The sequence below is a fragment of the Cryptomeria japonica genome, chromosome 10 (genome assembly GCF_030272615.1).
Source record: "Cryptomeria japonica chromosome 10, Sugi_1.0, whole genome shotgun sequence".
Lineage (NCBI taxonomy): Eukaryota > Viridiplantae > Streptophyta > Pinopsida > Cupressales > Cupressaceae > Cryptomeria > Cryptomeria japonica.
In genome coordinates, this window is record NC_081414.1 from 635,608,183 (window position 1) to 635,752,361 (window position 144,179).

The 144,179-nt window shown below is 35.6% G+C and overlaps 1 protein-coding gene across 2 annotated transcripts; it reads left to right on the top strand.

Moving 5' to 3' along the window:
• Positions 1-38,952: 38,952 nt before the first annotated feature.
• On the top strand, positions 38,953-106,100 carry LOC131073406 (transcription factor MYB8). Of its 2 annotated transcripts, XM_058009853.1 has the most exons (5): positions 38,953-39,067; positions 39,167-39,296; positions 39,383-39,585; positions 104,902-105,031; positions 105,115-106,100. In XM_058009853.1, the coding sequence occupies exons 3-5, from the start codon at positions 39,498-39,500 to the stop codon at positions 105,749-105,751; spliced, it is 855 nt and encodes a 284-aa protein (XP_057865836.1). In that variant the 5' UTR covers positions 38,953-39,067; positions 39,167-39,296; positions 39,383-39,497; the 3' UTR covers positions 105,752-106,100. The 2 variants fall into 2 exon arrangements, with proteins under 2 accessions (XP_057865836.1, XP_057865835.1); XM_058009852.1 differs by lacking the exons at positions 38,953-39,067; positions 39,167-39,296; positions 39,383-39,585 and adding an exon at positions 104,484-104,649.
• The last annotated feature ends 38,079 nt before the right edge of the window (positions 106,101-144,179 follow it).

Below are 144,179 nucleotides of genomic sequence, written 5' to 3' on the forward strand. Positions count from 1 at the left end.
TGAATGTTGTCACGTGGTCGATTTCTCATTCTGCTCATCGCAATGACGAACCATCATCTCTAACATGTCCAATTAGGAATTATTACCCTACAAATGCTCCTAATTTTCCCCCCCACTTGATCTGACGCTCGGGGTCATACCCTACCAACGTCGTCCCTTGAGCGCTCTAAGTGCTCAAAATTGTCAAACATTGATGGGCCCTAACTCAAAATCTGTGGCACCTGCGAATGATCCATTTGAACCAATAGGGCTATGAGAGGGGTCCCTACAAAATCCTATCTTGATTTTTCAATTTTCCCTACAGTTTTATTAGGGCAGCAATTTTTTTGTTGGCAAAAAAATCGTCAGTCTCACTCAATCAAATGTTCGCATGGCCGGTTTCTTGTTCTTCTCATCACAATGATGAACCATCAGCTTCGACATGTCCAGTTAAGCATTATTACCCTACGCATGCTCCTATTTTTTCCCCCCACTTGATCTGACGCTCGGGGTCATACCCTACTGGTGTTGTCCCTTGAGCGCCCTAAGTGCTCAAAATTGTCAAACTTTGACGAGCCCTAACTCAAAATCTGTGGCACTTGGGAACGATCCATTTGAACCTACGGGGCCACAAGAGGGGTCCCTACAAAAGCCTATCTTGGTTTTTCAAGTTGCCCTATGGTTTTATTAGGGCAGCAATTTTTCTGTTGGCAAAAAAATCATCAGTCTCACTCAATTGAATGTTGTCACGTGGCCGAGTTCTCGTTCAGCTCATCGTGATGACGAACCGTCAGCTCTGACATGTCTAGTTAGGCATTATTACCCTATGCATGCTCCTATTTTGCCCCCCCCCACTTGGTTGAACGCTCGGGGTCATACCCTACTGACGTCATCCCTTGAGCACCCTAAGTGCTAAAAATATAGATAAACAAGCATTACACTGTAGACACATAATGATCATCAATATTTCCATGTATTGTATACACATAATTACCATTACAATTGCATGTGACATCCATGAAAGGATATACAAACATGATTGTTTTTTCATTATCAATACAACTACACCAATGTACTCATGTATAGATACATTGTATATCATCAATATAACTAGACCAATTTGCTCATGGACATTGTATATCATCATAACAATGTTACATCAATTCACATCCATATACAAATACAACATCCCACTTCATCTGCATCAGACATTCTCATGGCCTAAGATAAAAGCTTATGTACAACAATGCCTACATATAAATGAAGACCAAAATAAGTAACCTTTTTATGCAGAATGAATGTGCTACAAGAAACAAATTATAACACTTAATACAAATTAGTTTGGCAAATTATAAATAGATCATTTCAAACATTTTTAAGACACACAAGATTGTATAATTACGAAACTTACCAGTTTCTCTGCAAAGTATACAAGCATAACTTTGAAGAAAAATGCATGTTGATTAAAGCCCTTCTCATTGCATTTCTCTGCATGGTTGAAGACGATGGTAGATATGGTTATTTCTAAATAGAAATATATTCACTTGACTTAATGTTTATGCACAAAATTTTATCTCAATAATGCACAAAAGAATATGTACCATCACCAAGAGAGGGTCTTGTCAACGGTGAATGATCTAGCATGAACCTGTATATCATCAAAAATCATAATGTGATGTACTATTGTATATCATCAATAAAGACCTGCATGAGCTTAAAGGTTTTGCGATAATTATATCATCAAAAATTGTAAAACTCATCAAATGCATGATAATAATTTGTGCTACAAAAATACGTCCCTTTCGATTATATCGTGTACTCGCTATGTGCATGCAAAAACCATGTTGCCAAAAAAAAACGTTCATCAATAGACCTGCATTTTCAAGACATCCTTAATATACACGTAACAAACTTGATCATTAAGGCTTAATGATCATTGTTTGAAATGAAATGCATGATAAAAAAAATAAGGCACCATTAAATACCTACTACTCAAGTGTGCCTAAAGGGTCATCTCTTTGTTTAAGAGTATCCAGTATTGCTTCATGATCAGCAGTAGTCACTGTCCATAGCTCTTTGGTCTTCGGTTTTGCTTGATGCTTCAACAACTTGACATTTGTAGCTATAATAAGGTGTGAATACATTATAATGGTTTTGTGTCTCTCATAGTCTTCAAATGTAGGTATGCCATTCTTTCTAATCATGTATGTTCGCAACCAAGTTCCCACAACAACAACTGAACCTGTAGGATATGTGAACCCATCATCATCTGTCACTAGTTGTGTTAGCTTTTGTTTTCCCTGTACATATCGTGCCAACCAATATTTTGATCTCTCTTCATTCCCGTGTGGTGCAACAACTGCAAAAAAATATCCTGGTTGTACAAGATCTGATAAATGGTCATACTCAAGTGAACTTTCCATGTCATCATTTGACAAGGATATTGTTTGAGATAAAGGAGTTAGATAGTGGGGAACCCACGTATCAACCCACTCACTTGACTCGCACTAATCCCAATCACACCAAACACAACTCTAACAAAAATAAGCCAATGCTCATGTCCAAATGGTCCATGTACTTGCATCTGAGCTGAGAACTGAATGCATCTTTGAAGAATATTTAATTGTTTGACAATCCAATCTATCTCCCACTGTTCCCTCCTCAACCAACCAAACGAATCTGCTCATTGCTGAATCAAGAGTACCTCCATGTGACAATGTTGAACTACACCAATCAACAATAGAATGTGCATCAGAGAAATTTGCACCTGAAATCCTCAATTGCTCCTTAACTAGAGCTCTCTTCAAACATGCACCTGCTCCATCATGCTCTCCCTTCCCATGCTCTGCCTAAAAAAACCACCAAATATGAGGTATACGCCTCTCCACATGCATTCTACTCAACCAATAAAACATACGGGCATTCTTGAATTGATCCGTACAGTTATCTGACCATATTATATGTCAGTCAATTGCAATATCTTTCTCATGCAAGAACTCAAAAAAATTCTCGAAAGAATGTTGCACATACTCGAAGGAGTGTGATCTATCATCACTCATATAAAAATGATACTCCCTGATTATCTTCTTGTCCTCTTCTGTACTATCAGGAGCATGTCTATATGTAATGTGAACAAAAATAGCAATCTGGACTGAATTTTAATACTGAGAGTGTACCTCATTCTGTGGTTGCAATGTATAGTTCTCTGCAAAATCAACCACTGATACAATAGTGCCAATCAGAAAAGAGTTCTTACACATCCTGAACTGTTGATCCAACCACTGAGACCTATGGGTGTGCCTTGCATACTTCTAGAAAAGATTTTCCTTAAAATCCAAAATAAAATCAGCAATACTCACTTCTCTTGAGACTAATTCGCATCTAGAACCTTCACCTCCACTCTTCAAAGTATATTTCAATGTCTCGTATCTTTTTTTCTCAATATAATTATTTCCAAACTCGTGTTCACTGCCCTCATGAAAACATGAAACAAACTCTGACAACCCACCGCATTCTAAGCGCTTCTCATTCAAAGAATCATTTCTATAGAAATAGCAGCCATCATCTCTAGGGCATAAAAATAGATCTTGCAAGTCTCTTGATGAACTCCAAAATAGCATTGCACCACACTCCTGCAACATCTCATTAGTATGCATCATAGAACGAATATGACATAAAAGTTCATGGTACATTGAAAACTCCACATGGTGCTTGCAACAATAGGTATTGCGAATCTTAAGAGGAACACAGTAAAATGGTTTCAAAGATTCAAAGGCCCTTCGTGATATTTGCAAATTTGGATGTAATTCACAAAAAAAATTGGACAACATTGTTTGGCTTGATTCCAAGAAATGTTTGGGATGTGGTGTGCAGTCTCGGTTGCCGATTCTTAATTTCAAAACGTCCTTTACATTGGGTGACACTCTAGAATTAGAGTGCCAAAATTGTTGAATCTCTTCCTTCACATTGTCAATCAACTTTCTATCAACATGTGGAAGCCTCCCACCAAATGCCCATGTATCTTGTTGAAGTGGATCGTCAAGTCTTTGTCTTCGTGTAAGTGCTCTATCCAAAGTTTTATGGTTTATGTTAAAATCAACACAAGTTTGTCTCATTTGATGAGCCTTCCTCAATTGATGGCTTACTAGGGAGGTTGTAATCACTCTTCAAGTGGCTCTGTTATCTCTTTCTTTGGTATTCTTTCCAATAGAATTGAGAGCGTCAAATAGATTTTTTGCAATAATAGAATTTCTCTCCATCTTCTTGTTCATACGAATCTTCAATTTGTTTAGCAATGGTCTCATCTGTATCATCTTTAGCAATCAAACAAAGAGTTGGCATTGCTCGGTCAATGTCTTATTGCTAAAATTTTGGTTGAAAAGCTGTGTAGCCCACAACCGAACGGTTCTTGTTCACCTCTTGCCTTCAAGATTTGCAATAATGTTCTCATCGATTTCAAATAACCATTTTGGGGCTCTTGAAGGTCTTGGATTTGGAATTTGTCTTTCATCCATGAGAGGGTCTTCATTTCTAAAGTAATTAGGTGTTACATATGGTTCACTTGGTTGAGCAATTCCACCTTCAATGTTAAAGTTTTCCACATTTTCACCTCCTATGTCAAAATTTTCCACATGTTGAGCATTTTCATTATCACTTTCAACATTTTCAAAATTTTCAATATTTTCACTTTCAAAATCTACATTTTCATTTTCAATAACTTGTGGCACATTTTCAAATTCAATTTCCTCTTCAGTTGAAGTAACATTAGCAATATTTAACATACCTTGTCTTCTCCTCCTATGACATTCTCTATCTCTTTCTATATACACTTAAATTTGGTCATTTGAAAGTTTTCTTTTGCATTTAGACTTCCGACAACTACTACTCCCCATTTCCCTCCACACATGCTCCTTCGTGATTGATAATGTAAGTTTGCATTTTAAGAATCTCTGAAAAGCACAAATTTGTCTCTAGTTGTCTGAAAACCCGTGATCCTCGACAGAAAATAGAATATGTAGACTGTGGGCCATTGGAATCTACAAAATGGCCCACAAACCCTTTTTTTCCTTGTTTTTTGTACTAAAATTGGATATCTGATTTTAGTACAAAAATTTGTGGTCCCCAAAAATTTTCCCATTGCCGCCATTTATTTAGTAAACTGCCACATGGCAGAAATCCGATATCCGATTAAATCAGATTTCAGATTTTGAGAGAGAGAGAGAGAGAGAGAGAGAGGAGGAGAGGGAGGGAGAGAGAGAGAGAGAGAGAGAGAGAGAGAGAGAGAGAGAGAGAGAGAGGAGAGGAGAGGGGGAGAAAGATAGGGGTTATATGGTGTCCATAGGGATCATATGGTGTCTTGGGACACCATAGGACCCCTTAAGACATGAAATCTTGTCGTTAGGGGTCATATGGTATCCTAAGGGGTCATATGGTGTCCCATGAACCCTTATGACCTCTTAGGACACCATATGACCCCTAATGACACCATATTGGGTCCCTTTGGGTAATATTGTATCCTAAGGGGTCATATTGTCTCCTAAGGGGTCCTATGGTGTTCGAAGACACCATAGGACCCCTATGGACACCATATGACCCCTAACGACACCATAGGACCCCTTAAGACACCAAATCATGTCATTAGGGATTATATTGTGTCCTACGACCCCTTAGGACACCATATGACCCCTAACGACATGATTTGGTGTCTTAAGGGGTCCTATGGTGTCCATAGACACCATATGACCCCTATAGACACCATATGACACCTTACGACACCATAGGACCCCTTAAGACACCAAATCATGTCGTTAGGGGTCATATGGTGTCCTAAGGGGTCGTAGGACAAAATATGACCCCTAACAACATGATTTGGTGTCTTAAGGAGTCCTATGGTGTCCCAAGACACCATATGACCCCTATGGACACCATATGACCCCTAACGACACCATAGGACCCCTTAAGACACCAAATCATGTTGTTAGGGGTCATATGGTGTCCTAAGGGGTCATATGGTGTCCAATGAACCCTTATGACCTCTTAGGACACCATATGACCCCTAATGACACCATATTGGGTTGCTTTGGGTCATATTGTGTCCTAAGGGGTTATATTGTGGCCTACGACCCCTTAGGACACCATATGACCCCTAATGACATGATTTGGTGTCGTAAGGCATCCTATGGTGTCATTAGGGGTCATATGGTGTCCATAATGGTGTCATAATGGGTTGTATGGTGTCCCAAGACACCATATGACCCCTATGGACAACATAGGACCCCTTAAGACACCATATGACCCCTAATGACACCATATTGCATCGCTCTAGGTAATATTGTGTCTTAAGGGGTCATATTGTGTCCTAAGGGGTCTTATGGTGTCCGAAGACACCATATGACCCCTAACAACACCATAGGACCCCTTAAGACACCAAATCATGTCATTAGGGGTTATATTGTGTCCTACGACCCCTTAGGACACCATATGACCCCTAAAATCATGTCGTTAGGGGTCATATGATGTCCATAGGGGTCATATGGTGTCTTGGGACACCATAGGACCCCTTAAGACACCAAATCATGTTGTTAGGGGTCATATTGTGTCCTACGACCCCTTAGGACACCATATGACCCCTAACAACATGATTTGGTATCTTAAGGGGTCCTATGGTGTCATTAGGGGTCATATGGTATCCATAGGGGTCATATGGTGTCTTGGGACACCATAGGGCCCCTTAAGACACCAAATCATGTCGTTAGGGGTCATATTGTGTCCTACGACCCCATAAGACATAATATGATCCTTAATGACATGATTTGGTGTCTTAAGGGGTCTTATGGTGTCGTTAGGGGCATACGATGTCCATAAGGGTCATATGGTGTCTTGGGACACCATAGGACCCCTTAGGACACAATATGACCCCTTAGGACACAATATGACCCAAAGTGACCCAATATGGTGTCATTAGGGGTCATATGGTGTCATAAGAGGTCATAAGGGTTCATGATCTCTCTCTCTCTCTCTCCCCTAATCTCATAAGGGTTCATGATTTCTTAATGTCATAAGGGTTCATGATGTCCTATGATGTCTTAATCTCTCTCTCTCCCCCTCTCCCCTAATCTCTCTCCCTCTCTCCCCTAATCTCTCTCTCCCTCTCCCTCTCCTTCTCTATTTCTCTCTCTCTCCCCTAATCTCTCTCTATCCCTCTCCCCTAATCTCTCCATCTATCTCTCTCCCCTAATCTCTCTCTATCTCTCTCTCCCTTCCCCCTCCCCATCTAATCTCTTTATCTCTCTCTACCTTCCCTCCCCTCCCTCCCTCCCTCTCTCTCCATCTCTCTCTCCCTTCCCCCTCTCTCTCTCTTTGTCTTTCTCTCTCTCTCTCTCTCTCTCTCTCTCTCCGCTAATCTCTCTCTATCCCTCTCCTCTCTCTCTCTCTCTCTCTCTCTCTCTCTCTCTCTCTCTCTCTCCCTCGCCCCTCCCCATCTCTCCCTTCCCCCTCCCCATATCTCTCTCTCTCCCCTAAGCTCTCTCTATCCCTCCCCCCTCCCTCCCTCTCTCTCTCTCTCTCTATTTCTCTCTCTCTCTCCCTCTCTCTCTCTCCCTCTCCCTCTCTCTCTCTCTCTCTCTCTCTCTCTCTCTCTCTCTCTCTCTCTCTCTCTTCCCCTCTCTCTCTCTCCCTCTCCTCCTCTCTCTCTCTCTCTCTCCCTCTCCTCCTCTCTCTTTCTCCCTCTCTCCCTCTCCTTCTCTCTCTCTCTCTCTAAAATATGACTAATAAAATCCGATATCAGATTTCTGCCATCGCCATTAATGTGGTAGTTCAGTAAATAAAAGGCGGCAATAGGATAATTTTTGGGGACCACAAATTTATATATATAAATTGGATATCCAATAACAGGATAATTTTTGGGGACCACAAATGTATATATAAAAATTGGATATCCAATTATATTGGATATCCGATTTCTATAGTCAAATTTCCAAATTTCAAATTTTGGCTTGAGAATGCTTTGGTATTTGGCTTGGAAGTGACAAGCCTAGAAAGTCAACTGAAAAAACGTGTTTTTTAGTATTCCTTGATTTTCCAAACTTTACACTAGTGGCTGACAACTTTTTTGTAGCCAAAATTGATAAAACGAAAAGGGTTTTTTAAGGATGTTCCCAGTTTTCCAACAATATAAGGCTTGTCTTATTTCGACTTTAATAAATAATTATTATTTATTTTCTAATTGAATTCTGACAATAGTCCTGATTGATATACTGATTGAAAAACACTCATAACTTTCAAACAGTATAACATTTTTTGAATCCGAAACATGTGTCACATCCTATGCTTCGTCTACTATAGGGAAAAATTTTAAAAAATTAAATTTCATAAGGTTTTGACCAAGTTAAGGTGGTCAGATGTAGGAGTTTCTGAATTTCTAAAAAGCTGTAGTAAAAAATTCATAAATAATTATTTACTTTATAAAAAATTAAAAAAAATATGTGTCACATCCGGACATGAGTCTAATACTTATATTATAAATATTATAAAAAAATATTATGATTTGATTTGATTAGGGTGGTTAGACATACGTCTACTTCTTATTTTTTTCTTGAAATTTTAGTAACACTGCATTGAAATTTGAAATTTTTGCCAAATAAGATTTTTTTTTTCCAAAAAACAACTAGTAGCTTAGAAACTACATTCAATTTTCTATATATTCTCTGGGTTAGTGTAGGATCAAGGGGGGGCCAAAAAGTGGCGATGTGAAAAAATAGCCTTCCTCACTCACCTAAAAACGCGAAAATTCGTGTTGACTTTTTGCTAAGCCTGGGTGTCAGTACACCTTGGCCTGGTAATTACCTATGCAAATCGGATATCCGATTGTTATTTGTAATTTTAATTTAAAAAATATATTATATGTTACATATTATATAATATATAATATATATAATGTAATAATATATTATTACATTATATATATTGTATAATACGTATTATATAATATATTATTACATTATATATATTGTATAATACGTATTATATAATATATTATTATATTATATTATAATATAATAATATATTATATAATACAATATTATATTATATATAATATGATATTATATTATATTATTATATTATATTATATTATGTTATATATTATATTATATTATATATTATATAATATAATATAATATTGTATTATATTATATATTATATAATATAATATAATATTGTATTATATTATATATTATAATATAATATTGTATTGTATTATATTATATATTATAATATAATATAATATTGTATTGTATTATATTATATATTATAATATATATAATATAATACAATACATATTATATAATATAATAATATATTATATAATATATATTATATAGTATATTATTATATTATATTATAATATAATATAATAATATATTATATAATACAATATTATATATAATATAATATAATATAATATAATATAATATTATATTATATTATATTATATTATATTATATATTATAATATATATAATATAATACAATACGTATTATATAATATATTATTATATTATATATGTTATTTAAAAATAATTTAAGTGTAGAAATCGGATATTTGATTTTCTTGAGACTTTTATATACAGTGACAGTCCCGTGAGTTATTTTTAACTCATGGGCCACGTGAATTCATCAAAATTTGATATCCGCTCCATCCGATATTTGGTGTTTTGACCAAAAAAAATGCTAAAAAATAGATTTAGAGGTAAGAATTTTATCGTTTTGAATCATTTTCATTCATTTTTTGTATTTTTTGTTAATGTTTATTTGATTTTTCATTGAAAATATGGTTTTTTTAATGAAAACTAGGTTTTTTAAAATCAAATACCTAATTGTTTACATTCAATTAGGTTAAAAATGGGGGATAACAATGAAAACACTGACCAACCACAACTGCAACAACCAAACCCTCATTTGCCAAACCCCCCCCCAATTCAAGATTTGATTGCACAAAATTTGAATGAATTGAAGGGGATTGCAGAAGTATATCATAGGATCCCTCATCTAAACACATTGTTTGATCCTCTCACGTCGATCATAAAAAGTAAGGAAACCATGACTGAGGAGCACGTTGCTGCCCTTTTGTGGCGAGATTCTATGAAGGAAAAATATGCAGATGGCTTGTCGTATAAGGGTATCAAGGATCTTGAGATATCCAAAGCCGAAATCACCTCATTGTTTGTCAATCCCCGTACTGGTCAGCCCGTAGATCCCAAAAAAACAAAACTTTCTATCAAATGGTGCACAAATGATGGGATTGTGAAAAACTTTTGGGATCGTTGGTGGATGGTTTTCAACAAACCACCCAACAACAATCTTGATATCCCCTTCTATTTCATGAAAAAATTGTATGCTGAGTTTGTTTTACACAAACATGTGAACTACTTTGACATCCAACCTTTCCAGGGTGTAGGTTTAGGTATGCCCCAAAATAGACCTGGGGTAGTCAGAGTAGTCCAGGGCCCATATGTTCCCCCTCCTCCTGTTGATTCCCCACCTGCAGTTCAACATCCCGATATCATTTGTGAGGCAGCTTCACGGACCATATCGGTTATTCACTCTTTGAGTAGCCTTTTGGTTTCTCAGGCTGCGTCAGTAGCTCAGCCTACTCTTGATGGCAGTGGTGCATCAGGTGCTGGTGACACATCATCCTCGGCTCCACACATATGTGTACCCCATAATTGTGTCATGTGTGGGCACGTATGCTTGGGTCCACTTGGACAGCTCGTTGATCCTCATGTGGATAGTGCAGATTATGAGGTGAATGAGATGCATGATGCACCAAATGTTATTACACAGACTGGAGTATACCCTAGGGAGTCCTCACATGCTAGAGGCGAGGAGGCACCGTCATCATACATTGATGATGTATTGCTAAGATTTGTGTTTTCACAGCTCATGTTATATTTTAATTAAATATTTATAAATTAGATAATATTAAGTACTAATTTTTATTTACATGGTCTATTTAACAGTTGATGACCGAGGATGAGTTGAGACAGATTCAGGAGGGCACCTTGTCGGCCATTTCATTTGGCCTTGATAGCTTGACGGTACATATATTATTGCACCTAGTCGTTTGTATTTTATTGTACATACATGCTCATCATTTATATTGGTATTAATTAGATTATGTAGTAACTTGCATGTATATCTTATTTTACTCTTGTAGAGCACAAGCAACACGAGTGCGGGGCAGTGTGATTTAGGATCTGGTAGTGCAGTTGGAGACAAGGGAAAGGTAATTGAATGCAAATATGATTGAATGAATAGTTTAAATAACTTATAGTGATTATGCATGTCTAGACATAGATTGATAGTTTCATATACTTGTTGTGTATATATACAAAGAATTCTTGGCTTCACATCCTTGATGACTACACCCAGTATACCCGAAGAAGAAGAAGAAGAGATGCCTCGAGTAGATGTGTGTTTATTTTATTTTTTGATTAGTAGATATAATTTGTTATTATCAGTGACAATTATATGCTAACTTGTATCAATGTCATGTTTCTGAACATATGTGGGTTGTGTATGAAAATATTCAAAACATACCTCCTCTACTGAAGACATACATTAAGAGTCCTGCAAAGCTGAAGAGAAAACGTGGAGATGAGGTAAACATGAATAGTTCAATTATAGTTCATTTTATGTTAACTTTTTGAATGTGAATTATATAATATAACTAATATTAATTGTGTTTTGTTTTTCTTGTGCAGGATCCTTCAGAGCCGAGTAGTGCGGTGAAGAGGATCGATTTTGATGATCCATCAGTAGCTTAGGATGTTATAGATAGTTCCCACAACAACAACTGAACCTGTAGGATATGTGAACCCGTCATCATCTGTCACTGGTTGTTTTAGCTTTTATTTTCCCTGTACACATCGTACCAACCAATATTCTGATCTCTCTTCATTCCATTGCGGTGCAACAACTGCAAAAACATGTCCTGGCTATACAAGATCTGATAGACGATCATACTCAAGTGAACTTTCCATGACATCGTTTGACAAGGATATTGTTTGATATAAAGGAGTTAGATAGTGGGGAACCCACGTATCAACCCACTCACTTGACTCGCACTGATCCCAATCACACTGAACACAACTCTGACAAAAACAAGCCAATGCTTGTGTCCAAATAGTCCATGTACTTGCCTCTGAGCTGAGAAATGAATGCATTTTTGAAGAATCTTTAACTGTTTGACAATCCAATCTATCTCCCACTATTCCCTCCTCAACCAACCAAACGAATCTGCTCATTGCTAAATCAAGAGTACCTCCATGTGACAATGTTGAACTACACCAATCAACAATAGAACATGCATCAGAGAGATTTGCACCTGAAATCCTGAATTGCTCCTTAGATAGAGCTCTCTTCAAACATGCACCTGCTCCATCATACTCTCCCTTCCCATGCCCTGCCTCAAGAAAACACCAAATATGAGGTTTACGCCTCTCCACATGCATTCTACTCAACCAATAAAACATACAGGCATTCTTGAATTAGCCTGTACAGTTATCTGACCATATTATATGTCGGTCAATTGCAATATCTTTCTCATGCAAGAACTCAAAAAAATTCTTGAAAGAATGTTGCACATACTCAAAGGAGTGTGATCTATCATCACTCATATAAAAATGATACTCCCTGATTATCTTCCTATCCTCTTCTATACTATCAAGAGCATGTCTATATGTAATGTGAACAAAAATAGCAATCTGGACTGAATTGTAGTACTAAGAGTGTACCTCATTCTGTGGTTGCAATGTATAGTTCTCTGCAAAATCAACCACTGATACAATAGTACCAATTGGAAAGAGTTCTTACACATCTTGAACTGTTGATCCAACCACTGAGACCTATGGGTGTGCCTTGCATACTTGTAGAAAAGATTTTCCTTAAAATCCAAAATAAAATCAGCAATACTCACTTCTCTTGAGACTAATTCGCATCTAGAACTTTCACCTCCACTCTTCAAAGTATATTTCACTGTCTCGTATCTTTTTTTCTCAACATAATTATTTCCAAACTCATGTTCGCTGCCCTCATGAAAACATGAAACAAACTTTGACAACCCACCGCATTCTGAGCACTTCTCATTCAAACAATCATTTCTATAGAAATTGTAGCCATCTTCTCTAGGGCATAAAAATAGATCTTGCGAGTCTCTTGATGATCTTAGAAATATCATTGCACCACACTCCTACAACATCTCATAAGTATGCATCGTAGAACGAATATGACATAAAAGTTCATGGTACATTGAAAACTCCACATGGTACTTGCAACAACAGGTATTGTGAATCTTAAGAGGAACACAATAAAATGGTTTGAAAGATTCAAAGGCCCTTTGTGATATTTGCAAAGTTGGATGTAATTCACAAAAAAATTTGTACAACATTGTTTGGCTTGATTCCAAGTAATGTTTGGGATGCAGTGTGCGGTCTCGGTTGCCGATTCTTAATTTCAAAATGTCCTTTACATTGGGTGACACTCTAGAATTAGAGTGCCAAAATTGTTGAATCTCTTCCTTCACATTGTTAGTCAAATTTCTATCAACACGTGGAAGCCTCCCACCAAATGCCCATGTATCTTGTTGAAGTGGATAGTCAAGTCTTTGTCTTCGTGCAAGTGATGTATCCAAAGTTTTACGGTTTATGTTAAAATCAACACAAGTTTGTCTCATTTGACGAGCCTTCCTCAATTGATGGCTTACTAAGGAGGTTGTAATCACTCTTCGAGCAGCTCTCTTATCTCTTTCTTTGGTATTCTTTCCAATAGAATTGAGAGCGTCAAATAGATTTTTTGCAATAATAGAATTTCTCTCCATCTTCTTGTTCATACGAATCTTCAATTTGTTTAGCAATGGTCTCATCTTTATCATCTTTAGCAATCAAACAAAGAGTTGGCATTTCTCGGTCAATGTCTTTTTGCTAAAATTTTGGTTGAAAAGTTGTGTAGCCCACAACCAAATGGTTCTTGTTGACCTCTTGCCTTCAAGATTCACAATAATGTTCTCATCGATTTCAAATAACCATTTTGGGGTTCTTGAAGGTCTTGGATTTGGAATTTGTCTTTCATCCATGAGAGGGTCTTCATTTCTAAAGTAATTAGGTGTTACATATGGTTCACTTGGTTGAGCAATTACACCTTCAACATTAAATTTTTCCACATTTTCACCTCCTATGTCAAAATTTTCCACATGTTGAGCATTTTCATTATCACTTTCAACATTTTCAAAATTTTCAATATTTTCACTTTCAAAATCTACATTTTCATTTTCAATAACTTGTGGCACATTTTCAAATTCAATTTCCCCTTCAGTTGAGGGAACATTAGCAATATTTAACATACCTTGTCTTCTCCTCCTATGACATTCTCTATCTCTTTCTCTATACATTTCAATTTGGTCATTTGAAAGTTTTCTTTTGCGTTTAGACTTCCGATGACTACTACTCCCCATTTCTCTCCACACATGCTCCTTCATGATTGACAATGTAAGTATTCACTTTAAGAATCTCCCAAAAGCACAAATTTGTCTCTAGCTGTCTGAAAACCCGTGATCCTCGACAGAAAATAGAATATATGCAAACTGTGGACCATTGGAATCTACAGAATGGCCCACAAACCCTTTTTTTCTCAGATTTTTTTACAAAAATTGGATATCGGATAAAATCGGATATCGGATTTTATCCGATATCCGATTTAGTACAAAAATTTGTGGTCCCCAAAAAAATTCCCGTTGCCGCCATTTATTTAGTAAACTGCCACATTGCAGAAATCCGATATCCAATTAAATCGGATATCGGATTTTATTAGTCATATTTTAGAGAGAGAGAGAGAAGGATAGGGAGAGAGGGAGAAAGAGAGAGAGGAGAAAGAGAGAGAGGAGGAGAGGGAGAGAGGGAGAAAGAGATGTTACTACTTACTAAGATTGCCATTAGTCTTATGTTCAAAGTTATTCTATATATTCTAGTCGGTTACTTCTACCGAATCTTTTAGTTGGTATGCACAGTGGAGTCAGTTATAGAAGGAAGTAGTCTCAGAGCATAGTATACACCGAACACTCTACCGAGTAACACTCTATGTCTACCGAGCAGAAAGAATGATATGCTAAGTGAACACACACCAAGTGAAACGTGTTACTAGATTCACTGAACTTGGACATATATGGGAAATGTGTTACAAAGATCGAGGAACGAGTAATCGTTATCACATTGGAAATTGCACTTAAAGATTGTGTATGATTTTGAGGTCATCTAACCAATGAAATATTTTGCATGGTTATTCATTCAAGAAATCATGTTTGTAAGATCGAAGCATGGACCAGATCACCGACATAAGAGATCTAATTATACAACATGAATTCAGGATTAGATATATGTGCATGTGTGTGTGAAGCAAGACATATACAAAAAGAAAAATCATGAGATATCACAGAGTGTTATGACTGTTACAGTTGACTGAGAAACATAGAAGTCACTGAGAAGGATTTTAGAGAACAGTCAAGGAATAAAGTAAACATAAGGGTTTACCAAGTTAATATATGGATTACCGAGGAATGCTATAAGCAAGGTAATATCATTTTGAGCACATAGAATCTGCTATAACATTTCAGATGTAAAGTTGCAGATAATTTGTAAAGATTTGAATGTAACATTTTGAGTCGTAAGAAAAACCTCTAACAAGGTAAAAGACTCTAACTAAGTCTATAAAATGTAAAGCCTCTAACCAGGTGCAACATTTAGAATAAGTGTTGTAAAATCCTTTAGCAAGGTAGATCTAACAGATCTTGATACTCCTAACAGGGTAAGCTATTAGAAATAGCTAAACATGTAGCTCTAACCGAGCAACCTTTATTATTGCAGTAGTGAAGTTGTGGGTGTCATCCCCACTGCAGTTTTTCTCTCTAACCAAGAGTTTCTGCATAACCAAAATATATGTGTTATGGAGTGAATCATGTATGATTGTTATTCATGTGTTTTAGCATTATATTATGTTACTGCACTATTCAGTTTATGCATAAGTAAAGATATTGTTGTCATGAGTTTTTGGAGTACTGATTCACCCCTCCCCTCTCAGTACATTAGCTTTCCATATTGGGCCTAACAATTGGTATCAGAGCTTCAATCTTTGAAAAGGGTTTAACTACCTAAAGAGAAAGATCTTATCAATGGAAGGCTATAAACAATCTCGGAGAATTGTATATTTGCAAGAAGAGTTGGATCATGCTAATCAAGTGATTGCAGACATGCAAAGACAAATGCAAAAATCATTGAAAGTGAGAAGAAGATTATCTGATGATTTGCAGGACTCTCAAGAGTTAGTGGAACAAATTGAGACATCATCTGAGAACAGTATGTTTGAAGAGACTGAAGAAATGATTGAAGTGTTGAAAGAAAAGAACAAAGCACTGACTGATCAGCTAAAAGCAATGAAAAGAGAACATGAGCATTCAACACACAGATGACTAAAAATATTGATGCATTGAGGATTACCGAGGATAAAGTAAGAGATCTAGAAAGAGAGAAACAACAACTTGAAGCATTAGTATTTGAAAAGAATGATGAAATCATAAGATTGATTGGGATTCAACAAAATCTGTCAGATCAACTAGGTTATGCACATCATGAAGCAAATCTGAAAGATGATGAGAATCAAGCATTGAAACTTGAAGTATCAAGGTTGACTGATGAACTTGAAATAGAGAAGAAATCCAAAGAAACACTGAAGAAGAGTTATGAAGCATCAAAGATGTTGGATGAGCAACTGAATACAAGAAGACCCAACAAAGATGCAGGACTCAGTTACAAAGGAAAAGACTCTACCGAGAAGGGAATTCATACTACCAAGAGAGGAGAATCATCAAAGCAAGCTGGAAACAAGAAGAACATCAAAAGAAAGAAGCCTATATGCAACTACTGTGGAAATCAAGGTCATACTACCAACATGTGCCAAATCAGAAAAGGTAAGCAACTGAATGTCACTAAGTCCAACGATTATTGTTACAATTGCAATAAATATGGTCACACATCTAACCAATGTAGGACAAAGACTGTTAACAATTATCAGAAGGCAAAATTCAAAGGGTTTTGTAAAAACTGCAATAGATATGGACATAGTACTGAGAAGTGTTGGCTTAAGAAAAAGAACTATATATAGTTTGCACACTGAGCAAATGCTAGAGGTTACCAAGCTCACATAGATCCTTACCGATAGTATTCTGCAGTACCATGGGATTACAATACAAGGATATGGTGTGAATGTTGTGGAAGATATGGACATATAAGTGCCAACTGCTTTATAAGGTTTGGAATGAACAACCGAAGATCATGGAGAAATCCTGGTATGGCATGTTTTCATTGTCACAAAGTTGGACACTTGGTTGGAGATTGCGGAGATCAACCTAGAGGAGACACTGTAGAAATAAAAGAAAAATTACAGATGATTTGGAAAAAGAAGGAAATTGTGTCAAATGAAGAAAGCACCTTACCTACCGAGTTAGGTGCACCTATTCCAAATTAATCGGTAAAGGTATGAAGGGACTGCACTCTCTCAAAGGTCAAATCTTAACAGTTCCTATTTTATTATGTACTTAATTCAAAATCTGCATAACTAAGATGTATTAGTAAGTTTGAAATTCTATCAAAGTCTTTTGAAAGCACTATACAGGAAACCTGTCAAGTCAGTAACTACAGGAAGCCTATCTAGTCGATAAATGAAGGAAATCTGGCTACTCGGTTAAAGCGGAAAAAGGAGAGTAAATCGGTTTAGTGGAACCGAGTGCATTTAATGTTTTAACCTAACCTACACGGATCCCGATGAGGTATATTGTGTACTTAAATTATTTACGCGATCATTTTTCACTTACCAAGTTTTCGAGAGAACAGAGCAAAGCGAATCTAAGGCGATCAAACCTCCTCCGAAGTGAAATTAAAGGTATTTACATCAATCTCAATGCATTGTTAAGCTAGTTTACCGATCATATCTGTTGAAGATTTCTGTTTCATATTTATTAAGAGGAAAAGCGTCTGTCGTTTGAAAGTTTTCAAACCCTAAGGATATTTTGATAATTTCTATCTGAAATCTACAATGGCATCGAAGATCCAAGAACCCATTGTTGTTAAGAATGTTGAAAAGCCCTCACTAAAATACTCTCTAACTCCCAAAGTAGCATCAGAACCAGATGACAAAACTGCATTTTCACTCATCCCGGATAGAGTTTTACTAGTTGAGGATGTCAGATTCTTCACCAAATGTCGAGTTTAAGAACTAGGTCATGTTGAAATCAAAGACACCTATGATGAATTGTGCACCGATGGGAAACTGGATAGCAAGTATGAGCACATTAAGATCAAGGGATTGACTGAAGCCCTAACCTATCCCCGTGTCTTCAAACCCCAGTGGGTCAAGTTTGTTTTGAGCAGAGTTCACAATGATTTCATGTGGTTAGAGGAGAAACCATTCAAAATCACCAAGGAAATCATTCATCTGATCACCAATTACCCTATTTATGATCATACCTGAGCTCAAAAGATGATATCACAAAAGGAATTGATCACCTTAACCGGAGTGGAATCAGATTGCAGAGGATTGAAACTAAATAATGTAACTGACGCAGAGCTAAAGTTTTCTATTAGAGTGATAGGTTATTGTTTCTTCCAATCGGCAAGGGAAAACAGTGTACCCTGTGCAGTAGTCGACTTAGCATACAAAATTGTGAAAAAGGGAATGAAAATTGATCTTTGTGAAGTATTGCTGAAAAAACTGTTTGAGAATATGAACACCATCAGGAAGCCGAAGAAGAACAATTCGGCTAATACACTAAAGTTTGGATCACTATTATTATGCATGTTTTTCTATTTTGAAAAATTCTTTCCAACAGTCGGTAAAGTAGTTTAGAAGCTGCACCGACCAGTCACCCATCAAATCAATGACTATCAAACGTCTAGGTGACAACTTCAATGATATTATGGATGATTATTTCAGCAAGTTTCAAGAGAAGATGCATAACAGGTATAGAAATCCACCCCAGCTAGTGGAAAAATACAAAGATGACATATGTTTTGAAGTAGACACCGACTACTGCTATGTGAATGTTGTGGAACCAAGAACTCAATCTTTGCCACCTATGGGTTATGAGGTTGACTTTGACATCACACAACAACAGATAGATGCCTTTCTTACACTACCAAGGCATGCTACTGAGCTGAGGTATGGAACATATGAAGAAGTGAAAGAGAAAGAAGTCTGGTACATCTCTTTCCAGACATGTCGGTAGTTGAAATAAAACAACATCTGACAACCTACCACACAAAGTTCCTCATTAAACAAAGAGCCTTAAAACTGATGAATGGTCTATATATTGAAGTGGAAAATGAGACAAAAGAAAAGTGGCTGGAAATCTTTAGAATTAAGAATGCTGGTGAACAAACCGAAGTTGAAATAGTTGATGTCACCAAGCAAGATCCTGATATCACCGAGCAAGACCCTACTAGCACCATACAAATTGATGAAGACGTCATGGACACCGAGGCACCTAAATAGGAAATGATAGAAGGAAATGCCTATGCAAAACTAGTATCCAGTGAGTCAGTTTTGGAACAAGTTCAGCCTTATCCTCCGGTCACTCATTCTGCTACAACCGAGGCCCCTCAAGATATTGAACAAGGTGCAGAGGTTCACAAGTCTACAGAAGGAGAAGCTACTCCTCAGGCCACCGAGGAATAGACCTCTTAGGATCCTTCTAACACTGAAAATGTTGCAACTGAGACCCCAAGCACTAAACCACTGAAGGACTCAGCAAAGGCTAAAGAAATTGACAAAAGTGTTGCCTCCATCGAGCAACCTACCAAGGATCCATAAGCCTCCCAAGCTAATGTATTGGTTCAACCAGCCAAATCTAAAGAAAAGAAGTTGAAAAAGCATAGTTTCAAGGTAGATATATCGAAACCAATAGTGTTGCGCATTGTAGACATATCAAAATTAAAAGGGCAAGCACTCATTGAATTTAGTGAACTATGCAAAGCAAAGGCCAAACAAGAAAAACAAATGGCCATACAAAAGAAAAATAAAGTACTTCAGAAGGTAAAGACACTATTATCAGATATGCTACCTGCAGCTACAGTGTCAACAGATGCAGCCATCCATATTCAACTGGATGAACTCCTCAATTAGATAGAGACATCTGGAGTAGATGCATTTGAATATTTGAGCAACTAAAAGGACAAAGAGCTCAGTGCAAAAATGATTGAAGAGGTATAGAAAGCTATTGCTATTGGCAAAGTTAAACTTGACAAATTTATTGTTGAGTTGTCCCCTCAACTCAAGCACATTCTTTATTTATTTCAAAAACTCTGTACATTCTCTTTATTCATTAAAGATATCAAAAATAAAACAGAAGCAATTGAGAAAGAGATCACTGATCTCTCAAATAAGTTGACCACCGAGCCCAATTATGTTCAGAATTTTTATACAAAGTTACAACAACTCATGGCTCAACAATTGGAACTCGGGAATGAAGAGCACAAAATAAGGATGGACATTATGACTCTTCAAACCTTATTCATTCCACACTTGTCCTCCGTTCAAGAACAGATCAACTGAGCCACTTACCTATCTACTACACAAGAGGGAAGCACATTAGATGGCTTAATTTCTCTATTGGTTGACATTCACACATAGAATTCTTTAATGGATAGTATCAAGGATGCACTCTCTGTCGCCCTCACTGAAGCAAGGACAAAGTATAAATCCATTTTTGACCAGTTGCCTCCGCCAAATGGTAACTAAGTCTTGATGTTTGTCAAAAAGGGGGAGTGAGTATCATATCAAAGTATACAGGGGAATGTAGTATATAGGGGGAGTATACCAAGCCGAGCAGTGAACAGAGTAGTAAGCAATGAACAAGAGCAGCACACATAACATTGATCACTGAGCATGCAAAATCAGAGTTATGAACACTATATTGATAAGGGGAGTATATCTGAATATACTATTTCATTGACAAATGTATATATTGCATGTTTAGTCAAATTTTGTAAGTATATAGATTTTTGAGTTATAACTTTGAAAGTAGTTTTTGTCAAACATCTCAACTAATGTCAAAAGGGGAGATTGTTACTACTTACTAAGATTGCCATTAGTCTTAAGTTCAAAGTTATTCTATATATTCTAGTTGGTTACTTCTACCGAATCTTTTAGTTAGTAAGCACAGTGCAGTCGGTTATAGAAGAAAGCAGTCTCAGAGCGTAGTATACACTGAACACTCTATCGATTAACACTCTATGTCTACCGAGCAGCAAGAATGATATACCGAGTGAACACACACCAAGTGAAACATTTTACCAGATTCACTAAACCTGGACATATATGGGAAATGTGTTACAAAGATTGAGGAACAAGTAACCGTTATCACATTGGAAATTGCACTTAAAGATGTGTATGATTTTGAGGTCATCTAACCAATGAAATATTTTGCATGGTTATTCATTTGACAAATCATGTTTGTAAGATCGAAGCATGGACCAGATCACTGACATAAGAGATCTATTTATACAGCATGAATTCAGGATTAGATATATGTGCATGTGTGTGTGAAGCAAGACATATACAAAAAGGAAAATCATGAGATATCACAGAGTGTTATGACTGTTACAGTTGATAGAGAAACACAGAGGTCACCGAGAAGGATTTCAGAGAACAGTCAAGGAACAAAGTAAACAAAAGGGTTTACCGAGTTAATATATGGATTATCGATGAATGCTATAAGCAAGGTAATATCATTTTGAGCACATAGAATCTGCTATAACATTTCAGATGTAAAGTTGCAGATAATTTGTAAAGATTTGAATGTAATATTTTGAGTTGTAAGAAAAACCTCTAACAAGGTAAAAGACTCTAACTAAGTCTATAAAATGTAAAGCCTCTAACTAGGTGCAACATTTAGAATAAGTGTTGTAAAATCCTTTGGCAAGGTAGATCTAACAGATCTTGATACTCCTAATAGGGTAAGCTATCAGAAATAGCTAAACATGTAGCTCTAACCGAGCAACCTTTATTATTGCAGTAGTGAAGTTGTGGGTGTCATCCCCACCGCAGTTTTTCTCTCTAACCAAGAGTTTCTATGTAACCAAAATGTGTTATGGAGTGAATCATGTATTATTATTATTCATTTGTTTTAGCATTATATTATGTTACTGCACTATTCAGTTTATGCATAACAGTAAAGATATTGTTGTCAAGAGTTTTTGAAGTGTTGATTCACCCCTCCCCTCTTAGTACATTAGCTTTCCATATTGGGCCTAACAAGAGAGAGAGAGAGAGAGAGAGAGGAGGAGAGAGACAGAGACAGAGGAGAGGGAGGGAGAGACAGAGAGACAGAGAGAGACAGAGAGGAGGAGAGGGAGAGAGAGAGCGGGAGAGAGAAAGATAGAGAGGAGGAGAGGGAGAGAGAGAGAGGAGGAGAGGGAGAGAGAGAGAGAGAAAGGAGGAGAGAGAGAGAGAGAGAGAACCCTGTAAGACACAATATGACCCCTTAGGACACAATATGGTGTCGTTACGGGTCATAGGGTGTCCATAGGGGTCATATGGTGTCTTGGGACACCATAAGACCCCTTAGGACACAATATGACCCCTTTTCCCTACAATATGACCCAAAGCAACCCAATATGGTGTCATTAGGGGTCATATGGTGTCCTAAGAGGTCATAAGGGTTCATGGGACACCATATGACCCCTATGGACACCATATGACCCCTAATGACACCATAGGACCCCTTAAGACACCAAATCATGTTGTTAGGGGTCATATTATGTCCTACAACCCCGTAAGACACAATATGACCCCTAATGACATGATTTGGTGTCTTGAGGGGTCTTATGGTGTCCTTAGGGATCATATGGTGTCCATAGGGGTCATATGGTGTCCTTAGGGATCATATGGTGTCCATAGGGGTCATATGGTGTCTTGGGACACCATAGGACCCCTTAGGACACAATATGACCCAAAGCGACCCAATATGGTGTCATTAGGGGTCATATGGTGTCCTAAGAGGTCGTAAATGTTCATGGGACACCACATGACCCCTATGGACACCATATGACCCCTAACGACACCATAGGACCCCTTAAGACACTAAATCATGTCCTTAAGGGTCATATTGTGTCCTACAACCCCGTAAGACACAATATGACCCCTAACGACATGATTTGGTGTCTTAAGGGGTCCTATGGTGTCGTTAGGGGTCATATGGTGTCCATAGGGGTCATATGTTGTCTTGGGACACCATAGGACCCCTTAGGACACAATATGACCCCTTTTCCCTACAATATGACCCAAAGCGACCCAATATGGTGTCATTAGAGGTCATATCATGTCCTAAGAGGTCATAAGGGTTCATGGGACACCATATGACCCCTATGGACACCATATGACCCCTATGGACACCATATGACACCTAACGACATCATAGGACCCCTTAAGACAGCAAATCATGTTGTTAGAGGTCATATTATGTCCTACGACCTCGTAAGACACAATATGACCCCTAACGACATGATTTCATGTCTTAAGGGGTCTTATGGTGTCGTTAGGGGTCATACAGTGTCCATAGGGGTCATATGGTGTCTTAGGACACAATATGACCCCTTAGGACAAAATATGACCCAAAGCGACCCAATATGGTGTCATTAGGGGTCATATGGTGTCCTAAGAGGTCATAAGGGTTCATCAGACACCACATGACCCCTATGGACACCATATGACCCCTAAGGACACCATAGGACCCCTTAAGACACCAAATCATGTTGTTAGGGGTCATATTGTTTCCTACAACCTCGTAAGACACAATATGACCCCTAACGACATGATTTGGTGTCTTAAGGTGTCCTATGGTGTCGTTAGGGGTGATATGGTGTCCATAGGGGTCACATGGTGTCTTGGGACACCACAAGACCCCTTAGGACACAATATGACTGCTTTTCCCTACAATATGACCCAAAGTGACCCAATATGGTGTCATTAGGGGTCATATGGTGTCCTAAGAGGTCATAAGGGTTTTGGGACACCATATGACCCCTATGGACATGACATGACCCCTAACAACACCATAGGACCCCTTAAGACACCAAATCATGTTGTTAGGGGTCATATTGTGTCCTACGACCTCGTAAGACACAATATGACCCTTAACGACATGACTTGGTGTCTTAAGGGGTCTTATGGTGTCGTTAGGGGCATACGGTGTCCATAGGGGTCATATGGTGTCTTGGGACACCATAGGACCCCTTAGGACACAATATGACCCCTTAGGACACAATATGACCCAAAGCGACCCAATATGGTGTCATTAGGGTTCATATGGTGTCCTAAGAGGTCATAAGGGTTCATAGGACACCACATGACCCCTATGGACACCATATGACCCCTAACGACACCATAGGACCCCTTAAGACACCAAATCATGTCGTTAGGGGTCATATTGTGTCCTATGACCTCGTAAGACACAATATGTCCCCTAACGACATGATTTGGTGTCTTAAGGGGTCCTATGGTGTCGTTAGGGGTGATATGGTGTCCATAGGGGTCATATGGTGTCTTGGGATGCCACAAGACCCCTTAGGACACAATATGACCCCTTTTCCCTACAATATGACCCAAAGCGACCCAATATGGTGTCATTAGGGGTCATATGGTGTCCTAAAAGGTCATAAGGGTTCATGGGACACCATATGACCCCTATGGACATCATATGACCCCTAACGACACCATAGGACCCCTTAAGATATGAAATCATGTCGTTAGGGATCATATTGTGTCGTACGACATGTCGTTAGGGGTCATATTGTGTCCTATAACATGTCGTTAGGGGTCATATTGTGTCCTACGACCCCGTAAGACACAATATGACCCCTAACGACATGATTTGGTGTCTTAAGGGGTCCTATGGTGTTGTTAGGGGTCATATGGTATCCATAGGGGTCATATTGTGTCTTGGGACACCACAGGACCCCTTAGGACACAATATGATCCCTTAGGACATAATATGACCCAAAGCGACCCAATATGGAGTAATTAGGGGTTATATGGTGTCCTAAGAGGTCATAAGGGTTCATGGGACACCATATGACCCCTAATGACATGATTTGGTGTCTTAAGGGGTCCTATGGTGTCCCAAGACACCATATGACCCCTAATGACACCATAGGACCCCTTAAGACACCAAATTGTGTCGTTATGGGTCATATTCTCTCTCTCTCTCTCTCTCTCTCTCTCTCTCTCTCTCCTTCTCTCTCTCTCTCTCTCTCTCTCTCTCTCTCTCTCTCTCTCTCTCCCCAAAGTGACTCAATATGGTGTCATTAGGGGTCATATGGTGTCCTAAGAGGTCATAAGGGTTCATGGGACACCATATGACCCCTAACGACATTATAGGACCCTTTAAGACACCAAATCATGTCGTTAGGGTTCATATTGTGTCCTACGACCCCGTAAGACACAATATGACCCCTAACGACATGATTTGGTGTCTTAAGGGGTCTTATGGTGTTGTTAGGGGTCATAGGGTGTCCATAGGGGTCATATGGTGTCTTGAGACACCATAGGACCCCTTAGGACACAATATGACCCCTTAGGACACAATATAACCCAAAGCAACCCAATATGGTGTCATTAGGGGTCATATGGTGTCCTAAGAGGTCATAAGGGTTCATCGGACACCACATGACTCCTATGGACACCATATGACCCCTATTGACACCACAGGACCCCTTAAGACACTAAATCATGTTTTTAGGGGTCATATTGTGTCCTACGACCCCGTAAGACACAATATGACCCCTAACGACATGATTTGTTGTCTTAAGGGGTGATATGGTGTCGTTAGGGGTGATATGGTGTCCATAGTGGTCATATGGTGTCTTGGGACACCACAAGACCCCTTAGGATACAATATGACCCCTTTTCCATATAATATGACCCAAAGCGACCCAATATGGTGTCATTAGGGGTCATATGGTGTCCTAAAAGGTCATAAGGGTTCATGGGACGCCATATGACCCCTATGGACACAATATGACCCCTAATGACACTATAGGACCCCTTAAGACACCAAATCATGTCGTTAGGGGTCATATATTGTCGTATGACCCCATAAGACACAATATGACCCTTAATGACATGATTTGGTGTCTTAAGGGGTCTTATGGTGTCGTTAGGGGCATACGGTGTCCATAGGGGTCATATGGTGTCTTGGGACACCATAAGACCCCTTAGGACACAATATGACCCAAAGCGACCCAATATGGTGTCATTAGGGGTCATATGGTGTCCTAAGAGGTCATAAGGGTTCATGGGACACTAGATGACCCCTATGGACACCATATGACCCCTAACGACACCATAGGACCCCTTAAGACACTAAATCATGTCATTAGGGGTCATATTATGTCCTACGACCCCGTAAGACACAATATGTCCCCTAACGACAAGATTTGGTGTCTTAAGGGGTCCTATGGTGTCATTAGGGGTCATATGGTGTCCATAGGGGTCATATGGTGTCTTGGGATGCCACAAGACCCCTTAGGACACAATATGACCCCTTTTCCCTACAATATGACCCAAAGCGACCCAATATGGTGTCATTAAGGGTCATATGGCGTCCTAAAAGGTCATAAGGGTTCATGGGACACCATATGACCCCTATGGACATCATATGACCCCTAACGACACCATAGGACCCCTTAAGACACGAAATCATGTCGTTAGGGGTCATATTGTGTCCTACGTCCCCATAAGACATAATATGACCCCTAACAACATGATTTGGTGTCTTAAGGGGTCCTATGTTGTCGTTAGGGGTCATATGGTGTCTTGGGACACTATAGGACCCCTTAGGACACAATATGACCCCTTAGGACACAATATGACCCAAAGCGACCCAATATGGTGTAATTAGGGGTCATATGGTGACCTAAGAGGTCATAAGGGTTCATGGGACACCATATGACCCCTTAAGACTCCATATGACCCCTAATGATATGATTTGGTGTCTTAAGGGGTCCTATGGTGTCCCAAGACACCATATGACCCCTAACGACACCATAGGACCCCTTAAGACACCAAATTGTGTCGTTATGGGTCATATTGTCTCTCTCTCTCTCTCTCTCTCTCTTCTCTCTCTCTCTTTCTCCATCTCTCACTCTCTCTCTCCCTCTCTCTCTCTCTCTCTCTCCTCCTCTCTCTCTCTCTCTCTCTCCCTCCCTCTCCTCCTCTGTGTGTGTGTGTGTCTCCCTCTCCTCCTCTCTCTCTCTCTCTCTCTCTCTCTCTCTCTCTCTCTCTCTCTCTCTCTCCCTCTCTCTCTCCCTCTCCTTCTCTCTCTCTATAAAATATGACTAATAAAATTTGATATCCGATTTAATCGAATATCGGATTTCTGCCATGTGGCAGTTTACCAAATAAATGGCGGCAACGGGAAATTTTTTGGGCACCACAAATTTTTGTACTAATATCCAATTTTATCTGATATCTGATTTTTGTAGTCAAATTTTCAAATTTCAAATTTTGGCTCGGGAATGCTTTGGTATTTGGCTTGGAAGTGACATGCTTGGAAAGTCAACTGAAAAAACGTGTTTTTCAGTATTCCTTGATTTTCTAGACTTGACACTGGTGGCTGATGACTTCTTTTGTAATCAAAATTGATAAAATGAAAAGGGTTTTTTAAGGACGTTCCCAACTTTCCAACAATATAAGGGTTGTCTTATTTCGACTTTAATAAATAATTATTATTTATTTTCTAATTGAATTCTGACAATAGTCCTGATTGATATACTGATTGAAAAACACTCATAACTTTCAAACGGTATAACATTTTTTGAAACCAAAATATGCATCACATTCTATGCTTCATCTACTATAGGGAAAAATTAAAAAAAATAAAAATTGATAAGGTTTTGACCAAGTTAAGGTGGTCAGATGTAGGAGTTTCTGAATTTCTGAAAAGCTGTAGTAAAAAATTCATAAATAATTATTTAATTTATAAAAAATTTAAAAAAAAAATGTGTCACATCCGAACATGAGTCTTATACCTATATTATAAATATTATAAAAAAATATTAAGATTTTATTGTGATTAGGGTGGTCAGACATACGTCTACTTCTTATTTTTTTCCTAAAATCTTAGTACCACTGCATTGAAATTTGAAATTTTCATCAAATGGGATTTATTTTTTCCAAAAAACAACTAGTAGCTTAGAAACTACATTCAATTTTCTATATATTCTCTTCTTACATATTTTAAAAATAATGTTCACAACTTATTCAAACTTTCATGTCAAGTTGCATAACTCTGATTTTCTGAAATTTCATTACCACTTAAGGGCCTGTTTTGGCACACCATGATCCTGCACATACCCCTCTTCTTACATATTTTAAAAATAATGTTCACAACTTATTCAAATTTTCATGTTAAGTTGCATAACTCTGATTTTTTGAAATTTCATTGCCACTTAAGGGCTTGTTTTGGCACACCATGATCCTGCACATACCCTGTTGTTTATATATATTTTCAACACAGAAGGGCTGAGGATTTGAACTCAAGTATTGATTGATAGTCAACTGAGATTGATTGATTAGTGAACTAGTCATGATTGACTTGTTAACTTATTTGATTGATCTATTAACATGATTGATTGAAGAGTGAACTCAATTGGTTAACTAGTAGATTGAATAGACTATCTAGTTGACTAAATAGATGGATTAGAAGATTGAATTGATTGGAGAGATAAGTGGATTGATTGATTAGTCTAGAAAAAGGTGATTTGGAGTGAAAAGGGGTGATTGAAGAATTAACTAAGTTAACTGATTATTAGTTAATTGATTTGATCAATCAATTATGATTTCAACATGTGCTATAGGATTTTGGAATTGAATTTGATTTTCATTTTCAATTTGGATTTGAATTTAGATTTTTGAATGCTGAAATGCACATGAAATTAACTGAAATTCAGATTTGGTGAAATAAGAATTTGATGATTTGGAACTAGATGAAATTAATTGAAATTCGAACCTGGGAAATTTGGAGGAATAAGATTAATTAATTAAAATAATTTAAATGAAATTATTTAAACATTAGAAATAAAATTAATTAAATAATAAAGATTATTTAATTAAGGGAATAAATCATAATTAATTAAATAATCAATTTTTAATTAATATTTGAGAAAGGGGGTTAATGATGAATTGATTAATAGATAGAAATTAGTAATTAGTAAGAAAAATGAATAATGATGATTAGGTCAGTTAAGAAGAATTGATTAGCTGAATTAAATAATTGAAGAATTACTTAATTAATTAGGAAGAATAATTAGTGATGATGAAAAAGACATTTTTCAGTGTCTACATTTGCCCCTCTTTGACACAATGTCGAGGCGACGTTGTTTCAAAGAAAATGAATTTTTTTTGCCCTGGTATGCCCCACTGATGCTAGGGTATAATGCCCCCTTGAGAGAAATTTTGTGCATTAAAAGAATGGATGATCTATCGAATGATGAATAATGTTAGATGAAAGATGAAGAATGGTTAACTTGATGACACAAATGAGTTTGATTGGATAGAAGAAATGGTTAGAGTGATTTGTAGATTGATTGATTGATCGATTGGATTGATAAGATTGATCAAATTGATAGGATTGATTTGATTGATAGATTGATCGGATTGATAAAGTTTGGTTTTAGGAAGGACACATCTTATATAAGGCAAAGATGATCAAAATATCTGGCTTCAGGAAGGATACATCCTATATAAGACAAATGATAGATGATCATGTCTAGTTTCAGGAAGGACTAATCCTATATAAGACAAATGATAAATCAAAATGATGAAAGTGAAGAATAATTGATTGATAGATAGAATATTTGATATGAAGAAATGATTTGAGATGGAAATAGAAAGATGTGACTAGAAATTGAAATTAACTCACTGAGAGTAGAATATGTTAGATGAGAAAATGATGTTTGAGATAGAATCAACATGACGAGATGTGAAAATGAAATGATATGATTGATGATGGTAGTAAATTATGGTGATGAATACTCTTCTTTGCCTTTATTCATAGTATAATACATTTTTCATCACTGAACCTTATTATGTAACAATGAAGCTGTGTACATCACGGTATAAGGAACCAAGATGTATAGATATCTCATTGCAAGAAACAAACACATAGAAAACAAGGAATGAACCCTCCATTTTAGGAATTACGCTAGGGGTCGAGGTATGTGTGGCATTCATAGGCTGAATCATCCTATCACAGACACGCACTAGAGAAATTGCCCTAGAACTTCATTGGTTCACACCACAAAACAAAAAACAAAGTAAAGATCATGCCCATCACAACTCCTCTAGTCACTTGTGGACATCCTTGAGTAGCATTGTAACATGATCTGACATAAATTGATAAAAGATAAATCAATGAAAGATAAGACAAACTTGACCATACAAGCCAACAGTCATACTGATCTTCTTGCCAAGGATAAGTGTTGCTAGGATGATTGTTTGATAGGATGCCCATTGTAGGAAAGATGTATCTATTAGGACATGATATTTGATAGGTACCTATTTTTGGAATGATGTATCCATAAAGGCACGTTGTTTGATAAGGATGTTGACAACTGATAGGCATTGATCGGTTAGGTTGTAGACTAGCTTGGTAGTTTGTCTATTGATGCATGATTTGTTAAGATCAATATTTTGATTTGTTTTACGTTTTGTGTTTGTTGAAATACTTTGTTGTTGTTTGTAAAGGATAATTTATTGTGAATTGTGATTGATGGATTGTTTTTGTGTTTTTTTTATGTTTAGGTTTTCTGATGTTTTTGTTTGATTTTGACTTTTTCGATGTTTTTGTTTGATTTTGAAAAAAATTCAATGTTTTTTTAAGGGTTGTCAAGATGAAACATGAACTACCATCAATTGATAAAGATAAGGCTAAATAGGACAAAATCCAACAACCATACTGATCTATGTCATTGTTTTGATTGCTCGATGATCAATAAGAATGTCTGGTTTCAAAGAGTGAGTGCCCTGTATAAGTCCAATTTGTTTGGTTTCGAGTGTACCCTTCCTTGTATAAGACATGTTGATAGATTTTGACCGTTGGATTGATTAACAAGACATGTGATCAGTTTGATTGTAGACTTTTAAAGTGTACCTATTATTGATCTGATTTGATGGATGGCCCATACTTTCTTGCTTTGATTTTCAGATTTGTTGTTTGATTTTTGATTTTTATGGCTTTTTTCAACACATTTTGTGACTTTTGATTTTTTCATGACATTTTTTATTTTTTAAGATTTTTTCATGATATTTTTGTGAATGTTTTTGTATTTTTGGTTTTTTTTATTTGTTTGGATTTTGATTTTTCAATTTTTTAAAGATTTTTTCAAGACATTTTCTGATTTTTAGGATTTTTTCAAGACATTTTATGATTTGTAGTAATTTTTCAGTTATGCCCCTAGTTTGAAGACCTATGATGACATCATGATCTAGGTGATGTGTATGGAGACAATGAATTTTTTATATGAGTTATGCTAATGCAAGATGCATGATGAAGATATAATGCTTATTTGAACAAGGATGATTGTGTGCGTCTTTCAATCTGAAATGCACTAATTGAATTAAAGATGCGAAAATTTTCAGAGACATGAGTTCAATCCAATCTTAGAAGACCTTAGACTATTCAACTTAACATACTATGTAACCAAGATTTATTAATGGAGGTGTGAAAAACTTCTCCATCAATTCTTAAAACTTTGATCTTATTTTGCCCATGTGTGTGCAATTGGATTTATTTCGACTCTTATAACCATCAAAGACCCTTGTAATCCTATGTGACTAGCTATGTGAGTTATTCTGACTTCAAAAGCATCTTGAATAGAGCTTCGTTGCCAGCAAGCTTTTAGAGCTCTGACGAGGTTATAGACTGTAATCTCTTGAATATTGCTCCATTGCCAGCAAGTGTCCATAGCCCTGATGGAGTTACTCACATGTTCCCATAGTCAAGCTTTTTGTCGCACTTGTATGCGTGATATTTCAATTATATATCATTTCTTCTTTATTTTCTTGCCTTGACTTGTAAGTAATGAAACCTACTTGGGTATGACAATTACAGTGGGGCTGAAGTAGAATATTGGATTTTTCACTAGCCACATGACCAACTAGGTATCTGTAATGACTTATAGCTATTGATTAATGTATGAGATATATATAGATTGATAGATTTTGGGTAACAATACTCAATGGTGAAATCTCTACTCAACCATGGATAAAGATCAATCACAAGGTGACGTTAGAGATGAATGACCAAAGTCCTCCTAGAAACTTCATGTACCAGTATCTAGAAAATGAGACCATCTTTGCTCCTTTTAGTGTAGATAGGTGAATGACTCAGACAATTGCCTTGTTTTATTGATGCAACTATATGAGAAAGTAATAATGATATGCAGATATATGTTGTGCAATGGTGATAAGAAAGAAACTAGGATGCACTCTGAAATGGAGATATGTGATGCAATGGAATAAAGAAATATGTGAATGTAGTATTGAAAATTTAAATGAACCCATCCCTTAGATGTAATATATTTTAAGGTGGATGTTTTTATTGGGTCGGTATGAATTTTGTGTAAATAGTTCATGGTTCTATGTTTGAAGAGTTGGATAAACCAATCTTTTTCAATAGGATACAAGGACTCAGCTGGGTGTATTCCATGTACAGTTTTTTCTATAGCCTCATTATTTTCAAACCAATCCAGCTATGGTAGACCTTCTTGTCCCCAGTCATTCAAGTGTGGGTGTATGAGGCAAATAGATTTTAGCTTTGAAGTTGTGACATGAGCGGGTGCTATGCCTATTTTTATTGATGCACTTGAAAAGGATGGTGAAACAAACTAGATGTTGATCTCATTAGCTGGTGTTATGCTTGATTCGGTAACTTCATTGGCATTTGATGATGGTGCACATACAATTGTTGGCAAGTTGTTTTTTGCAGTATGATTTGGATTGGTGATTTCATTGATAAGGGGTTCATGAACAACTTGTGTAGAGGCATTGGGATCATGAGGAAGACTAGGAGAAATGGTAGGCTCACTTGGTGAGAAGAATTCTCGTGAGGGACATGGAGGATTATGACATGAAGATGAAGGGAAAGAGGGATCTTGATAAGGATCTGGGGAAACAATGGGATCTTGTTTAGGACATGAAGGTGAAGGGATGCTTTGATATTGACTTGGAAAGGGATTATTAGGAAGGATGGAAGAGATGTCCTGAACTTGCTTAGGAGGAGGATGTTGGATGGGACTTGGAAGGATACTTTGTTCTTGAGATTAAAGGGTATCATTATGAGTGGAATAGAAAATAATGAGGGGATCATCATAAGATTCTTGATAGGTGGGATCTTGATAAAAAAATTGGGTAGGATGGAAGGGTTTGTTCTTGATCTTGAGTTGTTTCATGATTGATTTATTCTAATTTTGGATTATAATTTTGACATGGGGAAGGAGTTTGGATATGCATGGGAGATTTTTGGAAGGTTTCAACACTTTGTCCTGATGAGAAAAGACAATTTGAAGTGGGTTCTCTTGGAAATGGAATATATGATGGCAATGGATCTTGAATTTTTGAAGCATGGAAAGGACTACCATCATGACTTGGATTAAATTGGATTTGTATTATGGATAGCCCTTGGGAAATTGTGTTATTAGATAGAGATGGTGTGGACTACTCTTGTGTAACTTCAAGGGATGATGAAATGGTGGATATATATGATTGATTTGGATTTTGGTTGAAAGAGGTTTGATTTTGGTTGAAAGAGGTTTGGTTTGGGTTGAAAGAGTTTTGGTTTTGGTTGAAAGAGGTTTGGTTTGGGTTGAAAGAGTTTTGGTTTTGGTTGAAAGGAGTTTGAATGTTGGGTTGATGTGATTGGTATGTTTGATATGTTGGGTTGATATAAGGTTGACATGACTCTAATTTGGGTTGATGTGATTGGTATGTTTGATATGTTGGGTTGATATAAGGTTGACATGACTCTAATTTGGGTTGAACTGAGGTAGGAATGATTTTGATAAAGAATGAAGGTTGGCATGTTTGAATGGTCTCACAAATAGAAGAAGGTTGGCTTGATAATGATTCCCTCATGGTTATCACTTCTCTCATCATTTTTTCTAACCAACCCCTATGGTTGTTAGGACTAGTCATGTCTATCATTCGTTGTTGCAAAGTCTTGATCTATTGAGCTAAGGTTTCTATGGATGGCGATGGAATAGAATGGAAGGGATGAATCCTTCATCTTCCCTAAGAAATGTATAATGCTCATCCATGATGTTTTCTTGATTGATTTGGACCTAATATTGCAACATGTAATATGCTTTCTTCATTTCTTGAATATTGCAATGTCTAATTTCGATTTTGATGTTGATATTGATGTTGATGTTGTTACTTGGAGCTGTCTTTGAGTTTTGAGATTCTTGTTGATGTTTTTGACAAAACTTGGTTGAGATTCCACTCTATTTTTGATATTTTCTGAAATGTTTGAACTTGGTGAAATGTAGCAAAGGACGCAACAGACACATAAAAAATAATAATAACATAGAAAGAATAGTTGGAGTCTTTTTCAAAACCCCATTTTGTTTTCATTATAATTGGTCAATTGATTGCACAACAAGAAGACTCTCTTAAGGTCAAAAGGTCACAAATATTACCACGACCCACATCTTGATACTCCGTCAACTCAAACAAACCTGTCACACCCTAAGGTGTGCCCATTTTTTTGCCTTTGTCCGAAAATTAAACCAAAGAGGATCGCTCCTTAATTGGCTCTTTATCCAGGGAGATATATGATAAGTTTCTTGGGGGTGGATTCTTCCCCAACCTTGCACTATGATAGTATAAGTGTCTGGTTACTAACTCGATTTGGCCTCTAAATCCTAAGGTTTTTAATCAGGCTTCCATTCGGGTGGGCATAGATCCGACAAATTTAATCATCACTATGCCATTCCAGCACCTGTTGCTTACAATTTTCATTGCAAACACATTTATTTTATAGTGGTTTAGAATACTTGGCGTTAGCCATTACCACTTTAGGTCATTCCCCTCGCACCGACCTTATGGGCTTCTTGGGAGGGTAGGCCTGCTAAACATTTTATCCTATTGTTGAAATTGAAAGAAAGCATAAAAGAGGTGGGTCTAGATTTTTTATCACCCAAAAGAGGGGAGAGCATATACCTATCACCTCACAAACATGCAAAACAATGTTGTTTTTAACCCCAATTGCAAAATTGTCCAGTCTAAATGGGTATGTTGCTCCATGAAAAAATGGTGTTTATTTTATCCCTCATAGCAATTGTGAAAAAGAAAACAGAGTGTTTGTGGTTTATTTTAAATGCACCAAAATGAAAGTTTCTAAGCTACCCCTACAAGAAAACTCAAAAAATTTAGTTGACACATGGTGGGCTCTCCAACCTAATTTTCTTCCTTCGATTACAAAAAATTGCTTCAGTGTTTTTCAATGATCTGTTATAAAACAGGACACTAAAAGACCAGAATCTAAGAGAAATGAAAGAATAGAGAGGTTTTTTTGTTTTTTTTGAACTTGCTAAAAATTGTAACTTGCTAAAATTGGTAACTTTCCAGAAATGAATGTTACAAGCTAGGGTTGTCGTTGCACCAAAAGATCGACCTGTCAATGCCCGATACAACCACTAGACTTATAGAATCCACATAAGGCTATTAAACCATGTCGCGAAGACTTGTAGAATCCATAGGAGGCTATTAAACCATGTCGTGAATCCCTGCGAGGGACACTGGCCCACTACCAAAAACAAAAACTTTCTAGAAATGGAAACCTGCCAAAAAAGAAAACCTGCCAAAAATGAAAAATTTCCAAAAATGGCAACTTTCCAGAAATGGAAACTTGCCAAAAAATGCATGGAGAACTCTTGTGATCTCCAAAAATGAAGGAATGAGCTCTATTTATAGAGAAGATGGGAAAATGAAGGGTTGAGACTGAATTGATTGAGGAAGGGTTAGGATTGCTTGATGAAGTGTTGATCCTCAATCCATGTACCCCCCTTCAAGCCAATCTTACTAACAAGTGTCAACATGGGAAGGCTTGAGAGAAGAGGGGGACAAAGCATTAAATGCTTGAAGATATATGAAGGTTACCATGGATGATTAAGTATGGTTATGTTAATTGATAAATCTTTTACCCAAGGATTAAAGGAATGTGCAAGGGTTAAAGGGGTAAATTGGTCAAAGCCTTTAAGGCTTGAGGGGACTTGAGGGTTACCATGGATGGTTAGGTTAAGGGATAAGCCTTTAAGAAAGGGCTGGAGGAATGTGCAAGGGTTCAAGGTGGGTAAGATTAGTCAAAAATCCATGTGGGTTTTCTTGTGGAAGGGAGAAGGCCTTGAATGCTTTGTCAGAGCCTTAGATATCTTGAGAAGTGACTCTTCACTAATCCCTTGGTTTAGGAATGTGCAAACACTTAGAGGGTTATTAGGCTAATAATAGGGGTTTAGATGTGATTAGAAGGAGGAATTAACTTGCAACTTTTTTTTCTAGAAAGTGCAAGTGGGTGAGGAATTTAGAAATTTAAATAAATATTTATTTATTTAAATGTTAGAGATGGGATTTAAATAAATGTTAATTCTTTTAAATGTGAGAGGGGGGTTGATTAAACAAATATGCTTCATTTATTGAATTAATTGTCAGAATATGGTTAAGTGAATTAAATCAAATTGAATAATTTATTTAATTAATAGAAGAACATAGGTAGGGTGAAATAATTAAATATTACTTTAATTAATTTCCGGAAAAGGAGAAATGATTAATTAAATGTGAAATTAATTAATAGTTGGATGAATGATAATTAAACAAATATAAAATTCATTCAATTAAGTGGACAAAATGAGATGTCTACACAAGGTTTAGTCATTGCTTGAGTATTGCACTGCTTTTGTTTCTTCTTTCCACTATGCTCCAACAAAAGTTGTATGTTCTTTGGATTGAATGATTGGTTTGTATGTATTTGCTTCATTTTTGTCCCAATTTTTCCATTAGATTAAGTACGTGAAGTGACTTTACTACACTAAGAGGTTAACTTTTAGGAATATGAGATGTTCTATTGCAATTTGTAATCAGTTTTGGTAGTCATAAATGATAGAATAAATTAAGGAATTTGACATGAGAACTCACTTTATAAAATGAAACATTTACAAAACTTTTATTGTATTTTTGTTTATATGACACTTTTTCAAAAAAACTAAGAATTTAGAATTTAGAATTTAAAATATTATAGAATGTCATAATTGTAATAAACAATACTTTCTTAAATCATTTAAAATTGAATATTTATTTTACTTTCATATTTTGAGGTTATAACACTCGCTAACATGGACTAAGCATAAAAATACAAATATATGGAAATGAATCAAAAAGCTAATATCGAGTGCCATTTCATAGAAGTATTAAAAGTCCCTAAAAACTCAAAAGTAAAGTTGATAATGTGTATAGTTAATTAAAGATTTGACAATATGTGTATGGATATTGTCAGGGTGTCAAAAGTCTTCAGAATGGACATGTCTACGGCCAACGGTTCACCGACCAGTCGCTATCACTGGTCGAAAATTCTAATCAGTCATTTTCGGACCAGCAAATTTTTGACGCGTGACCTCCATGCAAAGCTTTACCACGAAAATTGCGGGCACTATTCGAAATTGCCGGTGGATGTTGATTGTTAAATGATTAATTCAAAAACGTCAAGTTCAACACCTGTTTGAAATAAACAAAAGAAATTTATTTAAAAGCAATTTTTAAATATGTTTTTATCTAATATAAAATCATTTCTTATAAATATGAATGGTTTATTAAATAATGTTTACCACGAGATTTTCTTGAAAATCATTCGTTCAAATACGGCTTCAATTCAAATATACTTAACTAATAAAATTCTTCTAAACATTCAACAAATATTAAGAAATTGTCCATGTTTCAATGACCGTTCACCCAACTTCCTAATTTCTAACTTTAAAGAAATGAAAAAAATGAAAACTCATTAAGAAATTTCACATGTACCAATAGCCACCTACTTGTACTCTTTTGTAGATTTTAATTGGAAGAGTTGTGCAATGTTATTCGTACCTATAGCGCATGATCACTAGGACATTTGTGCGTAAGTATCGATAACAACAATTATTAGAAGAAAATGTATTTGTCGTTATATAGGAATTTGTATTAGATTATTTGTGCAAATTTTTGAGGTAGTTGTAGTGCAAGGTTATTGGGGCATCTTTAACTAGGTATCAAGCGACACTTTGAAATGACCACTTTTTGACTCTTATGTGCATAATGGATTCTGTAGTGTTTGTCATTATTCTTACTACCCAAAAACTAGAACAATAGCTTTAAACAGTTAAATCACATACAAAAACAATTAAAAAATAATCAAAATCCTATATATCATTTAAAATTTATGAATGCACAAAATTAGCTATAACCTTCCCCTATATAGAATGTATTTGTAAAATATCATAATTTATGACATCTAATAAATTGACTGGGCATAAGAATGGGAAGTTCTATTTCGATTTGATGAGCAAGCTGAGTCCACGTACGAGAGCTTAGCAGGTCCCATCAATACCTAAAAACCTAGCACAACAAGACTTAATAGCTTGTTTATATCCCTTTTTTTACAATAAAAATCAAATTTCGCTCCTCTTTGCACGCGAGCCGCATTGTCATGGCGGCGCTATCTATCATATGACCAATTATTGCAGGCTAAGTTTGACCTCTTCACAAAACGACAAAGATCACGTTTGACTTTGTGCTCATTTTTGTCATTAAAAGGAGAGAGTGGGGGCGCCGTTGGAATCCAGCACAAATCAATGGGCCGACCTCCCAAAGATGTGCTCATTTTTCTCCTGACGAAGATCAATTACTTATTGATTTTATCCACAGAAATGGCCATAGTAATTGGCTTGCGCTCCCTAAGAAAGCAGGTTCAAAAATATTCTATCATCTGCTTTCCACTCCTCATGAATTCTTTTCTTTTGCACAACTTTCTAAGATTGTTGATCGTTTTTTATAATTGATTACAGGGCTTCTTAGATGCGGGAAAAGCTGTCGTCTGCGGTGGAATAATTACCTTAGACCAGACATCAAACGGGGGAATTTTAGTTGAGAGGAGAAGCGAGCAATCATTAAACTTCAGGAAATTTTCGGCAACAGGTTTGTTCATTGTCCTTTCTTACTTCCACCATAATATCCCTAAGCCCTGTTATAAGCTACTACTGATAAAGTCTATTGTGTTGCAGGTGGTCTGCCATTCCCTCACGCTTGCCTGGAAGAACAGATAATATGAGATAAAGAACGTGTGGAGAACTCAGTTGCAGAAGAATCTTCTAGAAATGGCAGTCGATCCAGTGTCAAATGCAGCACCAGCGCGTTTTACTTCACACAATAACTCCAAGTACACTCATGTTTCAATGGAGCCAATTCATTTATTCAAGGAGGACAGGTTTGCAGACAATTCAGTTCTATCACAATTTTTTTTTTCGGTTTAATTAACATTTAAGTAAAAAGATTATTGTGTAAAGTTTTCTAAACTTGTTAATAGAAAGAAGTTAAAATGTCTTGTCTATCTAAGCTTATCTAAGTTTTTGTTTTTACCCATAGAAGAATTCATTTGGAGAACCAACAAAATCCATATTTTTCATCATTTAGAAATAAAAAAACCAAAAATTGCTAATTAAAAGAAATTAGTATTATTAAAAATTTCTCGTGTTGAACCAAAAGATAGACTCCATAAATTGGGTAATATTGACCTTAAACATTCCTATAATGCTAGTGATGTTCATGTCTTGTTATTAATTAGGATAATTATAAGTAAGTTGTTATGTCATTGTAATAATGATAATTTGTAATTAATTAATTATTGCTTATAATGTATTATTTAAATATTAAGTAGTTAAAGTTATGGATGTTTTTGATTAAGGTAAAAACAAGTTTTGAAGGTGCCCCAAAACCCTTTACAAGCAGAACTTAAACAGCAAAACGACAAGAAACAAAAGAGGACATGCCAACGAAAAACCAACAGAAAACCAAAGAAAACTGGAAAAAGCCCCACAAAGCCAGCAGACCATCCAGAGTCCAGAAGAAACTAGTTGATTTTTTCCATAGCTTTTGCCAGAGTGTTGCTAATTTCGTGCAGCTCTTTGATGTTATCCCTAAGATTAGGGAGATTCTTTGCAGGAGCAGCCACAACTTTCTTGACACTGGCCCTGGTCCTCTTCGCAGTGCCGCCCACCGGAGTAGCATCACCGCTACCAGTCTGGATGGTCTCTTCATCCAAGTCAAGATCCACAACCGGTTTTGAAGTGTCACAGACCTTAGCGAAATCCTCCAGGTTTTTAATGACAGCAGAAAGGAAAATCGGGATAACGCCCATAAGATTTTTCATCGCTTCCTTCCCATCTTCTAGCGTTTTGACCTTATCCTCCATATTCTGCTTCCAGTTTAGCTGCTTTTTGTTTTCATCCTCCCTCTTCTCATCCATGTTTTTCCCCTTTTTATCCAGGTTCTTCAGGTGCTGGTAGGTCCATCTGTCGAAGTCCATTCTCGCCTCAAAAAGTTTCTTGAGGCTATCCAAGATTAGCCCTTTACCTGCACTTTCCTTATCCTCACTAACCCTGTCCTTAGTCTGGTCCTTCTCAGAATCTTTGTTCGTTCCCCTCTCGGAGTTCACATCTGTCTCCTCATTATCCTTGAAATCCACTTCTTCCATTTGATGGCTGTTGTCCTTACCAAGGCAGTCACTGAGGATAGGGCTTTCATGACCAGGCTCATTACCACCACTTTCTTCCTCATTACCTAGCTCTTCATCTATCTAGTTGTCTTCACCATTGGAGTCGTCCGTCTCCATACTGCTGCTTTCCTTTTCAATTTCCTCTGTTTCCAACTCAGAGGCACTTTTCCTTTTTTTGCTAGAGGATGCCTTCTCCTTGTTGGAGTCTCCTTCTTCCATCTTTCTCTTACCCGGAGAGGCCAAAATCCTCTTATTTTCCAGCAGGGCGAGGTTTTTGCAATGCTCATAAATGAGAAGCAAAAGCCCGTAGTTAAGTTAATAAGATATGAATTTGAATTAATTTAATTTTTTTAATTAATAAAAAATATTTTAGTCTAATCGAATTGCATTTTAAGTTTTTATTTAATTATGTTTTCTTAATAAAATTGAGTTACGTGTCCATGGACCACAAAAGGTATTAAGGATAATATTATTGTAATATATTGTTTAACAAATCCACACTAATAATAGAATATCTTAGCTTGATATTAGTAATAAAAGGAACCATAGCTTAATTAATAATGATTATTCAAAACACTTGGCGACCAATTTTCAATCTCAAACCTATAACCATGCTATAATAGATACTTAAGAACCATATTAGAAGTGAAATTAGATAGGCCCACATCAATTAAAAAAAATATTACATTTCTTCTTTTAAAGCGTGAAATATGAATCATCTAGAGAGGATTCCTAATATTTCGAATATAACAAGCACAAATCCTCGAAAACCTTGCTTTTTAAAACATCAATAATTTCCTTGACACCTTCATTTCTTTTGGCCTATACATTCACCCTAGTGTAAATAATCTAAATTGTTATCATAAAACATCTTTTCCTAGTATGCAATGTTTTCAATTCATTCATGAAATAATAATGATACGCATAGTGGAAAACAAAGACATACATCTCAACAATTGCTTAATGTCAAATAAATTCTTCCTTTATATAGATTTTCTTGAGTCCAATATGAGAGATTTCATTGCCTTGAGAATACCAACAATCAATTCCCCATCTATTTATTTTATTATACTACAAATTCATAGTGGCCAAATGTGAATGTTATAATTTGTAAGTTCCTATTCAATATAGCCTATGATATCCTTTGCCACCTTAATTTTTCAATCCTATTACTACTAAATTCTTCTGTCACTACATTATTTGTATGGACAATCTCATCATTCCATTTCCTTTCTCTAGGAATTGATATTGAAACCATCCTCCTGCTTTGAATTCTATAGAAAAATTATCTTTGTAAAAATTCAAAAAAACTAGTGAGAGCCTTGAGCTCTATAACACATTGCATAGATATTTAGTGAATACAACTATCAAACATCATAACAATATGCTTCACACACATCAACCATTTACACTTAGTTTTAGATACCTAAATTTATCCATACTTGAGCACACTTTGCTATATCCCATTCTAGCCAATTAAATAAATATTTATTATTTATTTAATTAATCTAATGCCTTTACCCTTCACCCTTAATTAAATAAATTTATATTAAATTAGCTAACTCTAAAACTTATCCCCAATAACACTCCAACTAGATTAACCAATTAATATCTATTTAATTAATTACTTTGGGCTAATTAACCTCTATTACCATTTTCTATAATATTTAATTCCACCTCAACTTGAATCCTTATCCATTAAATTTTAGCCATCGAACCCATATAAATGGATCAAGATCTAAAATTTCCATCATGTGACAAGTTTCCCTACCCTCATCTTGCTCACACATGTGTGAGCACGCATAGGTCACCTCATAGACACCCTATCTCTTATACTCACTTTTCTAAGCTACCTTGCCTCTTACATATGTAATATACACACTTATTTCAAGAGCTTACCCATGTGTATTCACACATGTGAGGACACCTAGCTCTTACACATCCATTCTCCTTGTCACACTTGTCACAAGGATAATCCGTCAATCAATGCCATCACTCTTAATTAGTCCTAGATAACCATTAATAATTGAATCTTATCCATTGATTCTTCCCAACAAAATCTATAAATTGAGTCCTTTTCTCTAATTTTGATCATCTATATTCTTCCTAACTACATATTGTCTCTTGTTCTTATAGTCAAGAGATTTGGGCCCATTTTTTTGATATATGGGGTATTAGTTGGTGTTTCCCTGTTAATCTGCTAGATTGCTGGTTGCAATGGTCATGCCCTTCGGATAATCCGGCTCTCAAGTTTCTCTGGAGTCTTATGCTTCCTCATGTGGCCTGGGGTATTTGGAAGGAAAGAAATAATCTCATTTTCAGAGACAAAGATTCTTCGGTTGTTGTGGCTTCTCGTCGTATTCAATCCTCTATCAAGGAAAATTTAATTGCGTGTTGTCCATCCCAACAACATGATTCGGCTATCAAGCCTCCTAAATTGGATTGGGACATCATCAACAGATGGCACATTGACTAGGATATCTCTAGACCCACTGTTAAAATGAAATACACTAGATCTAACATTATTTGGATAACTCCTCTAAGGGGGTGGATCAAGATTAATGTTGATGGGGCGGCCAAAGATAATCCTGGGCCGAAAGGATGTGGGGGAGTTGTGTGTGATCACAATGGTAGGCTTGTCTCAGCAGTGACACTCCCACTGGGCACCCAGACAAACCATTTTGCTGAGGCTAATGCAACTTATATTGGGCTTAGAATGGAAAGTCATGGAGTATTTAAGAAGGTATGGTTGGAAAGTGACTCGCTAAATATAATAAATTGTTTGAATAAAAAATCTCCTCCTAGCTGGATGATTAACCATTTAATGCAGGAGTGCTTTGAAATGATAAAAAAAATTGAGAATATTAAAATAACACATGTTATGAGGGAGGGTAATAGGCTAGTTGACCACGTGGCTAATCTAGGGGTGACTATAAATGATGAAAAGTGGTGGCAGGAAGGGGATTCCTTTCCATTCCAGTTATGTGAGTTGGCAAGGAAGGACACCAAAAATCTTTCATCACTTGACAATTAATGATGACAGATCACATGTGTTATGCTTTTCATAGAGAAGATCAAAGGCGAGTTTCCATATTGTTCCTATGGCTTTGCTTGTTTAGCGTTAGCTTGAAGTCTAGTTTTGGTGTTAGCTGAAAAAATTACAGAAATAGTACCATAATGGGTGGAGACAAAAACAGATTGAAGCCATCCTCATGCGAGCTCTGGGAGATAAATGAGGAGGTCTAGAGGGAGATTAAGGATGGGGGTATGGAGCCCTATGTTTGAAAACTTCATGGACAGGATCACCATCTCATAGACTTATTTGTGTCTAGCTGGGATAATAGGGTGTTGCGTGTGTATGGGGGAGAGTTCAAAATCAATGAACTATTCATTGCCGAGATTATTGAGCTCAACATGGAGAGCAAAAAACATTTTAGGGAAAAGAAGAATTCGAAAAAAGCCCTCTCTATTTACTACGATAAATAGAGTGAAAGGAGCAAGGTAAGAAGAACCTAGACGATGGCTACAACCAGTTGGACCTTTAGAATCTCTGGACGGACATGGCAGAGTTCATCATGAGGTACACTACCCTCGACGGGCGCTTTGCTAGTATTTTATGTTACCATTTCACTATTTTGAATCATTTTAGACATGACAAGATAAGTTTTATTCCATTTTACTTGTTATCGTCCCTGGAGTTATCTATTAGAAAGAATGCTAAGAATGAGGATAACCTGATTCTTCATGAGGGTTTAATACTCTTAATCACGGAGTATGCGAAGGCCCATGAGGTCAAACCTTCCCCCTCTCTGAAAAACCCTAAGTCTTTAGCCAACCAGGAGGTGAATGATGTGTCAGATATAGAGTTTGATGACACACAGGGTGGGAAAGCTATGGATTGGAATGATGTTCAGGTGTTGGATGATTAAGAATATAAACCCTCAGAGGATGAGGGTCGCTTGAAAAATAACACCCTTGGTACTAGTAGAAGCAGAAAAAGCCCTCTAAGATGGGTTTCTAAGAAGAAAACCCCTATTTTGCAGACCCACATTGTGGGACCACAAAATCTAAAAAAAAAAAAGTTTGGTAAGGTGGTGATTCATGGCAAGGAGGATAATAAAATAAATCTTGACATTCCTATCAATGTGGAACCCAACGAGAACAAAGATAATGAAAAGGATGTTGATTTTCTTATGGGGAAATCATTGATGTATCAAGAAAAGTGTTTCCGATGGTTCTTTGGGGAAATCAATATTCTGAAACAGGGGATTAAAAATCTCATAGCCACATTCACTAAGATTCCTACACTAGATAAGACCGAGGAACTCTTGAAGCTTTCCCAGCAAATTGTGAAAGACGTCGAGATTATGAAGACTAAGCATGAGGTGAAAATTGATAGGATGGAAAAAGAGATTCAAAAATTGAAGAGCAAACTAAAGGGTTTGGTGGAGATTAGTAAGGAAGCCATGCACAACAACATTGAGGGCCTTAAAAGAGTCAATGAGGAAATTGCCTTGCAGAAGGAGCAAATGGCTAGAGCTGAAACATCCACAGATAGCAACTTGACTAGGATGAACCAGGAGGTGTAGGCGTCCATGAGACCGTGTACCAGGACCAGGAGCAAACATCAGGTGACCAGTAGCTTGAGGTTTATTAAGGAAGAAATTCAATAGATAAATGAAAAAGCTATCCAGAAAAATCTTGAGCTTATGAAATCTCTTTCTTAGTCTTTTGTTGTTGCGTCCTATTTCAGGTCTAATTTTTGTGGTTTTCTGTTATGGGGTGTTCCCCTATTTTTGTAGCTAGTTACTGACTAGTTAGACTCTATTTTCTATGTTTTATTTTGTGCTAGATTTGGGTTTTAGTTCCCTATAAAATCCATTTATCTTAATCAAATACTACATATTGTCTCATTTTTTATCGAATTTATCCTCATCCTAACAACATTTTGTTGGTCTGAGTGACCACATTCCTTCAAACTACACTACATCAAAAGGAGTAAATCAAGCGGAGAAGGGTGCCACTACTTTAGCTCAATCCATGATATGAGAACTTGGGCCTATTATATTACTCCTTACTATGTGACAATAGTAGTTTACCTTTCTAGGGGTTCATTGTCATTCATGGTGGTATGATTTCATGTGTAATCATACTTGGATAGCAACATTATATCTTAATTTTTCATCTCTATACTAGGGGCAAGAGTAGTTTTCAAACCTTCATTCTTCTTAAGGATCCACTTTCCCTTTGTTGATTTATATCTTTTATAATTGAATATCCTTAATGCATAGACCTGTTTGTTTTTCATGAGGATTTTCCCCTAGATTGGGGGTGTGTATCCTTGATTAGAACATACCCCTTTCTTGAATATATATATGTATATATGTATATCGTGTAATAGCAAAGACATATACATATATACATATATATATTCAAGAAAGGGGTATGTTCTAATCAAGGATACATATCTATGTAAAGATATACATGTACATGATGTATATGTACATATATATGTGTATGTGTATGTGTATGTGTATGTATATGTATGTATATGTGTGTATATATATGTGTATATATGTGTGTGTGTGTGTGTGTGTGTGTGTGTATACATATATATATGTACATATACATACATATATATATACATACATACATATATATATATATATATATATATATATATATATATATATATATATATGTACATATACATACATATATATACATATATGTATGTATATGTATATACATATATATTTATATTTATATATATGTGTGTGTATACACACACACAGATATATATATATATATATATATATATATATATATATATATATATATATATACATATACATATACATATACATATACATATACATATATGATCTTTTTTACCATTTGTTTGGTTGAATATATCATCTTTATTAGAGATCTCCTTACTATTTGGATGTATATGTCTATTCCCCTCCCCTTGATAGTTATGTATCTTTCATAAGGATCCTTTACACTTGTTGTAAGATATCTCCTTACAACTATCCCTTCCTTGATATTCTTCCTAGCTTAGAATGCATGTATGTTTGTAAAGATATCTCCTTAGTATGGAAGGTGTTTATGTTGGTGTAACTGTGCAATGTTTATTCTATTACATTGATAGTTAGCGGTTACTGAAAACGTTAACCAATTTGCAATCTCATATATGTATACACACCTAGCTACATGGAATAAGATCAATCAAAATTTTTATCATTCTACATTTTCATTTGGTATCAGAGCCACTAAAGTGTAGAATTTTGCAGCTATCCCTGCAAAATAAAATAGATCTAGCAAAAAAGAAAGAAGCAAAACTTGCAAACAAATTAAAGAAGAAAATCAAAACTAAATTAATGCAATTCAATCATCTTCATTACAAATCTGTATGATTATAAATGATATATAGATCACAGGAGCATAAATTATGCATGAGATGCATGAAGTTAATGAAGATGTAGATCAGTTAAACTAAAATAATGAGTTAGATTGAGTTTAAAAATCTTTAGTTAGCTTACATTCACAATGCATATGCAACACCTGTTCTCCGTAAATCACGAGCAGAACATAAAGCTTACTGTGTGCTAACACTCCCCCTTTAGTCTAACTAAGGAGAGATATGGGTCTAGGCAACAAAGCCTGATCATAAACCCAATTACAAAGAAGAAAGGGGAAAACCCAATTGAGAAAAACTCCTAACCATTGTAGACTCCTAAAATTGTCCTGTCTAATTAAATAAATAATTTTTATTTATTCAATTATTTTAAACCTAATTCTTCTATTACTTAAATAAATCTTTATTTATTTAATTAATTCATTTATCCTCTTCTAGCCTTATTTCTCATTTAAATAAATACATTTATTTATTTAAATAGTCCTTTTTTCTAAATTAAATAAATATCTTATTTATTTAATTGATCACACTTCTTCTATTAATTAAATAAATCTTTATTTATTTAATTAATTCATTAGCCTTTTCTACCCATGACACATGTCATTCATTTCTTAATTCCTACACTACCTACCCTCTCATTATTTTCTTATTTCTTTTACGTACCCTCTAATCCTAGCCGACCATTTATCTTTTACACCTCTTAATCTTATCCCTCCATTTCTTATAGTGTCGTCTATATAAGGAGATGCTCCCTTCATTATCAACCCTAATCAATCTAATCACCTAATCAACCCCAAGTATGCTTTCAAATTTTCACATGCGATCAAGCCTACTTGCAACCACATTTCCGTTCTTTGTTGAGCTCTTGTGCACAAAAAAAATCTGAGAGCAAATATATCAAGCAAAATCAATGGAGATAGGAAGAATGGAGATTCAAACCCTATTGGACATGTGATGGTATAATCTTTGTGGTTTTGTTGATTTACATTGTCTTAGGTAATCTTCATATGTTATGGTGGATCTTTGTTGTTGTTAGGCTAGGGTTTCGTGGTTGAATCTATTTTAGTCTTTCAATATTGTTATTCCATTTTTACCATAAACAACCATTATTCTAACTATAGAAGAAAGCTACAATTGCCAATGAAAAAAAACTAGAAATGAATCCACACTGCAACGAGATTGTATAGAATCATAGAAACCACTGCATGAGTACCTCTGGGGTACTTTGAAAATCAGTTGTACATATTCTGCATTGCTCACATGGATGAACAGACAGGTACACGGTCTCTGAATACAAAAACTGATCATTTGAAGACAGGAAGATATGAATCTACAGAAATGTGCTCCAAGCTAAAGAACTTCAAAATGTCCTCCAATTAGGATGATGTCATTGTTTATCCATTGCTCAATAATGTCCCACTAGAAAGAAACTTTGGAAGCACTTTAGGATACGACTCTGGAATCTCATGTACTCGGGAACCCTGCTAGAAAGAATCTCTAGGAGCAAACAAAGTTGCAACATTGAAATCTCATGTAGACATAAATTTTAAGCAAAATAACACTTTTGGCTACCAATAGAAGAAGAGTGCAGAGCTTATTGATTAATTACAACTTTAATCTTCTATTTTATTTAGGAAGAGTGCATGTATCTAGAAAAATAAATTTACATCTTCCTCCATGATGATGACAATCTTCACAGAAAGTTGCCCGATGCTTCTTCTTTCTAGCTATCTAGCTCTGATACCATGTAGAATTTTGTAGCTATCCTTGCAAAATAAAATAGATCTAGCAGAAAAGAAAGAAGTAAAACTTGCAAACAAATTAAAGAAGAAAATCAAAACTAAATTAATGCAATTCAATCATCTTCATTACAAATCTGTATGATTACAAATGATATATAGATCATAGGAATAGAAATTCTGCATGAGATGCATGAAATTTCTGAAGATGTAGATCACTTAAACTGAAATAATGAGGTAGATTGAGTTTAAAACTCTTTAGTTAACTTACATTCACAATGCATATGCAATGCCTGTTCTTCGTAAATCACGAGCATAACAAAAAGTTTACCATGTGCTAACATAAAGTCTCTGTGTTTGTGATATCCTTGCAGTGGATGAGAATGTAGAAGTATGACATAAAGTCAGTGTTTGAAGGTTGCTTTGTGCACAGACTAGCGTGAGAAGAAGTTTGTTCATTTTGGTGAATGGTACAATAGTCATGGCATGGTGTTTAGGGTGATAGGCGTTAAACTCTAGCATGAAGATAATGCATAGGTCTATTGGGAGTTTCTCATGCACTGCAAATGGATTGTTAATTTTGTAGAAGCCGCATGGTCGTAGATTTTCTATTGTAATATATTGCCGTAGTGATCAAGTCATCATATTTGTAACCTGTTTGGGACCTGAACTGAGTCACGATCCGCTGTATTAATTAGTGAAGCCAGAAACAAGGCACGCTATTTGTGAGGATAGACTGCTATGTGATTGGAGGAGTAATGATCTGTATGACCGGTTTCTATTGAATCGCTGGTAGAGAGGAAGGCACCGATGTAGAGAAATACAAAAAATAAATGTATTGAGTTTCATTACTGAATGGTACTATGTGAGGATTATGCCAAATATATAGTGAAAGATTGTTCTACAGTAAATCTAAACCTACACAACCCATGCAAGGAGATTGAAGGTGACAGTTTTTTGTCATATGTTTTATGGCATTTGGGTAGCTTAGCCATATTTGTGAAATCATGAAGTAGTAGAAAGTCATTTAGTGAATGCTTGAAGACATGAGAGACTATAAGGCATAGAAATCATTGTGACAATTATTAAATTGAACCACTTCTATCATTACCATCACAAACAATGTTTTCTTTTAGACATTTGAAGAATAGATCACATGGATTTGTTGCCTAGAACAATAAGAGATAGAACAATCACAGTTAGGTGTGAGAATACTATTTGAAGATATAGAAAAGAAAAAAAAATTAATAAGACAATAATTTGCAAAAGAGATAGTCTCAAGCGGTTGAACCCTATGATATGCTCTCCTATAAAGACTGGACTCCATTTTTTTCTTTTCCTACTTCCTCTATGGCCCCACATATTCAAGACTTATCTTCTGGAGTTAGTGAATCTATAGAGAAGCGAGGTGGTACAGATCAAGAATTGGTAAACTGTTCGAGCCAATGTCTCAACATTCTCTATAGTTGAGATATGGAAAGTATCATTTTCTTTAACATCTTTGGTCTTTTTTCAATTGGCAAGATTAATATTGAGGATATATCAATATGTCATTCGAAAGACCTTGAAACTTCATATAGAGTCAAATATGCTTTATTATTCAAGGTGGCACTTTCAAAGGATCTTCGAATGTGGGTTGAAGAGATATCAAGTATGAAACTTGGATTACACAGTCTTCTTCTCAACACATCTATATTCTATAAAAGGAACAAGGAGCATTTTCAAGCTATATTGCAAGTTTTGAATATTGAGGAACTTTAAGAAACTAGAATTTTTATCATAGGGATCTATGTTATTGAAGTTGTTTATCAAAATTGTCCTATAAATATTGTTGATTGGACTTGTGGATGTTCTATTACTTTCTCTGATGTTACTTTTGAAGGATAAAATATAATAGTCTTCATGTTTTGGAGGTTGGAGGCATTGGAGGATGGAGGATTTTCATCATCTCAAGTTAGCTTCTCGCTTTGAGATGATGGGTTGCTTGAGAAACATTTTTGGTTTTAGTATTTCTTGGTTTTAGTTTTCTTTTTTATTTTGGCATATTTGAAGAATACGTGTGTTGCAAAGTTTATATTTTGGAGATAAGTTTGAGATTTGGTGTTGAGCTCAATATGGATTGTTGTCAAGTGAGCTTTAGAGTATATGATAAGGAATTATACCCTTTCCCAATCATTAAACAATGATACAGATCTATCGTATCTCTTAGGGATCAATGTTGAATAATACAAGACTGTGATTTGAGAGTTTGGGACTAAGAGTTTAAGAACATAGCTTGAAGATACACCTTTCCAAGGGTCAAGAGACAACTTGATGGAGCCCCACATGGTTTGGGATTTGCTTCTCCAAGAGAATATCTTTCAAAAATATGTAGACATATAATGTACATTAACAAGTTTTTTTGTGTAAGCCTTAGGGGGGGCATCCCTGGAGCAAGTTTTAGGATCAATGTAATAGGGGAAAGAATGTTGGCATAACTGTGTAATGTATGTTATACTAAATCGATAGTTAGAGGTTACACTTTTTTGCCAACTTTGACACTGCAATATTCATTTTCAGAAAAAACTTTAGATTCAGAAACCTATTACTTCTAAATCGTAAGGAAATCGTAGATGATGTGAACTAGTGATTTGTGTCATTTTGTATGTAGATTCTAAAAATATTTTTTTGATCATTTTTTGAATCAGTTTTCTTCCATTACACTATCTCCCTCATAAACTAGTTTTTTTCAAAAAACAACATTTTTAAAGAGTGATACTCTGTATAGAATAATTTTTTTTCTATAATATATATGAATGTGATTCTTTCGAATTTGATTTTGTAACATCCATATCTAGTGTTTACAATTGGTTTTGTAACATTATCTTCAATATTTCATATTTAATTAAGATTTGAAGTTGAGTTAACTGTAATTTTGACATATGTCCATTTGATATTACATAACTTCTTGTACATGTAACAAAAAATCAAATTTTTTTTCTTGTTGGAAAGAGGACTTCAATATCTAGTGCATAAATATTTTTCTAAAATTTTTTGGGTGACATTTACTATTTTTCCATAAGCATTGAAAAAAGAAGTTCATGTTTGGTGAAAACCCTACATTCATAAGAAATAAAATAAAAATATATTAATGAAATTAAATATATTAAAAATTATACTATTTGGAAAGATTATAATAAGGGATAAATACTTAAAAAAACAAAACTTCTAAATGAATCCATTTGACCCCCCAAAAGCTAATGTAAAATTGTTTTTTTATCAGCATTTGATAGATGCAATGGAGACTCCATTGCAAGTATGATTTAGAAGTAGACAGATTTTATCCAATAAATTTTGATCTAAGAGCCTTTGATCTAACTCTCTTCAATTAATTACTTCAAATGGGACCTCTTAAAGCTTAAATCATTATATTTTCTAAAAAATGTATGATTTTAGCAAAAATTAGGATGTACGAAAAAGTGGGAATCAACATTGTGAGTTCAAACTATTAACCATTCTTAACCACTTTGAAATCTCATATATGTATAGACGCCTTCCTACATCGAATAAGATCAATCAAGTTTTTTATCATTCTCCGCTTTTAGTTTATCCTTGATGTGGATTTCTATCTTCCTTATGATATCAACATGGTAACATCTTAAGGAGGCCTATTGCTTGTTCTTAGTGTTACTCCAACACCCATTTTGTAGTCACATTTTTGGATTACGTAGCAAACAAAGGTTTTTTTTTGTAATATTTGTGTTTGGTGCATGTTGCAACACTAATTGTGCAGTCACACTTTTAGACTATTTAGGAAATAGAGATTTTTCTTAGTGTGATTCAACTAGCATAACACACTTTTCTAGACTTTTTTGAATCCCTTATATTATATGGATCATACCAATTTTTTTTTGTTTTTTAAGAACTCAATGTTTTTTATTAAGAAAAAAACAAGTTTTAGGGGAACTCGAAACCCCATACAACAGGTTTTGAAGGGACCTAAAACCCTCCAGATTTAACCAGAATCTGGAACCCAACAAACACTGCTACTCAAAGATACTAACAATGAAACACAACATCCAAAATTCTATAAAACAAGCTAACACCAGCAAAACACCAGCGCATCCACAAACAGAAAAATCCAGCCAAACAATCATAGTATAATCATTACAAATCTGACTGACACCACCAACACTGCTACAACAACAAACTATAGCCCATAAGAGAAGAGATCGAGGGTTTGACTGGCACCCTCAACCAACCAGCAGAGATTTTCCAAGTTCCCTTAACCCAAGATGAAATTTCCAAGCTGCTCAAAGCAAGCTTAGACCTTAACCAAAAACAACCATAGTCCATACTAGTCCCTTGAAAACTATCAGGAACTAGCCAGACAAGAAACCACACAATAAACATAATTAACATTAAGAATCGAGTATAGGCATGGGGGTTTTAAAAGGCTCCCCTAACCTTCGAGTTGGGTTTTATAATGGCACCCAAAACCACCAAAAATAAGCCAACCACCTCTGAGCATCTAAAAAGCACACCCCTAATAGAATCACACCTCTCCACTTCTATAGGATAGGGACCCACCTCAATAGGGGTTAAAAGAAAGGAGATCTCCAGCAGAGAGAATAAAGCTTCCAACCACAAACCAAAGTCCAACAATCAAGAGATGGAACCACTAAGTTTTTCTGGACAACTCATTTTTGAAAAGGCTCCCAAAACCTTTCACTTAGAAAAAGACCTGATCCAAATAGGTCTCCTGCAGACAAGCTTCTCCATAGTCTCCACCTCTATATGAAAAAAGAGAAAGAATCCTGGTAGCAAGGAGAAAGCATCATTCAACATTTCAGCCTCAAGAAACTGGGTATCCAACACCCCTAATAGGATCCAACCCCCCACTCTCAGCCAAAAACTCTTCCCCTCTATAGAAGAATGAACTACCTTAATAGGAAAGGCTGAGAGGATCAAAAAGATGAAACCCACAAATAAGAACACCACCACCATGGGAGTGAACCTCTCAAGAAACATAGCAAAAATAATGAACCCACTACCTTCAAGAGGACTCCTTGTAGATCTAGAAATCAAGGTCAAGCAGACCCCCCAAGTAGAGAACCCCTACAATAAAAAATCCCTCATCAAGGGCTGAAGATAAGTGTCCAAAGCACAACCTGAGGGGAGAGAGAAACCACCAAAAAACCTTTACAATGGCAAAGAAGGAATAGGGGTATCAAGAATAGCCCTCAAATAGATCATTGAAAGAAGCTCTTAGTCCAGGCTTAAGAAGCTTTCACTCAACCCTCTGAAAGAAAGAGGGACTAGAGAGAAACCAAAATAAGAAAACCCCAAACCCTTCAAAGCCACCCAAAGCTCCAGAAAAATAGAATCACCACCTGGATCCCAAATAACCTCCCCACACCAAGGAAAAAGTAGAGCCACAAACCCATCAGCACAGGGACAAAGCACCACCCTCGCAAGCCCTTTGCACCAAAGGGGGAAATATGAAAAAGCCAACAAAGAGTAATGCCCTCCAAAAATCACAACGACAACCCCCACCCTCACATCAACTAGCCCAAAATCCTTGGCCCGAGCAATCCGAACAGGTTGAGCACCACAGATCCAAACGATCCAAACATGCCACACAAAAGAATTAGTTAGGAATGAAGGAGTGAAGATAGCCACAAGTCACGCAAAGAAGACAACTAAGATAAGTGGAGGGGAGTAGACCACATACCCCAACATGTAGGGAAGATGGAAACAAAGCTTCAACCAAAGCCAAAAAAGCCCTAACGCCAAGTCTGTCAGAAGGAGGAACACCCTCTTGTCTTCATCCTCTTCATCTACATCATCATCGCTTGCATCCTCAGATGACGAAACACTAGCACCAGCCAAGCTCCCGCTCCCGCTCATCTCCATTCTTCCCTACTCAGTCGCATACTGTGAATGTTGAAAAACTCAATGTCTCAACAACTCCTAATCTTATAAATAACATTTTTTTGAAATGTAAAAATACCCTTTTTTAGATCTACAAGTGAATATTCTAAAATATATCTCTTTTCATATTTTAATTTTTTTTTATATTTTACATTTTATTTTTATTGAAAGTAGATCATCAACACTTAAATATAAAATTGATTGTCTTGACAACAAAATTTACTAAAATTTATTTAAAATTTTTGAAAAAAATATGATGCACTGGAGAAAAGAATCTATGTCAAGATAATATAATTCTTTTTTAATTTGGATAAATAACGAATAAAAAAGGTGGCAGAAAATGGAAAGAGTTATATTTTAGTACATGCAAATTTTTAAATTTATTGAAAAATATATATTTATAAAAAATAGTAAAAAATATATCCATGCACTAAAGTTTCAAGTTATAAATATACACAATTTTTTTTATAAAATGGTAAAATTTATTAAATAAAGTGTGGTGGCTTGTGTAACTTCAATTTCAACATTTTATGAACAACTAAATTATAGTGTTTACTTTATACATAACTATATTCAAATAATTTTTTTATTTTTATAAAAATTACAAACGTAAAATAAACAAAAGAATATACGTTTTATTAGTTTACATCATTTCAAAATTCAAAACATATATTTCACTTTCTATTGATTCAATTTAAAAAGTTGAATCAACATTGGCCATTTCCTTTATAAAAGTGTGACACAACTTTGTACTTTTAGCTATAACACACCTTGTTATCTAGTAGAATCCATTTCTCTCTCTTTTTCATGTATCACCTAGCATAGCACAACTTGCTCGGTAGTTGAATCCATAATGCAATTATGAATCACCCAATGTAATACACCTTTTTTCTAGTTGCATTCATGGTTCAAAATTTTCCCATTAACCTATAACATAACATACATTGCTATTTTTTGGGTCATGGTTTCTTGTCTCATCAATTGGTGTATGCTCTTGCTCTTTCTATAAGACAACTAGTGTGTTATTGCAATAACATTTAGAGAGTGATATTAGTAATCAAGACATTTTGATTATGAAGGTCTCTTCAACTAGTTGACATGGACCATTTGTTTTGTGTGTCTTATTGTTTGCCTCTTTTTACCTTTAATTTTATATTGTTCTAGTTTTTTTTTTTGTGTGTCCTTCCTTTGATTTTATTGTTAGTTAAGATCCTAAGCTTGGGAGCTTGTTCTCTCAAATTCAATGTCATCTTATCTATTTTTAGTCTTACTCCTAGTTACTCTCTCTCTCTCTCTCTACTTTACCATGAGTATGCGTGTAATCTTATACTCTTGCTAAAGTGGGAACTAAATGTACTATAATCAATTGTAATAATTTATAATTGAACACTCTTTTCTAGGCCCTTGATTAGCGTACCCTCTCAAAGATCATTTCAAGCCTATTTCTGGCCTTGTCACTACCAAACTATCATCGTACATGCTTGTTTGGTGACCAGATCTTATGGAATGGGTATGTGCACTCTACATTAATCCTTCTTTTCTCCTATTTTGGGTGTACTAGAACACTTAGCTCCACAATCCCAGTGGACTAGGGAACTTAGTACAATAGTCCCTTGAAAATGGCCCAAAAATCAAATTTGTCAAACTATCAGTTCCTACCATTTGTTATGTAATCTTGATCTTTTAATATGACCATTTAAAGTTGACATAAAATAAAAAATACCTTGTGATGTCTATATAAAGACATCCTCTCTAACTAATTTTTGTCTTACCACATCAAGTATTAATGAGATCTTTCTTAGAGAAAACATCATTGAGAACCTATCTTTAAATCTAAGTATTATGGAGCAACGAGCTACAACAACCTTTGAGCAAGTGTGTTTTCATGATTTATCCTTTTATGCCTTATTATGTCATAAAACTAAATCAATAGTTGAAGACCTTATCCAAAAAGCATTGAATCGCCATCATTATCAATCTTGAGGTATAATAATTTCAATTCAACATTTTACTTCAGATTCAGCCTTGGCCCTATCACATTTAAGCTCTCTTTTCTAATCATCATTGTTGTAGTGGTGGTTAATTCTTACCCAGGGTTTGACTTAGGAAAAATCCTATACAATACAACTTTTTTTTTTGCCTTTTTTATGCACAAGTTACAGATCTAACTGCTAAATGTTATGTAGTGAAAAAGCAAACCCATCTGAAACTTATTGGATGAATTTAACAGAACATGATCTCAGGAGCATTCTGATCCAAAATATGAAGTCTCAGGTTGTAGGACACTTGTCAGGACTAAGGAATCTAGCACAACAATCTAGCATTTTTTAGGCTTAGATTTTGGTGATAAGTTTCTCTTTATATCTCATTTCTAGATCTGTGATTTTGAGTTGCCTTTATATTCTATATCTTTCTATTTATTCTAATTATTTCAATTTCCTATAATTTCACGTAGTTCTTACATCTAATCACATTGACAAAAAATTAAAAAAAAAGAGGAAAACAATCACATACAACATCCAACTCTCTATTGGGATTAAAGTTGGATCTTACTGATTATCCTCTTTGAAGAAATAAATGGAAATAGTGATGGATTAAGTTATTAATTTGCATTTCTAAGCTAAGACTCCTATTTCCCTACATTTCAAAAGTAATGACTTGTACAATATTACATCTCCAAAAATCCATAGACAACTAAAAATTGGTAGATCCAAGCTAGAATATGTGAGGGAATATTTTCCACAATCTCAAAAACTAATTGACAAGGTTTGATGAATAAACCCACTTATATTTAAAAATAGGGTCCTCCTTCAAAGACCATGTTACGATAAACTATTCTAGAAAGAAACATAAAATATAAGATCATTCATTACTAGAATATCCTCCATATCTCCCTCAAGTCTCAAAGTTCAATGGACCTAATTCGATAGTAATGTTAATGAGACTATGATTCCTATAAAATAATATATTAGGACATGCTTGGAGAAATAGAGAACAACATTTGTAATCAAATGTAAATGAATAAGAATGCACTAACCTTTACTTCTCCAAATATTTCCATTATTTTTGGAATAATTTTTTATCTTCATATTAGATTTTAATACATTAGTTTCATACAAAAAAAAAATTAAAATATTTTCATAGAGTAGAGGTTTTTGGATCATTCACTTCAATAGATCTTTAAAATAGAAAATAAAGGGGGCCTAAAGGGTCTACTCTATAATAAACTATAAATGGTTTGAACCCATAGAAAACACATATGAAATAAAAAATACTCATCATGAGAAATCCCTATTGGCACATATGGCATCCAAGTGGGAAAAAAGTCACAAATTACCTAGAAAATAAGGTATTGTAAAGGGTGCCACATGTGAGAAAGTATGACCATAAATTCCCTCAACACTAGCTTGGTGACATGTAGTAGTCCAAGATTATCACTTTTGGATTTTCTAGGGAATAATCTTATTTTTTAAATCTCCATGTGGCATATAATTATCTTCCTCAATACCTAAGAACATGAACCTTCGATTCTTCTTTTAATTCCTATACACCATCTTGGGCTTGGTCTATATATATTAATTATTCCAAATATTATATTGATGTTAATTATGGATCTTGACATTTAGTCTTTCAAATAATATATAGTTTCTTTATTTTTATTGTTTTCTCTTTCTAGTGAGCTTACTTGAGTTTATCTTATGAATTCATGTAGTGCCCCTCCTCAATTCACCTTTTTATGAGAGGATGTAATAAACACTTTTAGGTTTTTTCATGTTCTAATGCCTCATGTTTTATTCTTAATATTGATATTCTCTTTGATAATAATGGATTCATTATGCTTACTAGTGGATTCAAAGCTCTAGTTTGATTATTGAAGTTAGGACTATGTTGCTTGCTTCATGATTATTGAACTATTTTAGGACATGTAGTTCATGATTATTTCTTATGATGATTTATCTTGTGCTAGGCATCTGGTATTTACAGATGATACATTATGGTGTTATGTGTATGATGATATATTGAAGACTATTATGATGAGGGACTTAGGATTGGTGATTTATATGCGCTCATTATGCATGTGAGGTTTATATTTCCTTATGATGATATGATGGTACCTTGTTATGTGCTAACCTCAGTTCATGTTTATATTGGGTAATGATGATGAAGATGATGCTATTTGTGTCATTATTGTTTTACTACTACATTTGTGACAGAGACGATGTCATACCACTCATCATGAGCATGATATGATGTTGCGATTCTCTTTCACTTGTTTGATTATTTTACACACACACATACACATACACATACGCATCCACATCCACATCCACATCCACATCCACATCCACATACACATACACATACACATACACATACACATACACATACACGCACATATACACATATACATACACATAAACATACACACACACATGTGTGTGTGTGTGTATGTTTATGTGTATGTATATGTGTATATGTGCATGTATGTGTATGTGTATGTGTATGTGTATGTGTATGTGCATGTGGATGTGGATGTGGATGCGTATGTGTATGTGTATGTGTATGTGTATGTGTATGTAGTTGGGTGTACATTGGTGGTTATAGGTTTGATGGTACTAGCATCGAATCCACCTAGTTCCACAGGTCCGAGCATGTCTTCATTCCCAATGGCAAGTGGATCAAAGGTGACATGAGATCCTATTCTACACTCTAGGTTTCACTCAATCCCATCAATTTTGTTGTCTTGGCTAGAGCTGCTTTGTTTATTGTCATGTGGTATTTCATGTTATCCTATGTTGGGTTTCTTTGAGAAGTTGTGGTTAGTAATTAAATTACTAATTAATTAATTGGTTTATATAGTTAATTGGTTTAAATTATATTGGCTGGAGCATTTATATTTATCCGTACATTTAATTATTTGTTTACTATTTATTTAGTTATTGCTAGCTTATCTTTTTATTGGTTATTTATTTGTTATTATTTATTTACTTACCCCTTGTTATGATTGATGTTTTTGGGAGTTGTGTTTGTGAGATAATATTATTTAATTGTTTATTTATTTATTTATATTATTTTTTTGGTTCAAAATTTATTGGGCTTATTTATTTATTTATTTTATTTATTATCCCTTTCTATCTTATTTATTGGTTAATGAGTTTATTTATAATTTATACTGTTATTTTATCTTTTACCTATTTTTTAATTATTTACTTCACTTACCCTCTTTTATTATTGGCTATGAAATTTGGGAATTGAGATAATATCATTTTATATTATTATTATTTTGATTTTCAAGAGGGTTGGTAGGAAATATTATATTTTGGATTATTTTGATTAGCTGGAAAGGTTGCATAGTTTTTGGCTAATTTTTATTTATTTGGAGATTTGAGATTTTTGGGAGGTGGCTTGGTTGTAGAATAATTAATGGTACTCATATTAATACACACATAGTGTTCATCAAGGCCATTTGAACACCAAACTATAATTAACAATATTAGCCAATGAATGCATGTTTTGATTAAGGATAAATAGGTTTTGAGGGGACCCGAAACCCCATACAACAGGTTTTGAAGGGACTCAAAACCCTCAGATTTTACCAGGATTTGGAACCCAAAAAAACAATGCTTCCTAGAGGAATAAGCATAAAAAAACCAACAGCCTAACCACAACTGAGACTAAAAAGACTAGCCTCTAAAACATACACAATGGTTTTACTAAGGCCCCCTTAACCTTCAAATGACAACATGGGTGATCTAGGCACCCATAACCAACAAAGACACTAGACTACAACAGGTAGCCATACATTCAGGATCAGGACTCAGAGGGTTTTGAAAGGCTCCCTTAGCCATCATCTTGGGTTTTGAACTAACCCCCAAAACTAGCAGAGAAGGGTTTTCCCAGGCTCCCTTAACCTGCAACATAGACCTCAGGTTGCCAAAAACAAAACCTATCCTTAACCAAAAACCAAAATAGCAAGTGGCCAGGTTGGGCCCTTGAAACTACTAGCATCCAGCCTGCATGTGGGTTTTACAAGGCTCCCACAACCTGAACCATACATCAATAAAATAAACATAAAGCAACAGCCAAGAGGGGGATTTTGAAAGGCATCTCAAACCTTCAAATGTGTTTTAACATGGCTCCCATAACCAGCAGGAGGACACACATCACCACCCAACATCTTATCAGAACCTGCCTTCCAGCACAATACCTCTCCACCTCTATAGGAAAGGGAGCCACCTCAATAGGAGCTAGAAGGAAAGAGACCATGCACAGAGAAAACAAAGAAGGTAACCCCAAAATAAAGACTAACAACCAACAAATATTCACATGATGCTTAGCTGGAAAGAAGGGTTTTGAAAAGGCTCCCAAAACCTTGAACAAAAATAGAGGCCCATACCAGAAGGACTCTATGCTAATAAGCTTCACTAAGATCTCCACCTCTAAAGGAGAAGAGGGAAAGAAACCCATCAACAAAGAGGCAATCACAGGAGCACTGTAATGCCCGCCAAAATACCCCAGACAAATATATCTAGAAACACACTTATTTAATTTTTTTTTTTTAAACATTACAACACATAACATCACTTAAGCAATGCAGCGAGCACACAACAACATTTAAGTGTTATGGACATAGAATAATTCACTCAAGCTATTCAAACAATTACGCAAGCGGAATACAATAAATCACTACTACTAACTCCCTAGGGTATCTTAACGCCATTACTTATTCTACCTACATAAGAAATAAACATTTACTTTCTTCTAGACCAATACCTCATAATATTAATCATTATACACACATAGGTGCATCATAGCAATACCTAACACTCATGATATGCAACCTACTTAATCTTTCATTTAATATGAGATTCTATCTTTCAATGCATAGCTACTTCCGTTTTTTTCTCTTAGGTTAATTTTATACATCAAGTCCAAATGTTCCTATTACCATTAACCAACCTTCAACTATTAACATCACCATTCACATACCGAGATTAACCCTTACATTGCATTAACACCATTTCCATTTATGATTAACTTCCACATAATCATTTATGATTCTATGCTCCTAGCATGCTTATTACTTCATCATGATTCCTAAAGTACATAAGGCAATAAGCACAGAGTCTTCCTAAACATTTAACCCATAGCTCATTTAATACTCTTAAAATCTCTTACACTATACCAATTCACCAACAATCATCTTATTACAAATTAAGTAACTACACGATTTCATCTCAACACAAACTAAGCTACAATATCCCAATTACATAACAACTAATAGCATCCACCAAATGGAGATATAATCTTAAACCATAACACATGATATGTTCTAATCCTTTCCTAAAATACAAGCATTCATTTTATCATCTTTCCATACACTTACTAGTAATTTCCATTAATAAGATTAGTAATTCATTCATTAAGAACATCCATACAATATTTTCATAAGGAACATTCAACTACATCTTCGACATTATAAGATTTCAATCCTACCATTAGATCATTGACTACGAAGTATGATACTATAATTTCAAATTCTTTAATCACCAAACATAAACATGTCCTAAGATATCTTCCAATATTACTCATACTCATACATCCTACCAAGGCTTAACATTTCTTCTACTTAAAGCATTAGTTAAAGACATCATTTCTAGGCTATTGCCATTATCATAACTCATCAAGAATACACAATGCATCATTTAATTCTAAACCACAATACTTATCCACATCTCATGCATCCATTTCATTTAATATAAATGTGTTACAATACAACTCAAGGCTCATCATTACAATCACATACCATAACCAAAAGCTATCACTATAACTAGAACAATGTAGTCATTTCCGATAAGCATGATTTCTCTTACAACCATTACATAAATCATATCATCATTTACATTCTTAATGCAAATATTATCCATGAACTATTTGAAGAAGCATCCTCATCCATGCAAGAAGAATCCAAAGATAGGAACATCCCAATGGTTTAAAAGCACCAACCACCCAACCATGTGGAACCAAAGGAACCACCCCCCATGGTAGGAGATGACACAAGGTCCCAACACACACTCTACACCTAAGCTAGCACCTATAACCAAGGAGACAAACCACACAAGGACTCTCAAGCAAGAACTCACACAAAACCACAAGAATGAACTCCCAGAGGTGTAAAAATCATCAGGACATAAATGCATCCAATAAACATAATCATAAATCATAAAGGGGGATCACATGTAGGAGTGGAGTGTCGTCACATGCCATCCTCATAACATAATAACATAATAACACAAGGCACTAGCCTAATGGACATGTGGAGCCATCTCAACCTATGAGAGACCAAGGGAGATTAGCTTACCATCTTCACAACCTTCTCATGCTTATCCTAAAAATTCCTCCTTAGGACTAAGCCATGAGGATCAAAACTATTCATTATCTTGTTTAAATGAGTTATAATTATCCATCCCAATTAATTCATTATCAATTTTATCACTTGTTTATAAATCATGGAAAACTCCAATGTGCCCTGGTGGTCTAGACTTCATGCATCCTTACAAGGAACCTCATGCCAACTTATCTCTCGTGACCCCGGTCATCACAAGGAAGCACACTCCTCCTAACATGACCCAACAATAAATCACAAGAGTCTCTAAAACAAAATACAAATCTACAACATAACACTCCTATGCATCCAATGGCTTACTCCCCAAAACAAGGATATTCAAGTAGCCAAAAACACAATGAACCTCTTGGCAATACCACATCAAATGCTATAATTAACCATCAATGAAAAACATCATAAATATCATAAAAGACTTTTAATTCAAATCGGATTTAAATCTGAGACAAAATTGAAAACAAAACAACAACCAAACTCATATTCATAAAGCCTTATGACAAGGAAACTTGACACATAGACAAAACTACAACAACATAAAAAAAATGAGCCTCTTGGCCAACAATAAACATAGGCATATCAAGCCATAAAATTTGTTGTTATTAATGAAAGTAAAACCATAGCAAGGCCAACTCACTTGCTGCCCCAAAACAACAACACTTCCAACTCACCAACCATAGCACATCAATATGGATGAAAGCACAATTCTTTCCCCAATAACATAGGAAGGTAAATATGCTTGAAACCAACAAAATACATCAAATAAAATCAGATATAAAACTAGAAAACTCACCAACACCCTCAACAATGCATCTGGTACAAGAATTAATCTGGAAAGTACCACACAAGCAAGTAACTAGGAAATTAACCTACATGAAAAACTACAGGAAACATTATAGGAAAAACTACAGAAAAAAATTACAAGAAAATCTACAAGAAAAGTTACGAAAAAAATTTAGGAAACTATTTCTCACATTCTAACTTGATTTCTCAAAAATAAGAAGAATATAATAATCCCTTCAAAATCTGATTTCTGAAAATAAGAATCAATTTAAAATTCTTTTCTAAATCCCCAAATAGTCTTTCATACACCTTGGAGACAATCTTTAAAAAAAAAACAATGCAAAGTGCCGGTAAAACTAGACCAACTTCGAAAATGCAAAAATTGGAAGAAAATATGATGTAGAATCCAAAAAAAACAATCCAAGCCTTTAAACCAATTCGAATCCAACCACCAGCAATCTCCAAATCAACCTCAGGTATTCATTCACCAAAGATGCCAACCCCCGTGAATGCACTTGAAGGCCTATTTATCAAAAATCAAAAATCAAAACAAAACCATGCAAAACCATCCTCCAATCAAAATATTCCAAAAATATTATATTGCATACCTACCTTCCCAAAGTTCAAGAAAATAAAATATATTTTCTACCTACCATAAACTTCCAGCCAATCAAAACCAAGGGTAGGTAAAATAAATTAAACCATTGACCTGGGGTGAAAATAACTTTTAAATAAAAGAATACAAATTACCCCCTTTTAATTACTTAATGGGTAAAATAATATTACTCAATAAATAAAATTCACTTCAACATTAAATAAATAATTTTCTGCCATAGACATTTATAAATAAATATTAATAATAATATAAAATCAATAAATAAAATTAAATAAATAAAACTCCAATAAATAATAACTCAATTGAACCCAATAAATAAAAGCTAATAAATTAAATATCAAATACTCAACAATAAATTAAATAGATCAAATAATAAATAAATCTTCATTAAATAAATAAATAAATAAAAGATCAAGCCAATTAAATTAAATACATTACTCACTTAAATAAATTCCTTATAAGGAGAAATCTAATTCCACAATGAGAAACCCATACCTCAAAACTCACACAAAAGAAGCTAGAGGGATTTGATCTCCAAACCTCCAAATCATGATGAAGAGACTTAACCAATACACCACAACACTTACTTGACCAACAAAAAGGAAAATCAAAATAACACAAGACATCAACAAATCAACTAACATCAAGATAACCTGACAAGGTGAACATCTTAGACCTAGAGTACGTGAGGGGAACTTGTGCCAACTCTGAACCACATGCCATTGGGATTTAAAGACACACTTAGACCTATGGAGCTAGGTGGAGTCGGTGTCTAGTACCTGCATATCCTGCATCCACAAAGAAACGATACGACATATGCATATATATTATAACAGACAAGGGTTAGAGAATCACAACTACACATCCCACTCGCAATGAGTGATGTGGCATTGTCTCTATCCCGAAGACAGACATGCAACAATCAAACACACCATATGATCAACTCATCATAGATAATCATTAAATATGGTCAATACATAAAAACATCATCAAGTGCATGATTAGTATAATTTATGATTATAGTAAGGCATGTAAAATTCATCAACACTTATGCTCATCAAATCACATGATCAATATAATATTTCGATAATCAATCACATAATAAGTATATAGTGACTAATAAATCACACGATCAATAATGATAGTATCAATGTCATATAAATCATCTGAAATAGCCTATGCCCAATAATGTCTATTACGTAAAAGTCAACTCTAGTCAAAACAAGTCAAGTCAAGGGTGGACACTACAAGCACATCCAACCTCGAACAGAAAAGTATCCAAAACCCCCATCAGGAGCCATCCCACCAAACTCGACTCACAACTCTTCCCCTCTATAGAAGAGTGGTCCACCTCAATAAGACAAAATGAGAGAAAAGGAGGGAAGACAGCTTGAGAAACCCTAAAGAATCTCTTGAAAAGAATAGATCCATAAAAGCACTCACAATCTGCAAGAGAAAACTTAGAAAAACCACACCAAAAAGATGCAGAGACCTCCTAAACAGAGTTCCCCATCCACACTAGATCATTCCCAAAGGGCAAAACACAACCCACGGGGAGAAAGGACTCCAGAAAAATAAAACCTCCACCCAGATCCCAAACACCCCCCTCACAACAAGGCACAACCAAGAGAGAACAAACTACAGACAAAGCCATTGTATCCACCACCAAAACCTTCCTACGAAGTAGAACAACCAACATTAGGATCTCCACCTCACGGGCTGACTAGGTCCAAAAGAAATCTTGACCTAGATCCAGATCCAAGCACCCACAGACCCAATGCCCTCTTTTGACAACACAGAAAGGACGAGAAGCAGCAGAGAAAGGGAAAAGAACCCCAACACCATCCACAGTCTCAGTCGCACCCATAACGCCCACGACAAAAAACACTGATGGAAAAGTATTCTGCCATCGACCAAATAGGGCAATGGGGAGCAGAGATGGGACACATCCCCCCCATCACCCAGAGAAGACACCAAAGCGTCCACAACATAGGAAAAAACATTGACCCCTACCAGGACCCCAACCCCACTAGGATCAACCACCTCCCCATCTCCATCATGTCCTTACTCTGCCACATCTTTTCCTCCATCGGCTACCCCAAAAACCCTTGCTCCAGCGATGCCTCCTACTTCCCACTTCCTGGTTCTCGCATCATTCTAATCTCGCATGATCAATCAATACGACTTTTGAAATCGTTGTGCCAATGAATGCATGTTATCAATTACCATAAAATAAAAAATTTTAAGATAAAATTTTAATCCAGATTTAAAACTAAAATGCCTAATTTAATTCTCATGAAACATATTAACAAATTTATAATATAAAATCATTCTTTAGTATTTAGATTAATCATTGATATAATTAATTAGTCTAAAAAATATTTTAGTTGATTACTAAGTGTTATAAGTCATACAAAAAGAGGTAGTGAATAGAAATTTCAAACTAGTCTTTCTTATGGAAAGTGGAATTAATTTTTTCATAAAAAGGTGATAGGATCACACCAATTGTTATATCTAAGTCAAAGTTATAATTTTCAAGCTCAAATGAAGAAAATAGAGAATTTTGGGCTAGATGTAGGCCACAAAAGTTAATCTAGGCAAAAGAATATGTCAAGACAGGGTTTAGTTAGTTATCTCACTTGTTTCTAAAAGTAAGTAAAAGTAAATAGTAGAATAACATATTTAATGGAAAATATAAATTGAGAAAAACTCAAGAAAATAAAGTATGAAGTGCACAATTTCTCTTTATAATGATACAATTTGATTTAGTGTATATTTTACAAAATGATTTATTTCATGGACTTATAAAGCACTGAGAGGGGGGGGTGGGGAGTGAATCAGTGACACCAAATATAGTACTACTTTAAACACTGACCGATAGATAAACTTAAAAAGTTTGTTAAACAATATGCATGCAATAAAAAATGATATAACAACATCCACAATAAGTAAAACATCCACCATAACACAAGTGTTTATATGTGGAAAACCCAAATAGGTAAAAACCACAGTGAGATGGGACTTGTTAGGTCTCAGAGACAACTAAGAGGGGGGGGGGGGGGTGGTTGGGTGAATCAGTTGTCCAATAAATTCAACCAAAATTAACTTAACCAAAAATTAATGCTTAATGCTAGTAAACCAAACTTTATGTTAGTAGACAGTTTTATCAGTTAATTGCAGTACCGATAAAGATTAATGCATGAAACATAAAGACAATAACATCCACAACACATAACACAAATATTTGTACGTGGAAACCCTGTAAGCGAAAAAACCACAGTGGGAAGCCTTACCCACAATCAAATGATACTACTGCAAATAGTATGTGTGTACAATATGGAGTCTGCACATGCAGAAAGGCCAACTACCTAGAGCTCACTACTCAATCACAAAATGAGAGTCACACTGACTACAATTGGATGGTTAAATCCAATGATAATGCACTGCGTACATATCATCTTCATATGCTAGATTCAGTACCGATTTAGTTCTGATTGTCTTCACAAAAACCTTCCTTCAACCTTCAAATGTTGTCTGTGTGTATAGCTCTGCTTATTTTCACATATACCTTATTACAATTCCTTTTCCAATCGCATATCAATCTCACAAATGAGATCTTACATTTATACCATAACCTAAGACCGATTGAATAGGTCAGCTCACTAAAAGATATTACAATAAAATCAATTACAAATAAATCAATATCTGATGCATGATGTCGGCTCAATACATTTACAATAATAATAAATCATCTCCATAATGTGTCGTGTTGATTTGGAATAGATATGCCTGCCGGTGTATATCTTGGACCTATTTGTCGGTAACAACAAATATGCAAACTTGAATAAACCAATAACTAGATCGCCAAAACCAAGTGATCAGATAATGTCTATGACATAACCAAGTAGTATCCAAGTCATTCCAAGTGTCAGTGAATAATATAATCTGTTGGTGAACCAAATGCTGGTGACTGTGCATAAGTCTCTGACTTGCCGGTGAACATAACCAAAGATCTCCAAGTGCTGATAAGTGTTGACAAGCGATGGCAGGTGTTGACATCAATGAAAAAACCATATCAACATATCCAAAATACCAACAATCTCCCCCTTTGGCATTGATGGCAACACAAGATGAAAAAACCATCAAAGTGCCAGAACAGAAATGCCAAAAACCAAAAACCAACAATCTCCCAAAGAGATCATTAACTAGAAATCAAAATACATAATGTGAAAAGATATCTCTCCCCAAAATGTTTTTCAAATGTTTTTCCATAATATCTCTCCCCCTTTGACATCAAATGCCAAAGCATTACAAAAACCAGTTTCAAATACAAAATACCAACTTATTATACCAACTACTCCCTCTGAGAAGTAGCTCTCCTCATCAAAGTCAGAATAAAAGATTTCTCTATTAATTCTGTCGGTTGATGACAAACATCAACTGTCTAAGTCTCTACTGGTGGGGGTAGGACTCCAAGTTTCTCTCTGAGATATTCAAAAGTCTCCTTAGGCAAAGGCTTTGTAAAAATATTTGCAATCTCCTTTTTGTTAGAGTATTCGGGTATTTACTTGATTAATTAAACATTATTTGTTTAATTATTTAAGTTCCCTTTATCTCTTTTACACTTAAGCTAACTTTAGGTGCATATAATTAATTGTTTTAATCAATTATTATGTGCAAACCTAGGTTTTCCCTTTTTAGGGTTTCTTGACCTATTAAAGGTTGAATTCTTTCTTTTCATTGTAAGAATCACATTACATATTTTTGTGAATATTGAGCTCTCTCTTTTTGAGCATATTCTCTGTGTTTTGTATGTTCTTCAGATTTTGCTTCATTGCTTCTCCTTGTAACAGGTTATTCGGCTTGCAGAAGATCTTTAGGCTCCCGTGGTGTTGTATTTTCTCAACTCCTATATGGTATCATAACTCAAATCTGCAGCTACCTATTCTTGTTTTGAGATTTTCGGCTTTAGAAGCAGATTTGGGGTTTCAGAAATTTTTTTATGTACCTAGGGTTTGAGCTTTTTTTTCTGAGCACTTTGGGCCAAAATGGACCTCACCATCGTGCTCAGAAGGCCTGAAAACCACTATGGTCATATAAAATTTGACCTATTTTGGTTCCTGAGCCTCTGGGAGCATTTTTTTTTTCTCAGATCCAAGCCGTATGGCCCTGGCACGTAGATCGAGAAAAAAAATTTCAAAAAGTAAAAAATAAAAAATTTGCCTTTTTGCGGCATGTAGGCCAAAATTTTCTTTTAAAAAAAATCTTTGAAAAAAAGGGCAAATAGTTTTTTATTTAAAATTTTTTGGAAAAACAAAAATTTTGGGGTTCCCAAGGTACGCAGGGTACCGTGGGGCCCCTGCAGCTGTCCGTACGGCTCCTGCCGCTGCCTTTCCTCGAAACCCATGCCACCTTTTACCAGCGCTTTCGGCGGCCACTATTGTCCTCACTCCGGCCCCCGCCGGCCACCTTTCGCCGCCGGCCGAGCTCCGGCCCCCGCTGGCAAGTCCCTGCTTCCGCTCCGGCGAAGATCTCCGGCCCCCGTCGGCAAGCCACCTCCGCCCGGCTGCGCTTCGCTCTGCTGAGCTGTGCAACCTCTGCCCGACCATTGCGCCACTCTGCCCCAGCAACACCTCCGCCTGGCCCGCCCGACACCTTCGCTCGGCTCGCGCGCCACCTCCGCCCGGCCCGAGCCCCACCTCCGCCCGGAGCACAACCAGTCCCTCCTCTCTAGTCTTTTTGAGAGGGGGTTGGTTTTTTGGGCCTAGATCGTGCGTCCGGAGTAGGATTTTGATGAACGAATAGGCGTTGGAAAGGTGATTCCGAGCTGGACCTTGTGGTAGTAGAATTTTTTCCTGGATCTGCTGTTTGACTATTCTTTTTACCAGTCAAAGTCAGGCTTCTTTTTTGCACTTTCGAGGCCCTATCTTGGGCATACAGAGTCCTTTTTTTGAGAACAAATAGGCATCGGAAAGCTGGTTCTGAGGCCGACCTCATGGTGTTGGTAATTTATTCTAATTTTGCTATTTGACTGTGTTTTTTTTACAGTCAAAGTGAGGTCTCTTTTTTGCACTCCGGGAGACGTAGAATGAGCATCCGACCTCCGTTTTTTGAAAACTTTATATTTTCAGAAAGCGTGTTCTGTGTACTTTCCAGAAATATGGGTTTTATTTCCAAATTTTGCTCCATGCATATTTTATTCAATTTTTTGCTTTTCAGCACTCTGGTGGATATCGTGGTTGTTTCAGGTCCTGGGATCTCTTTTCTGAGCAGGATGTCTCTATTTTGATTCTCGTTTCTATTTTCAGTCTTCTTATCATTGTAGCTTGTAATTATGCAAATGCACTGAGATAAAGTGCCATCATGCATTGTTTACTTGGAATCTTGCATATCTTGTGTCTCGTTGTACATGCACTGTTGATCAGATGCCATGAGGGGGTTGATGTTTGTCTTTGTTTGCCATCTTCCTTTGTCAAGTGAGTGTTCCTTCCATGAAATTTTCCTCATGATGATGTGTCTCAGCACCTTTGATGTTCTTGGTTCTTCGTCATGCAGTTGTTTTTGGCTGTCATTTTCAGTGTTCCTGTCCCTCTCCCACTTCCGCATTATGGGGAGGTTTATCCTGTTGGTTCTAATGCTTCCATGGTTCGATTGATCAACTCTTCAGGCTTTGGTTTCTCATGCCATCTGTATCTTCGATTTCAGTTGTTTTGCCTTGTTTGCCTCCTGATTCGAGTAGTGTCATTTGAGGGCACTCATGCAGATTACAGTCTTCTCTACCTGGTCATGTTCTAGTTCAGTGGATGTTCTTCAGATTAGCAGTTATTCTTCGACAGAGTTTGCAGGGTCTTCATGCTTCAGTGATATTATTTTCCATCTCTTTTTGGAGTAGAGTTTTGTTCCCATGTGGTTTTCTCTATTTCTTCGGTTCATAGAGATTTCATTGTATTTGGGTACCTGATCAGGCCTTGTTGCCGGGACCCATCTTTATTGCTTTCAGTAGCTGTTCTAGGTTTTAGCTTCTCCCTAAGTCTAGCTTAAGGGGGGGCGTTAGAGTATTCAGGTATTTACTTGATTAATTAAACATTATTTGTTTAATTATTTAAGTTCCCTTTATCTCTTTTACACTTAAGCTAACTTTAGGTGCATATAATTAATTGTTTTAATTAATTATTATGTGCAAACCTAGGTTTTCCCTTTTTAGGGTTTCTTGACCTATTAAAGGTTGAGTTCTTTCTTTTCATTGTAAGAATCACATTACATATTTTTGTGAATATTGAGCTCTCTCTTTTTGATCATATTCTCTGTGTTTTGTATGTTCTTCAGATTTTGCTTCATTGCTTCTCCTTGTAACAGGCTATTCGACTTGCAGAAGATCTACAGGCTCCTGTGGTGTTGTATTTTCTCAACTCCTATACTCTTTAGTATTCACATAAACCAATTTCACTTCTTTTGCTTCAACATTCTCTTTTAGAAAATTGAATTTGACAGAAACATGTTTAGTCTTAGAGCGAAATACCAGGTTCTTTGATATATCAATTGCTGCCATATTATCACAGTAAATATTTATAGGTTCCTTGCATTTTACCTTTATGTCCTTCAACATTTGTTTGATCCATAATACTTGTGTACAGTTAGTTGCTGCTGCAACATATTCTGATTCTATTGTTGATAGACTTGTACAACTCTGTTTCTTGCTCAACCATGAAATTAGTCTGCTACCAAGAAAAAATGCTCTACCGGTGGTGCTTTTTTTATCATCCACATCTCTTGTCCAATTAGCATCTGTGTATGCACATAAGTCAAAATTTTCATCTCTAGGATACCATAAACCAAGATTTGTAGTGCCTTATAGGTACCGGAAAATCCTTTTCACTGCTGATTCATGATTTTCTTTAGGATTACTCTGAAATCTTGAAACAATACATATTGCATTCATAATATCAGGTCTTGTTTGTGTTAAATACAGTAAACCTCCTATCATAGACTTGTATCTAGTTGGATTAACAGTTGTTGATTTATCCTTCAAAGATAATTTATTAGTTGTAGTCATAGGTGTGCTTACCGGTTTATAGTTTTCCATGCCAAATTTCTTTAGTAATTCCTTCAAGTACTTAGATTGGCATAGGAATATACCTTTATCAGTCTGTGAAATCTATAATCCTAAAAAGAATTTTATCTCTCCAATCATAAACATTTCAAATTCTTGTTGCATTTTGTTAGAAAAGTCTTTACACAATCCATCTTCTCCTCCAAAGATTATATCATCAACAAAAAATTCAATAATCAAGATGTCATCATTAGTCACTTTGTAGTATAGATTGTTATTAGCATTACCTTTAGTGTATCCGAGCTTTAAAAGATATTTGTCCAGTCTAGCATACCAAGCTCTAGGAGCTTGTTTTAGACCATATAAAGATTTCCTTAACCTGCAAACCATGTCTTTGTTATCTATCAAAGAAAATCCATCAGGTTGTTTAATATAAACTTCTTCTTCAAGATCTCCATTCAGAAATGTACATTTAACATCCATTTGATATACTTTATAGTTCTTGTGTGCTGCAAAAGCCAATAAAAGTCTGTCTGCCTCAATTCTAGCTACCAGTGCAAAGGTTTCATTGTAATCAATTCCTTCTTTCTATGAATATCCCTTACACACTAATCTTGATTTGTTTCTGATTACCTTACCATCTTCATTAAGTTTATTTCTGAAAACCAATTTAGTTCCAATTACATTTTTGTCTTTAGGTCAGGGAACTAATGACCAAGTGTTATTTCTTTCAATTTGTTCCAATTCATCTTCCATAGCTTTAATCCAATATTTATCTTCACATGACTCATTAATTAATGTAGGTTCAATTTGAGAAATAAGACATACCTCTTCATTTTCCAATCTTCCTCTAGTCATAACTCCTTGAAATTTGTTTCCAATTATTTGATCTTCAGAATGATTTAATCTTACATACCGGGGTGTTTTTACTTGTTGTTGTTCTTCAGTGACTATTGAATCCTCAGATGATGCCAATGTAATTGGATCACCATTCCATACCAGTGTATTCACAATAGGTTCATTTGTGATTATCTCTATTGCCGATTCAGAGTCTGTGTACCTTGAATTTCCTCTAAACTATTCATCAATCTTCACATTTGCACTCTCAACAATTTTTTGCAATCTCTTGTTAAAACATCTATATGCCTTGCTCTTAGATGAATAACCAAAAAATATTCCTTCATCACTTCTAGGATCAAATTTTCCAATATACTCATCTCTTCTAATATAGCATTTACTTCCAAATATTCTAAAATATTTAAGATTAGGAGTATTACCAAACCATAGTTCATGAGGGGTCTTACCGGTTTCACCTCTGATGTGAACTCTGTTGAATGTATAAACTATTGTATTGACTACTTCTCTCCAATATATATGAGGTAGATTTGCTTCTCATATCATACTTCTGGCTACATCCAAGATAGTTTTGTTTTACCTTTCCACAACTCCATTCTGCTGGGGTGTCTGGGGTGCTGATAACTATCTTCTGATCCCATCACTTCACAAAATGTATTAAATTCCTTAGATGTGAATTCACCTCCTTGATCTGATCTCAAACATTTGATTTTGTTGCCGGTTTCATTTTCTACCATCACCTTGAATAGTTTGAATTTTCCAAATGCTTTAGATTTTTCCCTGAGAAAAGTAACCCAACACATTCTAGAATAGTCATCAATGGTTAGCATAAAATACCTATCTCCTTGTATACTTCTAGTTCTTACTCGACCACATAAATCAATATGAATTAAATCAAGAAAATTGTTAGACATCTCTGGAATACTCTTGAAAGTTGCTCTAACTTGCTTTCCAAATTAACATTCCTTACATACTGGATTGTGAGGTTTAACAATCTTAGGTAAATCTCTTACTGCCTTAGCTGTACTGATTTTCACAATGCAATCAAAATTTACATGACAAAGTCTCTTATGCCATAACCAACTTTCATCAATATGTGCAATCAAACATGTTTTCTCATTGTTGTTCAAATGAAAGATATTACCTCTAGTCTGATTACCGGTGGCATTTTCCAAACCAATTCTATTTAAGATTTTGCATTTACCATTCTTGAATTGTAATGGAAATCATTTCTCAACTAATTGACCAACAGTCAAAAGATTATGCTTCAAACCTTCAACATAGTAAACATTATTAGTATTGTGCTTACTATCAAAAGATATAGTGCCTTTTCCTTTGATCAAACAAGCTTTATCATCTCCAAATCTTACTAAACCTCCATTGTATTCCTGAAAGGTTAATAATTTAATCTTATTACCAGTCATATGATGTGAACATCTTGAATCAATAATCCATTCATCCTTATCTTCAACTTTACCTACTAGGGCCTACTTTACCGGTTGAACAGTAGGTGCCGGTTGATCTTCTATTATAGCAACAAAAGCCCATCCACTATCTGTTGGATCCTCATCAGAATCATCAGTAACTCCTTCATCAACATAATAACAAAATTTGTCTCTATTCTTCTTAAACTTGTATTTCTGATAATTAGGGTTAGGCTTATATGTTCTTTTAGCTTCTTCTCTTAATCTTTCATGTCTATTAGGATATATAGAAGCCATATGACCAATCTTATTACAGTTAAAACATTTAAAGGGTGCTTTACCTTCATACTTACTTCCAATTGGACCTTTAGGCATTTTCCTTGCAAATAGTGCTTCAAGTTCTTCAGGTTCTTCATTCTCCTTCCTGATATCTTCAAGTTATTTTGCATAGAAGGCTTTCCAATCAGATTTATCAGATGATGATGATGATGATGCAGATGATGATGATGCTTTGAAAGCTAGATCTGTCTTAATAGTAGCAATGAGACCAAATTCGTCAAGCTCAAAAGCTGAAAGTTTTCCAACCAAGGTGTCTCTAGATACTGATGCATTAGGCATTGTTCTCAATTCATTTATAGCAGTAACTTTCATTTTATATGTCAGTGGAAAAGATCTTAAAACTTTAGAAACAATCTCATCTTCACTTAAGGTTCCTCCACAACATTGTATACCCAAAACAATTTTATTTACTCTTTCCATAAAAGAAAAAATTCTTTCGTCTTCTTCCATTTTCAGACTTTCATACCTGACTCGGAAGCATTCGAGTTTTGCAATTTTGACTATGGAATCTCCTTCATTCAATGTTTCCTATTTATCCCAAATAGCTTTAGCAGTAGATCTGTTTGATAATCCCATGACTTGCTAATCTGATAATGCACTCAAAAGTGCTTCTCTTGCTTTGCAATCATTTTTCTCATCTTTAGCTAGGTTAGGTGGATTAGGTTGACCTTGAGTAGGAGCAGTATAGCCATTCTTTGTAACATCCCATATGTCCTTTCCAATGCAATTCAAATGTGTCTCCATCCCGATCTTTCATATGCCATAGTTAATTCCATCAAGTTTCGGACTGTCCTTCCTGAAATAGTTAGAAGACATTGGATCTTCTCAAGCTGTTAAACTTCCACAAAAAGAGGACTAAGCTCTGATACCAGTTGTTAGGTCCTATATACAATTGAGAGTGGGGGGGGGGGTGAATCAGTTGTCCAATAAATTCAACCAAAATTAACTTAACCAAAACTTAATGCTTAATGCCAGTAAACCAAACTTTATGCCAGTAGACAGTTTTATCAGTTACTTGCAGTACCAATAAAGATTAATGCATGAAACAAAAAGACAATAATATCCACAACACATAACACAAATGTTTGTGTGTGGAAACCCTATAAGGGGAAAAATCATGGTAGGAAGCCTTACCCACAATCAAATGATACTACTGCAGATAGTATGTGTGTACAATATGGAGTCTACACATGCAAAAAGGCCAGTTGCCTAGAGCTCACTACTCAATCACAAAATGAAAGTCACACTGACTACAATTGGATGGTTAAATCTAATGATAATGTACTGCATAAAATAGCATCTTCATATGCTGGATTCAGTACCAATTTAGTTCTGATTGCCTTCACAAAAACCTTCCTTCAACCTTCAAATGATTTATGCATGTATAGCTCTGCTTATTTTTGCATATACCTTATTACGATTCTTTTTCCAATCGCATATCAATCTCACAAATGAGATCTTACATTTATACCATAACCTAAGACCAATTGAATAGGTCGGCTCACTATAAGATATTACAATAAAATCAATTACAAATAAATCAATATCTGATGCATGATGTTGGCTCAATGCATTTACAATAATAATAAATTATCTCCATAACATGTCGTGTTGATCTAGAATAGATATGCCCGCCGGTGTATATCCTGGACCTATTTGCCGGTAACAGCAAATATGCAAACCCGAATAAACCAATAACCAGATCGTGAAAACCAAATGATCAGATAATGTCTTCGACATAACCAAGTAGTCTCCAAGTCATTCCAAGTGCCGGTGAACAATATAATATGCCGGTGAACCAAATACTAGTGACTATGCATAAGTCTCTGACTTGCCGATGAACATAACCAAAGATCTCCAAGTGTTGATAAGTGTTGAGAAGTGATGATAGGTGTTGACATCAATGAAAAAACCATATCAACATATCCAAAATACCAACAGGACTCACAAGTTAACTATATGTAGTAATAGATAACTGACCAGTTAGGGTCTACAAATGCTCTGCTAGGAGCGAATCCTGTTAAAGATCCCAAAGCTTAGTTAAAAGCTATACCCAGTAAAAGGTAGTAACCTCACTGGAGGATTTCTAAATCCAAACTAATGGATCACCTAGTTAGAGGATTTGAACAATGAATCTTGTTAGAGCTTACCCGGTTAGGGGATTTGACTGTTGCAATGATTAGATAACAACAGGTGATGTGATCTAGTAGTAGTACAAATTGCTTGTATAGATCCTCTTCTACGCACTTAACTCCTCTTTACCAACATACTCTACCACTTAACACTTCTGCCTTTACACATAGCATATCACTTTCACTCATACAAAATAGTTCATTGTGATGTCAATATATAGACATTTTAGATTTCATGTCAGCCTCTAGAAATCATAACACAATTACCTAGGTGCAATGAATCTGGTCAAGTGATCATAACTCATAACAAAAATATTGCCAAATCTTGTCAGTAAGGATAACCCATCATGACTTGTGATAACCCATGACATAATCAGTGAATACCGATTGGATTTAAACATATAAACCATTATCCTTGATGCTCTTGTGATAATCTCTGCTAGATCTTCATCTTGCTATCGAGTTATGTATATCCATTGGTTGTCTTCATATATATATATATATATATATCAGTTGTCACCAAGTACCGGTTAGAAATAAACCTCTAGTATAACGGTTGTAGTATAAACAATTTTGAAGTTACACCGGTAGACAATATGAATATATGTGTGCGTGTATGTGTTTCATCAATGACAACATATGATGAATTTGCAATCATCATCAAGCCAACAATCTCACCCTTTGGCATTCATGGCAACACTTAGAAAATTTTATAGTAATACCACTAAGTGAGCTTAAAAAAAAATATACACATACTCCCCCTAACTACATACATCATACAAAAGTTTCAAAACACACATACATATTTCTACTCCCCCTTTGACAATAATGCCAAATTGAAAAACAATATATATATATATATATATAGAAAAGTTTGTATCAAAATGTTTTATATATACAAAAACTTGAAAAACTGAATTAAGATTCATGCATTCGCAAGTCTCATGAAAATAACATTAAAGTTCCTCTTCAACTGTGATAAGGCGTGTTTCCATGTTTCCAACACGTTCTTAGTGTACTCAAGTGTATACATAATCTATGTATGGAACTCTTCCATGGAATCAAGTGTACATGTTTCTGGAGTAGCTAAAACAACTTCTGCATTCTTGTAGGCTCCCTGCAGTATGTCCATTTGAGATGTGAGTAGACTCTTCAATTCCTTCAGTGACCAGAGTCTTTTTTCTTTCTCAAGATCATAGGTATCCAACCTGTTGTTTAAATCATCCACAGATTTACTAAAAGCAAAAATAGAGTCTTGAAGTGGTACATATGCATTGCATATCTTTTCTAGCTCTTGCTCTATTTCAGTTTGCCTTTTATTGATATTAGAATAAAAGAATGAAACATTAGAAGTAGAAGCAAGATATTTGCCTCCTATTTCAATAGCCTTACTTAACAAATCTTTATTCAAAGATAGAAAAAGTTTCCCTATATCAATTGCTTTCATAAGCTGCTCTCCATGCCTCTTATTATAACTCGTCTCAGCATAAGTTTGTGCTACTTCTTCAAGTGACTTAATTTGGTCAAATGCATCAGCAACTAATTGACCAAGTTTGCTAATAGGGGTTGTCAGATGACCTGTAGAAGTTTCCAATAGTAGACTTGATAAAATATCTACTACATTCTGAATTGTTTTAGCTTCCATTCTTTTCTCTTTAAGTCTCTTCTTGTGTGCTCTAGATTGCATGGCAGTTGCAATCTTCATCATTTCAGATGCACTCATATTATCAACAATTATAGGCCCTGATATGCCTAATGAGTCATCATCATCTTCATAAGTCTTCTGAATGACTAATGTTTTTTTCGGTTCAAAAGATGTTACCTTAATAATTGCTTTCTCTTGTCCTTTCGCCATTTCCTGTTCAAAAATATGTGTGTCAAAATTTTCATTAGATTCATTTTGAATGTTCTGGAAAACCAGCAGGGATTGGGGTTTCTCAGGTTGTTCCTTTGCAGGTGGAATATCCACTCTTGGTTGAGTAGCTGATTTCTCAACTGGAGTAACTTGTAAAACAGTGATTTCAGGTGGCCACATATCTGGTACAATGATGTCTCTAGATAGATCAATTGTGTCCTGAATATCATCAACCACTTGGTTGATAGTGTCATCCTTCTTCTTGACAGGATAGACCATATCAGCTTGCACAATTTCTTCTTCATCCATTTCAGGTCAATCAAAATTATCTTTCTCATCCTCAAAAGAATGTATAAGATCTTCCAAGTGTTTGATATTACTAGCAATCTGATGAGTCTCAGTCTCAACAATTTGCACTTTTCCATTGACCGGCTTCAATCTTCTTGTTTTGTAAGCAAAATGAAATTTATACTTATCAACCAATTCATTTAACTCATCCTTTGACAATTCAGGAAAATATTGTACAAATACATCATCTATGATTCCTTTTTCTTTATTTATTGCTTCCTCCCATTTATTCAAAAGAATAGTATACAAGGAATTAGAGATATCCTTTTCAAGATCATGTGGTAATCTATTGTAATGACACAAATGATTGATTACCTATTGAATGATTTGCTCCTTTTCATCTTCAGTAAAATAATCAAAAAGTTCTTTGACATTGTCAAATCTATTTCTCCCTAATGTCTTCACTGTGCTCTGAAAGGTAGTCTCAGGCTTGCCAGTTGAGATATCAAAAGGCACAGTTTCCTTTGACACTTCCTTCATTTGCTTTGCTACTCTACCGGTAGCTTTTATTTTCATGGGTTCTTCCTCAGTGCCAGTGCCTTCATATTCTCCTTGGAGAATTAGTTTTCGACCTCTTTTCTTAGATGCATTCTCCTTCTTTGTATAAACTTTAGGTGTCGGTTCCTTTTTGGTTTGGACACTCCATGTCACTCTTGTATTTTTCATCACTGGAGGTTCTTACTCAACCATCTTTTTCTTACCTTTACTTCTCGTGGTAGGAACAATACTAGTTTTGGCTTGTGCAGTCTGATCTTCAACAACATTCAATTTTGCCTTCTTTTTATCCTTTGGAGATGCTAATAGGTTATTATCATAACAATCAGTAAGTCATAGTTGACCTCATAACTCATATCTTCCATTTCTTCTGCTCTAGGCTTAATTGCCTCCATTAAACAAAAATCAATGATAACTGTGAAAACAATGTCCTTAGCAAAATGTTTTACCTCATTCTTGGGCAATCTTACTCTCATGCTCATTTTCTTCTAAAAATCATTGAAGTATTTGCTCATTGCAGCAGAAAAGGTGTTCTTCATAGCCTTGATACCATTCTTAATCTGGGCAGATATCGGTAGATCCTTACACCATTCAAGATCACCTATTCTTGGTAGTAAATTTTGGAAATAAAAAAATAGCTCAATCAATAACTGTCCAAATTTAAACTTTAGACTGTTGCCCTTCTTGATAGGCTGAAGATTTAACATTAATTGGCTCCTTATGGCCTCACATAGGTCATAATTAGCATTTCCAGCTATCATCTTGTAAGCAGTATGCACTGGTGCTAATGGAACACTATTTAATCTGCTAGAGTAGAATACCATGTAGCCTATAACCATAGCTACCATCTTTACCACTGGATCCCTGATGTTATTGATAGAAAAAGAATGCTTATTAGATGTTGATCCGGTTAGAGTGTATACTATCTCTTTTGAAATACGCCGCAGCACAAGTACTTCACCGGTTGAGTAAAAACCAATTACAACTTGAATAGCTTTCTTGGTTATAGTAAGAGTCCTTTCTAAATACATGTTTTCTCCATGAATTCGGATATGCTCTTCTTCAAAATCTTCAAGAAAGTAAGCTGCATTATGAAAACCTTTTTAATAAACCCTAATATATTCTATTTGAATCTTTCCATTCTCATCACAAAGGGATTTTAACTGAGAATATATCGACAATGATCCTAAATCCTCAATCTTGCAATCAATGTAGCTGGCCAAATCTCCTTTCACTACATTGCCACTAGGAACTTGTGATAAAGCATTATAAGACACAATTTGTTCTACTTCAACAACTTCCATAGGTTCAGATGTAATCATTAATCTCTCTACAGGTTTAGAAGACTGTGTCATTTCAGATAAACTAGATTCGAAGAAGGATTTCTCAAAGAAATACCTTATTTCACGCACACTGCCTCTTTAACCGGTTGAATGCTCAAGTGCACACTAGTTTAGTCTTCTCCAACCTTCAAATCTTCTTGATTACTCAAATCTCAATGCAGCTTCAATAAAAATCAGCCAACAATCCTTTCTTAGCTCTGCAAGCACTCAAAAATTCTTTCTCGAATGCGTTAGGGTAAAAATAACAAATTGAAAACTCACTTTTATCCTTTTTACCTATTGCATTAAATGCTCACTTGTTAGGGTTACAAACCCTAATTACACTGGTTAATGATACATAGATGTAAAACTAGTTGATAACCGATTTACAAAAAGTTATCAAAATTTCATACATTTAAATTCTCTTACTGCTCATTTATCTCAAGGGGTCTAGAGTTAAGTTCCCCTTAGCCATATTAAAAAGGCTTAATTCACTGGTGCAAGATACTCCATATTTTTTGAAGTGACAATTTCTTCTCTAGGTGAGTCATCACTCTTCTTCTTCCATATTTGATTCATTTCTTCTCTGGTTTCTTCATCATTAACTTTTTGCTTTTCTTTCTGATCTTTAGAAGGGTTGACGGGTTTACTCTTTCTGGATCTACTGAATTTTGCCAAGTGTCCCAGTTTTTGACAGTGATAGCAGGCCATACCAGATGATTTCCAAGGTCCTGCATTACCTCTCTCGGTTCTTCTTTTGTAATTCATAGCCACAAACAAAGTTGCTATAGATGGTGCAAATGACATTTGTTACCTTTTCCATCTCAAATGGACTAAACTGGTCGTCGTAGGATCTTTGTTAGTTCATGTTGAGCTGGTTGTCAAAATTTCTCATCTAGTTGCCATTTGGTCTTGAATGCATATGTGGTATAGGATTATTCACTCTATATCTGCATTCAAATGATCTATGTCCATACAATTTACATGTGAAGGAATGACTTTCAAATTTCTTGGACACATACCTAGCATTAGTATTGTAGTTTGTATTTCTATTAGGTTTGTCTCTACAAACATTTGTAGTGTGACTAGGTTTATGATAAACAAAACAAACAGGTTTAAAGACCTTTTAACTGGTAGGATTTTTGACCTTAGGAGCATATTTATTCTTGATAGTGTTGCTCTTGGTACCGGAGGATTAACCTTTTTTAGATGTGTGAAAACCAAGTCCAGAGGTATCACCATTAGTCCTTTATAATTGAATTTGTGTTGGCATTTTGATGATGTTGTGATTGTCATTGATGGGGAGACACTTGTTTTGAGATCACTTTTTGTATGTATGAGATATGCTCAACCAACATTTGTTCCAACCAGTATTATGAAATATAGTCTTTAGACTATCGGTGTTTTGGAGAAAGTGTTTACTGATCCCAAAGAGGTATGAAAACCTCAAGCGGTTTGAGGATCCCAAAGCAGTACGAAGGAACAAAATGGTTGTTAATGTTTTCCTAGTCTTCATTTTGACAAACCAGTAATCGGTTAAATGTATGAACCGGTATTACTCTGTGATGAGTTACCAACTAGTATTTTTGTGATGAGTTATCATCCACCGACACTTTGGCGGTGATTTTGTGCCGTGTTACCAAATGTGTCCAGATGCATTGAACCTAGGAACTTGCAATGTAATCCTATTGGATCGACATGAAAACAGATTCCTTTATAAGGACATCATGTCTACGGTTTTAGGAGTTGTTAGGGTTTTTAGTTGGTTGATGAGGTTTTTGTATGTGTGATCATAGAAGAAGATTAGGTCTGTGTGAAGAAATAGGGTGTGGAGATATTGAAGACTAAAGTAATGCTGAAATGCATTAACAATGAGCTATCAAGGATCTAACCAAGCATAGTATGCTAGTATCTAGATCACTCACTTGTTAATTACTCACATCTTTGACAAGTCTGAAACCCTTAACTGGGTAGGCCTGGAAAATCCTTTGTAAATCCTCTAACAAGGTGGTTCACAACTGTGGATTTGAAATCCTCTCACAAGGTACTCTTTAATCAGACTTATCTCCTAACAGAGATCTAGATTCCTAACAGGATTTGTTCTGGTGAAGAACATTGTATGACCTTAACCAGTCTGGTTACTATTCTGCAAATAGTTACTTGTGAGTTTCATCTCACCGTGGTTTTTCCCATTTGGGTTTCCACGTCAAAATCTCTTGTGTTATGGTGATTGTGCTCTTGTGGGTGAATGCTTTATTTACTGTTTGGTTTGCATTTGTCTTAACCCATTTGTTAGTAAATCCGTTATACCGATTAACTGCTAAACTGTTTAAGTGTTTGAGTTCAATATTTTTTGGTATACTAATTCAGCCCCCCGCTTAGTATTCATCAATTGGTATCAGAGCCAACCTTTCTATAAGTCTAACCACTTGGAAGGAGATATGGGGGAATACACTGTGAGGGAACTTACTCATCGACTCACTCAGACTGAGAAAGCCTTTGATGAACTTAAAGTCAAATATAAAGCCTCTCTAGCAAAGAGAAGAGAGCATGTTGAGAAACTGATGGAGCTTACTGAAAATAGTTTTTTCTAATGAAGCAGACATGGAAGCCCTAGTTAAAGAAGTTGAAAAACTGAATGAATCTAATGCCAACCTGAGAAGGGAATTGGAAGGACTGAATATCAGAATGTGCCAAGAGCTTGAGAACCAGAGGAAAGTTGAAGATCTGGTAAAAGACAAAGATCATGAGATCTCCAAGTTGAAGCAAGAAATCAGTGCCCTTACCGCTCATCTCCAAGAGAGTAAAGTGGAAAAAGAAGAAATGCAAGGTGAACTAAACATGGCTATTTCTAAGAATGCAACCTTGAAGGAATCCAATGCTTCTATTACCAAGGAACTCACTGAGTCAAAGGAAATACTTACCAAATTCAAAAAGAGTACTATTAAGCTAGAACAAAAGCTTGAATCAACAAAACCGGTAAAGAATACCACTGGACTTGGTTTTTTTGGTTGTGAGGAAGGTGAGACCTCTGGAACAAAAGATGGAGCAGCAAAGAAGCAACTGACACCAAAGGATAAAGGTAAGAAAAAGTTTAAACATGTTTTCTTTAATTGTCTCAAGGAAGGACATACTGCTAATGTATGTAGAAATAAGGCTTACAATAATTTTCCTTACTTTCTAAACAATAATCCTAGATCCAATAGATTCAATGGTAACTGTTATGCATGCAACAAGTTTGGGCATAGAACATTTGAATGCAAGTCTGTTATACACAACACTAGAAGATATCCTCAAAGGAGTCAAGGAGTTTTTCTTGAATCCTCTATGAATTGGAATCCAAACCGGTATAATGCCTATGACCATCAGTCGGGTGGTGGTGGCTATCAAGCGGCAACCGGTTGGAGAGCAACCTATTTGATTTCCCATGGTAGTGGTCACACTACTGTAACATGCAGGAGGAAGAATGATAGAATGAACAATGGACCATGGAGAACACTTGGAATGGTATGCTATCACTGCAACAAACCGGGTCACACAGCTAGAATCTGCAGGATGAGAAAGAACATATCAAATGATATACTGATCACTCCAAAAGGAAAGATTGATGTTGAAACTATTCAAGTAGATATGAAGACAACATGGAAGAAGAAACTTGAAGAAGTGTCACAAGAAGAACCGGTTTCTGCACCTAGTGTGGAAGTCACTGAACTGACAAACTAAGCTTCAGAAAAGCTTACGAGGAACAAATCGGTGAATTGTTTTGAACCCCTAGTTTACACCGGTAAAAGACCTTAACCGGATGTGTTACCTGTCAATCGACAGAAGACCGAAAATGGTAAAAGGAAAGATTAGGGTTTATAACCTAATGGTGGAGCATTTATTATGGTAGGTGAAGAATTTGTTTAATAGAGATTTTCAAGTCATTTTCACTTATCAATTTGCGAGTGAAGAAATTTTCAAGTGTAGAGCGAACAAAGGCAATTTGACTTGTGATTCAGAGTGAATTGAAATCTAGCAGAAGAATTCTGAGGTAGTTGCAACCTATCATTGAAGAACACTAAGCGGTATTCAAACAATCGAAGTGGTGAAGTGTACGTTGTATTGACAAACCCTAAATTTCAAAATTCTAAAGGTATTTATCGAAATTCTTGTTTATCAGTTAATCATGGCTTCTGCATCGCACTCCAGTCCTAGTGCACCTGTTGATTCAGTGGATTTTATCCAATGGAAGATGAAATACAATGCCCTATCCCAGATACCCACTGGAGTCATAGTGGAAGATGATATTTCAGGGTACATTGATTGTAAATTGGAAGACCTAGGATCTCTAGTGATCCATTCCCAGCTAGGTCTGTTCTACGGGGATGACAAAAAGATCAAACCAGAATACAACATCCTGGAGAGGAAGAAACTTCACAATGTGGTGTACTTTCTTGAAGAATTTATGGAAGATCACATCCGCATCATTCTGAGCAGAGTGCATGGTGACAAGATGTATCTCGAGAGGACACATGATATTACACCTGAAGCCATTCATGTCGTCACCAGTTTCTGCAACATTGGTGAAGTGCCATCCCTAAGAAAAGTCATCAAGACTGAAATGACTAAGCTCACTAGTTCTGTGAGCGACCAATGGGGAATGATCATCAACACCATCAAGGATGATTTGGTCAAGTATGCTTGCATGGTGATTGGATACCGGATGTTCTATGCTAGCAGAATAAACTCTGTCTCTACTGCTACGGTGAATGCCGCCTACAGAATGATCATGGAAGATGCGTCATCTGATCTATGCACCTGTATGTAGAAACAAATTCTAATAAACCTGAAGTCTATCAAACAGGACAATGCCCTAAGATTCAAATTTGGATAACTTTTGGTAGGTCTGTTTTTCTACTTTCAAGGCTATTTTCTAGGAGTTGGTGATATTCAATGGTCTACTAACCAACCGATTACCAAACAAATCAGAGAAAGTCTTCAAGCGGTGGGAACCGAGTATCTTGAAGTCGAATAAATATTTTGATGAATTCAAGTGGAAGATGATCCAGCGGATGAGGATATCTGACGATATTGTTAAGAAGTATGAAGAGGACATTTGCTTTATCATCAGAGTAGATGAGTGCATAATGGAGGTAGTAGAGCCCAGAAAAGAAAAAGTTGCACCCATGGGATATGAGGTGATGTATGACATGCTAGATGGGTATGCCTCTACCCTACTTGCCTTGCCTCTTGATCTGAAGAAGAAGAGAACCGACACCTACCTAGAAAGGATAAAACTGGTTGAAGAACCTTAATTGAAGAAAGGAAAGGGAGTGCCATCGGTATCAACACCGGTTACCTCAACAATTCCTAAAGTGACCAAGCGGTCACCAGCCAAAAAGATACCAAAGGTTGCACCCGCCAAGGTTTTTGAAAGAAAGTGGAAGACTAAGAGCAACTCACTAGATTCTGAGGATACAGAACCTGAAGTGTAGCCTAAGAAGACTAGACAAACAAGGAAGAAGGCAAAGACAACAAGAAATGAACCGACATCGTCAACAACGGTAAATATAGACATTTCCTCTTACAAACCCTTGCCACATTGTCAAAGGACTATCAAGAATGTTAGGACAAAAGTACTAAGTGATTTAATAGATCACTTTGATGATTTTAATGATAATGAAAAGGATGAAGTTGAACAGGAAGTCATTCAATATCTATGTATTAATGACCGGTCGCCATCATAAATTAGATCGGTGACACCGGATTCTTTATACAATTCTGTAGATAACAAATGGTGCATTTCCATTGAAAAAGAACAGGAAATAAGAGAGGAAATCTTTGCACAATATTTTCCTGATGTGTCAAATTCTGAGCTCTATGAAATCATGGATAAGTACAAAGGCCTCTTCTTCATGAGAAGAAGAAGACTCTTGTTACTAGAAGGAAAAGTCTCTGAAGTGGTGAAAGATACATATTCCCATGCCAAAGTCGCTCTGAGATTGGACCAAGTGTCTGAGGCTAACAAGAAGGCCAAACAAGAACTGGAAATCGGAAAACCGAATGAGGAATTTGATGATAACGGAGAAAGAGTAACAGAACAGGTAGACATGATTGATGTTGATGTGTTAGATGTTGAAGATGTCACTCCAGATGTTGAAAAAGAAAAAGCAGACAAGGAGAGACAAGATAAAGAAAAGACTGACAAAGAGCAAGCGAAATAGGAAGAAGAGAAGAGGAAATAGGAAGAGAAGAAAAGGAAATAGGAAGAAGAGAAGAGAAAAGAAGAGGAAAAGAGGAAAGAAGAAGAAAAGAAGAAAGAGGAGGAGAAGAAGAAAGAGGAAGAGAAAAAGAAAGAAGAGGAGAAGTGGAAAGAAGAGGAGAAGCAGAGAGAAGAGGAGAAGAGGAGAGAAGAGGAGAAGAGGAAACAAAATAAGGAGAATAAGAAGGAAGAATAAAGGAAGAAGGAAGAAGAGTAGAAAAAGAAAAAAGAAGAGGAGCAAAAGAAGGCAAAAGAGGAAAAGCGAAGAGCCGAAGAAAAGAAGGAAGTGGCAAAGAGCATAGAAGTGGAGACCCCAAAGGCAACCGGTGGTCAAGCCAAACTAGCTGACATCACTAGTCCTATTGACCTCCAATCTGCAAATGAATCGGAGCTGGTCCAAAGCATTAAGCTTGCACAAGAGCAACTAGAAGCATTAAGGAGGAAAAAGGAGCAAGATGTTATTCAAACTGCGGTTGACACTCTTACCAGTTTGATTCCCGGTACTAACCTCCCCAGTACCGATTCCTCTTTGGCCCAACTAAAACTTTTATGTATAGTTGTGGAGGACTAGGTACCATGCCTGGAGGAGGTTGCTGAAGCTAATGCATAGAAGAAGCATCAAAAGGCACTAAACACTGCCTTAGTGAAGAAATTGAACGAGCTCCAGTCTGAACATCTGAAACAATAGAAGAACATAAGAGATGCTATGGATGAGGGCAAGCTACTGTTAAGAAAAATCAGCCAACCCCATCTATTTTGTGATGATGTGCTTGTAAAGAAGGCAAAAATGCAATCTGATTTGCAGGCATACATAAGAACTTTTAAGACACCCTATGATTCCTTCACCACATATGGGCAAATTGTTCACCTGTTTCAGCTCCAGTCTTCTAGAATAGAGTTGGAGATTAGCAATAGGACTAGACATTTGTAGGAACTTCAACTGGTTTTATTACTTAAACTACAAATTCTTCAGAAGTGCTTTCTTAATTTGGAAGCTTTAACGGTCACTCAAGAGGTGAGCACAATTGATGCCATGGAAGAGCAGGTATCTCAAATGCAGACAGAAAGTGAGGTTGCTACCTCATTAATTGAGTCATGGTCTTTAGCCATGAAGACTTTTATGCAAGATTTTAAATCGGTTTTTGATAAGTTTCACTCATTATTGTCATGAACATTTATTCTTTTAATGATAATGAGAAACAGGGGTTATTCTACTCAGTATTTTCTCATTGTTGGCAAAGGGGGAGTAGTATTTAAAATTTTGATGAATGTTATGTATACTTTCATGTTTATCTCTTTAAGGGAGTAGTATACATTGTAATTTCTGCAAAAGGGATAGTGTATATGCTTAGGGGGAGTAATTTTCATTATGGCATATTTTTGTTGAAAAACACTTAGATGTCAAAATTTTCCTAAGTGTTGCCATCAATGCCAAAGGGGGAGATTGTTGGCATTTTGATGATGTTGTGATTGTTATTGATGGACACATACTTGTTTTGAGATCACTTTTTGTATGTATGAGTTATGCTCAACCGGTATTTGTTCCAACCGGTATTATGAATTATAGTCTTTAGACTATCGATGTTTTGTAGAAAGTGTTTACCGATCCCAAAGAGGTATGAAGACTTCAAGCGGTTTGAGGATCCCAAAGCGGTACGAAGGAACAAAGCAGTTGTTAACATTTTCCCTGTCTTCATTTTGACAAACCGGTAATCGATTAAATGTATGAATCGGTATTACTTTGTGATGAGTTACCAACCTGTATTTTTGTGATGAGTTATCATCCACCGACACTTTGGCAATGATTTTGTATCGTGTTACCAAATGTGTCCAGATGCACTAAACCTAGGAACTTGCAATGTAATCCTATTGGACCGACATGAAATCAAATTCCTTTATAAGGACATCATGTCTAGGGTTTTAGGAGTTGTTAGGGTTTTTAGGTGGTTGATGAGGTTTTTGTATGTGCGATCATAGAAGAAGATTAAGTCTATGTGAAGAAATAGAGTGTGGAGATATTGAAGACTGAAGTAATGCTGAAATGCATTAACAATGAGCTATCAAGGATCTAACCAAGCATACTGTGCTAGCATCTAGATCACTCACTTGTTGATTACTCATAGCTTCGACAAGTCTGAAACCCTTAACCCAGTAGGCCTGGCAAAGCCTTTGTAAATCCTCTAACAACATGGTTCATAACTATGGATCTAAAATCCTCTCACAAGGTAGGCTTTAATCAAACTTATCTCCTAATAGAGATCTAGATTCCTAACAGGATTTGTTTTGGTGAAGAACATTGTATGACCTTAACTGGTCTGGTTACTATTCTGCAGATAGTTACTTCTGAGTTTCATCTCACTGTGGTTTTTCCCATTTGGGTTTCCACATCAAAATATCTTGTGTTATGGTGATTGTGCTCTTATGGGTGAATACTTTATTTGCTATTTGGTTTGCATTTGTCTTAACCAGTTTGTTAGTAAATTTGTTATATCGGTTAACTGCTAAACTGTTTAAGTGTTTGAGTTCAGTATTTTTTGGTATACTAATTCACCCCCCCTCTTAGTATTCATCAATTTGTTCTTCGAGCAAGATAGAACTTCTATTGAACTTCTCGAATTTCCCATTTGCTTCAGTTAGCTGTCTGGTGAGATCTTCATTATGTTTTTATAGGTTCTCTCTCAGAGATGATGCTAATTAAAGATCTAGATGCAGGTTCTCTTTTTCTTCTCTTTCTGCATTCAAATGCTCATGAAAGGTAGCATTCTCTCACTTGATCTTGGCAATCTCATGATCTCTTTCTTTGGTGAGATCTTCAACAGTTCTCCTGGCTCCCAGTTCCTGACTCATGCAGATAGTAAGACCTTCTAGCTCTCTCCTCAGATTTAGCTTTTCATTGTTTAGTTTTTCAACTTCCTCAGCTAAAGCATCAATATTGGCCTCATCTGAAGAACTATTATCAGATATTTCTAGTAGTTGTTCAGTTAGCTCTCTTCTTTTGACTTGAGAAGCTTTTAGTTTGACCCTTTGGGTTTCAGTTTCATTCCTACTAGCTTCAAGCTCTCTAGCCATCTCAAAGTAGCTCATATGCCCCATGATAGCTTTAGGGTTTTCTTCCAAGTGATTAGGCTTTAAGGAAGTTAGGCTTTGATACCAATTGATGTAATTTTAAAGCACTGAGAGGGGGGGTGAATCAGTAACACCAAATATGGTACTACTTTAAACACAGGCCGGTAGATAAACTTAACAAGTTTGTTAAAAAATATGCATGCAATAAAAATGATATAACATCCATAACATGTAAAACATCCACCATAACATAAGTGTTTATATGTGGAAAACCCAAATAGGTAAAAACCACGGTGAGATGGGACTCACAAATTAACAATCTGTAGTAATAGATAACTGACCAATTAGGGTCTACAAATGCTCTGCTAGGAGTGAATCCTATTAAAGATCCCAAAGCTTAGTTAAAAGCTATACCCTGTAAAAGGTAGTACCCTGTAAGGAGTAACCTCGGTGGAGGATTTCTAAATCCAAACTAATGGATCACTCGGTTAGAGGATTTGAACAATGAAGCTTGTTAGCGCTTACCCGGTTAGGGGATTTGACTGTTGCAATGATTAGAAAACAATAGGTGATGTGATCTAGTAGTAGCACAAATTGCTTGTATAGATCCTCTTCTGCGCACTTAACTCCTCTTTACCAACATACTCTGCAACTTAATACTTATGCCTTTACACATAGCATATTACGTTCGCTCATACAAAATAATTCATTGTGATGTCAATATGTAGACATTTTATATTTCATGTCGGCCTCTAGAAATCATAACACAATTGCCTAGGTGCAGTGAATATAGTCAAGTGATCATAACTCATCACAAAAATATTTCCAAATCTTGTCGATAAGGATAACTCATCACAACTTGTGATAACTCATCACATAATCATAGAATACCAATTGGAACAATCAATACTAGTTGGAGTTAAACATATAAACCCTTATCCTTGATGCTCCTATGATAATCTCCGCTAGATCTTCATGTTGTTGCCGAGTTATGTAAATGATGCATTTTACCGCTATGAGTGTTACTTTCTCTGGAACGGGCTATGACTATCGATCTGGGTCTCTATCTAGATCTTCACCACCTGGAATCAGAACTTCTTCTAGCTAAGGAGATGATGGAATAGGTAGGGATGCTAGGAAAGAAGCTACTTTTGTCTATGCTGCTGGCTCTGCTACTGCTGGGTTAGTTTATTCCTAGGTTTTCATACCTTGGGACTTTATGTTCATAACGATGTTATGCTCGCTTTTGGTACTCCAGAAAAGAAAATCTTGATTGAACCCATATTTTCTCAATGGATACAATCTGCTCATGGTAAGACCTTATATGGTTTTAATGTACTCTTATCTTCAGCAAATGATCCAGCATTCAATGCTGGCAAAATCTTATGGTTACTCGGTTGGTTGAGTGCTATTGATGATAATAAAAATTTACTGTTCTTAACAATTGGTCCCAGAGACTTTTTGGTTCATCATGCTATTTCTCTAGGTTTGCATACAACTACATTGATTTTAGTAAAAGGTTCTTTAGATGCGTGCAGTTCTAAGCTAATGCCTGATAAGAAAGATTTTGGTTATAGTTTTCCTTGCGATGGTCCGGGACGGGGTGGTACTTGTGATATTTCGGTCTGGGATGTTTTGTATTTAACAGTTTTTTGGATGTTGAATACCATTGGATGGGTTACTTTCTATTGGCATTGGAAGCATATTACCTTATGGCAGGGAAATGTAGCTCAATTTAATGAGTCTTCCACTTATTTAATGGGATGGTTAAGAGATTATCTTTGGTTAAATTATTCACAACTAATTAATGGATACAATCCTTTTGGTATGAGCAGTTTATCTATATGGGTGTGGATGTTATTATTTGGGCATCTTGTTGTTCTCGATGACCGACTGGAGGTGTAGGATAAGGATGGCACACCCAGTGAGGGATGGAGCGCCTACACCCCCGGTTTAGGATATCCACTAGTTGTCTCCATATATATATATATATATATATATATACCGGTTGTCACCAAGTACCGGTTAGAAATAAACCTCTAGTATACCGGTTGTCGTATAAACAACTTTGAAGTTACACCGATAGACAATATGAATATATGTGTGTGTATGTGTTTCATCAATGACAACATATGATGAATATACTATCATCATCAAGCTGACATTGTTGAACTTTTTATGGAAGCTTCAAGATGAATCCATTGTAAAGAAGCATAATGTCATGTGAATTTTTTCTATATGAAAAATTTAAAAGAAGTGATTTTTTTTCTTTGTACAATTATTTTAGTTATTTAATAACTATTTTTACCTCTTATTGCTTATTTTTTATAGAGAGACAATGTCTAGATATTTGTATCAATAGATAAATTTTATATTTTTTTCTTCTTGAAACTTGTAACTAGAAATGACTTCCAAGATAAGCTAGAAACCTATTAAATATAGATGAATAAAGCACTTCCTAACTTGAGAATAAATACATCAAAAAGAAAATAATATATAAAAATAATAACCAAGAAAACTCTTTAATTTAAGTTCAAGCCTTTAAGTGATATATGTCAGACTCTATATCTAAAGTTTAAAAAAAAAATGACAACAAATAAATATTAAATTTTAGTTATCTTATATTAATTTCATTACCTTTAGTAGAAGGGAAATACATTATTATTCATACAAAAAAACATTAGCGCGATGGATGCAAAGTTCCAAATTTTGAAGGATATAACAAAATCTCAGTTTGGATGAAGGATCTAAACTAGGTAAAGGACTTGGAGGGATCATAGTCCTAATAAGAGAAATGTCAAGAGGGGAATTGTAAAATTGGAAAGAGAGGACCCAACTAAGCAATTCACATAGTTGAATATAATAGAAAATGAAGTAACAATTAGGTTAGCTACATATTACTTTGCCCCCAAAAAATCAAAGTCCTATAAGAAGATAAATAAAAATTAGATAATGAAGATCCATATGTTGCATTCAAAAAAGGCATATTTGCAATCAACACTTTGGGATAAATAATTTTAATTGATGATTTTAATGTAAGGACAACAAACAATTAGTCCATTATGTTGAACCCAATGCATGATTGAGAGGGGGAGGGGAATCAATCTATGAAAACAATTACAACAACACAAAGAATTAATGAACAACACAACAAGATAACTCTAGACCACAAAATTTTTGGACCAAACCAAAACAACATGTTTGACATCAATGACAACCACAACAAAACATCAACTCATATTTCTAACACTTTCAATAGGGTAGAGATGAAGGAAGGGATGATAACCCATTATAGCTAGATGAAAAGGAGGATCATATGTGGAAAGGGACTTCCAAATATGGAAATGGGAATGTGTCACACTTTGGGGAAAATTTGTTAGGCTTATGTAGTTTATATGATAGGGTTATTTGTAATGAAATGAAGGCTTGAACAAGATCCAATGGAATCACATGTAATGCCTACAACAATCAAAGTGTGGTGGACTATATGATGTATTCTCAAAGCTCTACATATAGGTTGTTGGAGTTTAATAATGTAGCCTTCTCTATGGAGTTGAAATATGATCATATGCCTCTCTTTATTAAATTTGGCATACACATGAATGGTATATATATAGTACAAAACCAACAATTACACAAGAAAGTTCATTTTCATGTTGGAATTATTGTGAATCAAGAAAATCAAAAGTTGTTTTCTACTACACTTCAACAACACTTTCAATTAGCTGAAAACAAAATAGAAAGCAATGAAAACAATAAAGAAGGAATATATTTGTAACAATATGATAATATATTTAATCCACAAATCTTTAAATCTATATAAGAGATCTCAACCTATGAAGGGACTTTCAAACAATTTACTAAATAAACCTTGGTATAACGAAGAATGTAATGGTGCTAGAAGATACTTTAAAGAGAATGAGACAAAATTTCAGAACATGAGAAAATATAAAAAAGTAATAAAACATAAAAAGGAAAGCTTTGTGATTTCAAGGAGAAATGAATTTATCACTTTGGGGAAGCACAACCCTGAAGGTTCTAGGTGGGGACTACAAAAAAAGAGAAAAAACATAGAAACTATTATCACAAATGTGCATTGGTTAGATTATGTGATGCTCCTTTATGAACAAATACAAGAGAAAAGTGGTACTCCAATAATTGACACTACAACCAAGCTATTTTTAGTGGAAGATATCAAACAAGGTATAAATAATTTATTAAGTGGCAAAGCTTGAGACATTGATCGGTTTCAAGAAGAATTTTTAAATGGGTTGTTGAGACACAAGCCCCACACATCAAAAGAATCTTTAACAACATCACACAAGGCAACTTTCCAATTTAGTGGACATATAGTGTCGTTACTCCTATAAACAAAGTGACAATGTCAATAATCCTTCCAATTATTATACTAATATGGTCAATCCTCTTTTTGGAAATTATTTTGGGAGCATAATAGAATGCATAATCAATAGTTGGAAAGAAAAAGAAGGTAAAAAGCAAATGAGAAGTCTAGTTTCATATCAAAACACTTTATAATTGATCATTACTTTACTCTTAGACTCTTCATTGATAAAAGTTTGGTACACCCAAGGTAGAAAGGCCTTTAGTTTTTTTTATTGATTTCAAAAGCTACTGAATGCATGAAATTTCCATAGTCCATGATTAATTATCTTGATAGCTTCTAGGTTTAATTGTGTGATCAATTTTTTCATCGATGTTTCTATGCCTCTCCTTTTGTCCTCACTTTTTAGTCACCTTGATATGTTGCTATTTTCATTTCTCTTATCAATATTTCTCATCTTGATGATGGATCATGAAGCATGATCCAAAATATTGATGAAAAAATCAATCAAACAATTAGATCCATAAGCTATCAATATTTTTCAAAAGATATTTTGGCACTGTTGCTAGGGATGAGTTGTAGAGTAGAATGGAAGAACTTGGGTTTCCAAATGAGTATAGAGTAGTTGTTCGTAAGTTAAGTTATGGGTAGGTTAGGGCTAAAATCAGAATTAAAGGGGGTATATCTGAGTGCTTTGGTAGAGATATTCAAGTCCAACAAGGGTGTTCTCTTTCCCCCATAGTGTTCGTATTGTACATTGTTAAACTAGAAGAATGGCTAAACAACATTATGGGAGAGGATATCTAGTTAGCAGGCAACATGGTGAAGTTGTTTCTATATGCGAATGATCTTAATTCTAATTGCAAAAAATGCCTATGGATTGAAAGAGCATTTGAAGGCTTTAGATCGCTTTTTACACAACATTTCTCAATGCAAGTGAACACTAGAAAAACCAATGTTATGATCTTCTTCTTGAAAAGTAAGAAGCAATAGTTTAATTTTATCTTCGAGAGAAGTTCTTTGGAGATAATGGAACAATACAAGTTCCTAGGAATTGATTTTCATAATAGGCTCAGCTAGGAGACATGTAAGACAAACAATATTCAAGGAGGACAGAGAGATTCTTAACTTCTTTAGAATAGGTGTAGGAAAGTGAAGTTATGGGACTGGAAGACCAAGAAGGCCCTTTTTGGTTTATTGGTTGTACCAGCTATCCTCTATGGGTGTGAAGTTTTGGGGAGTAGAATATCAAACCACAAGTGGAGGTAATTAGAAAGAATTTAAAAATACTTAATCACCAACAATCTCAAAGTCAAATCAATGCTACATATGAGATCCTTTAGCTACGATTCGTATGTTCCTATTGGAAGCATGTGATAATTCATTTTCTAAGTTACTTAAAAAAGGTTGAAAACATAGATAAGAATCATTGACCCAAAATAGTTATTAAAAATGATGCAGGAGCATCCCTGGTTCATTATAATCTTGCAGCAACCAAAAACATTTTCCTTTCTGTTTTGTTTTCTGTTTGCAGTTTCAGTTTTCCTTTCTGTGTGTCCCAGTTTTGGCTCACCGGATATTGTGGAGTTGGATTCTACTTGAAGACTTGATCATCTTTCTTGCTTCTATACCACATCGCATTTGGATTATTTTTCTAATAAGATATCACTACTGGCTTCCTTGACAGTTTCATATTACCGGCTGACGGTCCTTTGTTATCAGTTGCCTAGACCTGTTCTGCTGATCTACCAAAATCCCTTCCAAAGATTGCAAAGCCTTAGGTGTTGATTCTGATGTTCCTTGGCATGTGGCCAACCTTTTCCCGTGATCTATGTTTCATCCTTTGGATTTTCTGGCGAAATCTCTTGGTAGAGGCGATCTTGTTATTTTACATGTTAGGTCTTGTTCTTCGGGTTTTGATCCCTTTTGGGTCAACAAGATCCTTTGGATCAATATATATATTATAATTATGCATTAGAATGTAATCAATTAGAGAATCAAGTAGCTAGACTATGCGTAGAAGTTAGATCATAAGATTCAAGGTCCCGATTGTGACCTATTCTATTAGGCCTATGAGTCGGTATGTTGTAACCCGGTTGTTACCGATTGGATGTAATCAAATTTCAAGCAATAAAGTAATATGTTCTATATTGCCTCCATCATATCTTTGTGTTTTCCTTGTGTATACTCTTTCTGATCGGTTTGGATTGATCTCTTTGAGGTCCCTCCTCACCGGTGACTACTTCAAGTGGTATTAGAGCAAAGTTTTATTCCGGAGGTTGCGTGTCCTAATTTTTTTTGTAGGGTGGTGGATTGCAGATCAGACCTATAGCTACAAAAGACTAGCATGAACAATGGTGTGAAGAATGAGCTAGGAATGGTATAGCGCGTGGGAATGTAGACCCTGCTGTGATGGAGATGTTGCAAGGAATAGCAACCTGATTAGAAGTCGTAGAGACAGCCCAAAGAAGAAACCAACATATTGAAGATGTAAGTGAAGATGAAGGAGAAGAATCCCCGACAAAACAAGCAAACCTACTAATGGTTGATTTGGATGAGGAAAGGTTTTTGAGGGTTTTGAGTATGGAGAATACAAAACCTCATTTTACCCCACTGGAATATAATGAGAAGTTATATTCAGATGAATTGATGGGTTGGATCTCAGTGATGGAGAAGTATTTTGATTTTGAAAACACTACAGAAGAGAGGAAGGTTAAATATGCATGTACCTGGTTGAAAGGTCATGCATCTCTTTGGTGGGAGCATTTGTAATTTGATAGACAAAGAAGAGGTAAAGAGAAGATTAAGACATGGGATCAGATGATTGCTAAGTTGAAATCAAAGTTTGTACCAACAAATTATCAAGTGGATTTATTCTAGAGGTTGCAGAATTTGAGACAGAAGGAATCTAGTATGAAGGAGTACACCGAAGCATTTTAGAAGTTGACTATCAGATCCAAACATGTTGATGATGAAGTTGAACAAGTTGTAAGATATTTGAGTGGATTCTAGATGTCTATACAAGATGAAAGTCTTAGTTTGATCAAATTGGAGAGTGTTGAAGAGGCTTACTAGTATGCCCTAAAGATAGAAGAGAAGTTAAACAAAAGAAATGAACATAGATAGAGAGGTAGAGGTGGAATGTTTATCGAAGGAAGATTTCAATGAGGAAGAGGATATACCCAAGGAAGAGGAACCAACACAGATCAAAACAAGGTAATTCATACCGGAAGGATAATAGAAATTTCTACCAGAGGAGAGAGCCAGATGGTTACTAGAATGAGAACTTTAGAAGAAAGGACAAGATGACACTTAGAGGAACTTGCTATAAGTGTGGAGGAGAATGACATTGTGCATTCGAGTGTAAGAAGACAAAGAATATTGGAAGAGTAGTAGTGGTGGAAGAAAATTCCATCGGATCAAACAATAAACCAGAAGATCGAGAACTGTTGGTGATGAGGAGAGATTTGTGTCATACCAGAGGAGATGAAGAGCCCTTGCAGAGGAAGAATCAAGACCAAATATAAGGTATCCAGTAAGTGTTGTAAAGTTATTATTGATAGTGATAGTTCAAATAATCTTGTTTTCAGAAGAGATGGTGAATAAGTTGAAATTGGAGAGATTGAAACACACTAAGCCTTATCAGATAGCATGGATTCAGGATGAACATAAGTTGTTAGTAAGTGCGAAATGTTTGGTGAAATTAAAAATTAGGAATTATCATGATGAAGTCTTGTGTGATATTATGCCTATGAATATTTGTCATCTTTTGTTGGGTAGACCTTGACAGTTTGATAGACAGGCAGTACATGATGGGAGAAAGAATACATACACTATTGTGGCCAGTGGGATGAAGCAAACCTTGTTACCCTTAGAGGAACCTTTGAAGAGTGAAGTTTGTACGAATGATAGAATCTGTTTGCTAGATGGAAGGAAATTCATATATGGATTGAGACATGAGAATGTGTGTTTTGCCTTAATTCCTAAGAAGGCTGAGAAACTAGAACCGGAAGGAGAACAACTAGAAGAAATAAAAGATTTACTAACAGAATATGAGGATATCATTCAGATAATGTACCCGATGGATTGCCATGTGTGCGAAGTATTAGTCATTGCATGGACTTGGTTCCCGGAGCTAGTTTTCCTAACAAAACTGCACACCAGTTGACACCAACAAAGAATGAAGAACTGAATAGACAAGTACAAGAGCTATTGAAGAAAGGTTTGATCAGGGAAAGTCTGAGCCCTTGTGTAGTACCAGTAGTATTAGCACCTAAGAAGAATGGAGAATGGAGAATGGGGAATGTGTACTGATTCCAGAGAAATAAACAAGATCATAGTGAAATACTGGTTTCCTTTGCCTAGGATGGATGACATAATGGACTGTTTGAGTGGATAAAAATACTTTGCAAAGATAGATTTGAAGAGTGGATATCATCAGATCAGGATCAGGGAAGGAGATGAGTGGAAGACAAAATTCAAGACAAATGAAGGAATTTATAAATGCTTGGTGATGCCTTTTGGATTGACTAATGCACTGAGTACTTTCATGAGGTTGATGAATGAGCAACTGAAGAAATTCTTGGGTAAGTTTGTGATTGTGTATTTGGATGAAATTATGATTTTCAGTAAGACAAAAGAAGAGAATTTGTTGTAGTTATGAGAAGTTTTGTAGAGATTGAGAGAAGAGAAGTAGTTGATTAATATCAAGATGTGTACTATCATGAAGGATGAGTTAGTCTATTTGGGATTTGTGATATCTGAGGATATTTTAATGATGGACCCTAAGAAAGTGAAAGAAACTTTTGAATGGCCTACACCAAAAAGCATTGGAGAGGTAAGATCATTTCATGGATTGGCTAGTTTTTACCGGAAGTTTATCAGAAATTTCAGTTCAGTTTGTAACCCTATGACTGAAACCATGAGAGGAGATTAGAAGGAATTCAAGTGGACCACCAACGCAAACAAAAGTTTTGAATTGTTGAAGCAAAAACTGACTGAGTAGCCTGTGTTGGCTTTACCGGATTTCAATAAAGTATTTCAAGTGGATTGTGATGCAAGTGGAACAACAATATGAGCAGTCTTGAGTCAAGAAGGAAGAGCAGTAGCCTATTTCAATGAGAAATTGAATGATTCTTGGAGGAGATATTCAGTGTATGATCAGGAATTTTATGCCATAGTTCAAGCCTTGAAGAAGTGGATACATTACTTGTTGCCTAAGGAGTTTGTGTTGTATACAGATCATCAAGCTTTGCAGTATTTGAAAGTTAGAGTAAGTTGAGTCAAAGACATATGAGATGGGTAGAATTCTTGCAGAGTTACACCTTTGTGTTAAAGCATAGAAGTGGGAAATCTAACAAAGTTGCCGATGCATTGAGTAGGAGAAGGAATTTTCCAATAGAGATGAGAGTGATAGTATTAGGATTTGAAGATTTGAAGAACTTGTATGATGAAGATCCAGATTTTGCAGAACCTTGGAAAGCATGCAGAGAACTGATTATGGTAGATAGAAGCAAATCGTTGGATTATTTCATTCAAGATGGGATGTTATTTAGAGGAGTTCAGTTGTGCATACCTAAGAGTTCTATAGAAAGAATATGATAAAGGAGAAACATAGTGGAGGTTTAGCTAGACATTTGTGCATTGACAAAATAGTAGCATTAGTGAGTGAGCAATACTTTTGGCCCCAGATTCATAAGGATATTAAGAGATATGTGCGAAGTTGTAGAGTTTTTCAAGTTGCAAAAGGTAGTAGTTAGAATCTGGGATTGTATAAATCTTTGACAATACCAGTAAGACCTTGGGAGGATATAAACATGGATTTTGAACTTGGATTGCCTAAGACACCGAGAGGGAATGATTCTATATTTGTGGTAGTGGATAGATTCTCTAAGATGTCTCATTTCATACCTTGTAAGAAAACATTGGATGCATTGCATGTAGCAAACCTATTTTTCAAGGAAGTTGTGAGATTGCATGGATTACCTAAGAGCATAGTTTCAGACAGAGACACTAAGTTTGTTGGCTATTTTTGGAGAACACTTTGGAAAAAGATGAAGACAGATTTGAATTTCAGTTCTACTTTTCATCCACAGACTGATGGACAAATAAAATTTCTTAACTGGAGTTTGGGAAACTTGTTGAGATGTTTAGTGGGAGATAAAACCGGAACTTGGGATTTGATTCTTGCACAAGAAGAATTTTCCTACAACAATTCAGTGAATAGAAGTACCAGAAAAACCCCTTTTGAGATTGTTACCAGAGTGCATCCTAGAGGTATTGAGAGACATTGACAATGAAGACTGGAGGAGTTCAGAAGTAGAAGACTTTGTAGATCACATGGCAGCATTGCATATTCAGGTTAAGCAACATTTGGAAGACATGAACACCAAGTATAAGGAGAAGGAAGATGAGAAGAAGAGACATAAGGAATTTGAAGTTGGCGATGAAGTGATGGTATATCTGAGAAAAGAGAGATTCCCGGTTGGAACTTATAAAAAGTTGCAGATGAAGAAGTTTGGACCTTGCAGAATTTTGAGGAAGTTCAGTTCTGGAAATGCATATGAAGTGGAGTTACCGGATAGTCTGAATATTTCAAGGTCTATATTCAACATTGTAAATCTTCATAAGTATCATGAACTAGAATTTAGTGATAACAATGTTATAGACCTGGAGAAATAGTTACCCCAGAAGGAACCGGATCAGATTGAAGAGATTTTGAACAATAGGATGGGTGTAGTATGCGGAGCAGTCAATATAAGGAATATCTTGTGAAGTGAAAGGATAGACCAGTTGAAGATTCGTCTTTGATTTCTCAGACAGAGGTAGACCACCTTGGTTTTCCTCTGACCTCGGTAAAGTGAGAAGCTCACTTTTTCAATAATCCCGCATGTCTGATGCAGGAGCATGCCCGGTTCATTGCAATCTTGCATCAACCAAAAACATTTTCCTTTCTCTTTTGTTTTTTGTTTGCAGTTTTAGTTTTCCTTTTTGTGTCCCGGTTTTGTCTCACCGGATCCTGTGGAGTTGGATTCTACTTGAAGACTTGATCATCTTTCTTTCTTCCAGACCACATCGAATTTAGATCATTTTTCCGACAAGATATCGTTACCGGTTTCCATGATAGTTTCATGTTATCGGTTGATAGTCCTTTGTTACCGGTTGCCTGGACCTATTCTGGTGATCTATTCGAACCCCTTCCGAAGCTTGCAGAGCCTTGGGCATTGATTCCGATGTTCCTTCGTGTGTGCCCGACCTTTTCCCAGGATCTACATTTCATCCTTGGGATTTTCTGGAGGAATCTCTTGGGGGAGGCCAACCTTGTTATTTTACATGTTAGGTCTTGGTCTTCGGGTTTTGATCCCTTTTGGGCCGACTAGATCCTTTGGATCGATATATATTCATAATTACGCATTAGAATGTAATCAATCAGAGAATCAAGTAGCTATACTATGCGTAGAAGTTAGATCATAAGATTCAAGGTCTCGGTTGTGACCTATTCTACCAGGGCTTTGAGTCCGTATGTTGTAACCCGGTTGGATGTAATCAAATTTCATGCAATAAAATAATTTGTTCTGCATTGCCTCCATCATATCTTTGTGTTTCCATTGTGTTTACTCTTGCTGACCAATCCGGATTGATCTCTTTGAGTTCCCTCCTCACTAGTGTCTACTTCAAAAGAGGAGCTAAACTATAGGAAGAAGACTTGAAGAAAATAAAACAACAAGTGGATGTACGAATGGGGTATTAATTGGAATGAGTGTCCTAACGCCAATAAGGAAATAAAAAAGTTAGTGTTAGAAAAAATTAGAACTTTTATGTATACAAAGTAGAATGCTAGAAAAAAACACATCATATCAAAGAACTCAATCCCACATGGAAGCATGATGAAAATGCCTATTTGATGGTTTCAATTAAGTTAAAGGCCAAAATATTAATAGTGCAACCAAGGACCAGTTCTCATCATCTTACATGTTTTAGGGGTAGATGGATTACTCATAAAAACAGTTAGGAAGAAATAATTTGCGTCTTTTGTAGCAAAGATGTGGTTGAAAGTGAGTGAGACTTCATCATAGAGCAACATATGAAAATATTGGTAAGTAGTTTAAAAAAATTTTGGAGGTGGACAATCTGAACGACTTTTTTGAAGAGACAAGGCTTAATCAAGATTCATAATAAAAATACTGACATAAAAAGTATGAAAATTTGTTAGTTCTATAACTTTTGATCCTTTAGACCTCGTAAATATCATTAATATTTGTTCATTCATTCAACTGAAATGACAAACTTAAAGCTGGGACATTCTATCAATCAGTGCAAGTTGGATGGTTGATTTAGACATTATTTATTCACATGCTCTTTCCTTTGTCCAGAATGCAAGTTGCACAAATAGTATGCTCTGGGCATGTTATTGACTTGTGAAGTGTTCTTTCATGCATACAACTGGTGTGAGCCTGGCAACCACATCACTATTTCTCCTGCCCCATTTGTGCGGCTCAAAAGACCGCCTACTTTTACACATGGAGTCTTCTATTTTAAATTTGTTTGCTTATCATATTATGGTTTGTTCATTTATTTGTCACTTGATTGAACATTAATCAGATACCATCTTTTGTGATAAAATTAAAGCTATTCTATCTTATTAAATGTATGCATTAGTATAGTTTCCTTTAGTATCAATATTCTTACATTCTATGAACGCAAGGATAATGTCTTGAGGGTAGTCTTTGAGAATTAGGTACAGATTAAGCCAAGGCATATTATTAAACAGAAGTAGGCATTCTCAATTTGTCTACTTCACTGTTTCTTCTGACCCGTTTGTTCTTGCTGCCGTCACCCGTACACAGTTTCTTGCTGGTCAAACGTTCAGACTGAATAAAAAGACATGGTTTTTGAAAACTCTAATTTAAACTAAGGATAATTTGCAAAGGATTTTAGTCTTCACAGAATTTCATGACCGCACAAATTTTGAGGTTTATCAATGGCAGATGATCATTTCACAATCACTCTCAATAAAATAAAGACTGTTTCTCATTACTTACACCATAAATAATTATATCCAATATATACTCTGTCAAAGACGTACAAACTTGGTCTTGACCCAATCAAACTTTGGAAATTTCAAACTTTAACCAGCGCTGTGATTATAGGAAATTGTGAAGGCAAGTAAGTTTGACTGGTCTATTAAATGACAAATTTAGAATCTCCTCCTTATTTTACAGTCGCTTAGACCATATCTCAATCTAAATATAAAGGAGAGTTGGGGTTCTCTTGAAATCATGCATATTGATTTGTAAACAATGGGTCGAGCTCCGTGCTGTGATAAAAAGGCAGTAAGAAGTGGTCTTTGGACTGCTAAGGAGGATCGAATACTCGTAGATTTTATTCAGAGAAATGGCCATGGGAATTGGCGTGCGCTCCCTAAGAAAGCAGGTTGCACTTTCATATCCTTTAGTAGTTTTTCCTTGAATATAATTGATTTTGGATTCAATTGCCTGAAATTTTTGCATTGATGTAATATGAGATTACATTTCCTGATCCATCATCTTATAACTCTTCTCATACAATAGATTATGAAGTGTGATCTAAAATGTTAGATACAAAATTCTCACATAATTAAATTCAAAAATCAATTTTACTCGATGTTGAGATTTTTTTTTAATAATTGTTCTTTTATGGGTGCAGGACTTCTGAGATGTGGCAAAAGCTGTCGTCTGAGGTGGATTAATTACCTGAAACCAGGCATTAAACGGGGAAATTTCAGTGCCGAAGAGGAGGAAGCCATTATAAAACTTCACCAGATTTATGGCAACAAGTGTGTATTGTATTCTTTGTCATCTCAACCATATTGTCCATGCCCATTATTAGCTGACGTTATTATTTTCTTTTATGATCCAGGTGGTCTGCCATTGCCTCACGCCTGCCTGGAAGAACAGATAATGAGATAAAGAACGTCTGGAATACCCACTTGAAGAAGAGTCATCTCCAAATGCCATTAACGACTAAGGATTCGCCTGCAGATGATTTGGGTATAAAATTTCCATGTGAAACAAAGGCTTCTACTGATTGTCCCACCACAATCTCTCACTTATCCGACTCAGACAAGCCGTCAAGTGAAATTTTTCCATGTATGAGTAACATGGATAGTGAGAGTATCACTGAGGATTCTGCTTCAACTTCAGAATGGCCTCAGTTGAATCGTATAAACTCATTTGTTGGGTGTGATCAAGATCCTTTAACTATTGGAGATGATACTAATCTTGAGGATTTTCTTATAGATAAGAGCATTATATTGGAAGAAAGGTGGTTTCCAATGCAAAGTGAGAATACAATCACATCAGAAATGACTTGGGAGCAAAGCTTAAACCTGAATGCTCATTATTTCATGTCTTCTTATCCGGAAGATGATATTTTATGTAGTACGCATAGTGAAGGGGCACTGTGGAATAGGGTGATGGGGGGTGATGATGAGGAGGATCCCACTGATTACTGGTTGAACGTTTTGAGTCAAACGGGGACATCGCCCTCATTCTAGCAAGTCACTCCACTTGCTAAGCTTTTCCAGCTTGCAATTGACCCAAGGAAGATTCCCCTCAGCTTCTTTACATACATGTTCCAGGGTGAGTGCGAATGTGAATGTATACATGTTTTGGTCAATAATATTAACTGGTCAACATTGCAGATTACTGGAATCCTCCTAAGCTCGTCAGTGCACATATTGACTTTACAAGGAAGTAAACATTCCGTAAGGTGAGATTTAATAGAATGATAGTTGTAGCTATATTTATTTTGAAAGAAAATAAATGTTTAATATAGGAAGGAAATTTAACAAGTTTTTGCATTATGTCTATATTATGGAGGGTTGAGTTTACAGTCAAGGTCAAGATTGAACTCATGTAAATGTCTTGTACTTGTAAGAATGATTTGGAAATCTATATAACTTAGTTTTTTCTTCATTTGTTTTGAATGTGATTTTTGGTACTCTTTAATATCTCGAATTGTTGATATTTAAAATACCTTTAAAACAATGGTGTTGTGTAACAATGGGAGAAGTTATCCTAAGTCAAGCTAAGAAAAACCTAAGTCAATGGTGTTGTGCAACAACTCGAAATATTTTTCAATTCGTTTCTTATTTAATGCTTTAGAATACAAGTAACTTTTGGATTTTGAATGTCCAAATTGAATGCTAATGAATGCCCTTAAATGCTAGCACACAACACCAAATTTCACAAAACATGCACACATTTGTTTCAAGGTAAGAAAATAAAGCAAGCCAATTAGGAAACACATGGAATTTAAAATTTAGAACAATAAGCGTCAATTCTATAATTATAGACTCAACCCTATGATCATTAGAATGGTAATAGGTGGATAAATAAGTAATCGGAGTTGGATAATCATTTAATTTTTAGGGAAAAATGCTAAATACATTTTTTAAGGATTCATGATAAATTACACAAAGATCACTAGATAGTACAACAACTATCATTAAAGTCAAAAATTGTAAAAATTTGAGTTTTTCAAGAAACCAACAACATATAAGAATGAAAACAAATAATAAAATAAAAACTTTAGAAAAATTTGATTCAAAACAAGCCATAAAGATTAAATCAAATCAATGTGAAGGAGATGAAGAAAGTATGAAGATTGAGAAGGTGACAATGATACACAATCTATTAATTTCCAAGTGTGATTAGCATCAAAGGCCTTTTTGGCCAAACAATTTGCAATAACATTTCAATCTCTGAGTATATGAACAAAGGAGTTAGACTCAAAATTTTGTAAAAAGAAGAGTAATTGTTCAACATAACATGCCAAACTCCAAGAAGACTCTTGAAATATTCCATTATTAAGAAGGGATACCAAATTTTAGAATCTATCTCACAAGTTATCTTCTATCAATCCATCTCACAAGATTTTCCAAGAGCCGCAAAAAGTTTCAAAGATTTGAACTAATTATTTGTGCTAATCATTACAGTAGTAGAGAAAGGGAAGTGAACTAAGTTACCACTATCATGCCACTCCATCTTTACCAATAACACTCAATTTTTCATGAGAAGAACCATTAGTGCTATAGTTAAAAAAATAAAAGTACAAGGATACCATTTACCAAATTTATTTATCTTATTAAAATATTTAATCTTAGATTTAGAAGAATTGTATCTTATAAAAATAACCCAAATTAATATGCCTCCAAATTTGAATATCACAGGGTGTTAAGACTTCATCCATAGAAACTTTCTCCATCAAATTTTTAAATATATAGATAAAAACATATCCAAACATACTTAATACAAATTTAATAACCTTGAAAGATTCAATGTCTTCTTTCAAACTCATTTATAAATACTCAAGTCCACTAAATTAGAATGAGAGATTTTATTTATAAGATGTTGGTTCTAGATGTGCTAGGACTTCCTCCACAGATCCTTAAAAGAAGAATACTAAAAGAAGGGATATAGGAAAAAAATCCTCATTAACAACATAAACAATACATTTATAAGGACCATGGAATTCTGTCATTCTTATGTTGTCCTAGGTAAGATATTTATCTTGGCACAATAACTAGAGAAAAAAAAATTCCAAGATAACAAAATTTAATTTAAATCTTTTTGCATTAGGTGAAGTTCTTGCACTTATTTTTTTCATGGTCTAAGAGCTAGTACCCATGAGAAGCTAAATAGATTCCTTGAGTATTGTCTCTAAGCAAGAGTACTTATCAATCTCATACAAACAACTTGGTTGCTTAAACTAAATAGAAGATACAATGCTTTGAGCTCCTACATCTCCCCGTAGAGGCCAATAACTAAGATACTTATGAAACTAAATTATAGATTTTCCCACAAAATGCTAATCCTTAAATACTAAACACTTTAACAAAGGGAGTAGCTGAGAAAAAATAGGTGAGAATAATGTGATAATAATCCCATGAATCAAATAAAAAAAAAGCATTGTTACAAAAATTTGCAATCAAGAAAATACCCTTTTTAACAGATGAATCTCATTTCTTCAAAGTTTTCCAAACCATAGAGACTTTCCCAATAAAAATCATTCTTAAAACATTAGAAAAATAATTCCTCATATATACTTGTAGTTAAAAATATTTGCCCAAAGTTAATCCCAGTTCTTCCATTATCTCCTATAAAGTTTAGCTAGCTAGATAGCAATTATATTAGGATAGTTGTACAAACAAATGTAATAAATTCTTTGATATAAGAAATGAATTAGAGAATGCACACATACATATAATGTGTGGGATAAATATGTAAGCATGTGTGGGTATGAATTGATTAAATAAAATGAGAAACAAATTGAATTTGCATGTTATTTCATTATTATTAATATGCTTAAGTATTAAATTTTTCTTTCAAATTTGCACTAAAGATTGCAAATGACATAGGTATACAGATTTTCTCATGGTGCCTTTCTCCCAATTTGAGTTACACATGAATCCTCGAATGACCTTTCATATCTATGTTTGTAGCAGTAAAAAATATGCATGTAGAGTAAATATTTAATTATTAAACAATAGAAAGACATGCCTATGTAAACTAATAGACATGAAAAGGTTTTATCATGTGATTTTTTCATATAGTATGTGCTTTTAATAGGAGCCTACTATCACAACTCCCTAACATAGGGCTACAAAATTTTGAATAAAATATGATAGTTTAATTAAGTAAACTATTTTAAAGAAGTATTGTTCTCCCTAAATTTTAAGAATTTGAAAAATTATTCATAGTACAACCATTTACCTTGTCAATTGGATCAAATTTAAAAACATATTGATTAGCTTACATAAGCATGTTAAATAATCTAATCACTGGGAATGCTACTTCCTCAATAACACAATGAATGTTTATACTTTATAAGAATTTTATAAATACATAATTACTAAGTAGGTAATATTTCCCTATAATTCATCACTTAGGTTTAATAATTTTGAAAAGCTTAGATATTTTTTTTTATAAATTCAATTAGCCAAATTTATATTGAAATTAAATTAATTATATAATAAAATATTACTTTATTTCTATTCATTTGTTTTAATCATGTGACTATATACAAATACTTCAATTTTTTAGTACAAATAATCTAAATGATTGATTGAATCATAAATAAAAACAATAGAGCTAAATAGATTATTTAGTTATACTAATGTCTAATGTCATAATTCAAATTCAATAAGGGTACCAAAAAAATTGACTACACATATAAAATTATAAAATAAATACCGAAAAATTCATAGTCATGTATTATATTCTAAATACTATGATTTTAAGGAAGCATGAAATATTTCATAAAATGTTGCCTTGTTTTTGCAAAAGTCAACCTCTATATTTTTTTGTAAATAATCATAAACCTACATAAACAAATTTCATCAAAGAATCTCTATCATGGATTTTCCCTAACCAAAATCCTAGGAACATGTTAGGGTGCAATGAATTGTAGAAATCCCCAAGGATGAACTTAAGCTCTAGAAAGAATAATGATTATTCATAGTACACTATAAAATAGTAATTATTTCGACAATAAAATGAGTACTAACTTTTCACATGAATTATTATTAATCATAATAGAATAGGCATCCTTATAGGATTAACAAACCATTAAATACCTTATATTTTTTAAGACAACAAACACCTTATCCCACGATTCATCTGATGGTAACCTAGGTTATGTGGGTGGGTTGGCATCACTAGGGATATAAAGGGTAATATGGTGCTAGCCTATGTGAAAAATCTCGGAATCTAGACCTCTAGGTTTGCTAGGATGGTGGCAGTCTTCTACAACATATCTCTTGCTAAAGACAAAGGACTACAAAAGATCAACATTGAAGGGGACTCCAAATATGTCACCATGATCCTTTATGGTGAAGTATCCCCAAGCTAGCCTATAAAAGACCTCATTTTTAAATGTCAATGCATTCTTTCAGCATTTGGACATTTCAGACTCACCCATACCTTAGAGAGGGGAATAAATCTACTGATAGGCTAGCCAATCTGGCACGAGGTCTTCACTTAGTGAACCTAGGTTATATCACATGCATTAATGGAATACTAAATAATCCCCCTATTTTCAAAAAATATTTCCCTAAACTTCTTTTTTCACCCCCTCCCAATACACAACCTAAATTTAAAGCCCCCCTATTTGCACAAAATATTGCATGTTTTCATAGTGTGAATTAAAAACCCCCCTATTTTCACCGATGGGCAATATATTGTACCCTCATTTTTGGGATATTAAACCCCCCAAAATGAACACATGTGATATGATATTGCATATCTAGTGTAGTACCCTGTTGGCATATGATGAAGCAATGGCAATGTATGTTGTCGTTGATGTCAATAAGTGAACAGGTATGTGGTACCCAAGCAAGTGAACCGGTATGAACCAGTATGAAGACTGGATGCGTCTATAGTCAACCGAGATGGAGTGAACCGGTGTCGGGGTTCCCATTTTGACTATTGGTGTCGGGGTTCTCAGTTCAGCTCTAGGGTTTCCGGTTTGGCTTGTGCATTGCAACCGATGAGGTTTTGCAATGAGTTAGTTAGGATCAAGGATAAGGATCGGGATGCCACATCAGCTATGTGCACGTGAAGGATTTCTTTGAGGATCTTGCGCATGAAGATCGAATGCATTGAATGCCTACCTCGGGAATATGTGTTTTTCTTAGAGGTATGAGAAAAGAGCGTGATGGGTTACTGTTTTCCAGCTGTGGTGAAGATTGGATGATGCAGAATGACTTGAGATCTTTCTCAGATTGTTCTATTCTATGCAAAGCATTTTAATTGTCAGGATTGGACCTCTTGTAATTGTAAACCTAAAATGCTTAGGGTTTAGGGTTTATGCTACCGACCTAATTGTTGTTGTCTATAAGGTTGATGATGTTTGATATTGTTTTTGTTGGCAAAAGTTGTGTTTGTGTCCGCATGTTGAGATACTTGTCAAACCAGGGTGTGGAATTTGAAAAGTGTGATTGCAGAGGACAGGAACTAAAAAGGATCTACCTTAGCAAAGAAGTGTTGTTATCAGATCGAAGCTTTACCTGTTGACTTCTAACCATCTCAACAGAAGGAAAATCCCTTGACCGGGTAGCTTTAATAGACTTGTTGCAAATCCTCTAACCACGTGACTCAAGCTCATTGAGTTATTTAAATCCTCTAGCGAGGTAACCTTTAACATGGTTTCAACCTTTAACAGGGTTTATAGCCATCCCTTAACTAGGTGATCCCTAACAGGATCAGTTCCTAACAGAACCTTATTGTAAATTCCTTAACCAGACTAGGCTCCTAACAGAGCAGACTTCAAAAGAGTTCAAAAATAAGCTTGTGGGTATTCATCCCCGCTGTGGTTTTTCCCATTTGGGTTTCCACCTGAAAAATTTGTCTTTCATGGACTGTGTATTTCTCATGTGATGATTGAGTAGTTTTTGTTCAGTTGTATATGCATGCAGAGCTAATGGTTGTGATATTACTAATGCAACTTATGCATGATCAAACTGGTAAAATAGCTATCTATATTTGAGAATTGTTGGATGCTATTTGATGTACTTCTGTTTTACTGATTTAGCTGTTTGAAGTATTTATGTTAACTGGTATTGCTATTGTTAAGTACAGTGATATAGACAACCGATTATCTGTGTTCAGAGAGTGTCAAAATATTAAAACAAGTTTTTGTCTGTACTGATTCACCCACCCCTCTCAGTACCGGTTAGAGTATTAGTTGGTCATCATTATTCATCAATTGGTATTAGAGCACCTCCAGGTCCTCAGTGATATAAGCTTAACCACTTGAGGCAAAAGATCTTGCTTTAATGATGAAGAGGGAAGGTCCTGAGTTCAATAGGGACCACTTCAAAATATGGAAGGATAGAATGAAGATTTATATTAAGAGTTTGGGTGCTCAACACTGGAGCTATGTTGAAAATGCCTATGTAATCCCTACTGGCACTCTGACCGATGATCAGAAAAGAGAGATTCAAGAAAATGGGCAATTCATGAAAGCCCTTATTAGTAGCCAGTTCGATATTGAGTTCATTGATGTACAAGATAAGGACAATCCTAAGGATGTTTGGGACACACTGGAAACCATTTATGGCGGTGATGAGCATGTCAAGCAGGCTAAGGAAGAAAGCCTCAAAGGAAAATTTAGAGACATGAGGATGGTTGAAGGAGAGACCATTCAACAATATGGCGTAAGGATCAAGGTTGTGGTCAGAGATATCAAGAGCACTGGTGGAACAATTGATGATGCCACCATTGTCAATAAAGTTCTGAGATCATTGTTACCGGTCTATGCAATCAGGGTTGCAAATATCTAGGAGCTAAGGTCTATCGACAAAACCAAAGTATCTTTAGACTCTATTATTGAAAAGTTGACTGCATATGAATTGAATAGCTATGATGGTAGTGTTCAGAAGATAGAGTCAACCTTTAGAGAGTCTATTTCCTCTACACCAACCAGAAAAGGAAAAGAGGTTAGCACTAGTTATGAATCCAGGCCAAGCAAAGATATGGACGATGAGGAGATTCTGATGGAGTTTGAAGCTCTTCTTGCCAAGAGACTTCCAAAAGGAACCGAAAAATACAGAGGTAAGCTTCCTTTGAAGTGTTTTTACTACTATAAGATAGGACATATATTTGTTAACTGTCCTAACAATGACAATAAGGATAAACTGAAAAGGTTTAGATAGTATAAAGGAGGAGGTAGGAGAAATTGTCTTGTTGCAATGGATGAAGGTGTTACAGATGATGAATCTGAAGATGAAGAGAATGAGGACATAGTGTTTGTAGCTGTAAAGGAAGAGGTGTCTGATTAGAAAGCCCTTGTCTCTCGCATTGACAACTCTAATGAGTGGATCATTGATAGCGGCTATTCTCACCACATGACTGGTGACTGGAGAAAGTGTTTGACTTTGGAAGAATATGATGGAGGTGTTGTCCACTTTGGCAACAATGCGCCTTACATGGTGAAAGGAAAAGGATCCATCTCACTGAATGGAAAGAGAAGTGCAGATGACGTCTACTAGGTAGAAGGCCTTAAGCACAATCTTTTAAGTGTTGCTCAGCTGAATGACAAAGGACTTATTCTTGGGTTAAAAGGTGGGGTCTGCAAAATAATCGGAAAGAGTGGTGAACTTATTGCCACCAGTAAGAAGACCAAAGGAAACCTGTTTCAGCTGAATGCCAAGATTAGTCAGTGCCTGATGGCGAAATTTGATGACAGTTGGATATGGCATAGGAGACTCTGTCATATGAATTTTGATAATATTATAAAAGCTAGTAAGATCAAGGCAGTAAGAGGATTGCCATTACTGAACAAACTGGAGAATTCTTTATGCAAAGAATGTCAGCTTGGGAAGATGTCTTCCTCAACATTCAAAGGTAATTCTTTTTCTGTAGAAAACTTACTTGAGCTAGTGCACATAGATCTGTGTGTTCAAATGAAAACAATAAGTATTCAGGGAGATCGGTATTTCATGATCCTTACCGATGATTGCTCAAGAATGATTTGGGTCAGATTCTTGAAAGACAAGTCTGAGTCATTTGGAAAGTTCAAAGCCTTTAGAGCATTGGTGGAGAAAGAAAGCGACAGAAGAATAAAATGCCTAAGAACTGATCAGGGAGGTGAATTTACTTATGATGAATTCAACAAGTACTATGAAGAGAATGGCATCAAGAGGTAGTTGTCTGACCCAAGGACACCATAGCAGAATGACATAGCTGAAAGGAATAATAGGACTGTAGTTGAAGCGGCAAGAACTATGTTGATCCAAGGAAATGTAGCTCACACATTTTGGAGAGAAGAAGTGAGCACTACAGTCTATACTATGAAATAGGTACTCATCAAGAAAGGTAAAGACAAAACCCCCTATGAGTACTAGAATAGGAGAACTCCTTTAATGTGAGTTATTTTAAAGTGTTTGGCAGTAAGTGCTATATCAGAAGAGGTGAGCATCTGAGGAAGTTTGATGCTAAATGTGATGAAGGAATATTTCTAGGATATTCCACTAAAAGCAAACCTCTCAAATGCTACAACAACAGGACTCGGAAAATTGTTGAGAGTATCAATGTCAGGGTTGATGAATCCCCTAAGGAGCCTGAGGAAACCAGTAGCAATCAAACAGAAGATGAACCGGGTTTAGCCTTCTGTGAACTGGTTAAGAAAGAAACAAGTGACAAACACTACAAAGACCTTAGTGTTTCTATACTGGTAGAAGCTACAATAGGAGAAGAAGATGATGAAGTTGAAGAAGAAGAGGAAAAGCAAGTGGAACCTACTAGGGTCATTCCTAGGTATGTGAAACTATATCATGATCCGAAGCAGATCATTGGAGACAAAGATGTAGGTTTACTCACAAGGAGAAAGGTGAAAGAAAACACTTGCATGATTTTAGAATTTGAGCCTAAGACCACTAGAGAAACACTTACCAATGAAGACTAGATAAAGGCAATGGAAGAGGAGTTGGACTAGATAGAAAAGAATGCAACATGGTCCTTGGTGCCCAGACCAGAACACAAGAATGTCATAGGTACCAAATTGGTCTTCGGGAATAAGTTGAATGAAGAAGGCACAGTGGTGAGAAACAAGGCAAGACTTGTATGCAAAGGATATTCTCAGGAAGAAGGAGAAGACTATGGAGAAACCTTTTCCATAGTGGCGAGACTGGAAGGTGTCCCAATGCTACTTGTATTTGCAACATTCAAGGGATTCAAGGTATACCAAATGGATGTGAAGTCTACATTCTTGAATGGAATCCTAGAAGAAGAAGTGTATATTGAGAAACTGGATGGGTTTGCTTTGTCAGAAGATAGTGACATGGTGTGCAGATTACACAAGGCCCTATATGGATTGAAACAAGCACCAAGGGCATGGTATGAATGGTTACACTCTCATCTTGTGAAGATAGGATTTCAGAGAACAAGTGAGGACAACAACATCTACTTGAAATCTGAAGGTGATCAGATACTAATCTGTGAATTATTTGTAGATGACATAATCTTTGGAGGAGATGATGAAATGAGTCATGCATTTGTAGATGAAATGAAGAAATATTTTGAGATGTCTCTAATTGGAGAGATAAAGTTCTTCATTGGTCTATAGATTCAACAGATAGAGGGTATCTTCATTACCCAGTCCAAGTATATCAAAGAGGTATTGAAGACCTTTGGCATGGAGGAGAGCAAATCGGTTGGAACACTGATGGTGACTGGCTGCAAACTGACTAAGGAGGATGATTCATCGATGGTGAATGAGAAGGAGTACCGGTCAATGATCGATAGGAAGCACTATGTGGTGCACAAAAGACCATATATTGCTCATGCAGTGGGAATAATGGCCCATTTTCAGAAGAGTCCAAGAGAATCCCACTTGGTAGCAGTAAAAAAGATTCTTGGCTATCTGAAGGGAATAGTTGATATTGGATTATGGTATCCATATAATGGCAACTTTGATCTCAAAGTGTTTACCGATGCAGATTGGGCAGGTAATGTGGATGACCAAAAGAATACAACTGGTGGAGCGTTCTTCCTCGGTGGAAGACTCATCTCATGGACAAGTAAGAAGCAGAGCTGTATTTCCCAGTCTACAGCTAAAGCGGAGTATGTGGCAGCATTTATGAGCTGCACTCAGGCAATCTAGATGAAGCATGTATTGGATGGCTTCAAAGTGATTGTATCTAAACCGATGAGTATTTTCTGTGATAATACTAGTGCAATCAATATTTCCAAAAATTCGGTATTGCATGCTAGGACCAAGCATATTGAGCTCAAGTATCATTTCTTAAGAGAAAAGGTTCAGAATAAAGAGGTTGTATTAGAACATGTTTCCAGTAAGGAGCAGCTAGCAGACATATTCACTAAGACCTTACTGAAGACTACATTTACCTATTTGAGAGGTGAATTAAGGGTTCTGTCCCTTCATGATGTACACTAAAGATGTGTGCTCCACATTATTCAGGTACTACCGTGCCACATCTTACAGGATTGATGTGTTGAAGGATGCTACTCCATAGGGGGAGCAACATAGTGGAGCTTGGAAGCTTGTGCCTAAACTTTGGCATTGTTGTCAAAGGGGGAGAAGATATCTGATGATGTATGGGGGAGAGGATATATTGTTTGTAGTGAAGATGTTGAGCATATACACACTGATCAATCCAGGTAATGGTGATCCTTTAAGTTGCACAGGTATAGTGTCAACCAGTGTATAAATTTTTAACTGAGCAATGATTCATTGAGTATTGCCATCAATGCCAAAGGGAGAGATTGTTGGCATATGATGAAGTGGTGACAATGTATGTTGTCATTGATGTCAATAAGTGAACAGGTATGTGGTACCCAAGCAGGTGAATTGATATGAACCAGTATGAAGACTGGAAGCGGCTATAGTCAACCGAGATGGAGTGAACTGGTGTCGGGGTTCATAGTTTGACTATTGGTGGGTAGTCTCAGTTCAGCTCTAGGGTTTCTAGTATAGCTTGTGTGATGCAACCGATGATGTTTTGTGATGAGTTAGTTAAGAAGAAGGATAAGGATCAGGATGCCACGTCACCTATGTGCATGTGAAGTATTTCTTCAAGGATCTTGCACGTTAAGATCGAATGCACTGAATGTCTACCTCGAGAATGTGCATTTTTCTTAGAGGTATGAGAAAAGCACATGATGGGTTACTCTTTTCCAATTGTGGTGAAGATTGGACGATGCAGAATGACTTGAGATCTTTCTTAGATCGTTCTATTCTATGCAAAGCATTTTAATGGTTAGGATTGGAGCACTTGTAAATTTAAACCTAAAATGCTTAGGGTTTAGGGTTTATGCTACCGACCTAATTGTTGTTGTCTATAAGGTCGATGATGTTTGTTATTGTTTGTGTTAGCAAAGGTTGTGTTTGTGTCCGCATGTTGAGATACTTGCCAAACCAGGGTGTGGAATTAGCAAAGTGTGATTGCAGAGGAGAGGAATTGAAAAGTATTTGCCTTAGCAAAGCAGTGCTGATATCAAATCAGAGCTTTACATGTTGAATTCTAACCATCTCAACAGAAGGAAAATCCCTTGACTGGGTAGCTTTAACAAGCTTGTTGCAAATCCTCTAACCAAGTGACTCAAGCTCATTGAGTTCTTTAAATCCTCTAGTGAGGTAACCTTTAACATGGTTTCAACCTTTAACAAGGTTTATAGCCATCCCCGAACCAGGTGATCCCTAATAGGATCGATTACTAACAGAACCTTATTGTAAAGTCCTTAACCGAACAAGGCTCCTAACAGAGCGGACTTCAAAAGAGTTCAAAAACAAGCTTGTGGGTGAAGAAGTTGAAGAAAAACAACTTCAGAGATCCCAAGAACACCTGCATGCAAATACCTGTCACAAGAGAAGAATGGAGGCACATAAAGCAAAAAAGCATAAATGCTCTAAAGAAGAAGATTATCATTCAGAAAGGGAATCAATTTAATGAACAAGTGCAATACAATCCTTATAAAAGGATAATAGAAACCCTAAAGGGATAATGTGTATTTAATAATTAAATACCTACAATATTTATTAAATGCCTAAGTTTAGCTTAAGTGTAGAGTTTAATAGACTAATAATTAAATAAATAATTATTAGCTAATACAAGATAACTCTAACACCCCCCCTTAAGATGAACTTAGGGAGTAGCTAGAAAACTAAATGCATGAAGCAAAAAATGCAACTACATGATGAAGGCAAATTTGGGTCCTGACAACAAGGCCTAATGAGGTACCCAATCACAACCAAATCTATATGAAATGGAGAAATAGAGAAAACCACGTGGGAAAAAAATCTACTCCAAAAAGAGATGGAAAAGCGAGAAGAAGGACTGAAAAAACCTCCAGACACGAATGTTCCAAAAAGATAGGAACAAGAGAAGATTAGAAGAATCACTGAAGCATGAAGAACCTGCAAACACTGTCAAAGAATAACTACTAATCCAAAGAACCTCCACTGAAATAGAACATGACTAGGTACAGAAGACTGTAATCTATATGAATGCCCTCAAATGAAACTACTCGAATCAGAAGGCAAACAAAGGCAAACAACTGAACTCGAAGATATAGATGGCATGAGAAACCAAAGCCTAAAGAGCTGATCAATTGAACCACGAAAGCATTAGAACCAACAGGACAAACCTCCCCATAATGCTGAAGAGGGAGAGGGACAAGTACACTGAAAAGAGTGGCCAACAAGAGTTGCATGACAAAGAACCAGGAACATCGAAGGTGCTGAGAAAGTACATAGTGTCGTGGAAGGAACACTCACTTGACACACATCATGAGGCAAATGTCGTGGAAGGAACACTCACTGGACAACGGTGGATGGCAAACAAAAGGCAAACATCAACCCCCCATGGCACTTTATAAGTAGTGCATGTACAATAAGGCACAAGATGTGCAAGATCACAAGTAAAGAATGCATGATGGCACTTTATCTTAGTGCGTTTGCATAAATGACACTACTACAATGATAAGAAGACTAGAAATAGAAAGAAGAACCAAAACTGAGACATCCTACTCAGAGAAAAGATCTCAGGACTTGAAACAACCAAGATATCCACCAGAGTGCTGAAAAGAAAAAAAATGAGTAAAACATTCCTGGAGGAAAATCTAGAAAGAAAACTCATATGGCTGGAAAGTGCACAGAACAAGATTTCAAACTATATAAAGTTTTTGAAAAATGGAGTTTGAATGCTCAAGTTATGTCTCCCAGAGTGCAAAAAGGAACTTTTGGCTTTGACAACAAAAAAACACCATCAAAAAAGCCTCCGTATGACCAAGTTATGGCCAAAAAAAAAACCCCTCTTTTAGGGCATAAAAAAAGGTAAAAAAAATTTATTTTTTTTTATATTTTTGATGAAAATTTTCTGACGCATTTGTAGTTACAGCCGTATAGATTTTTGTGCCTCGTAAAGCATGCCAATGAAAAATCATGGCCCTAATGCACTTGTCATCGAAATAGGTCGAATTATATATCAAAATGACTAGAAACACCCTTCGGAAGCCAACGGTGAGGTCTTTTTTTGCCCAAACTTCTCTAAATTTTGTTTTTTAAAAGATTTTTTTTTATGAATTTCTCAAAATTCGTGCCAATAAAAATGCAAAACCAAAGAAAAAATTTCAGAACCCAAATTTGTCAAAATTTGATAAATTTTATATGGAAATGGGGATTTTGGGGCGTTTTGAGCTCAACGGTGAGATCCGTTTCAGCCCAAAATGATCAGAAACAAAAAAAGATAGCCCAGATCCAATAAAAAACTCTTAAAAAACTTGAAACCCTCCTCCAAAAAATCTTCTGAAAAATCAGGAACAAGTAGCAACAGATGTAGGCTCTGATACCATGAAGAAGTTGAGGATATACAACTTCAGAGATCCCAAGAACACCTGCATGCAAATACCCATCACAAGAGAAGAATGGAGGCACATAAAGCAAAAACGCATAAATTCTTTGAAGAAGAAGATTATCATTCAGAAAGGGAATCGATTTAATAAACAAGTACAATACAATCCTTATAAAGGGATAATAGAAACCCTAAAGGGATAACGTTTATTTAATAATTAGAATTATTAAATACCAACAATATTTTTTAAATGCCTAAGTTTATCTTAAGCATAGAGTTTAATAGACTAATAATTAAATAAATAATTATTAGCTAATACAAGATAACTCTAACAGTGGGTATTCATCCCCACCGTGGTTTTTCCCATTTGGGTTTCCACATGAAAAATCTGTGTGTCATGGACTATGTATTTTTCATGTGATGATTGAGTAGTTTTTGTTTAGTTGTATATGCATACGGAGCTAATGGTAGTGATATTACTAATGCAGCTTATGCATGATCAAACTCGTAAAATAGCTATCTAGATTTGAGAATTTTTGGATGCTATTTGATGTACTTTTGTTTTACTGGTTTAGTTGTTTGAATTATTTTTGTTAACTGGTATTGCTATTGTTAAGTACAATGATATACACACCCAGTTATCTATGTTCAAAGAGTGTTAAAATATTAAAGCAATTTTTTTTTTCTGTACTGATTCACCCCCCCTCTCAGTACCGGTTATATTATTAGTTATTCATCATTATTCATCAGTACCCGTCCAATCTGGATCCTTACACCAATTATTTTCGAGCATGGAGTACCTTGGAAAAGCTCCAAAGGGATGCTCATGCCATGATCCAAGATGAAATAAGCATAAATGTGGTGTAAAAATCAAAGGATTGTCATTTTAATTATGGTATTTTCCTTCATTTCTATAATCATTACATGATGGGGAGATCACATTTTATATTTGTCAAAAGGACTGTCTTTCCAAAAGCTACTCTTGTCTATCCTTTACCTATTTTATCTTTTTCTTACCCTTCCCTAGTCATTGTCACTAGTTTTTTGAGAACCAACCTAATATGTGGGGAGATCTTATATAGACCAAGCTAGATATTTGTGACAATTTTAAGGATGGAGCTCTTTGGTTTATGATTGTGAGGGGAAATATTTACAACTATGTTGAGGGTATGAAAGGTTTTAATCCCTTTCTCTATAAACAATTGTCTCACTCACTAGGGTGAGGGAAAGATCTACATAGGAGGTGTGTCCTTCACATTTTTTATGGAACTCATAGTGATTGCTACAAGACTCTCAATGGAAGCTAGGGCTTTCCCTGGAAAAACCCAAAGAAAATTATAAAGAGGAATTTAAGAGACTTTTGGAGGTGAGGGAGAGAATATCTCATTTGCAGAATAGCTTCGATAGAGACAACTTCCCAAGAAAATGGAAGGACGTTGCACTATTCCTAATGAAATATGCCACCCTAGATGACAAATACAAAAGATTCTACTCCCAACTATTCCTTATGCTAAATCATTTAAGACATGGTGTAAAAATAAGTTTTCCCTTCTAGATCTTTTCTTCTCTGCATCAATCTATAGCTACAACTAAGTTTAAGAGCATTATTCCCCTTCAACAAGGGTTAATACTCAAGGTTTACAATTTCTATTTGGGTATGTCCCTATACCAATTGCCCTAGTATAAACCCTACCGACCCCCTTTCAAACCCTACCCTAGTTATGTAATTGTCTAACTCCCAAGAGACCAGTTGTAAAAGTGCCTCCATCTCTGCTATGGTCACCCCCTCATCCAAATAGATGGCAACCTGGATCAATCCCTGGTGTATTTCCAAGATGAAAATATTAAACTTGAAGCCCAACCCTAGAGAAAATTTTCTTAGGGCCAGTCAATGAGGAGGTTAACTTTGAGGACTCCTCTTCCTCCTGGACTATGGGATTGGAATGGACCCTTGATAGCTTCATCCCGAATGCTACCACATGGGCCATCAACCATTCTACACCGACCCTAGGTTCCCCTCCACCCTCCTCTATTTCATCCTCTAGTGCTTGGGAATCACCAAATATAGCAAATAAAATGAACTTTGTGTCATGTACAACAAGAAAAATGAAATCATCTGGTAGCTCCTAGCCCAACTCCACAATAATAAGAGGAAAATTAATAGATTGGAGGCCTTGGTTGAGGTGGAAGGTAGGGCTACTAATTGATCAATACAAGACAAAGATGTCAGAGCTTGGATGGTTGGTAATGATTTGGAGGAGAGGCTTATGAGGTGGCCCCAAAAGAAGAGTGAAAGGAAATGGCTAGGGATATCTTTGACATATAGGTCAACCATAAAATTTTTAAAATGAAACTGGAAGAGACTATTGCATATAGCAGGGAAATGACATCTTTAAATTTGGCTTCTATATAGGTTATCCGGGAAGAGCTTGAGGGAAGACATGGAACAAAGAAGAGTTACATGGAGATTGTGCCTATTATTTCCTTGTAGCTAATTGGTCCCATTGTCAAGGTGAAAACTAAGTCCCCTGCTACTACTCTTAGCAAGGATATGATATAAAGGTTATCTTTTCATGAATAAGGTTAAGGAACTTGGCTAGGATTCACAAGCTGTCAAATCCCCCACACTATAGACCATTGGTTCGTGTCTTCTATGGGTGGTGTTTTTAATGGTCAGTCTTAGTAGTGTCTATTTTTAGGTTTTGTTTTTCATTTGGTTCAAGTTTTTTGATGTGTTTTGTTGCTCCTAATGCTAGGTTTTCTCACTCCTTGTGACAACCATTTCTTCTATTGCCTAGCTATTATGTAAGGGTTTGGTCCCTCTCCTGATTTATCTAATAAGAATAAATACCCATGCCAAATAAATAATTTAAAATTTGAAGATTCAAATGTAATCTCACTATCAACTTTACAAAATCTTTTTCCATCAAGTTGACCTAGACATAGATTTTAAACATCTTATAGTTTCAATTAGATGAGAGGATGATTATTGAATTGAACTCATTGAAAACTAGTCTTAGGAATATTTGAGGCCTAGTAAATATACATTTTTTTCTTGTCTTGACCATCCCCAACCTCCCATGACTAAGTGAATAACAATTAAACTAAATATTTTTTTTGGTTTATTATAACAATATAAATTGAAAAAATCATTATGGAGACTAAAATGTCAAGAGTTACAGGTTATTCAATACCCATTATCCATTTTGTAAGAATGACACCAATGAATTGCATAGAGGGCAGAAGGTCTTTAGCATAAATATCAAAGAAAATGACCTATACCAAGTTTGTAAAAGTCTCAATAGATAACAAGTAATAATCAAAATTACATTAAAAAAAAAAAAGTGGAACTTATTTATCTTTAATTATTATATCTATAATGGTGAAAAAAATAGGGTTTCCACCACAAGAAGGATGAAAACTGCTAATTTTTACTTGGGGACCATTACATTGAAAAGAGGGGTAAACCCAATGGATCTAGCCACAAATCAGCAAGAATATGGGTTCAGAATTCTATTGCATTTACTAAATATTTGAATCGATTGCCCTCTTTTAAATTAACATTTGAAAATGTTGAAATTAGGGTAAATGTGCTAGAATTGATGTAAAACTACATGAACAGTGAGCTACAATTGTTGGATTGAGCCACAAACCTAGATCCGAGGAATGTAAATGTATTCAAATCTACTCTCAAAAGGAGCTCCTGATTTTTCAACACCAGGATGGTGGTCACTCTGGTCCTTCACACTTTTCTCACTCCAATAGGGGATCGATTCATCATTTTAAATAAAGCCAATTTTGAAGATCACAACTCTTTACTCAGATTCTTGCGCATACTCCTTGTGAAGTTTTGTTTGTCTCCACATGGAATTAGGGTTTCATGAAGTCTTCAACAACATAGAACATAAATGTCAACTCCAATACTTAAATCTTGACCCTAACTCTGCTCCAATGCTTGAAAGAAGACTAATTGCTTTCTCACTTGAACTTGAATGCTTGATTACTTGATGTTGAATTGAATTCATGTGTGTGTGTTCTGAAAAATGAGAGGGGTAGACCTCCTTTTATGCATGCCTATTAGAAAACAACTTAATTTTTTGACATGAGACGACATGAGATCTAGGTCACCACCAAAATGTTATGACCGTTCATGAGCCTCAAATTAAGTATTAATTGGGAGGACCAATGCATTGAGCAATCTATTCTTGAGGGGATCAGGGTGCTAGTGCCCTGGTCTTGACCAATCAAGCACTAGAAAATGAGGGGAAATGTAGGGTATAAATAACGACAGGTTTTGCATAATGTGAGTAGAATCAAGGCTTTGATCAGGCCTCAGGACATGAACACCACTTGGTGAGGGCCCAAATGAGGATGGAATTGTAAGGGAGTAAAATTTAGGATGCTACATTTAGCCCCTACTTTATCGGGACTATGAGACAAAGAATACTCTTAGTAAAGTATAGAGGTTCACATTGAAAGGTTTTCATCAAGATGCTAAAGAGGTGAGATACAACAAACACCTAGTGGACTTTAGGGTCTTACCACTTCAAAATCAAGATAAAAGGAACATCATAAGAGAGAGAACCATGGCTAGTAGCCTAGTAAGGGTCACTTACTATGAGTCATGAAAATAAAAATACGAAAATTACAAAGCAAAAGACTAAGTTTGCAAAGTAACTTGAGTATAGCTACAAAAGAGGGAAAAATTGAGCAAATTTTATGTCCCCACATTAAATATATTGTGTACACCATAATAGGAGAAATCGCTTTAAGGGATTATATATGCATCCAAAAGACAAGCACATTATCACAATGGGATGCCCCCAAGAAAGGACAATTCAAAGGATAATGATCACAAAATACAAAAGATATAAGGGTTCTACTTAACTCTGGTGTCAATATGCTCTTATGATAAATAATGTATATCATGTATATATTTGCATTGACTTATCCTCATCCTCCAAAGAAAGTAGAATCACAATGGAAGAAGGGCACATGTGTCTTTTGATTCAACATGGGAGAGACCAAAAGAAATCTCAACAATTTTCATCGTCCTCAAGTAGACAACACTAGGGACAAAAAATAAAATATAAGAAACAAATAGAAGAAGGTCACAAACAAGAAAGAGAGGAGAGAGAGAGAATATATGACATGAATGAAGCTAATCAAGAAAGTCATCTGCCTCCCAATCTTGATCAGCATTGTTTTGGGAAGGTCAACAATATGCAAGAGGAGAAACTTCAGGCATGGTAGATGGAGCTACCACAAGTTCCAAACAAGGACCATGCTCTAATGATGGATCACTTTTTTTGTTAATAGGAGCTAGGATTAATGTTTGTGAGAATTTTTAGATAAATAATTGTCAACATATTTATATTAATCATTGGAATCATTAGCATCAACATTGTTATCATAACATCATTTTCATCTATCTCATCATCAAGATTAATAAAAAATAGGATCTTTAATTAGAATAGAACATGAACCATCATTTTTCTTAAGCATTTTATGTCTTGGAGATTTAGGTTGAATTTCCTCCTTAGGGTTAAGCTAAGGCTAGACAAATTGGATCATATCAACATTTGGTGTCTTAAGGGAGGAAATGGGTTGAGAAGCAAGTTCATGAGCCTTAGTACGATGTCTCTGTCAGCATTTTATCACACAATGGTTTCTTTTAGTTTTAGCCAAGGGTTGTGAAGGTTTAGGATCAATAGGCATATGCTTATTCTCTTGCTGTAAAGAAGGATGCATGGGAGAAGGCCTTTTAGGTTGAAAGATAGGAGATGTCGAGCGCTTCCCTTTGAAAGATGTAGGAGACAAAACTATAGCATATAAAGGAGGAATAGAGGGTAAAGGAAGGAGACCAATTCCATCACAAGGAGGTTGAATAGGTCTATCATGAAGAAGAGGAATTCATTTAGGATCTCTAGGCTTACTCAAAAATATGATCATCTCATTCTTCCACTTTGGATAAGATTGAAAAAGAGAATCACTTCTAGGTTTTTAAGAGATTCAAATTATCTAGACTAAAAATAATCAAGATTACCATCACCACATCTCACTGTGGGTTGGCACATGCTATGATTAATTATTTATGATTTTTTCATTAAGAGGGAATTTCAAACACTTATGAATAGTAGAAGGGGTCACTTTCATGGAAGAGAGCCAAGGATTTCCTAACTTCACACAAATTTGATCCAATGTAGGAAATAGAAAAAATAACATCTAGACAATTAGTACCGACCTCAACAGGAAGAGTAATATAACCAATTGTAGGACAAGAGAAAACATCAAAGATCTTAATCACCACATCAAATTTATCATATGTTACTTGATGCAATTGTAAAGTATAAATATATTCTTTAGTTATCACATTCACCATATGCGTTGGATCAATGAGCACCCCTTGTGAGAGAATGTCTTTGATCTTTGCAATAATATATAGTGGGCCATCGGGTGCTTCAATAGTCTCGCTAGGATAAAAGGTAATGCACAATTCTTTAGGAGGAGTAGGTTTATCAGTAATATTCACCATATTATTCGACTCAAGTCCAAGATTGTTACGGGAGAACACAAGATGCTTAGACTCAATCACATTAGTAGAATGATAAGGAAAAGGATTAGTAAAGATTTGGAGGTTTTGATTTGGAGGAGCTAAATATTTGTTTCCTTTGTCATTCACACTAGCTACAAATATGATATTGTTATCAATAAGTTCTTGAATTCTACTCCTTAAGGAATAACAAATTGACTTGAAAGGAAAGTAAACTTCTGCTAAGGTGAGGTTTAGGCTAAACCAAAAACATATATAATAAGTATAGATTGATTCATATTTAATACAATGATAGTTACAGTTCCTTAAATTATTTCGAAGTAATAGAAGTTGAAATATGGAAAGTAAATTTAACAAATAAGATTATTTAGTTATGCATTTAAAGAATGAACAAATTGATATAATATTGAAATTTGGATATCTTTATATTAAAAAAATTGTGTCTTATTATGGAGGGTTGAGATTGCATGTCAAGATCAAATTTGTATTCATGTAAATGTCTTACACTTGTTAGAATGATTTGGAAATATGTACGACCTACTATTTTCTTCACTTGATTAGCACATGCCTTTTCGTACTCTTTATTATCTAGAATCTTTAATATTTAAAAAAATCTTTAAAGGATTGTTGTTGTGTCACAATCTGACTTGTTCTCCTAAATCAACCCAAGAAAACACTAAGTAAATGATGAAATACAATAATGGCCCTAGAATGATATATGTAGATTACTTACTCCTTTTGGTGCAACAACTCAAAATATTTTTCTATTGGTTACTCATTTAATACTTTATAATAAGAGCCGAACTTTTGGATTTTGAATGTCCAAACTATTTGCTAATGAATGGACTTAAATGCTAGCACACGACACCAAATTTCATAGAACATGTTCATTTCAAAGTAAGAAAATAAAGGTGTCCATTTAGCAAAAGATTTAATTTTAAATTTATAATGTAATAAGGGTCAATTCTATAATTATAGACTCAACCCCATGACCATGGATAAATAAGTAAATTGAGTTGGATAATAATTTACCTTTTTTGGGAGAAAAGATAAACATATTATTTAAGGATTCATAAAAGATTACACAAAGATTATTGAAAAGTAGCGACTATCACTAATTTTCAAAAGGGTAAAAATTCAAGGAGGTTTTCAAGAAATTCACAACCTCCAAGAATGAAAAGAAATCATCAAATAAAAATTTAATTTTTTTTAATTGAAAACAAGTCATAAAGAGCAAACCAAATCAATGTGAAGGAGATGAAGAAAGTATGAAGATTGAGAAGAAAACAAGGATACATAATCTATGGATTTCCAAGTGTGATGAACATCAAAGGCCCTTTTAGTGAATTAATTTAATGTTTCCGGCTTAGGGTTTTGGGTTTTGTGTATTTTTGTCTGTGTCTTGGTAAGAGCCCCTAAACTTGTTATAAACTCGCATTACTTTATCACTTAATTTTGAGGGTTCTAGTAACATTGGTGGGGCCTTTTTTATGTCCTATGCATTTATTTTGTTTGGCAGGTCTTTTGTTTTCCTAAGTTTGCGCTTTGATTTTCCTAGGTGGGTCCCCTTTAAGTATTTTGTCAGCTTCTAAAATTTTCCCAAGTCCAGCCTTAAGTTTTTTGCCGACATATTTGAAATAACAGTTGGGATACTAATGTTTCCCATTATTTGTATGTATTAATGGATGGAGATCTTTTAATCGTGATCAGAAAAATGCTCGGTCTTTAAATGGCTAGAGAAGACGCACACCATGGCTAGCAGAATAAAGTTCAGATAGATCCGACAGTTCTCGCTACCCCATAGTAGAATGTGCTTGGAGGTTAATGATCCCGACATCACATGATGATGTCACATATTTAGGGCGGGCCGAGACAAGCCAAATGGTGGGGGCCACTGATAGCAATGAAGAGGATGATGAGTTGGAGATGTCGTGTCATGGTTTTGACGAGTCCACTTGCTAGAAGGGATGATCAATGTCAAATTGACTAGTGTGGATCGTTCGATGTTCCGTCATGGAAAGAATCAACGGTCTAGTTTTAAACTTTCTTCAAATACGAATTTGAGCCATTTTCCACTCACACGAGCAGTAATGGGGGACAAGACGGTGACGCTTGATTCCAGGATTGTAATAAAAGACTTTTCAAAATTATTTTGATTCACAAAGTGATTCAGGATTAACCAAAAGGTGATGCTAGGACCCAATAAGATCTGAGCGAGCTCCTACAATGCAGAATTGAGGCTCACCCAGTGCATATAAAGGAGTAAGTTATCAAATTCTCCTTCTGTGTTTTCAAAACCTATGAAAGCTATGAATTGCATGAGATTGTGGTGAAATGATTGTGAATTGTTGCAGGGTTAAAAATCTTGGTAGAAAAGGGGTGAGATTTTTTCATTTTTCTGTGTCAAGATTCTTAAATCTTGGGTTAAGCCCTAGTTTGCTCCTCCTTCTATAGGTAATTGTAGAAAATGCCCTAATATGATAAGATGGCTCCCTCGCAAAACCACTCAGGACAGACAAAATATTTAAAGAGGAATTTTTATGATGACTTTCTGGACCAACTGAAACCATCAACAAATGATAAGTATCAGGGGACGAGGTTCATTTAAGGCAAAAACCTATGGGAAGGATTGGTTGATAAAGCATATACTATTTCGGATGCTAGGGTACCCACAACTGGGGTGGATATGTTTAAATTATGGTATGGGAAGAGGAATTTGCAGTCTCTATTCTCAAGTGCATGGAAACATGATTTGGGCAAGGTAGTGGTGCCCAATGTATTCATGGGCATCAACCTTCTCAAGGAAGTTGCAGACAGATATGACCCTGTTTCAAGAGTAATAAGGGGGAATGATGGAGAAGTTTTGTTGACAGTCCAAAGGGAGGAGTTTTAGGAAATTTTTGATTTATATGAACCTTTTGCTACCCTATTTCAAGTGGATTTGAATGAAATAAAGGCCGAGTACTACAGAACAAAATGTTTTATCAGATGTAACCTTCTCCCAACCCATTTGGCAAAAGCAGGAGAAACAACATACCACATTGGTCCAAGTTCACTGGAGCCTTTTCCAATTGTTTTTTTCACCAAGTATTTATAGGCCACTTTCTTTTCTTTGTGCCAAGTTTTAGGCTATTCAGATCCAATATCCTAATTTTGCAGTGGTTTTTGATTTTGCACCGTATCTTGAAGATAAGATTCGTGAGGGACTATTGGATATTAAGAATAATGTATTAAGCACTAAATTTTATTGGTACTAATTGCTGATGCATATGTTCTTATATAGAAATGCAAATTATTTTGAAGGTACCATGAATCTCAAAAGAACAATTGATAGTATTGAGATACCGGTGCAACTATGGAGTATGGATATTTCATGGGACAGGCATGAGGCCAATTTTATAAGATTTAATAACGGTTTTGCTTCTAGATTAAGGCAAAGAATGACAGTCAATCCACCAGGGATTCCTACATAGCTGCATGATTTTCTAATACCAAAGGAGAGGCTGCAAATCATGAAAATTAAGCATAATTGGGGGGATATGATCTTCTATCCAGTTAGCACAGTCATTAGAATTTATGGTTTCCCTGGTCAACCACATGTGCTACCTTTTAATGTCCCTTTGAGATTAGGTTTTGTTGAAGCAATGTGGCAAATAGGTTGTATTCATGATAGGGAATTGAAAGGTAAGAGCAAGGGAACTATCTTACCTGATTATATTGTTATTCTATACTTTGCAATCATGAAACGGGGATATGCACATTTTGATAAACTCTTTGCACCATATCACCTAGGGGTTAGCATAGTCAGGCACAATGACCCAGAGGGATTCTACAATATTTTTCAGGAAAAGAATAAAGGGAGTTACATTTCCTCATGAACACAATTTTTCTGAAGATATAATCAGAAATGAATTTGATCTCACTACTAAAGATTAGAGGAAGGAGAAGTGGATAGCTCTCGGGAAGCTATGCACAATTGTATAGAAAATGGATCCTGGTTATGATTCATTAAGAAGCTTCACTCCATTCTCTGCCAAAATTGATTTTGTTATGAATAATTTTGACGAGTTGATCCTCGCTTTGAAAGAGAAGAAGACCAAACTTGAGGATACCCACGACCACCAAGTTGAGACAAGAAGAATGCAACGGCCTACACCTATTGCACCTAAAGATGCAACCCTAATTTGCTAAATGAGAATGAAACAATTAGGCTTACCTCCTCCTCTACCTCATAGGATGGATGGGATAGAAGAAACTAGACCTATTTATGTGCCCCGTCCAAGGGGTAGTATTGTGATAAAAAGAATAAGGGATGAGGAGAGTAGTGAAGAAGAGAGTGGCAATGGTAGTGATAGTGGGAAGTTGGTGAGGAAAGGAAAGAAAATAATGAGAGTAGAGCCAGCCCCAAAGGTGCAGGTTAGACCTTCAACAAGAATCAAGATTATTGATCTTGAAGATTGTGACAGGAGTCCCTCACCACCAGATGTGCCTCTCTCACCCCCAGGACAAGTTGAAGAGCAGGGAGAGGAGCAATATATACAGGAACAACAAGATGAGGATACCATTCAAATTATAAATATGAAAATGCAAATTGGTATTCCTCTTGTGCCACCCACTCTGGAATTTGACATCACTCCTTTGGATATCTAGGGAAGAGCTTTTAGGGATGCTAGGAAGGAGGCATGTGACAAATTCCTTGAGGATGAAGCTTTTGTGAAAATCTTGACCTTCTTTCAAATAACGTGGAAGGTGAAAATATATGAATACAAGAAGAGCAGTGTTGAGAGAATGGCCCAAAGGTCACACAGGTCTAACCAAGAAAATCAAGAAGAGGTCAAGATTGAAATGCTGGAGGAGTTTAAGGAAATCACTACACATGAAGGTAGAATGATTGCAAATCAGGCCGATGTTTTAATTTTGTCAAAGTGGAACATAGTTGATGGAGCGGCATTTGATGTAATCAAGAAATCAATAGACTAACGGTTCAGTTCAAAAGAAGAAGCAAGGTTGACATTAAAAGGATTGGATTTTATAAATGATTATGCAACCTTGGTGATATGGTCACTAGAACAGGGCCTTAAGGGGCCTGATATAAATGATATAAATCCAAACCTAAAAGGAAGCCTCATTGTAAAGAGAGCCTCTGATACATAAAATGTTGAGGCCTCAAATTTAGCTGTCGATATGGCCAAATTGGCCCATGAAACTATGAAAAGGGAGGCTAAAGAGAAGTAGGAATTAATGAAGAAATTTAAAAAGCTTTTTAATGATTACAATGGAGTTCAAACAAATGTGTGGAACTGTAGACTAAAGTTCAGCTCCTTGAACAAAGACAACAAGGAGCACCTTCTTCAATTCTTGGCATTGCATCGGTCCCATCCACATCCAGGTCTCCATCAGTATCACATATAGATGCATTAGTTTAGTTTGATAGTGAGACTGATACTCCAATAACACCGCTAGTGCCATATGTTGATGATAAACCTGAGCCCACTAGATCTACTGACCCAACAAGAGCTCAAAGATTGGAAAAGATTAATGAATTGGAACAAAAGCTAAAGGAGTCAGAAGATTGATCTACCAGTAAGCAAAGGGAGATAGTCAGCTTTGTGTTGACTCATTTAAATGAGAAAGTAGGTAGTAGACTAAATAGTATTCATTCTTTGTATTCTTTATTGTTTAATGCTATTCAAAGTTTTGATAAAGATAAAGAGGTAGAAATCACTTTATTCACAAAATGGTTACAGAGGGGAAACGAGCACGGGATAATGTTAATGGATTCAAAGTACCATGATGAGAGGCCACCTACACTTCAACCAACTTATTTGTTGGTAAAATCAATGTAGGAAGCCCAAATGCTGCCAGACAATATAGAAAGAAAAATAAGAGATTTGATGAGGACTTTTGGTGAGTTGAATGAGACACTTCTTCTTGGTATTGAGAATGAAAATGGGGCAATTAAGCCCTTACAATTATGGAAGGAAGAGGCAGAAAGAGTCATCAATACTTAGGTGGACATGATTTGTGATGATTTAGATACTGTCATGTTGGAGGACAACATGGATATGATAATATGCATGAGAACATTTTTTGAAAATTTTGAGAGGGAGGCAAATCAAATGCAAATTAAGTACACTCCTTACAAGACAAAAGCTAATGAGGTTATGATTTTAAAATGGCAATCAAATGAGGAATATGTTGAAAGGAGTAATACTTATTTGAAGGATGAGTGAGGACATCAACTAGTTAATTAGCTAACTATGATATATGGAAGTCTGGTAGATAGTTTGGATTCCTTGCAGCGGTCACTTTTTGGACGTGAGTAGCTAGAAAGGTGGGCCCATCCAAAATATTCATTGACAACAACAAAAAGGGAAAAAGGGTGCATAAAGTGTTATGATGAATCTGTTGTAGATATTTGGTCTTGGTTGTGACATTCCTTAAATGGAATCTTTTGTAACTAAATTATAGGTAATTGATCATTTTTTGAATGGTAGATGTCTCCTCTGGCTTGTAGCTTGTTTTGCTCCCTTATTTCTATAAAAGGGAATTCAAGGCCAAAAGATAGGGTTCCAAATTTGGTCTTTGTACTTAATAACTTTGAAATATTTTCAATCATAAGGTTCATGTAGCAAGTTTTAGCTGCAAATGAGCAATTGTAAGGATTTTTCAAAGTAATAGATAAGAGTCTAGTGTCTAATTTTCTTGCAGGTTCTTCAAGGAGTTATATGTAAATGGACTTTATGACAAAAATAGCAAATTAATTCAAAGGAAATATAATTCTGATTTATTTCTCTCCACTATGCAATTCTATCATTTTTTGAATGAAATGTGATCAAGGATTTATTTCATTCAGTGCACTGTTGTGGTTTATGTTTTTTCTATTCATGCTTTGATCTAAGGGGTCAATTAAAATGATGAGTAGAATTTTAGAGTGATAGGGATTGTTTATGGATTTGATAAGTAGTCTAGATATGTTAGGTCCCGAAGACAACTGAGAGGGGGGGGGGAGGGGGTGAATCAGTTGTCCAATAAATTCAACCAAATTAACTTAACCAAAACTTAATGCTTAATGCTGGTAGAAAATTTTATCAGTTAATTGCAATACCAGTAAAGATTAATGCATGAAACCAAAAGACAATAACATCCACAACACATAACACAAATATTTGTACGTGGAAACCCTGTAAGGGGAAAAACCATGATGGGAAGCCTTACCCACAATTAAATGATACTACTGCAGATAGTATATGTGTACAATATGGATTCTACACATGCAAAAAGGCCAGCTACCTAGAGCTCATTGCTCAATCACAAGATGAGAGTCACACTAACTACAATTGGATGGTTAAATCCAATGATGATGTATTGCATAAAATAACATCTTCATATGCTGGATTCAGTACCAATTTAGTTATGATTGCCTTCACAAAAACCTTCCTTCAACCTTCAAATGATATCTGCATGTATAGCTCTGCTTATTTTTGCATATACCTTATTACAATTCTTTTTCCAATCGCATATCAATCTCAGAAATGAGATCTTACATTTATACCATAACCTAAGACCAATTGAATAGGTTGGCTCACTAAAAGATATTACAATAAAATAAATTACAAATAAATCAATATCTGATGGATTATATCGGCTCAATGCATTTACAATAATAATGAATCATCTCCATAACGTGTTGTGCTGATCTCGAATAGATATGCCTATCTGTGCATATCTTGAACCTATTTGCCGGTAACAACAAATATGCAAACCTGAATAAACAAATAACCAAATCGCCAAAACCAAGTGATCAAATAATCTCTTCAACATAACCAAGTAGTCTCCAAGTCATTCCAAATGCCGGTGAACAATATAATCTACTGGTGAACCAAATATCGGTGACTGTGCATAAGTCTCTGGCTTGCTGGTGAGAATAACCAAAGATCTCCAAGTGCTGATAAGTGTTGACAAGTGATGACAGGTGTTGACATCAATGACAAAACCATATCAACATATCCAAAATACCAACAATCTCCCCCTTTGGCATTGATGGCAACACAAGATGGAAAAACCATCAAAGTGCCAAAACAGAAATGCCAAAAACCAAAAACCAACAATCTCCCAAAGAGATCATTAACCCGAAATCAAAATACATATACAGAGAGTAATCAATCTCTCCAATAATCTCTCCCCAAAGTAACAATCTCTCCCCCAAGGGATAATGTGTTTTTCCATATCAATCTCTCCCCCTTTGACATCAAATGCCAAAGCATTACAAAAACCAGTTTCAAATACAAAATACCAACTTATTATACCAACTACTCCCTCTGAGAAGTATCTCTCCTCATCAAAGCTGGAAAAAGATTTCTCTATTAATTCTATCGGTTGATGACAAACATCAACTGTCTAAGTCTCTACCGGTGGGGGTAGGTTTCCAAGTTTCTCTCTGAGATATTCAAAAGTCTCCTTAGGCAAAGACTTTGTAAAAATATCCGCAATCTGCTCTTTAGTATTCACATAAACCAATTTCACTTCTTTTGCTTCAACATTCTCTTTTAAAAAATTGAATTTGATAGAAACATATTTAGTCTTAGAGTGAAATATCGGGTTCTTTGATATATCAATTGCTGCCATATTATCACAGTAAATAGTTATAGGTTCCTTGCATTTTACCTTTATGTCCTTCAACATTTGTTTGATCCATAATACCCGTGTACACTTAGTTGTTGCTGCAACATATTCTGATTCTACTGGTGATAGACTTGTACAACTCTATTTCTTGCTCAACCATGAAATTAGTCTGCTACCAAGAAAAAATGCTCCACCGATGGTTCTTTTTCTATCATCCACATCTCCTACCCAATTAGCATCTGTGTATGCACATAAGTCAAAATTTTCATCTATAGGATACCATAAACCAAGATTTGTAGTGCCTTGTAGGTACCGGAAAATCCTTTTCACTGCCGATTCATGATTTTCTTTAGGATAACTCTGAAATCTTGAAACAATACATACTGAATTTATAATATCAAGTCTTGTTTGTGTCAAATATAGTACACCTCCTATCATAGACTTGTATCTAGTCAGATTAATAGGTGTTGATTCATCCTTCAAAGATAATTTATCAATTGTAGTCATAGGTGTGCTTATCGGTTTATGATTTTCCATGCCAAATTTCTTTAGTAAGTTCCTTCAAGTACTTAGATTGACATAGGAATATACCTTTATCAATCTATGAAATCTGCAATCCTAAAAAGAATTTTATCTCTCCAATCATAGACATTTCAAATTCTTGCTGCATTTTGTTAGAAAAGTCTTTACACAATCCATCTTCTCCTCCAAAGATTATATCATCAACAAAAACTTCAATAACTAAGATGTCACCATTAGTCACTTTGTAGTATATATTGATGTCAGCAATACCTTTAGTGTATCCAAGCTTTAAAATATATTTGTCCAATCTAGCATACCAAGCTCTAGGAGCTTGTTTTAATCCATATAAAGCTTTCCTTAACCTACAAACCATGTCTTTGTTATCTGTCAAAGAAAATCCATCAGGTTGTTCAATATAAACTTCTTCTTCAAGATCTCCATTCAGAAATGCACATTTAACATCCATTTGATATACTTTATAGTTCTTTTGTGCTACAAAAGCCAATAAAAGTCTGACTGCCTCAATTCTAGCTACTGGTGTAAAGTTTTCATTGTACTCAATTCCTTCTTTCTATGAATATCCCTTACACACTAATATTTCTTTGTTTCTTATTACCTTACCATCTTCATTAATTTTATTTCTAAAAACCCATTTAGTTCTAATTACATTTTTGTCTTTAGGCCTGGGAACTAATGACCAAGTGTTATTCCTTTCAATTTGTTCCCATTCATCTTCCATAGCTTTAATCCAATATTTATCTTCACATGCCTCATTAATTGATGTAGGTTCAATTTGAGAAATAAGACATACCTCTTCATTTGCCAATCTTCCTCTAGTCATAACTCCCTGAAATTTGTTTTCAATTATCTAATCTTCAGAATGATTTAATCTTACATGCCGGGGTGTTTTTACTTGTTGTTGTTCTTTAGTGACTATTGAATCTCCAGGTGATGTCGGTGTAACTAGATCACCATTCTGTATTGGTATATTCATAGTAGGTTCATTTGTGATTATCTCTATTGTCGGTTCAGAGTCTGTGTACCTTGAATTTCCTCTAAACTGTTCATCAATCTTCACATTTGCACTCTCAACAATTTTCTGCAATCTGTTGTTAAAACATCTATATGCCTTGCTCTTAGATGAATAACCAAGAAATATTCCTTCATCACTTCTAGGATCAAATTTGCCAATATACTCATCTCTTCTAATATAGCATTTACTTCCAAATATTCTGAAACATTTAAGAGTGGGAGTATTACCAAACCATAGTTCACGAGGGGTCTTACTAGTTTCACCTCTGATGTGAACTCTGTTGAATGTATAAACTACTGCATTGGCCACTTCTCTCCAGTATATATGAGGTAGATTTTCTTCTGATATCATACTTCTGGTTGCATCCAAGATAGTTTTTCTTTTTCTTTCCACAACTCCATTTTGCTGGGGTGTCCGGGGTGGTGATAACTGTCTTCTGATCCCATTTACTTCACAAAATGTATTAAACTCCTTAGATGTGAATTCACTTCCTTGATCTGATCTCAAACATTTGATTTTCTTGTCGGTTTCATTTTCTACCATCACCTTGAATAGTTTGAATTTCCCAAATGCTTCAAATTTTTCCCTGAGAAAAGTAATCCAACACATTCTAGAATAGTCATCAATGATTAGCATAAAATACCTATCTCCTTGTATACTTCTAGTTCTTGCTGGACCACATAAATTAGTATGAATTAAATCAAGAACATTGTTAGACTTCTCTGGAATACTCTTGAAAGTTTCTCTTACTTGCTTTCCAAATTGACATTCCTTACATATTGGATTGTGAGGTTTAACAATCTTAGGTAAATCTCTTACCACCTTAGTAGTACTGATTTTCACATTGCAATCAAAATTTACATGACAAAGTCTCTTATGCCATAACCAACTTTCATCAATATGTGCAATCAAACATGCTTTCTAATTGTTGTTCAAATGAAAGATATTACCTCTAGTCTGATTTCCAGTTCCAATTTCCAAACCAGTTCTATTTAAGATTTTGCATTCACTATTCTTGAATTGTAACTGAAATCCTTTCTCAACTAATTGACCAACACTCAAAAGATTATGCTTCAAACCTTCAACATAGTAAACATTATCAGTATTGTACTTACCATCAAAGGATATAGTTCCTTTTCCTTTGATCAAACAACCTTTATCATCTCCAAATCTTACTAAACCTCCATTATAATCCTGAAAGGTTATAATTTACTCTTATCACCAATCATGTGATGTGAACATCCTGAATCAATAATCCATTCATCCTTATCTTCAACTTTAGTTGCCAGGGCCTGCTTTACCAGTTGAACAGTAGGTGCCAGTTGATCTTCTATTATAGCAACAAAAGCCCATCCATTGTTTGTCGGATCCTCATCAGAATCATCAGTAACTCCTTCATCAACATAATAACAAGATTTGTCTCTATTCTTCTTAAACTTGTATTTCTGATAATCAGGGTTAAGCTTATATGTTCTTTTAACTTCTTCTCTTAATCTTGCATGTCTACCAGGACATCTAGAAGCCATATGACCAATCTTATTACATTTAAAACATTTAAAGGGTGCTTTACCTTCATACTTACTTCCAATTGGACCTTTAGGCATTTTCCTTAAAAATAGTGCTTCAAGTTCTTCAAGTTCTTCATTTTCTCTCTTGCTTTCTTCAAGTTCTCTTGCATAGAAGGCTTTCCAATCAGATTTCTCTGATGATGATGATGATGCTACAGATGATGATGATGCCTTGAAAGATAGATCTATCTTAATAGTAGTAACAGAACCAAATTCCTCAAGCTCAAAAGCTGCAAGGTTTCCAACCAAAGTGTCTCTAGATACTGATGCATTAGGCATTGTTCTCAATTCATTTATAGTAGTAACTTTCATTTTATATGCTGGTGGAAAAGCTCTTAAAACTTTAGAAACAATCTCATCTTCACTTAAGGTTCCTCCACAACATTGTATACCCAAAACAATTTCATTTACTCTTTCCATAAAAGCAGAAATTCTTTCTTCTTCTTTCATTTTCAGACTTTCATACTTTACCCGGAAGCATTCAAGTTTTGCAATTTTGGCTATGGAATTTCCTTCATTCAATGTTTCTAGTTTGTCCCAAATGTCTTTAGCAGTAGATCTATCTGATAATCCCATGACTTGCTGATCTGACAATGCGCTCAAAAGTGCTTATCTTGCTTTGCAATCATTTTCCTCATCTTTAGCCAAGGTTGGTGGATTAGGTTGACCTTGAGTAGGAGCAGTATAGCCATTCTTTGTAACATCCCATATGTCCTTTCCAATGTAATTAAAATGTGTCTCCATACTGATCTTCCATATGCCATAGTTAGTTCAATCAAGTTTCAAACTATCCTTCCTGAAATAGTTAGAAGACATTGGATCTCCTCAAGTTGTTAAACTTTTGCAAAAAGAGGACTATATTCTGATACCAATTGTTAGGTCCTGGAGACAACTGAGAGGGAGAGGGGGTGAATCAGTTGTCCAATAAATTCAACCAAAATTAACTTAACCAAAACTTAATGCTTAATGCCGATAAACCAAAATTTATGCTAGTAGATAGTTTTATCAGTTAATTGCAATACCGGTAAAGATTAATGCATGAAATAGAAAGAAAATAACATCCATAACACATAACACAAATATTTGTATGTGGAAACCATGTAAGGGGAAAAAAAATGGTGGGAAGCCTTACCCACAATCAAATGATACTACTGCAGATAGTATGTGTCTACAATATGGATTATGCACATGCAGAAAGGCCAGCTGCCTAGAGCTCACTGCTCAATCACAAGATTATAGTCACACTGACTACAATTGGATGGTTAAATCCAATAATGATGTACTGCATAAAATAACATCTTCATATGTTGGATTCAGTACCAGTTTAGTTTTGATTGCCTTCACAAAAACCTTCCTTCAACCTTCAAATGATGTATGTGTGTATAGCTCTGCTTATTTTCGTATATACATTATTACAACTCTTTTTCCAATCGCATATCAATCTCACAAATGAGATCTTACATTTATACCATAACCTAAGACCAATTGAATAATAATAAAATAAAAGATATTACAATAAAATCAATTACAAATAAATCAATATTCGATGCATGATGTCGGCTCAATGCATTTACAATAATAATAAATCATCTCCATAATGTGTCGTGCTGATCTAGAATAGATATGCATGCTGGTGCATATCCTGGACCTATTTGTCAATAATAGGAAATATGCAAACCCGAATAAACAAATAACCAAATCGCCAAAACCAAGTGATCAAATAATGTCTTCGACATAACCAAGTAGTCTCCAAGTCATTCCAAGTGCGGGTGAACAATATAATATGTCGGTGAACCAAATACTGGAGACTGTGCATAAGTCTTTGACTTGCCGGTGAACATAACCAAAGATCTCCAAGTGCTGATAAGTGTTGACAAGTGATGATAGGTGTTGACATCAATGACAAAACCATATCAACATATCCAAAATGCCAACAAGATTGGGGTTGCAGATAGAAAACATTGTAAGGAAATGTTTCCTTAAGATCTGCATGTTATTAGATTATCTTTGTTGTAATTCATTTATATCTTTTGAATTCAAGATCCCAATGGAAGAAGGCACTGGTCATATTTTTTTATGAGTCCTTATAGTTATTTCTCTTCTTTGTTCATTTGTATTTGTTACATAGATAATTTTTATCAAATTGTGTTTCATTTTATGTATATTGTTGTATGTTTCAACCATCTCAAGCTCCATTTAGGTTGAGGATCACTAAAGGATTTGCCATCATTGAGAATTATCTCTGTTGTTGAGCTGATGTTTGAGATTTTCTACTTAATTTTGGTGAAAGTATAAGTGTGGTGCAAAGATTATAGGTTCATCAAGGGATTACCCTCTCGGGTTTTGCAAAGCCCAAAGTGTAGAAGGATTAGCAGAATCCGTGTCATATGTTGGTCCAAGTTCTTCGAGATTTTGATAGTTGGAGTTGGCTTCTCCTCAGATAAATTTAAAGAATCAACTTAGTTTCTGTCTGCTTGCAGTGTAAACCCCATTCTGAGGCACCAACAAAAATGGTGACTCTACTGGGGAACAATGCATAGTTGCAGTCAGTTGTGTCGTCCATTTGGGAAATTGCATCGAAATTAAATCGTGTTTTTGTGATTTGTCAGTTGAGCCCATTTTTTTGTGTGTTTGTAGTTTATGTTCTCTGATTTAAGGGGTGTTTTGCATTTTTGTGACAAAAGGCATTTTATTTTGTGAATGACGATTACAAACCTCTACCAGAAATCTATCGAATACTGTTTTATTTGGTATCTTGAAGTCATTTGGGTGATGACTCTAAAGTGTTTGCAACAGTGCATATAATTTGATGATTTCTAATAAGTTTATGAATGATTTTGTCAACATGAGTAAGCCTAAGAACACCAGAGGTTACATGAGGGTGCATCCTAAAGAAAGATTGGAAGAGCTTCATATAGCCTCGTTGAGGAGTGAAGTAAGGAGAAATGAAGAAAGAAGTTCTGCTCCCTCATCATGGAAAGACAAACATAAGAGCACAAGTAAGTCATCTCTACATCCTGTTCCTAAAATCCATACAACTTCTTTTAAAATTTCTTAGTCAGATAGCTTGGGATTTTTTTATTCTTTGTTTGACACACCTGTACAAGAAGAAGTACAACAACAAAATAAGGAAGTTACTCAGGTTCAATATTCAGAAAGGAGAAGAGGTTAGAGTAGAAGTAGAAGTCATTAGAGTAGTATTGTTTGTGTACCTCCTCCTCTTGGCCCTACAAAAAATTTTCCTTATAATTTTGAGTGAACTTGGGAAGGAGATGCAAACCTAATAGATTTAGATGATACTTCTAGGTCTGAAATAACTTTGCTAGATCCTGAAGAGGTTTTTTGATATATAAGCATATTAAGGAAAGAACTCCAAGAACAAATTGATTTGAGAAAGAAAAAGAAAAGGAGAAGGAATCTGAAGTTATGAATCTTGTGATTGAGAGGGATAGCTTAATGAGGCAGTTGGCTAAACTCAAGGCTTTGAATCATGAACAGATTAAGCCTAATGTTGAGGGTCTTGTTTTAAGAGAAGTCTTAGATAGGAAGTTCGAGCATACTATAAAAGAAAATCCTAGGAGCCATGCTGATAGCCAAAGGTTAGTAAATCCCAGTCAACTAAATGATCAAATTACCAAATCAAACCAAGACAAGAGAAAGAAAAAGGTCAAAATAAATGATCAAAAATCTTCCACTATCCTGGATATGAACCATGGGTTATCTCAAGTAGACATTGAATTGGAGAAGGCTAGGATAGAAAGTGAAACTCTTGCAAAAGGTTAAAATGAATTGAGATGGAAGCTTCAATACAAGAAATGAAGCGAAAAATTGATTTTTTGAAAATGTCATTATTGAATAATGCTTCATTCATTGCTGGCCCATGTAATACCCAAGCTATCTCAAATTTTGCCCCCACAACAATACAAAATGTCAATACAAGTACTCTTGTTCAAAATGTTCAGAGTACTCAAAGTGTTGGAATTGCAACCACTAGACAGAGGGGTCAAATGATTACTCAAAATGTTCAAACCTCTAAAATACCTACTGGGGCTAATGCTAGAACAAAAATGACTAGAACTAGTGCAATTAATAATGTTGCAGGACAAGCTATTACTAGGAAGTTCCAGAGAAGACCTATCCATCTAGAAAGTTATAGGCAATTGTGTTTCGATGGTATACCAGGGTATCCTAGCACAGTCCCAAATGAGTTGATGGACAAGATAAATAAGTTTGTAGGAAATAATGCTATCACAGGTGAGGAACATCTAAGATCCTTCACATATAAATTAAATGACTATGAGGTGGAGCATGAAGATGTTGTTATGAAACTTTTTGTACAATCTTTGACCGAAGATGCCAGGGATTGGTACAAAGGGTTACCAACTATAAGCATTAATTCTTGGGAAGAATTCGAAAGGAGTTTCAAGGATAAATATGGTGACAAAACTAATGCAAGTTTCATGTTGAATGACTTCAACAACATCAAGAAGTCACCAAATCAAGTTGTCACTGATTTCAACATCAGATTTCAAAAGGCTATGCATAAGTTATCTCAGGTTCTAAGGTTAGATGATAATCTTCATCTAACTACATATGTAAACTCATTTGATGCTAAAATGACATATATCCTTAGGGATAAAGATCCTTAGAATCTGAGAGATACATTCTAGATAGCCATAAATATTGAAGGAAATAGGAGAAATTCAGGCAAGCTTGGGAGAAGAGAAGATCCCAAATTCTCCAAGATTGTAAAGGATAGAATAGAAAAACCTTTGGGATTAAAGTCAAAGGAAGAAGACAAGTGGGACCAGGTGCTCAGTACCTTGAAGGATCTTAAATTGACTGTTGCAAACAATGATAAGGGTGTTGCACTAGAAAGGCAACAATTCAGCAAATTTAGTAGACCTCGAAAGTTGCAGGATCATCCTTACAACACAAATTAGAACGATGGAAAGCCAATTCAACAACAAAAAAGGAATAAACAGGAGAAGAAAACTCTCAATCCATTGCAAAAACATACATTTAATGTTGTTGAGGATATACCTTGGTGTATTACCTGTCAATCACCTCATTCACTTGAGTATTGTGCTGTTGCACAATTTATTTATGTTAGGATAACCGGTGAACAAATGAGAGGGGGGGGAGGTGAATCAGTTGTTAACAATTTATAACATTTAATACAATTAATAACCTTTAACCTGATTAAGTACCGGTAAAGTAGAAACAAATACCAGTAAACAATACAACTTAACTATTAAATAGATAATCAATGCGAAGCAAGCATACCAAATAACACCATGATTTGTATGTGGAAAATCTGGAAAGGGAAAAACCATGGTGGGAAGCCTACCCACAGTTAGATGATACTTCTGCAAATTTTATGTGATACAATGAGGGGCCTGCACATGCAGGAAGGCACAATGCCTAGAGTGTATTGCTCATTACAAAAGAGTCTCACTGACTACAGAGAGTCTACAACCATCCTAGAATAAATGGACAACAATCCAGTAGAGTGAACTGCCAAAAATAGCATGTACCATGCCTGATTACAGTCTCGATTAAGCTCAATACCAGAGGCCTTTGATCTCTTCCTTCATCCCAATTCGTTCACTTATGATCGACCAAATATCCTTCACATATGATATTGCATTCCAAGACTACGACTTCTTAGTTGATTCCATACCATTATCTACAATGAGATCTTACATAATTTTATACAAACCCTAAGGCTTAAACCAATTAGGTTTGCCACCTAGAAGATATTACAACAAGATCATTACATAAATCCATATTAAAATGATATGTCGTGTTAGCTTAAGACCAAAACAACAATAACAAATCCATAAATCATCCTGAAACATCCCGATAACGTGTAGAGTACACGTTAACATGATATCGGTCCATAACCTAGATAGGTACCAGACCTATTCTAGGTCCACCATGCCAAAGCAATGTCTCCAAGCAGTTAAAGAATGATCAAAGAACATCTTGAGGATCTTGAAATCCATATAGAAGCTATACCAACACCAATTATGCATCCTATCAAGATTCCTCAGTGAGAGCTTTGTTGGTAAAGCCTTAAACTAGTGTCGGTAAGGGTTTACCAGAGTGTATGATAGCATTTGATTACCAAATCAATACCATCTGACCAAGACATGCTCTATAAGCACATACCACTTGTAACCAATAACATTCCATAGATCCAAATATGTCAAAAGTGTCGAACAGATAGTCTCTTCTGTTGGTAACACTAGATCTTCTACTGGTAACCAAAACCTATCTACCGGTAACCAACCATAACAACTAGTG

Coding starts and splice junctions, on each gene's coding strand:
- LOC131073406 (XM_058009852.1), top strand. CDS start 104,517: ATGGGTCGAGCTCCGTGCTGTGATAAAAAGGCAGTAAGAAGTGGTCTT. Junction 104,650..104,901: donor TGCGCTCCCTAAGAAAGCAG/GTTGCACTTTCA, acceptor TTATGGGTGCAG/GACTTCTGAGATGTGGCAAA. Junction 105,032..105,114: donor CACCAGATTTATGGCAACAA/GTGTGTATTGTA, acceptor TTTATGATCCAG/GTGGTCTGCCATTGCCTCAC.